The 144,179-nt window shown below is 42.5% G+C and overlaps 2 protein-coding genes and 1 pseudogene across 3 annotated transcripts; 2 read left to right on the top strand and 1 right to left on the bottom strand.

The window, feature by feature from the left end:
* The first annotated feature begins 46,575 nt into the window (after window positions 1-46,575).
* On the top strand, window positions 46,576-106,595 carry Ppp2r2a (protein phosphatase 2 regulatory subunit Balpha). The gene is made up of 10 exons (XM_027390271.2): window positions 46,576-46,885; window positions 48,604-48,678; window positions 77,232-77,329; window positions 89,750-89,915; window positions 96,782-96,894; window positions 97,659-97,836; window positions 98,658-98,822; window positions 99,583-99,752; window positions 101,546-101,637; window positions 104,633-106,595. Exons 1-10 carry the CDS (start codon window positions 46,879-46,881, stop codon window positions 104,910-104,912), a joined length of 1,344 nt encoding a protein of 447 aa, XP_027246072.1. The 5' UTR covers window positions 46,576-46,878; the 3' UTR covers window positions 104,913-106,595.
* On the bottom strand, window positions 68,982-69,235 carry LOC118239632 (annotated as a pseudogene).
* A 7,913-nt stretch (window positions 106,596-114,508) lies between the features above and the next one.
* Window positions 114,509-138,655, top strand: Bnip3l (BCL2 interacting protein 3 like). Of its 2 annotated transcripts, none has more exons than XM_027390273.2 (6): window positions 114,509-114,701; window positions 123,233-123,416; window positions 130,130-130,202; window positions 134,306-134,409; window positions 134,527-134,676; window positions 136,048-138,655. In XM_027390273.2, exons 1-6 carry the CDS (start codon window positions 114,605-114,607, stop codon window positions 136,094-136,096), a joined length of 657 nt encoding a protein of 218 aa, XP_027246074.1. In that variant the 5' UTR covers window positions 114,509-114,604; the 3' UTR covers window positions 136,097-138,655. The 2 variants fall into 2 exon arrangements, with proteins under 2 accessions (XP_027246074.1, XP_035308304.1); XM_035452413.1 differs by lacking the exon at window positions 114,509-114,701 and adding an exon at window positions 115,033-115,056.
* The last annotated feature ends 5,524 nt before the right edge of the window (window positions 138,656-144,179 follow it).

Below are 144,179 nucleotides of genomic sequence, written 5' to 3'. Positions count from 1 at the left end.
AAGTTAGAGGTTAGCTTGCGTTTCATGAGACAGTTTCAAAAAAATAATGAAAAGAGAAAATAGGAGAGAAAGGACAAAGATAAAGATTTTTAAAAAATACACAGGTAAACTGGACAGTTGTGGCACAGGCAGGCCTTTAATCCCAGAATCTGGGAGACAGAAGCAGGAGGATCCCCTTGAGTTCAAAGGCCAGACTGTTTACACAGTACATTCCCTTCCAGCCATGGCCTATCTCTTTTCAAAAGTAAGAAAGTCTGTTTCTTCTGAGGAATGCATTTCTGCTGAGATGCATTTCCCTTCTGCAGGGCCAGCTGCCATTTTCTTGCCTCTGTCTAAGCCTCTCTAGAGGGTGCCTTAGGGATCACCAGCTCTCCTGCACTACTTAGTCAGTTTAGCTACAGGGCTGGGATTGGTTTGCTTGGCTTTAGTTATGTGTAAGTGCACCACGTTCACGTCCCTTGGACTGCTGCAGGTAGCTGTCAAGTACTAGACTTTGGTGCTGGGAATCCAATTCAGGTGCTCTCCTCTGAAAGGGCTCCTAACCACTGAGCCATCGCCCCAGTCCTGGGCCCTATCTGATAATATCTCCCTTTGATGAACGTGTAGGCTGTATGGTAAGCTCTGTTTCTCACAGCTTGGAGTGAAACAAAGGAGCAGAGAGAGAACCTTCTGAAGGTCACAGGATGAGCCAGCTGGAAGGAAACACTAGAACTGTGCCCGCTCTTTTCCAAGAAAGGCCTCGTGAGTAAACCAGGGGGAAGGGACAGCACCTTTCCACCCGTACCCTCTGCTGCCTACCCCACAGACAGCAGAACAGGGGAGGGGACAGCACTTACCCACTCCTTCAGCTGCTTACTCCAGTCACACATTATTTCATCCAGCCAAAATAGTCTGGAAGCAAGTTCAGATTCACAAAAGTCTATAGGGTCTCCCAGGCAGCTAGCTTCCTTTCAAACATGTCATCAATTGTAACCATCAAGACAGTAAATGACCCAAAAATCACATTCCAAATTGCCATGAAGCTTGGTTGAAACAGGGCCCAGGTATTTAAAAATACGTATATTTTATTATGTGTGTAAGAGTGAAGGAGACCCACACACATATCAGGGGCTTCCTCCAGGACCCTGGATTAGGCTCAAACTATATCCAAACACCTGTTTTCACAGGAATCCTTCATTAAGTGAGGAAGAAAAGTTAAAATGACTGCTTTCTGACTCAGGCAGAAAAGAGCAGCAAATTACCTTGAAGGTGTCATTTTTAAGAGGTGGGGAAATGGGAGGTCTGTGTTAGAATGAGCTAAGATGCTGTGGTAAAGGAGACAGGGCATGAGGGGAAGGAGACAAGGGAAAGGGGAAGGAGTATTCGTCCTGGGGGGACAAAGGACTACTTCTGGATAGAGGGGAGACAGACATGGCATATGGACAAATGGCAGTTTATAAGGGGAAAGGAGGATTCTATTGGTTTTGTTTGTTTGTTTGTTTGTTTGTTTTTTCTGCTGAGTAGTACTCCATTGTGTAAATGTACCACATTGTCTCTATCCATTCTTCAGTTGAGGAGCATCTAGGTTGCTTCCAGTTTCTGACTATTACAAATAATGCTGCTATGAACATCATTGAACAGATGTCCTTGCTGTATAAATGTGCTTCTTTTGGGTATATGCCTAGGAGTGGAATTGCTGGATCTTGTGGTAGACTCATTCTCATTTTCCTGAGGAGTCACCATACTGATTTCCAAAGTGGCTGTACAAGTTGGCACTCCCACCAGCAGTGGAGGAGTGTTCCTCTTTCTCCACATCCTCTCCAGCACAAACTGTCATTGTTGTTTTTGATTTTAGCCATTTTGACAGGAGTAAGATGGTATCTTAGAGTTGTTTTGGTTTGCATTTCCCTAATAGCTAAAGATGGTGAACACTTTCTTATGTGTCTTTTAGCCATTTTAGATTCCTCTATTGAGAATTGTCTAGTTCTGTACCCCACTTTTTAATTGGATTATTTGGTGTTTTGTAATTTTGGATATCAGCCCTCTGTCAGATGTGGGGTTGGTGAATATCTTTTCCCATTCTGTGGGGTGCTGTTTGTCTTGCTGACTGTGCTGACTTTGCCTTACAGAAGCTTCTCAGTTTCAGGAGGTCCCATTTATTTATTGTGGATCTCAGTGTCTGTGCTACTGGTGTAATGTTCAGGAAGTGGTCTCCTGTACCAATTCATTCAAGGGTATTTCCCACTTTCTCTTCTAATAGGTTCAGTGTGTCTGGATTTATGTTGAGGCCTTTGATCCATTTGGACTTAAGTTTTGTGCATGGATCTACAAAAAGACAAACAGGGTATGTACTCACTCATATATGTATTTTAGACATAGAGCAAAGGATTACCAGCCCACAATCCACACCACCAGAGAAGCTAGGAAATAAGGAGGACTCTAAGAGAGACATACATGGTCCCCCAGACAAGGGGATAGGGACAAGACCTCCTGAGCAAATTGAGAGCATGAGGGGAGGGGAGAGGGAGCTAGGAGAATGAGAAGGGGAGAGGGGGGGGTAAGGAGGACATGAGGGAGCAGGAAGTTTGAGTTGGGGGAAGAATAGAGGAGAGCAAGATAAGAGATACCATAATACAGGGAGCCATTACAGGTTTAAAGAGAAATCAGGCACTAGGGAAATGTCTGTAGATCTAAAAACGATGACACCAACTAACAATCTAAGCAACAGAGGAGAGGCTACCTTAAATGCCCTCCCCTGATAATGAGATTAATGACTGACTTATATGGCATCCTATAGCCTTCACCCAGCAGCTGGTGGAAGTGGAGGAAGATACCCACAGCTAAACACTGAACTGAACTGAACTGGAATCTAGTTGCAGAGGAGAAGTGATGAGCAAAGGGGTCAAGACCAGGCTGGTGAAACCCAGAGAAACAGCTGACCTGAATGAACATCGGGGAACTGTTGGTTCCCAGACGGATAGCTGGGAAACCAGCATGGGGCTGATCCAGACCCCATGAACATGGGTGTCAGTGAGGAGACCTCAGAAATCTATGGGGCCTCCTGTAGTAGTTCAGTACTTATCCATAGCATAGGAATAGACTTTGGGAGCCCATTTCACATAGAGGGATATTCCCTGAGCCTAGACACTCGGGGGTGGGCCTAGGCCCTATCCCAAAGAATATGACAGACTCTGAAGATCCCCTATGGAAGGCCTCACCCTCCCTGGGGAGCAGAAAGGGTATGGGATCGGTAGGGTGTTAGTTGGGGGGGCAGGGAGGAGGGGAGGCGGAGGGAACTGGGATTGACATGTAAAATAATCTTGTTTCTAATTTAAATTAAAAAATGGAGAGAAAGAAAACATAAATAAATGAATAAATAAATGAATAAATAATAAATAAATAAGTAAATAAATAAATAAATAAAAGGTTGGGCATGTCTGAAAACATTACCAGTGACAGCTAATAAATCGTGTGGAGTTCTTTCTTTGACCTCTCTACACAGAAACAAACACGTCTTAGTTTTTCTTCTATGGCTGTGATAAAGCTCTCCAATAAAAGCAACTTAAGAAAGTTCAGTCTCTTCTTACAGTTTGAGAAGGATATAAGCAACCATGATGCGGGAGCCATGACAACAAATAGATGGTGGAGGTATGGCGGCAGAATTGTGTGCTTCCTGCATCTGCACACAGGAAGTGAGGCCAGGATCTAAGTGACAGGCTTCATCCAGCAAGATTTCATCTCCTACACATTCCACAATCCTCTCTCAGCACCACCAGCTGGGGACCAAGTGTTTAAACGTGTAAACCTATGGAGACATTTCACATTCAAACCACAGAGAAACAATCTCAATGTTCATTGGAAATGAGCTCGCCCAGCTCAAAGATCACCTGAAGTCTTATTTAGATTGGTTATCCTCCAAGCAGAGCAATGTCAGTATCTGAGAACTTAGGAGAATGAGATCCCAGCGTCTCTTTGGAACTCTAATCTCACACCAGGCTTTCCTATAGAAATGTAGGGATGAAACTCTAAATTTGTGTCTTAAGAAGCCTTCTTGGTGATTCTGGTCCCAATGTATTAAAAGACTATAAAATCATCCTGTAAGTTGAAAGTAGTAGTCCATCTCAAAGTACGGTACAGCCAATTTTCCCTCTATGAAAACAAACAACTTTTTGTCTCTTTGGATGGACACTGGATGATGCATTTTACTGGAACTCATGATGCCCAAACCATGCAAAGTGGAGAAGCTTGGCAATAAACTAGAATGTTATAATTTCCTCTCATTGTTTCATGGACTATATGTTGTGAATGGAATGAAATCTACCAAGAACAGTCAAAAATGATTTTGTTTTTGTTTCATTTTAAACCCCCAAGATTTAGGATGTACCTATATGTATTTGTGTGTAAAGGCTTTTCTCAGTTTCTAAAAACCAATTTTTCATATTGACTAGCCCTAGATTAAAAGAAACAAAAACAAAAACAAAAACAAAAAAACGAAAGACCCACCTTTACTGGAGGTTGAAACAAAATTCTTGGCTGAGAGTCATGATGCGTGCCTTTAATTCCAGCACTCAGGAGACAGAGAAAGATGGGTCTCTGTGTGTTTGAGGCCAGGCTGGTCCACATCAATAAAAAAGTCTTCAAAAATAAATAAATAAATAAATAAATAAAACTCTTGATAGGTAGAACAAAGATAGCCATGCACAGACTTGGTTTTATCCCCTAACATTCTGTCCTTGAAGAAGCTATCCACTCTCTCCAAAGCTTAGTTTCCTCAACTGTCAATTGAGATACCAATAATTTTAAGAAGCCTAAACCAGAGCTGGATGGTAGTGGCACACACATTTAATCCCAGCACTCAGGAGGCAGAGGCAGGCAGATCTCTGTGAGTTGAGACCAGTCTGGTCTACAGAGCAAGTTCCAGGATAGCCAAGGCTGTTACACAGAGAAACCCTGTATCAATAAAACAACAACAGAGGGAGGAGGAGGAGTAAGAGGAGGAGGAGGAGGAGGAGGAGGAGGAGGAGGAGGAGGAGGAAGAGGTAGGAGAAGGGGAAGACTAAACCAAACATGGTGGTACATATCTTTAATCCCAGGACTCAGGATGCGGAAGCAGAGGTAAAGGGGTCTCAGTGAGTTCTAGGCAAGCCGGGCTACATGGTAAGACCCTGACTCAAAAGAAAAATTCTTGATCACCTAGATTTGCCATGAGGATCAGATGAGACATGCATTTTTGGCACTGTGGCTAGCACTGAACATAAATGAGGGTCACAGGAATAGACAGTCACCATGTGCACCTGAAAAGAGCCTGTCTGTTGGTGGTTTCTGCACATAGATTGTACCCCTCTGTGTCTAAGGTTACACACAGGGAGGTCTACGGAAACGATGCTTTGTAACTGTTTTTAATCGCAGCCTGGAAGTACCTTCGGGCCAGCTGAAGGGGTGCACCTCTGGAACATTGCCACTAAGACAGGCTTTTCAAGCCCACATACCTGTGGTCAGTGTTGGCTCAGGGCTCTCCCCTTGAATTCCCACACTGGTGTTTACTCTACTGCAGCCTTTAGTAGCAGATGTGTTTAGAGAGCCATAAACTCAGGGATGACAGATGGGGAACATGTTTGGTTTCCTCACTCTGGTTAGCGGAACCTTCCCTGATAGGATCTGCCAGCATGCTGTTTGGTGTGCCCGTCTCAGATATTTGAGTGGGAAGTTCTGCATGGGAAGGACCTCAACTATTTAAAGTCTGAACAGCTGACAATGCCCCCTCTTCACCTCCCTGAGTCCATTTATTGTGGGGTCTTTTGTTGGCTTTTTGCTGTTGTTTCTAGGATTTTTGCTTTGTTTTTGAGACACGCCTCACTGTGTAGCTCTAACAAACCTGAACTCACTTTGCTGGTCACCGTGTAGACCAACCTAGCTTCGAACCCACAGAAATCCTCCTGCTTTTGCCTCTGGAGTGCTGGGATTAAAGGAATGAACTACCACAATAATTGTTTTGCTGGCTTTTTAAAACAAGGTCTTGCTTTGGTTAACTCCAGTTGGTCTGGTACTCACATACAACCAGACTGACCTACCTCATACTTAACAGCAGTTCTGTCAGCCTCCTGGATACTAGGATCACAAACAACTGGTCACCCCAAGCACAGCTCTGTTTGGGGTTTTGGCTGAGTTTGTTTCTGCACCTGTGACATGGGCAGCAGCGAAGACACTTGTGAGCCAGGCTTTGTAAACAAAGTCTAAGCAACCATCTGGGGGAGAGGGGTTAATGCATCAGAGAAACTGAAATCACATACAGAGCCCTAAGACTGACTTGCTTTGGTTCAGGCAGACTTTGAACTCACTATGTAGCAAGGATGGCCTGGCCCTCCTGTCTCCGCCTCTGAAGTGCTGGGATGACAGGCATGCATCATTGCACACAATTCTACAGTGTGGGGATGAACCAGGCTCTCATGCATGTCAGGCTGTGCTGAGCTATGTCTCCAGTACTGCAAACTGCAGCAGTGTTCTGTGTGAACACTGCCTTCAACATTGGTCCAGTGCTCTGATTGTACCCCACACTGTGCTTAGTGGTTAATAATCTTCATGACTCACTATGAGCAAAGATAGGCTTGATCTTACAGATGAACTGAGGGTCTAAGAATTTAACTTACTTATTCAAGGCACACAGCCTGTTATGAACAAACTCGAGATTCAGATTTAGGGATCCTGAGCTAGTGGACACTGCCCCTCATACTCCTAAAATATATAGTTGAGCAAATCTGACCCCTCACTGTCTACCCTCCTGTCGATCCCACTGTCCCACAAGCTTCAAAGCTTCGTGAGATCATCTGTCCTCCATCAAAACACCCTGTCTAGAATCTAGGAATGTATCTCAATTGACAAAGTGCTTGCCTGGCATGCAAAAAGCCCTGGATTCCATCCCTGGCTCTCCATAATTACAGGTGTAGTAGTCCATACCTATAATTCCAGCACTCGAGGTAGACACAGGAGGAGAGGACTTCAAGGTCATCCTTGGCTACATGTCGAGTTCTCCAGCATGAACTACATAAGGAAGGAATGAAAACCAAAAGAAAAGAAGAACCCCTAGCTACCCCCTGCTGCCTTTCATAACTGCTCAGAACATGAGTGTCCTCAGAAAACTTGTTGATGAGGCCAGCCGGGTGGTTCAGCAGATGAAGCTGCTTGCTTCCAAGCCTGACAACTTGGGACCCACATGGTTTTCTCTCTCAAGTTGTCACCTGACCTACACACACACACACACACACACACACACACACACACACACACACTAAGTAGATAATAAATGTAATAAAAAGGAAGAATTAGCTGACATCCCAGACAGATGTCACATCCCCCACTTGCTTTCTATAACAAATTCCTTCCTGCAAACTATAGGAATGACTCTTTTTTTTTTTTTAAGATTTTATTTATAGCCGGGCGTTGGTGGTGCATGGCTTTAATCGCAGCACTCAGGAGGCAGAGGCAGGCGGATCTCTGTGAGTTTGAGACCAGCCTGGTCTACAAGAGCTAGTTCCAGGACAGCCTCCAAAGCCACAGAGAAACCCTGTCTCAAAAAACCAAAAAAAGAAAAAAAAAAAAAAGATTTTATCTGTTTATTATGTATACAACATTCTGCTGCACCAGAAGAGGGCACCAGATCTCGTTACAGATGGTTGTGAGCCACCATGTTGTTGCAGGGAATTGAGCTCAGGACCTCTGGAAGAGCAGTCAGTGCTCTTAACCTCTGAGCCATCTCTCCAGCTCAGGAATGACTCTTAAAGTGTAGTCTTTGGGGCCAGAGAGATGGCTAAGTAGTAAAGAGCACTTGTTGATCTTGTAGAGGACTCAGGTTCAATTCCCGGCACACACACATGGTGGATTACAACTGTCTATCACTCTAGATCCAAAGGATCCAGAGCCCTCTTCTAACTTCTAAGGGTACCACACATGCATATAGTGCATTTATATACATGGCAGCCCACCCTCATACATGAAATGATAAGTCTATTAAAAAAAAAAAACAAAGTGTAGTCTTTATATTTTCTACTTTGGTAACTAACTGAAGGGTGGCATTCTGCCCTGTCCTGTGGGTTCCTGGAGCCCAGTCCTGCAATAGAGTCAGCCCCCAATGCTTGTCTGTTTCAAGAATGAACTGATTCATACATAATGAGAAAAAAAAAAAAAACTACAAGAGGTATCAACCAACCAGACTGGCTTCTCCATCCTTGTACAAACATTGATAGAACCAGCCAAGCCAAGTGGAATTTAGCAATTCAACAAAGAAATATGGAGCTCTTGGGTAGATTCACAGAGTGCTGGCCTTCTGTATGGGAGTCTCTTAGGGACAAAAGCCTTGAGCAGAGATGCCTTGCCTCAAAATGATATAATAATAATAAGAATTTTATCACAGAATTGCCCTGGGAAAGTCAAGCATTTAAGGAATATGAAGGCCCATGAGAAACTAAAAACTGATATGCAAATGCCAAAGGCTATTTCTCTTATTGTTATTATATGCAAGGCCTGTGAGAAGGATTTAAGGACAAATAACCAGTCCATCAACACAAGACAACAGCAACCAAATGAACCGGTGGTTGGGCCTTGAGATGGCTTAGTGGCTGCTTTTCCACAGGTCCTAGGTTCAATTCCCAGCACCCACATGGCAACTCACAGTCGCATGCCCTCTTCCGGACTGCAGGCACACATGCAGACAAAATGCCTGTATAAATTTAAAAAACAAAAGAGAGAGAGAGCCTATGGTCACAGTGTTGGGGGACTAGGAGATGAAGGGAGGATGATCAGAAGTTTAAAATGATTCTCAACTTCATAGAAAGCTGAAAGTCAGCATGAGATACGTGAGACTAGACTGTCCAAAAACAAAGTATTTGAGTTCTTATAAATTCCTCTGTAAACTGTATTATAATGTAGTCCTTCTTTCCTTGGTTGGTCTGTCTAGAAAGGCCTTTTGCACCACTCTAACCATGTCAGAGTGAACACCTGGCATTCCACCTCAAGGAGCATTTTTTTTTTTTTTAAGTCAAGCTCTCATATACCCTGGGCTGATCTTGACTTCCCTAGATAGTCAAAGATGACCTTTAATCCCTGTCATCCTGCCTCCACCCCCACAAGTGCTGGGAATACAAGTGTATGCCACCACACCCAGGAAGGTGCTGACATTCTTGCCAATAGATGTCTCTAATGGTCAGGTCACATTTATCCCCTGGTGTAGCTGCATTTCCTGGATGCACCTGCCATGAAGTCTCTATGGACTATCACTTGGAGCACAGTAATCCCTTCTGTCTGGTGTCCCCAGAATGTACGTGGTACCTTTCTGCAAACACTGTACTGTGCTTTTCTAGACCTGTGCTGTGAGTCCGAACCAGCTCCAATGAGGGTTCTTGGGGTACAAAAATTGATAGGAGAAGCTTCACCTTGAACTTCTGTTGTAGTGAGCCAGTTTCCTCTGTTCACTTGCAGGTTCTGGCTGACTTTTATTCTATGCAGGTATTTCCACCCACAGATCCCCTTCCACACTCTATTAATGCTCTGACACTAGATTGCAGGGAGCCCACCTCCACATTCTTTATTGCCTCTATCTCCTAATTAGTTAGCTATTCATAAAATCAATGTGATTGGTTCTCTGTCTTGGAAGACCTTTGATACCCCCACCACCACCAAGCTAAGTGTTCAGGTTTGTTACTATTACTGTTGTTTCCTTTGTAAGTGTGGGGGGGGCGAGGGGGGGCAGGCAGTTTGGTAGATAAAATCTCATTATGTAATCTAAGCTGGTCTCAACATGTCTCTGCCTCCCAAGGGTTAGAATTACAAATATGGGTCACTGCCTGTCTTAGCTACTTTTCAGTTGCTGTGATAAGACAACATGACCAAGGCAACTCAGAAAAAAGAGTTTGAGTTTAATAGTTTCAGAGGGTGAGGTCATGGCCATCACAGTGGTGGGAGTGTGTATTGATCATGGCAGAAGGCAGGCTATCTCAGAGCTCATATTTTGAGATACAATCACAAGACTGAGAAAGAGTTAACTTCCGATTGGTGTGGGTTACCATCCAGGCAAATGCAAACCTGGTCTGCCCCTTGGGGACCTGGCAGGAATGGCAGGCAGTATATCCTGGCTCTGGACGAAGCTGCAAATAGCCCTTTAAGAGGCAAGCTCCACCCTTTTCCACTCTCTGTTGTTTATCTGAGGAGGCAGCCCCCTCTGTCTCTGTCTCTCTCTTTCATTCTCTTTCTCTCTTCCCTTCTCCCAATAAACTTTCCACATAAGTTCTGTATGATGGTGTATTTGTCTCTCACCAGCCATGGGACTCGGCCAAGGATTCCCATGTATTCATAACAGCCTGGGCTTTTGAAACCTCAAAGGCCACCCCAGTGATACACCTCTTCCAACAAGGCCTAATCCTACACAAGGATTTCCACCAACAGGGGATCAAGTATTCAAACATAAAAGCCTATAGGACCCATTCTCATTCAAACCATCATACTACCTATAGCTCTAATTAATTATTTAATTTGTTTTACATTGTCTTTTCTGTGAGCGTGCTTGTGTGCACTTTCCTACTCACTGAGCTACATCCCTGCCCTGATTTTTATCTTTGTTTTTGTTTGTTTGTTTGTTTGTTTGTTTGTTTTTGAGACAGGGTTTCTCTGTGCTGCCTTGGCTATCCTAGAACTCACTCTGAAGACCAGGCTGGGATTTTTATCTTTTGAATCTTGAGATTTTTTTTTCCCTTCACCTCTTACTGTGTCGGTTGGTCCTCTTGAAACTTCACCTTTGGAGCAAAAAGGTTTTCACCTGTGTGTTCAGGTGAATTTGAGACAAGGAACAGGAAACTGCTGCCTAGCTGAGAGGGAAAGTAAGTCCCCTGGAATCCTGGAATCCACATCCACAAGGGATTCATTGCATCAGGAGCAAACCAGATAAAATCTTGCCTCTAAAATAGATATACGTGGTGTATTTACAAATACCTATCTAGAACTGTTACCCTTTCCTGAGCTGCCATTATAGATGCTAAGATAAGCAAGTGACTATGTGAGAGGTCAAGCCTGGGAATAGTAAATATGAGTATAAAAGGATCCCTCAGAATAAAGAGCAAGCTACCCAGCTTCCTGTGCTGGCCTCTATTCCCAACACTCGGGAAGCTGAGATGTAAGGCCCAAGGATCAAGATTCCCAGGCCAGAGTGGGCTATACAGCAAAACCTTGTCTCAAAAGTAAAGAAATAGGAGGGGAGGGAGAGGGAGAGGGGACTTACATGTAAAACAAGCCTGTTCCCTAACTTGAATTAATAATAAAAAAAGAGGGAAAAGAAAAAAAAAGTAAAGAAATAGAGGGCAGGGATGAAGCTGGCCTGGTAGAGTGCTTGATTACCAGCTGTAAAGCCTTGGGTTCCATCTCCTATACCCAAGAACCCTGATGTGGTGGTACCTACCCATAATCCCAGTACTATGGAGCTAGAAGGAGGAGTATGAAGAGTTTAAGACCATCCTCAGCTAAGTATTGAACTTGAAACCAGCCTGGGGCTATATGAGACCCTACCTCGAAGAATCAAAGAGGAGGAGGAAAAAGATGAAACATTTGGGAAATGGCACTGTATAACTTTGATCTCAGCACACAGGAGGCCAAGGCAGGTGAATCTCTGAGTTCAAGGCCAGCATGGTCTGTAGAGTGAGTTCCAGGACAGCCAGAGCTGTAATACAAAGAAACTCTGTCTTGAAAAACAAATTAAATAAATAAATAAATAAATAAATGTCAAATTTCTGTGCTAGAGGTACAATCCAGAACTCTGAACATGCTAAGCATTTCATCACTTATTCGTCCCTCTGGCCTTTAGAAATTGGGAGTTTCATTTTTGTTCTAGTTTTTTTTTTTTTTAGACATGAGGTTCCACTAAGTAGGCCTGGCTGGCCTAGAACTCTCCTGGTAAACTAGGCTGCCCTTGAACCCATGGGCAATCTTCCTGCCTCTGCCTCTCAAGTGCTGGGAATTATAGGGTATACCGCCATACTCAGGTATAATTTATAATTATAAAAAATTTATAATTTTTAACCAGGAACATTACTATTATATAAATACTATAGACAAAAATAACCTTTAAAAATAGCATATGAGCTTACACAAATAACCATTTCAGACATCCTAAAGTAAGATTAGAAGTCAAATACATAAGCAGGCTTGTCCTAATCAAAACAGACCAACTGGTACAATGCTTCATAAGCTATTCAATGGCTTTTTTTTTGTAAGTTTTATTTTTACATTTACTTATTTAGTGTGTGTGTGCAAAGACTTTTGTGTAAGTGTGCACATGTATGGAGGCCAGAGGACAACTTGCAGAGTCCATTTACACCTTGTATTATGTGGCTTTCAGATCAAACTCAGGTTGTCAAGCTTGGTAGTATGCACTTCTACCCACTGAGCTATCTTGCCAACACACACAATTTTTTTTTTTTTTTAATTTGAGACAAACTCTTACATGAAGATCTGGATGACCTGGAAATCCCTATGCAGACCAGCCTAGCCTTGAACTCACAGAGATTCTGCCTACTTCTGCCTCCCAAGATCTGAGATTAAAATCGTACAACACCACATTATATGAGTCCAAAAAAAAAAAAAGAGGCAAATAAAAATATACATATTCAGAGGACTGGAGAGATAACTCAGCAGCTAAGAGCACTGACTGCTCTTCCAAAGGACCAAGGTTTCATTACCAGAACCCAGATGGCAGCTCACAGCTATCTGTAACTCCAGTTACAGGTGATTGGAGACAATCATATAGACATGCATGTAGGCAAAACACCAATGTACACAAAATAAAGATAAATAAAATTTTAAAATATTTTACATATATTCAGAAACATATAATAAATATATAATTATCTCCCCTTTACCAGTTTTTGTTTCCAGTGCAATATGTAAGTACCAAGTATCTTAAAATCTGTCCCACTTTTTTTGTTGTTGTTGTTTTGTTTTGTTTTTCGAGACAGGGTTTCTGGGTGTAGCGTTAGAGCCTGTCCTGGAACTCTCTCTGTAGACCAGGCTGGCTTGGAACTCATATAAATCTGCCTGCCTCTGCCTCCCAAATGCTGGGATCAAAGGCGTGTGCCACCTCCTCATCAACAAGAAAGAAAATCTACTTAAATCAGGACTCCTGGTGTCTGAATTTTACTCCTGGCTCCTTGGATCTTAGAGTTCCTAAGAAGCACATACTTTTCTGGGGATGAAAACACAGTACTATTTGGATGTTTTAATTTTCCCACCAAACTCACCCCTCCCTGGAATACCCTCCTCCCATCACATTTGACCACAACAGTCTGTCTTTTGGAAGGCAGCAGAAAGCAAGGAGCTTTGGGGACCCCAGGCCCTCCACAGGACAATCCCACTTATCAGAGATGGAAAACTGCCTGTCACAGATTCCCTTTGGGGTTTAAGATTTGCCTTTTGGGGCTGGAGAGATGGCTCAGAAGTTAAGAGCACCGACTGCTCTTCCAGAGATCCTGAGTTCAATTCCCAGCAACCACATGGTGGCTCACAACCATCCGTTATGAGATCTGGTGCCCTCTTCTGATGTGCAGATATACATGGAAGCAGAATGTTGTATACATAATAAATAAATAAAATCTTTAAAAAAAAAAGATTTGCCTTTTAGGCACAAAGGGACCAAAATTCTGTATGGACTCATGCATGCCACAGCACAGAGGACAGCTTGCTGAAGTCACTCTCTTTACCATCTCAGTCTTGGGGCTTGACCTCTGGCTGTGTGGTCATCAGGCTCCACAGCAAGTGCCTCTGCCTGCTGAACCACCTCACCAGCCCCAGGTTTCATTTTGGTTTGGTTTTTTTCCCAATGCATTTTTCTGTCCTCCTCACCAAGATATTCCTAATGTCACAGTTACCTGACTCTGTGACAGGCAGTCATCTGTAGACTAATTCGAGGTGATGAGTAATCTCTATGACTCTGTTGTTTCCCTCCCCAGCCCTTGGCTCTTAAATGCTACCTTGAGAAAACAAAGCCTTATTTCTCTGGGAAAGAAGAATTCTCTTGGAATTTATCCCTACCCAGAACATGCTGACATAGAAGTACAAGAGTTAAATTTAGAAAGTTCCTTCTCGAAGCGAAGAATACTCGAGCTGAGAGGAAAAACAAAGCTCACGCTGGCCTTCTCAGTCTCACAGCAAAGGAAACAGAAGCCCGGCCAGGTCAACTGGGCTGTGCAAGGCCACATGGGAAAACATGCTGCTTTCTTCACCACTGGCTAGTGAGCGCCTACGATGTGTCCAGCACGTCCTGCATCAGGGTGTCAGCAAGAAAGGGTCCCAGCCAGAATATGAGCCAGGCTTGAATTCAAGCTCTGGATTGCCCCTCCCCCCATGCAAGTGTGTAAGGGCTCCCTGCCCTCCCCATTTCTCTTTCTCTCTCTTTCTCCAGGACCTCTGGCCTAGTCTCCTCAGAGAATTAACATTCAGACTGAGAAAAATGAGAGAATTCTCTGGAAAGAGCCTCATTTATTCTTGGTTCCTTCTGGAGGGAGTGGAAGGACATTTGGGGGAAAGCCAAGGACGTGACTATGTCCTTACTCACAGAGATGATGCCACTGCCCCTGGGCCTGTGGAACGTGGGCCTTTAGCTGTGCAGACAATCCTCCCAAGATCTTGTACCAACCTGAGAATCAAGAGGATGCCAGGGGCCTGGACACTGTGGTCACAGAACAATGCCATGAAAGCCCAGAAAGATTTGGCCAGTCCACTCAAAGACCCTGCTAAGACTATGTCGTGCTGCAGGAGTGAGCTGAAGGGAAGCAGCATGAGCACTGCACTCCTGCAGACAGGCTTGGTGCAAAGCGCCTTTACCTGCTGAGCAACCTCTCTAGCCTCTATGTGGGCTTTTGAAATATGGTCTCTTGTAGCCCAGGCTGGCCTCAAACTCACTTGTCTAGCTAAAAAATGACCTTGAACTCCTGATCCTCCTGCTTCTGCCTCCTGACCGCTGGGATTCCCAGCATGCACCACCATTCCCAGCTTCTGTATTTATTTTAGCTTCATGACTTCACAGGAACAGCGTGAAGTAAAATGACATGAGTCACAAAAGCCTTTCTGAAGGAGAAATACCAGAATACCAGCATTGACAGAGGAAACGAAAACCTCAAAAACATGTAGCTATGCCAGCTGGGAGTGACTGCACATGCCTGTAACCCCAGGACTCAGGATGTTCAGGCAGGAGGGTCAGAAGTTCATGCCCAGCTTCTACTAAATAGTGAGTCTAAGGCCAGCCTGAGCTATGAAAACCCCTGTCTTAAAAACAGGGGAAAGACAAATATTAAAGGAGGTGGGAAGGGAGTAATATTTTTCCAAAATTTCCAGGTAATATATATGTGAAATGAGGCTCTGTGAGTCCCACAAAGGGGCCTCAAATTTCATACACTATGTAGAACTTTACCTACAAAGGCTGAAATGAGAAGTTCCAAAGATCTGATGGAATCAGCTTGTCTCCGAGAGGAACAGTAAAGCAGAATGACAAGGACAGCACCTTGCTGTGAAAACAGGACATCACAGTGATGCATCTGGGGGTCAAAGGTTAATCTGAGAGAACCGGTTCTTTCCTCCCACTGTATGGTTCCTTGGGGTTGAACTCAGGTGGTGAGGCATGGCAGCAAAGCATCTTTACCTACTGAGCCATCTCACCAGCCCCTTGGTTATCATATTGCCACCACTGAGGGTTTCAGAGCATTTACTTTCATGTCCAAATCTTGGCTCCCCTGTAAGTCAAATCCTCCTGATTCATTTGCCCTTTGATATCCCTCCATTCCGTCTTGCACTGGCAAGACAAGAACCTCAAAGAAGAATTGACTGTCTCAAACCCAAGGGTGGTCATCCACACCTGCAATCTCAGCACTTAGTAGGTGAGGCCGGAGAATGGAAAGGGAGACCAGCCTGGGCTACATAGCGATAGCAAGTTCAACGGCAGCCTGCGCAGCCTGGGTTACATACCAACATCCAAATAAATACAAAATAAAAATAAGACAAGATGTTCAGAAAGATGGCTCAGTGAGTCAAGACACCTGTTGCCAAACCTGGCAAACTGAGTCTAACACCTAGGACCCATGTGGTCCTCTGACCTCCACAGCCCTCCCATAGTATAGACACAAAGAAATAAATAAAATGTAACAAAAGATTAAAATACCAACCTGGTCTACAAGAGCTAGTTCCAGGACAGCCTCCAAAGCCACAGAGAAACCCTGTCTGTAGGGGACGGGGGATGATTGAAATAACAGCAACAAAAACAAGGCTTGTGGCCCTTGCCTATTGTGTATGAATCCCTGAGTTGGATCCCTAGCATTGAAAAAAGAAAGGAAATTTAGAAGGCAACTAGAGCCTTAAACTAATTGGTTGAAATCTTGTTTAATGTACAGTTTGACTTCTTCTTCTTCTTCTTCTTCTTCTTCTTCTTCTTCTTCTTCTTCTTCTTCTTCTTCTTCTTCTTCTTTTTGAGACACCATTCCTCTGTGTAGCCCTGGCTGGCCTTGAACTCACAGAGATCCACCTACCTTTGCCTCTGAAGTGCTGAGATTAAAAGTGTATGTCACCACTGCCCAGCTTCAAAATAATTTTATGCCCATATTATTTATCTTTACCATGACAAAGTAATCATGAGATTTTTATAACTATTTAAATAAAAGACAAGTTTTTAAAATACTGTTGTGAAGAATCCCAGACATAGCAAAATATTATAATGGGCCCTCATTTTTCACCAAAACTCAATATTATTTTAGCTAGTTTAAGGTAGAATTAATATACATTGAAATACACAAATTGATTTTTTTGTTTTGTTTTGTTTTATTTTTTGTTTGTTTTTTGAGACAGGGTTTCTCTGTCCTGGAAATCATTCTGTACACCAGGCTGGCCTCAAACTCACAGAGATCCCCCTGCTTCTTCCTCCTAGATGCTGCTGGGATTGCATGCACCTCCACTGCCCACCGAGACAGGGTTTCTCTCTGTAGCCTTGGCTGTGCTGGAACTAGCGCTATAGACAAGGCTGGGCGGAACTCACAGAGTGCATTTTGTTTGTTCTTTGTTTGTTTTGTTTTTGTTGTTGTTTTAGTTTGGTTTTGGTTTTTTCCATGGTTTCTCTTGTAGCCTTGGAGCCTGTCTTAGAACTCAGCTGTAGACTAGGCTGACCTGGAACTCACAGAGAGCTGCCTGCTTCTGCCTCCGGGGTGTTTTTCATTGTTGTTTTGTATTGTTTTTAATCTTCCTAAATTTCCATCTTTGTAGCAGACATCTGGCTCCATGTCCTCCAGACTACAACGCTACTGACTGATACCTTTTTCCTTCCCCGATCTGAATAATGCTTCCCTGGATTCAGGACTGGCCAGAGAGAGCAGATGTGAGATCAATGCCTGATTGCTGTGTTGCAGCTAGCCCACAAAGAATATCCTTGCATGCCACCATCCCAGGCAGCCCTGCAACCTCTGCCCACATGTTCACTACTAGCTGGGTCATACACCATCCTAAATGCCTCTAATATTACTTCATGGAGTCCTACTAGGTGCCAGGCAGCAGTCCACACTTGGCCTCTCCTTGGAGAGATCTGAATTATAAAGACTCCCACCTCCCTTCCTAAGCTGGAAAAGAAAATGTAAGCTTGCCTCCCATCTCGTGGCAGGAGATGAATCAGCACAAAAGGAAATTGCCCTTGCACAAGCTCTTCTGATCCCCTGGGCTGGGTGTGTGCGGTATCGAGTGAGCGATGGGTGTTGGTGTCTTTTCTGGAACCACTCTGAGAGGTGAACAATGCCACGCACGCTGACTGGCCTGTGAGGTTAGAACTGTTGACACACACCTTGCCAATTAGAGTTGTCAGGACTTGTGGGGAAAGCTCGGCTGCTTCCAGATAAGGAACAGGGCAAATACGGAAACTGCCCAAGCCTAGGCGGTGTCAAATGCACAAGGTCAGAGGTGTGTCTTAAGTGTGACACTCAAAATGCACTTGAGTGATAGATACACCAGCTCCCGGAAAAGCTGGAATACAGATCTCACCTGAAGTGGCTTTCAAGGAAGACCTTTGATCATCACAGAAGCCCTGGCAGTACCAGAATGTACATGAGGGCTCAGAGACCCAATCGTAGTAGGTCCCTGCCAACCAGGCCATGTCCACTGACATCATCTCAGCTCTAGCCTGGGCGCTGCTCTTAAATAGCAGGATCCTAATCTCTGCAGACCCTCTGTCTTCTCATCCACAGCAAGGAAGCACTGAACACAATGGGCTCTTCCCCTTGTAAGTCCAGCAGATGAACCACAGACCCCACTTTCCCCTTTCTTTCCATTGCTGTCCTGAGACTACAAGGGAGAAAGCTGCTGGATACATCAGTACTCCAAAATAACCGCCCCCTGGGAATTATGGTGTGTGTGTGTGTGTGTCCGTGTGTGTGTCCATGTGTGTGTGTATGTGTGTGTGTGTGTATGACTGTGTATCGCTGTTGGATAAGGCCATGACTGTCTTTGGTGCGTAGAGAGAGGACCACATTCAGCCAGCTCTTGATGTGTCTCTGTTTTGCAGGAAAAAAAAAAAATCCATGCAAGCAAGAGAGAGGGGTGAGATTTCGGATGAGAAAGCAGAGGGGGAGGGGTGAGGGATCCAAACTCTCAGCACTGAATTAAAAAGGATGAGGGTGCAGTTAAAAGGGAGGCTGAGAAGGAGCCAAGAAATAAAAATATGCTGGGGATTTTAAACTGGGTGTAGCCACAGCTGGGTAAATCCTACTCTTCCACTCAGACTGGCTTTTCACATTGGCCTGCCCTTCCCCTCCCCCCACCCAGACCCATTCTAAATTCTTTCACGGCTCCCATCCCTTCCACCCCCTCTTCCTCTGAAGAGAAATTATATAGGAGCTAGGGAGGAAGTGACACATGTTCCCGTTTGAATGGCGCAAGTCTCTGCAGCAGCCGCTGTCCTTCCTCAGCAATCTTGTTGCAGGAGCTCGGATCCTTGTTCTGCCCGAGTTCTGGTGTCCGGCATGCCTTGGCAAGTTCCGTGTTAGGCTTAGGGCGCGCAGCATGGTTCAAGTTCCCCTCAAGTGCACCTTCCAGTCAGTCATCACATTCAGGGCATATATCCTAGAACTAGAGTTTAGCCAGCGATCCTGGCTTCTTTATATGTGTGTGCACTTTTATTTTTTTTAATTAAAGTGTATCTGGGGGTGGGGAGGCTAGCCTCGAAGTTCTAACAATTCCTCTGCCTTAGCCTCTAGAGTGCTGGGGTTACAGATGTGAGCCATCATCTCTTTACCAGAAGCTGCTGCTGCTGCCGTTTCCTGGTCTTTTGAAACAGGCTTTCCCTATGTAGTTCTGGCTGCCCTGGAACTCCCTATGTAGACCTAGACTGGCCTGGCCTGGAACTCACTGAGATCCTCCTGCCTCAGCCTCCTGGGTGCTGGGGTTAAAGGGTTGCTCATCATACCTGGACCTAGAACCTTCTTGAAGGTAGATCCAATGCCTCCTTTATATGTATCTCTCCAGAATGTAGCTTAATGGTGTCTATTGATAACTTGGACCAGTCACTGAAAGCAAATGTTACTCTCTTTTGGCCAATGAAGTACTTAGTCCCTAAAGGCAAAATAGTGGGGGCCAAGGAGACAGCTCAGTGGGTAAAATGCTAACTGTGCAAGCATGAGCACCTGAGTTTGGGGCCCAGCACCCATGTGAAAGCTGGGTTTGATCCAAGAATAGCAGCTTGCTCTTTTAATCCTAGTATTCAGGATTAAATTCTGTCTCAAAACAAAACAACCCTCCAAAAACAACCCCCCAAAAAACCACCAGGTCCCCACTAACGCTACTAAGTATATACAGTTGGGTTTGTTGTTTCTAATATTTTAATTCTTTAAAATTACATTTGTGGCTCTCTCTCCCTTTGCCCCCTCTCCGCCCCTCTCCCTCTCCTCGATTCTTTCTCTCTCCCCCTTCTCCCTTTTCTTCTTCCCCTTCAATAAACTCCACATGGGTTTGTTAAAAAACATTACATTTGTGTGTGTGTGTGTGTGTGTGTGTGTGTGTGTGTGTGTGTGTGTGTGTAACACAAACTGTGTGTATGTTGTGTCACACATTTGGAGGTCAGAGGACATCATGCAGGAATTGGTTCTTTCCTTCCACTGTGTGGTTTCTGGATGGAACTCTGAATGTCAGACTTGGAAGTAATGGTCTTTACAAGCTGAGCTGTTTCCGTAGCCCTATTGTTTCTTATTCTGTTTTGTTTCTACTTTTTGGTTTTGAGACAGGATATGCAGCTCTGTCTGGAGACTGATATATTCAGTGATCCTCCCAAGTCATTGAACCTGGAGCTCACTGGTTAGTTTGGTTGGCCAATGAGCCCTGGGCATTCTTGTGTCTCAGCTGCACAGTACAGCTTGGAACTCACTGTGTTGACCAGGCTGGCCCGAAACTCACAGAGATCTACCTACCTCTGCCACCAGAATGCTGGGATTAAAGATTAAAGGCTTGCATCACTACCACCTGACTCTTCCTTTCATTTCTTTCAGGGAGGGGGTATTTTTGTTTGTTTGTTTGTTTGTTTGTTTGAGACAATGTGTCCTGTGGTCTAAGCTAGCCTCAAATGTGTTATAGATCCAAAGCTGGCCTTGAACTTTCCCTTTTCATGTCTCTACCTCCCAAGTGTGAAGATTACAGGTGTAAGCACTACACTTGTTTTTTAATATAAAATTCTCACTATGTGTAGCCCAGACAATTATCTGCCTCAGCCTCCCACTCTTCTTCTCCTCGTCCTTCTTTTCAAGACAGGGATTCTCCTGTAGTACTGGCTGTCTTGGTACTCATTCTGTAGAGCAGGCTGGCCTCGAACTCAGAGATTCCAAGTGCTGGGATTAAAAGCATGGCCACCACATTTTGTTTTCAGCCTCCCATTCTTTAAAATTGGTTTTCATATTTATTTTTTTTTCTAATTTTGTGTTTGAAGATGGGTATGCCACTGCCATGGTATCCTGGGAAGGCCAGAGTACAAGTTGCGGGAGTCAGTTATCTCTTTCTACCCTGTAGGCTCCGGGGATCAAACTCAGGTCTTCAGTGTGCCTTTTCCTGCTGAATCATCTCACTACCACCCCCTTTTTTAAAATTTTTGGCTCACCCATAATAATCACACATATTGACGAGACACGAGATGAATTTTGAAACAGCCACACCTTGCATGGTGATCATATCAGGATGGCTGGCATATCTGCTAACTTTAACATTTATTAGTTCTTCCTGGCAAGAACTTTAGCTATTTTTAAATATGTAATACACTATTATCATTATTGACAAAACTGTCCTTTTTTACAGGTAGGCAAGAAACCTTATCTTGATGTAAAATTCAGAGAGAGTGGTTTCAGAAGATGTTCCCCACCATTCTCAAGCACTCTGATGTGCATGCACCTGCACCCACCTGTGACAACATGAACACACACAATGTGCACACCTACAAATGCAAGCAAAACAAAAATACATACGAATGTATATAGATAGGTGGCAGTCGGCTCCCTGGGCACCTCCGGAGGAGTTCCAGGCTCTTGTGCTGAGAAACAAAGACTCGAGAACCTGGCAGAAGGGGAACAGTGATAAGAAAAGACACACTGCCAAGGCAGGAAGGAGCCAGAGCAGAAAGTTAAGCAGCTCCAACAGTCGAGCTATACACAGATTGGGCCTATGTCATGTGGCTGGATCTCTAGCGGTCCTTTGCCTAGTGCCAGCCTTTTGACTTATTTTCGTAGTTCTGGCTTTTCTAGGCATACTTTATTATGTTTAGTTCTACATTCAATTTCATATATATAATGACTCATCGGCATCTTAACTTTCCACCCAGGGTGATCCTTTTAGAATCACAATAAGCACAGGTCTCTGCCAGACCCTGGAGTGCCTCTGTGTCTCTGTATGGCGCCAGAGCTTTTTGATCTTTCTCTTGGCCACTTGTTTCATCCACATGCTAACTTTTTTTTTTGGGGGGGGGGTTCGAGACAGGGTTTCTTTGTGGCTTTGGAGGCTGTCCTGGAACTAGCTCTTGTAGACCAGGCTGGTCTCAAACTCACAGAGATCCACCTGCCTCTGCCACCCGAGTGCTGGGATTAAAGGCGTGAGCCACCACCGCCCGGCTCACATGCTAACCTTTTAATTTCACAAAAGATTTATTTATTTTCCTTCATGTGTATGAGTGTTTTACTTACACATAGGTATGTGCACCATGTGCATGCCTTGTGATCACAGAGTCCAGAGGTCAGTGTCAGATCCTTTGGAACTGGAGCTACAGGTGATTGTGAGATAAAGATGTGAGTACTGGGAATTGAACCCGGGTCCTCTGCAAGAGCAAGTACTCTTAACTTCTGGGCCATCTCTCCAGCCTCCTCAATTTTAATTCCCTGCATATATATGTATGTGTGTGTATTCATGCTGTCACAGGTGGGTGCCAGTGCACATCTGAGTGTTTGAGGATGGTGCAGAATATCTCCCTCAATTGATCTCTCCATCTTATTTTTATTAAGGTAGGGTGTCATGCTGACCGTAACTCAACGTTTTGGCTTGTCTGACTCTATGTTTTGACTTGTCTGGTGAGCCAGCTTGCTCTGGGGATTCCCTGTCTCTGCCTGTTGTGACTAGGATTACAGAAGGGTCACCACACATACACACACACACACACACACACACACACACACACACACACACACACTGACTTTTACATGAGCTCTGGAGATCTAAACTCTGGTCCTAACACTTGCATGGTAAGCACTTGCCTTGCTGAGCCATTTCCCTAGTCATGGAATGCTTAGGCTTTTTTTCAAGACTTTCCAGACCCCAGACTCCCCGATATTCTCCTGCCTCACCTCTTTAGGTTCAAAATAAGAGGCTCATTATTTTCCTTTTTTTTTTTTCTCTCTCTCTCTCTCTCTCTCTCCTGACATTCTGAGTCAAGCAACTTCTTAGGAGGCAGACAACACAGATAAAAAAATGTTTTTCCTCTGGGCAGTAGAGGCACACGGCTTTAATCCCAGCACTCAGGAGGCAGAGGCAGGCGATCTCTGTGCGTTCAAGGCCAGCCAGGTCTACAGAGCAAGTTCCAGAAAAGGCTCCAAAACTGCACAGAGAAACCCTGTCTCTAAAAACCACATTAATTAATTAATTAAGCCAACAAGGAAATGGAGAGTTTTTTGGTGGTGGTAGCTTTTTGTTTGTTTGGTGGGTTGCTTTTGGTTTTTTGAGATAGGGTTTCTCTGTGTCACAGCACTAGCTGTCCTGGAACTCCCTCTGTAGATCAGGCTGGCCTCAAACTCACAGAGATCCACTGGCCTCTGCCTCCCAAGTGCTGGGATTAAAGGTGTGTACCGCCTTCCACTTGGCTGTGGATACTCTCTACTTTGGTGATGAGAGTTAACACCTGTTTATGTATACCAGTTGAGTTTAAAAACAAAAAAAAAGCATTAACTGGTTGGCATTGTTCAACATTACTGCGCTACTATAATGATCTCAAACTTGTTACATAACCAAGGCTGGCCTTTTACTAATGATCTTCCTGCTTCCACCTCCCAGGGCCTAGGATTGTAGGCATGTGCCCCATATATGGTGACTCGACACCAAGTTTAACACACTTCTTAGAGCAATGTTTCTGTCAGACCCTGGTGCCACCCCATTAATTCTCTTTGATCTTGAAACAAGCCAATTAGATGACAAGCAGTCACTTTTCCTCCACAAACATTTTTCTCTCTCTCCAAGGACACTATTTTAAACTTCACATATTGCATAATCTAGAAGTCTAGAGTGGAGGACAGGAGCAGATCTATTCTATTCTGAATTGGATCAGTCTGGCTCACTCCCTACTCAATCATTAATCACAGCCTCCAGTAAGAAGTCCCTCTCAAAAAAAAAAAAAAAAAATAGGGGGGGGACAAAAAACAAAAAAACTGGGAAGTGCTCATTGGAGAACTTGTAGATTTTCTACCATTTTTATTTAACAAGGAAGCCAAGAAGGAGAATCAAAAACAAGTACACAAATGTGAAGCCTGTGAGCATAAATGTCACCAAACACACGGGACGCCAGATAGATGTGGCTAAGTTGGTGTGATCACTGGGACTTTATACCGGTGTATTCAGCTATCCTTTGTTCTCTCTCTCCCTCTCTGATTTTTGTTATTACCTTTATTTATTTGCATGTGTATGAAAGTCAGACAATAGTGGCAACTTTAAACAATCAGTTCTCTGCTTCCATGATGTGGATCCCAAGGATTGAACTCAGGTCCTCAGGCCTGGCAGCAAGTGCCTCAAACCACCCTTTAAACCACCTTGCCCTCATGTAGCCTGGTCTGGCCTTGAACTTGCTGCAGAGCTAAGGATGCCCTTGACTTTCTGATCCCTTTGCCTCCAACTCCCAGTACTGGGATTACAGACATGAGCCACCACAGTTTAGGCTGTGCTAGGGATCGAACTCAAGACCTCGTGTGTGCTAAGCAAATATTCTACCAACTGAGCTATGCCCAGACTGTTTGTTGGCCTTTTCCTCCTTTCAATTATTGATGAAAAATTATGTAGTTTTGACATTGTCATGGAACACCAACAAGTCTGTGGTGTTCCACAGCACAGCAATTTAAATAAACTGATAGCGTTGGCATGTGTCTGATGCTTTCAGAAACATGTCTAGACCCTCTGAGACAGTGAGGTGCTATATGTGTGTCTTTCCATCCCCTGTGCTTTATTCATGCCACCATGTGGCTTCTGGTGCCTATGCAGCCAGACAAAATCAATAATGTAACTGAAAGGTCTCCCAGGATATTGTGCCTGGTAGCTGTGAAGGGTGCATCCTTCTACAATACTCCAACAGGATCCCCAAGAGAGGACTCTAGTGAGTCACTGACAAAACAATTGGTGCCCTTCAGCTGGAGAAGGTTCTGGATTTAACAACCAAGTGCTGAAATGCAAAGCTACAGCAGACCTGTCTAACTGTTTTTAGGAACTTGAGTAACATAATGGCAGTAAACGTTATTGTGAATTTGGCAATAAACATTATTGTGAATTTAGTCACAGAATCTATTTCACTGAAAGGGCCAGATATTTAAGCCAAAGTACAAAGTCCTTAGAGATTCAGAGCTTCGAAACAAGCTGGGCCTGCTAGCACAAGCTCACAGTCCTAACACTCCCAAGGCCGAAGCAGCAAGCACACCACCAGTTGGAGGTCCTGCCTGGTCTACATAGAGAGTTCCAGTCTAGGCAGTGATACACATATAAAGACCCTGTTTCAAAAACCCCAAAACAAAGACCAACTAAAGGAGGAAGACTCAAGCATAGATGGAGTTTACTGATGCACTAATGAGGGCGAGATAAACATACTGTCCCGCAGCTCTTTCGGACTTCTACAGAGAGACTCAGCAGAGTCACTAAGGTGGGGACAAAACTTCTAGGTAAGCCAGAGGAGCCTGCCTGTCATCTTCAGGGTTTGAGGTGACAAAACGGATAGGAATGATTTGATAGTAAGTGAGTCTTTCTCTGCTCTTGGTGAACTTAACCAGGGAGCTGAGATGCTGGGTAATTAATGGCCACCACGAGAGATGATGTTTGGTTACTCATCCAGTCCAAGAGTGGTAGCATACCATGTGTTCATAACTCGTTCACAATCCACCATGGGTCTTGCCTTTACTTCCTCCAAGGAGCAAACTCCCGGCTTAGTACTGCCTTTCTTCAAAAACGTGTCTAGGGGATAAGAAGATGGCTCAGTGGGTAAAGGCACTTGCTGCCAAGCCTCACAATCTGCCTCAGTTCAACCCCCAGGACACACACGGTGGAAGAAGAAAAGGCTGTGTTGTCCTTTGGCTTTCACATACTCACAGTGACATGTGTGCAGCTACCCTCACATACATTAAATAAATAAATAAATAAGTAAATAAATGTAATTTAAAATTTTTTCTAGGTATATGGGAGTGAGGGGGTCTAGGAGGAGGTTTTTTGGTGGGGAGTGGGAGTAGATATAACCAAAATACATTGTGTACACCGGTGGCATTCTTGGAAGATAAAGAAAAATAAAATATCATGCTGAAAGGTTTCCTCCATGGGTGTTTTAAGAGAGAATGTGTGTTCTCCGCCTGCAATTTTTAGTGAGCTGAAACCTTCTGTGAGGGAAAGGACAAAAGCATGTGGCATTGCACCTGACTCCAGTTCCCTCCACCGAGTAACCGTCATTCTAACACATTCGGTTATTTTTGTTGTCCTTAATTTCCCTCCCGCTGATAAGTGGAATGAGGATGAAAGATTAGGCTCAATGCCATTGTCTTTGAAACATTCACTCTTCCTTTGGCCAGCCTGCCACCTCTTTTGGGGATGAACCCTGGCATAGGGATGTCTGGATCTTAACTCTGATGCTTATTAACCAAGGGAACTTGCTTGTAACATAGAGGTAGCGATACATCGTACCCTAGGATTGTTGAGAGGCATGAATGGGTTAATTCAGATATGGACGCCATGACGACTAACACAGCTGATGAGTTTCTATCACCTAATGACAGCGGGGCCTTGGCAACATCCAGGCACAACTCCTTACTCAGCCAGAGTTGTGCACTCTTATAATCCCAGCACTCAGGAGGCTGAGGCAGGAGGATCACTGAGAGTATGAGACCAGACTGGGCCACATAGTGAGTTCTATGCCAGTCTGCACCATAGAGTGAGACCCTGCCCCAAGAAAATGAACACAGTACATTCCTCTCTTGTTTGTAGTGATGCTGGTGCAAGAATATTTCCTGTGCCTAGTTGTAGAAAACTACAAATCAGAGCCAGCAACATAGCTCAGAGGTTAAAAACAAAACAAAACTTGCTGTACCTGAGTTCAATCCCTGGAGCCTCCACATGTGTTGTGACACATATGTGCCTGTATTCTCACCCACACACCAATAAATAAAATTAAACTCTATGAAGCATAGCACATACAGCTCTGCATAGCATGTAATAGCTAATAACTGTACAACTGGTCTACGCACTTGTTGTGTTTTTATCTCTGTTTTAGAGTGTACTCCTATTTGTTAAAAGAATAAAGATGGGCTGGAGAGATGGCTCAGAGTTAAGAGTACTTGTTGCTTTTGCAGAGGACCTGAGTTCAATTCTCAGCACCCACATGGTGCTCACAACCAGCTGTAACCACAGTTCCAGGGATCAAATAGGCACACACATGGTGCACATGCATACATGCAGGCAAAAAATTCATACACAAAAAGGAAAATAAATATTTTTTAAATGAATTATTTTTTAAAAAATTAAATGACAATAAAGCAATATGACATGTTCTATCAGCAGTGGCCTTATCCACCTTTCACTGTGTGTGTGTGTGTGTGTGTGTGTGTGTGTGTGTGTGTGTGTGTATGTGTGTGTTACTGGGGATGGAAACTAGGTCTTCACCTATGCTAATCTCTACCACTGAGCTATATAATCAGTCCTTTTTCATTTTTTTTTTACTTTAATATCCGGTCTCACTAAGTTGCCAAGATGCTCTATAGCCTTGGCAGGCTTTGATCCTCCATATCAGTTCCCCAAGTGGCTGAGATTGCGGGCCTGAGTCACCACACCTGGAGACTGAATCTCTTGATTGCACCCAATCAGTTGGTTGATCAGTATCATCGAGACTCACACAAGTGCACCTGCTCCTGACGTGAACACAGAAGCACCTAACACTGACCTTCTCAGAAAGTTTCCCATTATTAAGCCGCACTCAACTGTGCCTGTACAGGGGTCAACTCAGTGTCTGGCACGATTAGGGAGTACAAGGTGGGTATTCACTGCCGCTGGTGTTGCTGTCATCATCATTCCCTCTGAAAATACTGACTCATTTAGTTAGCCTCGGGATAGAAACTGGCGGTGCCGACAGGTGTGACACATCTATGAACAGAAAGGTCCCATGCTCCATAAAGCCCCAACAGCCCGTTGCAAAGGGTACCTGTTATGATTGCTTTTGCGCTTCTGTGACAGATCCCTGACAGGAACAATCTATAGGAGGAAAGACTTACTTTGGCTCACAGTTTCAAAGGGATTTCAGTCCATCACAGGCTTGGACATGACACAGTAATGCTCATGGCAGCAGCAAATGTTTATGTGAAGCTAGAAGAAGTGGTTACTTCCTCCAGCAAGGCCCAAACTCCTAAAGTTTCCAAAATCACCAAAACAGCAACACAGGTGGGTGAAGTGGCACATGCCTTTAATCCCTGCAGGGGAATCTCCATGAGTTTCAGGCCAGCCAGGGTTGCACAGTAAAAACTTTGTCTTAGAAACTAAACAAAAGGGTGGGCCTAGGCCCTATCCCAAAGGAAATGATAGACTCCAATGACCCCCTATGGAAGGCCTCACCCTCCCTGGGGAGCAGAAAGGATATGTGATAGGTAGGGTATTAGTTGGGGGGAGGTGGTAGGGGAGGAAGGGAGGGAGTGGGAACTGGGATTGTCATGTAAAACAATCTTGTTTCTAAATCAAATAAAAAAAGAAAAGAAACTAAACAAAAATCAAAGAGCACCACAAACTGGGGACCAAGCACTCAAACCATGAGCCTTCAGGGTACAATTCAGACTCAAAGGACAAGAGTACTTCTAGCTGTGAGAACGGATTTCCAGGGAACTTACAAGGTCAATTTGTTGTTGAAGAAATCATCTTGTATCACACCTTTTTTAAAAAATAATTTATTTATCTTTATTTTATGTGCATTAGTGTTTTGCCTGCTTGTATGTCTGTGTGAGGGTGTCAGGTTCCTTGGACCTGGAATTACAAACGGTTGTGAGCTGCCATGTGGGTGCTGGTAATTGAACCCAGGTCTTCTGGAAGAGCAGTCAGTACTCTCAACACCTGAACCATCTCTCCAGCCTGTATCAGACCCTTCTTAGCAATCAGTCAGTGATTCCTAAGATTTTTTGGGTTATGGACATGGGCCCCCTTCAAAACTCAGATGCATACCCGTTTTGCTTGGAACAGACCACAGACTGCATTTACAGACACACACATACACACACGTTGCATGTAATATATTTCACTGACCTCAATTTAAGATTCCCCTGCTTGTAGACATGAGAAAATTAAAAAAAGAAAGTTCTGGAACAGAGGCTTCTTTCCAAAATTCTTTGAGGCTTGTCTCCATGGTGACAATTTCAAATGCCAAGTTCCAGGGCCACGTCTTCGTTTGATGAACTTCGGGATCCAATTATTCTCATTATTATTTTTAACTTCTCCTCTTGCTGTATTTCCCTGTCTTGGCCCATATACTAGAATCACATGGAGGTTTTAAAAACTCTCAAAGCCCAAACCACATCCTGATCAACCATATCAGAATTTCTAGAGGGTGGGAGCAAGCCATCCTTAGCATTTGGAGCTCCCCAAATGAATTGAATGCCATCTGTGGTTATTATTTTCTCATTGCTGAGACCAAACACCTGAAAAAGAAAGCAACTTCAAGGAGGAGGGGTTTATTTGGCTCATGGTTTGAAAGGGTACAGTCAGTGAGGAAAAAATCATAGGAGTTCATATGTGATTATGAGGTGAGATTACTCATATCTTGGATGAACAGGAAACAGAGAACCCTGGCAGAACCCAGGCAGGGTTACTAGCCTTTGACCCCATCTCTATGGCCCTTAACTTGTCAGCCAGGTCTCTGTATTCATTACTTGTTTCATTGCTGGGGCAAAATACTTGACAAAAAGCAATTTAAGGAAGGAAGGAAGGGTCTGGAGCTGGAGACATGGCTCAGTGGTTAAGAGTGCTTAGTGCTTTTGTGAACCAGGTTTGGTTCCCAGCATCCGCATGGAGACTCACAGCTACCTGTAATGTTGGTTCTAGGAAAGCTGACGCTTCCTCCATCCTCCACAGGTTCCTACATGTATGTAGTGAACATACACTCAGACACAGACACACAGACACACAGACACACAGACACACACACACACACACACACACACACACACACACACACACACACACACACACACACACAAATGCTTTCTTAAAAGGAAGAAAGGTTTTTGTTTGGTTTTTGCCTCACTACTGTTCATCATAGCAAGGAAGTCATGAATGCAGGGACTTGATGTCCCCGGTCACACTGCCTCTGTCTCAAGAAGGTGAGAGGGACAGATATTGGTATTCAGAGCTCACCTTTTCTCTTTTATTCAGCTGGAGACCCCAGCCCACAGAAGGATAAAACCCACATTTAGAGTGGGTCTTCCTACCTCAATCTTAATAAATCTTCATAAACATCCCCAGACTTGTTTCCATGGTGATTCTAAATTTGATTAAAAGTTACCAATTAAGATTAACTATCACAGTTCCATATCCAAAAGTTTCCACAGTTGTTTTTGAGAAACAACCCCATTAACAAAGGACCAAGTGTTCAAACACTGAGCCTGTGGGGGACATTGTACAGTTAAATGATAACACTCTCCATCATAAGATAATAATGAAGTCAGGCTAGAGAGGTGGTTGGAAGAGCATATATACCCTTGCAGAGCACTTGAGTTCTATTCTTCTCTGAGTGCACAATTACCTATAACTCCAGCTCCAGGGGGAATGGATACCTCTTTTACTGGCTAGTTTTATATCAAATTGACACAGACTAGAATAATTGGAGGGGAGGGAATCTCAGTTGAGAAAATGCCTCTTTAAGATTGGGCTGCAGCAGCCTGGTGGTGGTGTCACTCGCCTTTAATCCCAGCACTCGGGAGGCAGAGGCAGGTGGAACTGTGAGTTGCAGACCAGCCTGGTCTACAAGAACTAGTCCTAGGACAGCCTCCAAAGCCACAGAGAAACCCTGTCTTGGAAACCTTCCCCGCCCCCCCAAAAAAGGATTGGGCTGTAGTCAAGCCTGTATCGTTTTCTTAGTTAGTGATTGATGTGGGAGGGCCCAGCCTGTTGTTGTAGACCTGAGCTGGTAGGCCTGGATTCTTTTTTTTTTTTTAATTGATTTATTTTTTTGCTGGGCATTGGTGGCTCATGCCTTTGATCCCAGCACTCAGGAGGCAGAGGCAGGTGGATTTCTGTAAGATTGAGGCTAGCCTGGTCTACAGAGTGAGTTCCAGGACAACCTCCAAAGCAATGCAGAGAAACCCTGTCCCAAACAAACAAACAAATAAATAAATAAATTTATTTTTTACATTCCAACCCCAGTTCCCCCTCCCCTCTTCTCATCTGCTCCATGGAGAGGGTAAGGCCTTCCCTAGGAAGTCATCATCTAATTGAGGCAAGACCAAGGCACCTCTCCACCCCCCACACCCCTGTGCCTAGGCAGAGCAAGGTATCTCTCCATATGGAGTGGGCTCCACTAAGTCAGTTTGTGCATTAGTGTTAGATTTTGGACCCTCTGCCAGTGGCCTTTTATATTGTCCCAGTCACACCATTTGTCAGCTATATTAAAGGAGTCTAGTTCGGTCTTATACAGGTTCCCCATTTGTGAGACCTGAGTCAGTGATCTCTCACTAGCTTGGGTCAGCTGATTCTGTGGGTTTCCCCATTTTGGTCTTGACTCCTTTGTTCATATTATTCTCCTCCCTCACTTCAATTGTACTCCAGGAGCTTGGCCCATTGGTTAGTTGTAGATTTCTGTATCTGCTTCCATCTGTTTCTGGAAGAGGGTTCTAGCTTCTCCAGGGTTGTGAATTGTAGGCTGGGTATCTTTTTGCTTTATGTCTGGTATCTACTTATGAGTGAGTACATACTATATTTGTCTTTCTGCTTTTAGGTTATCTCTAGTTCTGTCCATTTGCCTGCAAATTTTAGGATGTCATTGTTTCTTACTGTTGAGTAGTACTCTATTGTGTAAATGTACCACATTTTCTTTATCCATTCTTCAGTTGAGGGGTATCTAGGTTGTTTCCAAGATCTGACTGTTACAAATAATGTTGCTATGAACATAGTTGAACAAATGTCCTTGTGGTGTGAGTGTGCCTCCTTTGGGTATATGCCCAACAGTGGTATTGCAGGGTCTTGAGGTAGGTTGATCCCTAATTTTCTGAGAAATCACCATACTGATTTCCACAGCGACTGTACAAGTTTGCACTCCCACCAGCAATGGAGGAGTGTTCCCCTTTCTCCACATCTTCTCCAGCATAAACTTTCATTGGTGTTTTTGATGTTAGCCTTTCTGATCAGTGTAAGATGGAATCTCAGAGTGGTTTTGATTTGCATATCCCTGATGACTAAGGATGTTCAGCATTTCCTTAAGTGTCTTTTGGCCATTTGAGATTGTTCTATTGTTCAGAGAATTCTCTGTTTAGATCTGTATCCCATTTTTTTTTTTTTTTTTTTTTTTTTAAAGATTTTATTTATTTATTATGTATACAACATTCTGCTTCCATGTATATCTGCCCACCAGAAGAGGGCACCAGATCTCATAATGGATGGTTGTGGGCCACCATGTGGTTGCTGGGAATTGAACTCAGGACCTCTGGAAGAGCAGCCGGTGCTCTTAACCTCTGAGCCATCTCTCCAGCCCCCCTGTATCCCATTTTTAAATTGGATTATTTGATAGTTTGGTGTCCAGTTTCTTGAGTTCCTTGTGTGTCTTAGAGATCAGCCCTCTGTCAGATATGGGGTTGGTGAAGATCTTTTCCCATTCTGTGGGCTGCCATTTTGTCTTGTTGACCATTTCTTTGCTTTACAGAAGCTTCTCAGTTCCAGGAGGTCCCATTTATTAATTGTTGTTCTCAGTGTCTGTGCTACTGGTGTTTTATTTAGGAAGTGGTCTCCTGAGGCCTGGGTTCTTCAAGAAAGCAGGCTGAGCAAGCCATGGAAAGCAAGCCAGTGAGCAGCACCCCTCTATGGCCTCTGCATCAGCTCCTGCCTCCAGGTTTATATCCTGTTTGAGTTCCTGTCCTGTCTCCATTTAGTGATGAACTACAATGTGGAAGCATAAGCCAAATAAATTCTTTCCTCCCCAAGTTGCTTTTGGTCATGGTGTTTCATCATAGCAATAGAAATGTTAACCAAGAAACCTCTAGCCTCTGCAGGCACCTGCACACACACATACAACTAAATGTGTTTTGTTTTCCACACAGGGTCTCTATGTAGCTTTGGCTGTCCTGGAACTTACTCAATAGACCGAGCTTGCCTCAGACTCACAGAGATCCACTTACCTCTACCTCCTGAGTGCTGGGATTAAAGGTGTGTGCCAGCAAGTCCAGCTTTAAAAAAAAAAAATTTTTTTTTAAGATAATAATGAAGCCTTTTTATTATTGGGCAATCCAGCGCTTTCCAGTTCCCTGTATTCTCCTTCTAACACTTCCTTCCCGGTGTGGGTATTGTAAGAACAAAACACCTGGATGACCCTAACCCCGCCCCCTAACAAGCGGGTACTCACTCACCCGCCATGCCTTTCGACCTTTGCCCTACTGCGCATATGCAATCTTCCCTTTAAAAGGTCCTGCCCCACACCCCTCACTCTCTTTCTCTCGACTTCCCTAGGGTTGGCTGACTGTCCATTGCCCTACTGCGCATATGCAATCTTCCCTTTAAAAGGTCCTGCCCCACACCCCTCACTCTCTTTCTCTCGACTTCCCTAGGGTTGGCTGACTGTCCATCCCCTCTTTCCCCCCTCTCTGATAAATAAACTCCACGTGGGTTGATTATTCGTTGTTCCTTTCCTTATTAGCAGCTGCAGCTTAAACAAAAGAACAACAGGTATACCCTGGTCTCCTTTCAGTTAATAATTGGCTTTCATCTTCTGCTATTTACTACGTCATAAAGAGTGTATTGCTCAACTAGCCTTTCAGGAAACCTTTAACTCAGAGAGTATGACCAGGAGAGACAGAAGGAGAAGCAGGGCAGAAGCTATTTTCAGTTACTGAACCTTGTCCAACTGCATGGCTTTGCTTTCCCAGGAGAAGGCATGTCGGGGAGAAGGGCGGTCAAAACACAAAAGAGAGAAGAGGAGAGGAGGGGGATAAGTAGAGGAAGAGGCGGTAGTGGAAGGGGAAGGGGAGGAGAGGAGGAGAAGAAGGAAAAGAAGGAGGGAAAGAAGGGGCAGAGAACAGGGAAGGAAAGAGAGAAGGGGACGAGGAAGAGGAAGAAGGGGAAGGGGAGAAGGAGGGAAAGGAGAAGGAGAAGCAGGAACAGCAGTAGCTGCGTGCTGACTCAGTGAAACCTGCCTAAGTGAGAAAGCCCAGAAGAGATCGGGGAAAACATCTAAGGACAGACGCTCCCTCCCTCCATGACTAGAGGTAGAAAGTGAGAATAAATTTGAGAAGTTTTCAGCCTGGTGGTGGTGGCTCAAGCCTTTAATCCCAGTACTCTGGAAGCAGAGGCATGACAGATCTCTGTGAGTTCAAGGCTAGCCTGGTCTACAGAGTGAGGTCCAGTACAGCCAAGGCTACACTGAGAAACCCTGTCTCGAAAAACAAAACAAAACACAATTTAAGAAGCTTTCTCCTGTGGAGACAGTTTCCCAGCTAGAAGAGACCACTGACTTGTCATTCATTTTACAGGTGAGAAAGCCAGTTTGGTGAGGTCCCTCCTTGGGATCTTAGACCATGCATGGCTTGGTATCTTGAATGTCTTCTTCTGGCCATGTCATTTAAAGGCTTGTCTTGAACTCACTGTAGGCCAAGGCTGGCTGTAAACTCCTTTAGTTTTTCTGGGTCAACCACCTGGATGCTGGGATTACAGGCGTATGTCACTGTGCCTGGCTTCTCTAGGATCTAAAGGTGCTGTTCTTATGTTCCTATGTCCAGAAATTGACTTCTGGAATCTTCCAAGAACAGAATGTCTCTTTCCAGGCTCTGAGATAGGGGAAATCCCATTTGAGTCTCTCCACACTGAATTCCTACTGTAAACTCTTGAGACTTTCTTCTTTTATTTTGAAACAGGGCTTCATACAGTCCAGGCTAACTTTGGACTAACTATGTAGCCTAGGATGGCCTTAAACTTCTGATCATCCCGACCCCAACTCCCAAGTGCAAGGATTAGAATCATGTGTCATTATGTCCCCAGTTTATGTGGTCCTGGGAATCGAACCCAAGGCTTCATGCAAACACCACCAACTGAACAACACACTTAGCCCTTACTTCATTTCTTCTCACAATCCCCACAAATGAGAGCACATGCAAAGTTGGGGAAGAGGAGGCAGAGGCAAGAGGACTGTAAATTGAGGGACAGCTTGGCTTTCAGAGATAGAAATATGTAGAGAGACAGAGACATCTAGAGAACAAGATACAGTCAGGGTTATCCAAGCACTGCTAAATGCATATACAGAACTGGGCCTGATGGTGCACACCTTTAATCCCAGCACTCAGGAGGCAGAGGCAGGTGGATCTCTGTAAATTTAAGGGCAGCCTGGTCTACATGGAGAGTTCTAGGGCAGCCAGAGTTAGGTAGAGAGACCCCACGTCAAAAGAAACAATAAATAAATACAGTTATCAGAGTCCCACTGTCCACTCAGTAGCTGCTGTCTTGTTTTTAGACTTCCTGACAGGCCAGTTGGTTAATGCAATTATCTGCATTCCCAGAGGCTTACCAACATGGGCACTTCTTGGTTGGTTGGCTGTTACTATAAGGCTTTTGCTTATATCCTTTTATTTTTACATGAGTCAGGACCTTGGACACATTCCTCTCTCAAACATGTTGTCTTGATTTTTGTGAGTCTCCCAGGGCAAAACAGTTTCCCCTGTGTAACTTGCTGGAGGCCATGAAGTGACAAAGATGCACAGTGGGGGCTGGGCACCTGTGCTTGAAGGAAATCTTAGGTTTGGAAAGAGCTCTGCCAGGGACTTCAAGAGTGGGACTTCATAGCGTCCTCATGTGACCTTCCAAAGAAGTCACATAGTACTTAGTAGGGTCTTCGAACTTTGACATGGTGGAGGAGGATAGATGGTGGAGGCGGTGCTTCAAATCGTGTCTGCAGGTGGTGCCTTGTCTCATTTTCCTTGCCGAAAGCATTTGAAGTTTCACTTTTGCTACAGCTTTATTGTCTTACAAATTAGAAGTTGTTAAATTTAATTTTTTTATTGCAACGCTACCAACATAAGCTTCTGCAGCAGAGGTTTTTACTTTTTGACGGTCTATTAAACATGAGCTGGATTTGATTCATTAAGCTTGCCACTTTCTCTAAAGCAATTTAAAAATGTTTGTAGATACATTTATCACCTTTTCCCTTGTGTAACTGGAGAGTGTATTCTAAAGACGAGGCAGACAGTATAACCATACCAGGACACATTTGTTACTTTTTGTTGTTGTTGTTTCCAGACAGGGTTTGTCTGTGTAGCCTTGGAGCCTGTCCTGGTGCCTCACACATGAGCAGAGGGACAGGAACTGAATCTTTAAAGCGGTGTGGTACTCAGAGAGCCAGTGATCGAAGAAGGCAGCCAATTAGTATCCTACAAAACCCTCAAAACCTCACCTTTCATCTCATCGATAGTCAGCAAGCTTGGTAGGGAGTGAGAGTGGGGTAGGGACCAAGAGAGTCAGTCATTCTGGGGCTCTGGCTTGCCCCTCTGGTTAGGTGGTTCTCATCCACATTTCTGAGGCTCCGTGGTGTCTTATGTCTTTTTGGTTCTCATCCCTTGAGTTCTACTCTTATTCAATGGATATCTGGACTCAGGTACTTCTTAAAAATGCTGGGTCAAATTTGTTTCTGCTAGCTGGACTGTAGTGGCTTTAATCCCAGCGCTTTGGAGGCAGAGGCAGGGAGGTTTCTGTGAGTTTGAAGCCAGTGTGGTCTACAGAGCTAGTTCCAGGACAGCCAAGGTTGTTACACATAGAAACCCTGTCTTGGAAAAAAACAACAACAACAACAAAAAATGTTTCTGCTGGTGTCTGTATAAACTGACAACATGGCCACTTCATGGTATGGTTAAGGGGAAGGTATTGTAGACATGAGAGAAAGAACAGCCAGCAGCATCTGGAAGAGTCTGGAGTAGAGAGAGAAAGTAGTAGACTGAACACAGCCAGCAGACTAGACCTAATCATGAGAGAAGCAGGAGCAGAGCAGAGAGATGATCACAGAAAAAGAGTGCCATCAATCATATCCCAAATAACAGCGTTTTAAGGAGAAGGAGGGTGAGCTAGAGGGAGTTTTAGGGGAAGGGAGGAGGTGAGAAGAGCTAAGACTTTGAAGTATATTAGAGGTACTTCTGATACTGAGAGAGCCTAGAGGCCAGCACTTTGGTATGCTAATGGCCACCACAGATAGCCATTTGTCCTTCTGTTGTTTGGAATTTGTGAAAATGGAATTTCCTTTGGATCTGACTATCAACTTTGTAATACTCCAGGCCACACTGGCTGGGGAAGAGGTTAACTCAGACCAAACAAACCATTAATAACATGTACATAGTAAGCTAGTTTTAAGATATATGTGCAAAAAAATAAATAAGTAAATAATTGACCTGAAAAAAAGATACATATTCAGATTCTGCCAAATAATATGAAGCACAATTGTGTTTTTATAATGCAGAGTTCAAAGTGTCCCCATGTGTCCCTCCTGTCTCCCACAAAAAAAAAAGAAAGAAAGAAATTTAAAAAATGTGAGCCAATACTAGAGGCTATTTTCTATTTGGATAAATAAAAAGCAAACTGTTTATCACTCTAAACTTTAACTTGTAAAAGGATGAGAAGTCTCAAGGATATGGTAGGCCAGGGTGTAGTCATGAATGTTCGAGGCTCTTGTTTATTTTTTAATATTTTGAAGATTTTGTTTTTTATTTGTGTGTATTTATGTGTGCCTGCATGTGTGTATGAGTGTATGTATAGCACATATATATAGTCACACTCGGAAGCCAAAGGTTCTTGGATCCCTGGAACTGGATGGTCATGAGCTGCCTGACATTGGTGCTGGGAAACAAACCTGGGTCCTCTACAAAAGCAGCAAGTGCTCTTAATTGCTGAACCAGTTCAGTTCTTCAGCCCCTTGTTTTGTTTTGCTTTCTTGAATCCCATGTAGTCCAGGCTGATGTCAAACTTGCTAGGTAGCCAAGGATAACTTTGAACTCCCAATTCACCTGTCTTCACCACCCAAGTCCTGCCTGGGATTCTGGTATGCACCACTACACATGGATTATATGGTGCTGGGGGTAGAACCCAGGGCATTGTACAAGCTAGGCAAACATTCTTCCAGTTGAGGCACATCCCCAGCTGGGTTCATGAATTCTTAAGTCCTTGACCCCAGAGCTACCTTAAGACAGTTGGAAAGAAAGTCTGGAAAAAGCATATCAAAGGGGCCGGTATTTAGGCTAAACTCCTCAAGGCTATGAATGTCAAGAGCTAATTGTTATGGTGAAAGCTTTGCCCTAGCCCCTGGCATCCATATACCCAAAGAGTCTGGAATGTTATGGTGGAAGTTCCACCCAAGCCCCCTCCCCTATCTCTCTCCAACCCTGCCCCATCTCAGAAAGTCGGCCAAATGATGACCCCTCCCCCAGAGATGCCACTCCACAGGGTATTTAAATTGCCTCCCAGAAAACAGACTGCCACCCCCACCCCCCCTACCCCCACCACACCGGGGGACTGGAAGATCTTCGGGGAGTGTCGTATTCATGAAATGTGGACTTTTTCTAATTCTGTTTGATTTGGTCTGATTTGGATTGCTGCATCGTTGGAGAGGCTAATCCGGGTGTAGAAACTTTTCACTATTATCTTAGGACTCATAGAAATATTTTGCTTTCTCAGTGCCTGTCAATCAACCTAATGGGACTGAAGAATAAGGCAGAATCTCAGCCGTTGAGGCTTAGGAAGAACTGTTTGCATGTATAGAAGCTACAGAATGCCCCAAGCTAGATATGAATGAAAATAGGCCTAATACAGTGAATGTCCAAAAGGAGGTCAAACACACAAACAATAGTTAAGTAAGTCCTGTGATGCATTATCAAACACTGGAGCCTTCTGGGGGAGCTGGGGCAGCAAGGGCTGTCTAGTAGTCTGGATGGAAATAATAGGCAGTGGCCTTCAGTGTATTTAAATCGCTCCTGTTATAAACTCAGAGGTAATCTTTATTAGGGAGCACAGTTTTGTTTTCATGATAGTTGGTAAATCTTCCCTATCTACATGTACCCTATCACTACAAGTCTGTCATCACAGTAAGAAAAAGGCTCCTAACTGATGTATAGGTCCGTTTTAGTAAATATTCTAAAATAGGGCTTTTGAACTCATTATGTAGGAAGTGGATACCATAATTGACATGTCAACAGAAATATTAGGACTACAAGAATAGGCTGTCTCCCTTCTTTAAAGATCTGTTTTTTATTTTAATGTGTGTGTGTGTGTGTGTGTGTGTGTGTGTGTGTGTGTGTGTGTGTGTGTGCCCACCATGTGAGTGCAGTGCCCTTGGAAGGCAGAAGAGGTCTTTGGCTCCCCTGGAACAGGAGTTACATACAGGTGGTTATAAGTTACCTGATGTGAAGAGGTGGCAACAGAATTCAAGTCCTCTGTATGAGCTGCACACATCCTAAACCACAGAGCTGTCTCTCCAGCCTCTGAAATCCTCTTTTTAAAAAACAATTTGGGGCCAGGTGAGTTGACCTAGCAGTTAAGAGCAATTGTTGCTCTTGCAGAAGACCTTGGTTTGATTCCTAGCATCCATGTGGAGGCTCACAGCCATCCATAACTACAGTCCTGGGGAATCCAAAACCCCCTTCTGACCTTGGCTGGCACCAGGCATGCATTTGGTGCACATACATACATGCAAGCAAAACACTCATACACAAATAACAACAACAACAATAATAGAGGAAGAATAGTGACATGGCTTAGTAGGTAAAGGCACTTGATACTAAGCCTGATGCCCTGAGTTTGATCCCAATTGTAGGAGAGAACTAATTGATGAAAATAGTTCTCAGACCATCTCACTCAAGTACTCATACACTTGAGCAACTGAATATGGATGTACATACCACCTATATACCACAGATACACACATACACAAAGATACATACATACACACACACACACACACACACACACACACACACACACACACACACTTAGCTTCCTGTCTCCACCTGCCAAATGCTAAGATTACATGCACATGTCTGGGTAGAATGAACTTTTATTTATTTTTTAAATGCTTATTAAAATTTCTCTTGGTGTTTGTGTGTGTGTTATGTGGTGTGTGTGTGTGTGTGTGTGTGTGTGTGTGGTGTGTGTGTGTGTGTGTGTGTGTGTGTGTGTGTGTGTGGTGTATGTGCTCATGGTATGATACATGTGTGAAGTCAATGGTTAATTTCCACTATGTGTCTGAGGGATAAATGTCAGGTCATTGGGCTAGGTGGCAAGGACTTCTACTACAGGAACTATCTTGCTGTCCTAAAATGAACTTTAAAAATTAAGATCTTTCTTTCTTATCGATATATGTTAAATATACTATTTAGAGAAACCCAACCAGCTAAGGAGGAAATGACCACCCATCATGTCTGTGCCTAGAGACATTGTTGTGAACACCATGGTGAATTTCCTTCCTGTAAGGAATTAACAGATTTTGAGTTGGTTGTACATACTGGGGAGTCACATTGTATACAAATTCTATATCCTGTTTCTGAGTCTTAGCAACTTCCTTTTGGTTTGTTTTGTTTTAACAAGCATTTAACTACATAATAATCCACCTGGTAGATTCACTGTTGTTTTCGTTAAACACTTTTCTGTGTAGAATACCAGTGATTTTTAAAACGTGAATTCTATGTTTTGAATATCATAGTATGAACTACTGTTACAGTGCAGACTCCTCCTAGCTTTAGGAGATCACCTTCTAGGTCAAGTTTGTAGCAAAGATGTGAAAAGTTGATACTGTTTCCTATAAAGACATAGCAGCTGTTTCAGGCCTTGAATGTTTAAGTAGAGCTTGGCGAGTCTTCCAAGCTTTGTTACTTTGTGTGCCTGTGGGGGAAAGAGGAAGGGAGGGAGGGAAGGAGGGAGAGAGGAAAATAAAGAAAAAGGAGGGAGGGAGAGACAATGACCCACAGGTCAACATTGGGTATCTTTCTCAGTTGTCCTTTACTTTATTTTTTGAGGCAGGCTGTCTCACAGAACCTGGACTCATCAATATAACTAGACTGGCTGGCCAGTAAGCTTCAGTTTGTTTCTAATCTCCAGCGCTACAGTTATAGATGCTGTTGCCATGCCTGGGTTTTGTAAAGATAGATGTTGGAGATGTGGACTCAAGTTTTCATGCTTACTTTGCAAACACTTTATCCACTGAGCCATCTCCTTGGTAATTTCTTCACTCCCCATCCTTCCCCTTTTCTTTCTTCTCATATTTCCCTCCCTTCTTCTTTCCTGCTCCTTTCTTTCCTTTTCTCCCCCACACTCTCTATGAATTTATTATTTATTAGACAGGATCTCATGTAGTCCAGGCTGGCTTCTAACTCACTGTGTATTCAAAGATGACTCTGAACTTCTCCGATCCTCTTGCCTCCACCTACCAAGTATTAGGATTACAAGTATGCCCTGCTATGTTTGGCTTTAAAACAGATTAATGTCTTTATTTTCTATTGTTTTTATTTTTGAGATGGAAGTCTAAACATGTTGCTTAGGCTGGTCTGGAGCTCAAGATTGTCCTAGTAACTGTCTGGGATGTCTGCTCTTATCCTTACATTCATAGTCTTACTTAGACAAACTTTATATAACCACCTGGAGGACAGAGGCCACCAAAGGACACCACTTCTCCTTTCTTATTTTTTGATATTTTATTTATATGCATTGGTGTTTTGCCTGCATGTATGTCTGGTGATGGTGTCAGACCCCCTGGTACTGGAGTTACAAACAGTTGTGGGCTGCCACGTGGGTGCTGAGAATTGAACCTGGGTCTTCTGTTTTGCTTTTGTTGTCGTTGCTGCTGTTTTCGGAGATGGGGTTTCTTTGTATAGTCCTGGCTGTTCTGGAAATATCTCTGTAGACCAGACTGGCCTGGAACTCACAGAGATCTGCCTGCCTCTACCTCCTGAGTGCTGGGATTAAAGGAGTGTGTCACCACTGCCAGTCAAACCTGGGTTTTCAGGAAGAGCAAGCAGCCAGTGCCCTTAGTCACTGAGCCATCTCTCCAGCACCCCCACACACACCTATTTTAGTTTTTTTGTGTTTTTTTTTTTTTTTGTTTGTGTGTGTGTGTGTGTTTTTTAATGAGGAAGGGTATGTGTTAATATCAATTCAAATCTGTTTCATCAGGTAAAGGACTAACTTTTAAGTGATTCTCCTCTGGTCATGTGTGCTAGATAGTTTTATTCAAACTTGACACAAGCTAGAGTCATCTGAAAGGAGGGAGCCTCAGTTGAGAAAATGTTTCCAAAATAATTGAGTTTTAGGCAAGCCTATGGAGCATTTTCTTAATTAGTGATTGATAGGGCAGTGCCATCCCTGAGCTGGTGGTTCTGGGTTCCTAAGAAAGCAGACTGAGCAAGCCATATGGAGCAAGCTAGTAAGCAGCACCCTCCATACCTCTGTATTAGCTCCTTCCTCCAAGTTCCTGTTCTGCTTGAGCTTCTGTCCTGATTTCCTTCAGTGGTGCACTGTAATATGGTAAGTGTAAGCCAAATAAACCCTTTCCTCTCCAACTTGCTTTTCAGTCACCGTGTTTTATCACAACAATTAAAACCCTAACTAAAACAAAGTGGTACCAGCATAATGGGATATTGCTGTGACAGACCTGACCATGTTTTGGGGAGGATTATGGAAGGACTTTGGAACGTTGGGCTAAAAAAGCCATTGAGTGTTGAGAGCTCAGTGAGACGTTCTGTAGGAGCAGAATATTGAGAGCAGTGCAGACGATGGAGGTCTGGCTTGTGAAATTTCAAAGGGAAGCAAAGACTGGGCCATTTGTATGAAGAATTTGTGTTTCTGGTTTCTTTGGGGGCTGAATTCTCCTGGGTTGAAGAATCAGCTGTGATTAGCAAGATACAAGAACTACTAAAGTGAAACTAAAGTGAAGCCTCTGTTTGGTTGGGATACTTCGTGCTTATCAGCTGTAGCTGAGAAATTAGCCATGATTTAAGATGCGACCATAGTAGCCAGGTGTGGCGGCTTACGCCTTTAATCCCAGCACTTGGGAGTCAGAGGCAGGTGAATCTCTGTGAGTTAGAGGCCAGCCTGGTCTATAGAGTGATTTCCAGACAGCCAGGGCTGTTACACAGTAAAACCCTGTCTCTAAAAACCAAAACCAAGGTGGTGGGGGATGGGGGGGAGAGAGAGAGAGGGTGAGAGAGAGATGTGGGGGGAGGGGAGAGAGGAGAGGGAGAAAAGCATCACTGAGGTTAAAGCTTGAAAGTGTCTCCCAAGAGTCAGCACACAGGAGCTGTGTTCCCCGTTGTGCTGACAGCTGAACTTCGTAGTGAGTCACCCAGGTGGTGCTGTTTTTTTCTTTCTTTCTTTTTTCTTTTTTTTTTTGAAGGTGTCATGGAGAGTGTCTGAGGCTGGAGTCCCTGAATCCAGGGAGAGGCTATTGGACAGCCCAGTTGCAGCAGAAGGGCCCAGAGTTTTGGAGATGCCAGTACCATGGAATGACCAGTAAGCAGAGCGGCAGTGATGGAGTGGAGCCAGCAGGAGCCTAGAAGACAAGCTGTGTGTGCTGTAGAGGGCAGAGCCCTAGAAGTGACTCAAGCCCCTTGGAAGTGCCCAGAAGATCGTGAATGAATTCCAGTTAACAATAGAAACCCTAAGACATTATGCAATGTATTTTTAAAAGCCACCTAGCAGTAACCCAGGGTGAGACTTGTTTGGCTCTAATGTGCTCACAAAATAGAATTCTTTTTTTGGGGGGGGTAGTGGGAGGGGGTTCAAGACAGGGTTTCTCTGTGGCTTTGGAGGCTGTCCTGGAACTAGCTTTTGTAGACTAGACTGGTCTCGAACTCACAGAGATCCACCTACCTCTGCCTCCCGAGTGCTGGGATTAAAGGCTTGTGCCACTGCCGCCCAGCAATTCTATAATTCTTTTAATGTTTCTTGACTCAGACTTGAAGCAGAAAAGTCCTGAGTTTTCTAGAATTTCACCAGACAAACGGAAAGGGAGATTTCCTTTTCATTTACCCAAATGAGCTCAATTCTGCAAGGACCTGCCACCATGTGTGATCATGTGATCAAGAGTTACATTTAGGCTAACAGCTCTCATGATTAAAAGTGTGTAGCCAAGTGTGGTGATCTGCTTGTAACCCTAGAATCTGGGAGACAGAGGCAGACAGATCACTGAGTTCAAGGACAGCCTTATCTATATGGCTGTAGGCTAGGGCTCCAGATTGAGACCCTGTCTCAAAACAAAAGTCAAAACTAAAACAAACAAAATTTCCAAGTTCATGTATAGGTAAGGGAACATTATCCTATTGGGATAACCTATCTCTTAAATAGTATGTAATCAGATTTGAAGTAGCTAGAGCAAATGTATTTACAGACAATTTACTTATTTGCCAAACAGTTGTTTAATAGATGTAGGTGAGATCACCAAGATGATTTATAAAATGTCTCTTCCTTTCCAGAGTTAAGAAGAGTGAGAGTTGGCTCAACAGTTAAGAGTTCTTGCTTCTTCTGAAGAGGAACGGGTTTGATTCTCAGCATCCATATGGAAGTTCACAACTATCTGTAACTCCAGGTCCGGGGGGATCTGACACTGTCTTCTGACTTCTGAGGGCACCAGGCATGCACATGGTGCATATACATACACTCGGGCAAAACACTCATACACATAAAATAAAATTAATTTTTAAAAATTAAAAAAAGATGAGTGAAAAAATTTACAAACCTTAAGGAGGCAGCATTTAAATGGTTTTTCTCCCAAGTCAGAAAGACTTGTTTATTCATTCATTAATCTCATGAATTATGTTGCTGGTGATAGGGAGGTGAATAACACACTTCCTAGCCTCAAAGAATTCAGTGTAATAACAGACACAGACTGAGATCATTTTAATGTGGTTTAAAAAAATAGAAAAGTGCATTATACTTTATGAGACTATATAAACTGACAACATGACCACTTCATAGTATGGTTAAGGGGAGGGTTTTATTATAGGTGTGTGTGTATATATCAGAGAGAGAGAGAGAGAGATCAAAGTCAGAGGCATCTGGAAGAGTCCAGAGCTGAAAGAGAAAGAAGTAGACTGACATGGCCAGAGAGGGGAGAATAGCAGGGGATAGAGTATATAGTGAGAATAGCAGGGTTAGAAGGAGAATGAGAATCTGGGTGAGGAAAACCTGAGAGCTGGAGGGAGTTTAGAGTAGGAGAGGAGGTGAGACGGGCTGGGATGCTAGCATGGACTTTGAAATTGGGTAACAGGTACTAGTGATACCAGAATGTGCTTTGATGTGCTGATAGGCACCACAGGTAGCCATATGTCCTTTCTGCCAGAGATGAGGGAAATGACCTTTTCTTTTCTTTTCTTTTTTTTTTCTTTTTTCTTTTTTTTTTTTTTTTTTTTTTTTTTTTTTTTGGTAGAGGGGAAATACCTTCACAAGTTCCTGAGGAATGCTAGCTTTTATCTAACTGCTAGAAATCCTCCTATTGTCCAGGTTGAGCTCATTTCTGGATATTTGGACTGCCTTTTGGAGTTTGGAGACTTGGAGTTTCCTTTGGACCTGAGAGTATCTCTCCTACCCCCACCCGCACCCCCCAAGAGAAGGTTTCTCTGTGTAGCCTTGGCTGTCCTGGAACTAGCTCTGTAGATCAGGCTGGCCTCAGACAGGGATTCAGCTGCCTCTGCCTCTTGAGTACTGTGATTAAAGGACTGCATCACCACTACTACCTTGACACTATTAAACAAGGGCACCCAACCTAGCTAAAGGTGAGCCGGAAATGGAAGAAACTGTCAGAAAAGTCTGACTGGAAGAGGCTACATTTAAATAGATTTAGTTTCTTCTCCTTTTTTGTTTGATGTGTGTATGTGAGACAGGGTCTCATATAGGTAGCCCAGGCTAGCCTCAAACTCATTATATAGTTCAGGTATCCTTAAAATTTGGAGCCTCTTACATTCACCTCACAAAGTGCTGCTGAGATTGTAGGCATGTGTCACCACAGCCAGCAGAATATAGATTCTCAATCATTGATTTTACCACTTTTATCTGAACAGACCTGAGTCACTTTTTTTTTGTGCCATTCACAACACATTTAACTTTCTGTCGGGAGCCATTCTTAACTGTTTGCGGTAGCCAAGAACTCTCATCCATGGGAAGGTAACCTACTTCACCCAGATGGAACCAGCCCAGTTGTGTCTTTCTGGGCTCTGTGAACTCTCACCTTGGACAGGCAACGAGTATGCATCACTGTCCCTTTATTTTGGTGTCCCTGGGGCTCACCCAGTGTCGCTGGAGCATCTAAAGGGTCTTCTCCAGGGAGAGCCAGCTCACCCTGTGGGTGAGAAGTAGACAGATGAGACCATCCTGGAGTCCCGGCCCTGGTGCAAGGCTTTGGGACAGTGTGAGGTGCAGACAGGCCAAGCTGCCGGCCCACTTGGGCACTGTGGGCCAACTTGGCATAGTCCACAGCCAGAGCAACTAACCACTGCCCCAGTTCGGTGCAGAGCTCAGAGCAGGGTCACAGCGGGCGGGGCGGAGCGAGAGCCGGGCAGGAAGGAGGCGTGACCAACACAGCGCGACCCACCCCAAAGGCGCTCCGCCCCCTGGAGTGACGTCACCGGCCAGCCAGCGGGCGCCATTTTGAAAGTGGAGTCGCCTGCCCCTGCCGCCGGGCCGCCGTCGCTGTCGTAGCCGCCGCCGCCGCCGCCGCCGCCGCCGCGCCGCTGCCCACCGGGGAGAAGGATCACGAGAGGGGACGCCCCCGAGTGAAAGCTTCTATCCTGCCGGCCGCTCCGCCTGAGCCGCTTCCCTTCCGCCCCGATTCCCGTCCCCTCCCCCTTCAGGTGCCATCCGCCTCCATCCGCGCCCTCGATCCCCCCATCCCCAGGTGAGGGGGCTGAGCCCCGGTCGCGGAGACCCCGAGGAGCCCGGCAGGGTCATCATTTGCTGCACGACATGGCAGGTAAAGGAGAAACGGCCCTCGGCCGGCTGACAGGGTGCCGCTTCCTCTGCGCGCTCTCCGTCACCCCCTAGCGACCGTGGCGGAGGGGCCTTGGCCTGGGGCGCTGGCCGAGTGCGGGGCGGGCGGGCGGGCCTGGCACTGGGCTGGGATGGTGGGGCCTGCAGGCAGGGCCCTGGGCCTGGCACGGGCTCGGGCACGGGTGCGGTGGGGGTGGGGGCCTGCGTGGGTGGGGCGGGTGCCGGCGTGCAGATGGGTCCCCTCTGCACCCTGCTCCCTCCGCTCCTCCGCACATAGTCATTCCACTCTTCCTCGTCTGCTGCGAGCCTTCCTGCAGAAACATATCCTGCACGGATAAGGAAGAGCGCTTTGCAAGTTAAAATACAATGGAGGCATATGTCCCCCCCCCCCACACACACACGTTATGGCTAGGTCAGATTTTGAGGGTGTAAGCCTGAATTTCGTGGCGACTGTGCTCCCTCCCATGACTTAGTCGTTGTCACCACGAGTGCTAGGCCTTTAATAGAAGTTGTTAAGGGTTGGGGTGGGAGGTGGGGAGAAACAGGTAATTTAAACTTTGCATTTTGCACGCTATCGTTCGTGCAGATGTCCTTTTCCCAGAAGGGTTTCTCGGAGTTAAAATAGTTGTGGAGTTCAGTGATATAAATAGAGAGAGAAAGAGGAGAGAGAGATTTCATAAAAGCTTGCAGTGGGGGAAAAGCACGGAGAAACCCTGATTGAGAATAATTTAGCAAGGAACAGGTAAAGGAAAAGCGAGGGTTAATAGCCTTTGAGAGTCGGTTATCTTTGTACATTTTGATCTTGAAGCCCTTCTGCTAGTAGAGTAATTCTAGATTGAGATTCAGTTTCTTTCCCAGAAATCCAGGAGTGTCGTGCCACCCCCCCCCCCCAATTTCCTTTTCAGTCCCGGGCAGTGTCTGAGATTAAACCAGTTTTCCTTGTCTTTTCCATATTTGCATAGATAATAGGACTTCTAAAGAAGTTATGTTGGGCTGATTTACCATTTACTATACAAACAAACTGCCCTTTGACCTTGCCGAACAATGAAATGATAATTGGAACTGTTTTGTAGGAGATGACATATTAGCAAAGTTGCTCTTTCTGGGCCCTTTGGGTTCTCTGGTTAGGTGAAAGGAGGCAGAGTCAGCATCCTTTGACCATCCTTTGACCAGGCATTCATTGCCACCCCTTTTCCTGTGTCTGCAGCCAGTGATTTGCGCCTAATGAATGCAAAGAAATGGGTGTTGTGTTTGCTGTGTCCATGCTTCGGTGGTAGGGCTCACATGAATCACTCCTCCTCTCAGGAAGTAATGTTCCCGAAGTTTTCTCTTCGTTCTATATTTCATGGTAGTTTAGCCCTTTGCACATTTAAAGGAAAACTAACTTTGGGTATTTACTTTGGTTTCTGGTAGGTCTTACGTGAAAGGCTTTGTCTTCAAGGGGCAGGGAAAGTGGAAATGAGGTTTTGAATATCTTTACGATGATAATGATTGATAGACTGTATGCCTTTGAATATTTCATACCTGCAGTCTTGTTTTGAATGCTCTACCAGCTGTCAGAACTTATTTGGTTCCAAATTCGTGGGCTCAGTGGTGACTGTGTATGTGGGTAGTATCATGCTAGTCTCAGATACCATCTCCGTGTTTATGAGAGTAAACAGAACAGAACTCCGTTTTAATTGCTATGTTTTCTTCTTCTAGGAGCTGGAGGAGGGAATGATATTCAATGGTGTTTTTCTCAGGTGAAAGGAGCAGTAGATGATGATGTAGCAGAAGGTAAGAAAGTTTAACCATGACAACTGAGTGTTGACTTAAGTTCTGTGTACTGAAGGAACACGAACTAAACTGAGCCTTGAAGAATGTTTTGTGTTGTCCAAGAGGTGGGACAATAGTTTTAAAAATCATCTTTCTGAAAAAGTCTTTACATCTCTTTTTCTGTCTTGTTTTATTTTTTCATTGAGTTAATGAAGTAAATGGTGAGCAGTAAGTGCTCTGAGGTTCCTGTAATTGAGGTTTCCTTGTTACATACATTCTACATGCAAATAACTGGACTTGGATGTTTGTGTTTTGTCTTTAGATAATTAAGCAGGAATAGATGCCAAGAACACTTAGCTCAGAAATCTTTTATTCTATGAGGAGACTTAAGTTCTTTTGAACTTAACTACTTTGTGACTGTAGTATTGGTTAACATGTTTGCTGAAAAAATGCTGGCTCAAATTATTCACTTTATATTATCTTTCAGGGATTCATATGTGCAGTTAAGATATAATAATAAATCACTTTTCTAGGGGACTTTTTGAGATAGAACCTTGCTAATTTATTTTAGAACTTCTCTGAAGTTTTGGAATGTGAAGGCCTTGTACTCATTCTGAGACAATCTTTTTTGTTAGAGACAGATAATCTCCAAAAGGATGGTTACATTATTTCTTTGTTCAGAAATACTGCAGGTTTGTGGGATTGGGGTGTGTGTGTGTGTGTGTGTGTGTGTGTGTGTGTGTGTGTGTGTGTGTATGTGTGTGTATGAGAGAGAGAGAGACATGCGCATGCACGCACGCACGCACGCACGCACTGAGACAATCCCTGGGATTGGGGGGGTGTGTGTGTGTGTGTGTGTGTGTGTGTGTGTGTGTGTGTGTGTGTGTGTGTGGTGTGTGTGTGTGTGTGTGTGTGTATGTGTGTGTGAGAGAGAGAGAGACATGCGCATGCACGCACGCACGCACGCACGCACTGAGACAATCCCTGGCTGGCCTTGAACTCAAGAAGAGTTTCCCCAGCAGAATAGTGGGATTTTTCTTAATAGAAGTCAGACAAATTACAGCAGACTTCTGGTTTTCAGAAGGTTGTCTGAAAATGTATGACCCTTTCTCTAGAGTGCACCTTTCCCTGGTGAGGTTGGGGTGCCTCCTCCCAACCACAGAGTGCTGTTGTGATGATTTTTTTTCAGGTAGTGGTAGGGCAAAGATTGTTGACTAACTAGATGTTTGTGTGGTGACATTTGTCACTGATGTGTGCTCAGTGTGGTGAGTCCTATTGGAAGTCACTGGTGTAGTTGTCATATTTTATAGATTCCCCACCCTTGTTTTTCTGGTGGGTGCTCATCCCTTTTTCACGCAAGAAACCAGAAACTTGGAAGAATTAAAGAATTTGAGAGTGACTCAGCAATGGTCACAAAATCAGTGTGTGCTGGTTTTCTGTTGAACTCGTTTAAAGAAATAAATCCTACCTTCAAGGGAGGTGTCGTGTATTACTGATTTTGTAACTCCATTACCTGTTGAGTAGTAGGCACTCAGATATTGGATCTAAAGTTCTGTAAGGTTGTGTAATAGCACATTATGAAAGTGCTCTGTACTTGGAAAACATTCCTTGGTTGCATTCTATTTATTCCCCTTATCAAAGGTCTCCCGAATACTGAGAACTGGGGTGTGTGGTGTCTAGAACATAAGCTGCCTACCCTTAAACTCAGTTTGCTTGTTAATCATGGGACAGAAGACTTAATCAGAAGAAATAGATTTTCTAAGATGAACATCAATTACTTAATGAAACAAATGGTAGTTTGTGACTATACATATATACACAAAACATAAGATGGATCAGTTTTAATGCTTGTTTGTAAGTACTTAATAGCTCTTGAGTCATTAAATTCCTAGGTTACAAATGTAGTGTCAACACATTCTTAACATCTTCAAATGTGAAGACTTGGACTATGTGCTTCATGAAGAACAGGACTTGTTCTAGTACCATGTCTTCACAAGTACATAAATCACATTGTTTTCAAGTTACTCTGCTTTGATTTGCAGATTCTTCAAAACTGTAGTTTTGTATATCTTTGTCTATTATGTTTATCAAAGGGAAGTTTTGCTTTTCTAATGTAGAATATGATTATTATACATGGCCCATAGATATAGATTATAATCTTTAGATGGTTGCCTCTAGCTCCACCTTTAGATTGCCTGCTTTCTGTTAATGATACCTTCTCATTTCTTTGTTGTCAGTGGCTTATGATAAGTGAATGTCCGCTTGCAGCCAGCCAGCTACTAGGGCATGCTGATTTACTTGTGCAATACTTTCATCTTCTATACCTGCCTTCACATTTGTCCAATTTTGATTCATTCTGTCTGGATTGTAGTTGTTTGGGTCCCATCCTGTCATGTGTGTCCCATCCCCGTCCGTCTCCCGTTTCTCTCTAGTTCTGGTTGTCATAGACCAGGCTGGCCTTGAGCTCACAGAGATCCTCTTGCTTCCTAGTGCCAGGATTAAAGGTGTGGCTACCATGTCCAGCTATAGTAACTTCATAAATAAGTCTCATTTTCTTCTGTGTTTTACTTCTGAGTTAATTTTAAACACAATCCTGGTTTGTCATTTTTCTCTGAAATCTTAGAAACAAAATTTCAGCCAGCAGAGTGTAACATTTCTTCAGTATGGTTAAGCTTATGAGACCACTGAACTGATACCATACAAGCAAATCCTGTGCACTGTACTTGTGATTGTTTTTGCTATTCTGGGAATTGAACCCAGAGCATGCCAGGCAATTGCTGTACCATTCAGGTACATCCCCAGCTGCCAATCCCATACTGATATGTCTGACATCCTCCTACAATTGTTCCCTTATCAGAATTCTACTCATCTTCAGTCATACATAGAACCTTTTAATTACCTCCCGAGGAAATCATTTTTGAAATCTCTTTTTACAGCACTTTGTTAAATAGATACTATATTTAGTGCCTTGAACCTCTACTGTTACACTGTAAGCCTAGAGCCACAGTGATCTTCGTTTCCCAGCAAATGTCCTATGTAAACTGCTCTGCTTGGAACAATACCTGGCACAGTAAATCATTGAATATCTCGAGTCAAAGTCAAGTGTTAGCTAGGTTTTTGAAAGGGGAAGAAGAGAGGTGGAAGATAGGATAGTTGGGGTGAACTTCTGGCTGTTACATTTTATTTACTCGGCAGCCTTTCTGTTTCTGGTTTGCAGCTTAATACAGAGAAGGCAGGAGCCCCTGCTCCAACGTAAATGAGAATCTCTTGCTTTGGGTTAGAGCCCTTCTGAGTTCCTGTACTTAGACATAAAAATGACAGGGACTGGATAAAGTGAGTGCTGCTGTTTCTTACTTTCTGCTTTTGTTAGTTCCGAAAGATGTCAGAAGGAGGTAGCCCCATATTATTTCTACTGATAAATTTTAATAATAAGTTTTAACTGGATTGACTTCTTAAGACTCAGGAGGGGTTTTTTGTTTTGTTTTGTTTGGTTTTTTCAAGACAGGCTTTCTGTAGCTTTGGAGGCTTTTCTGGAACTAGCTCTTGTAGACCGAGTTGGTCTTGAACTCACAGAGATCGGCCTGCCCTGTCTCCCAAGTGCTGGGATTAAAGGCGTATGCCACCACCAGACGGGTTAAGGCTCAGGAGTTTTAAGTACAAAATAGAGCTTGGCACTCAGCCACAGGCTCTTGCTGAATTTGGCACATTTAGGTCTTAAAGTCAGGACACCCATGTTATGATACTGTTCTGTCTACACGGGTCTGCAGGCATACAGCTTGTGTGTTTTACCTTCCCAGTAACTCCTTGAGAAGAAGTTGAAGTACTAAAATCTGTCATTCTAGTTTTCTCATGTTATGGAGTTCTGTAGTCTTTAAGGTCTCTGTAACACTGTTGCATTTTAAGTCTTTGATTTTCTTTGATCTGTAACACCAGTGTGGTGTTGGGCATATCAGTTCACCCATGCCTCTTCCTCCATTATAAAAAAGACTTACTGTAAACCCTGACTTAGTGCTATTTTGATGTTTAAATGAGCTTATACCTATAAAACAGAGCACTGACCTTGCTGATAAGAATAGGCAGACTTGTTTTTGAGACATGGTCTCACATGTAGCTCTGGCTGACCTAGAACTTGCTTGCTGGCTTTGAACTTACAGAAATCCACCTCCAGCTACCTCTGTCATATCTGACCTGTTTTTTTTTTTTTTTTTTTTTTTTTTTTTTTTGAGACTGGAACTCTGTGGTGTAGTCTATGCAGGCTTGGAAATCAAGAGCTTCCTGCCTCAGTGCTGGTATTGCTGGTATTACAGGTGTACATGAGCATGCCTTTCTCGTTAGAGCCTTGTCAAGATTTATTGTTACTTTGGTGCTTAGAGCAAGTAAGGGATAATTAAAGGGTGAGGAAACTGGGGGATTGTCTTACTATTTCATGTGTGGGTGTTTTGTCTGCACATACGTCATTGTACTATGTGCCTTTAGCCTATGGAGGTCAGACAATCTAGATTTGCAGTTGCAGACAATTGTGAGCTGCCAAGTGAGTGCTGGTAATCAGACTGGGGTTCTCTGGAAGAGTAGCCAGTGTTCTTATCTCCTAAGCTTTCTCCATAGTTCATAAGAGTATGTATGGTCTTAAATAGTTACTAAAGCTTTGTTGGCCAAAGCGAAGGCATGGTAACCATTATGCGTGGAACCTCAAACTCCATACAACTGTGGATGGCCTTAAACTTCTGATCCTTGCTTCCACTTCCCAAATATTGGGATTACGGGCAAATGCCACCATGCTTGAACTTTTAAAAAATCTTTAGTTACTGTATTGAATTTATGACATCTTCATATGTGTGTAACATTGTACTTTGCTTTTATTTGCTCCTTCACTGTATACATTCTTTGATTGCACTAGCAAAGTCTAAACAAGTAGAAAACTGAATGGAAGATCAGAGACAAATGTGACGCTAGTACACAAAAAGAAGCTACAAATTGGCCTAAAAGTGGCCCCTCTAAGCAGATGGAAAGAGTTCTCATGAGGTCAGGGTGTCTCAAGCATCTTGACCTGGGTGGTAGGTGAATAGATAGATATTTGTCATTTTTTATTAACTTGGACATTTTTGTTTTGGCACCCCTACCACCACACACCTGTGACGGGGTTTCTCTGTTCTGCCCTGGAACTCACTTTGTAGACCAGGCTGGCCTTGAGCTCACTGAAGTCCATTTGCCTCTGCCTTCCAAGTGCTGGGATTAAAGGTGTGTGCCACCACTGCCCAGCAGCTGTCCCATTTTTATATACTTCCCCCCTTCATCTATTGCTTTTAAAGTGTGACTTCAACAAATAGAAAAAAGTGAAACAACAGGGTTTTCCCTTCCTTCCATTCACTCTTTAAGACAAGATCTCATATGCCAAGGCTGGCCTCAGACTCGTTACATTAGATTCCCAAACTCACTGCATATCAGAGACTCTCTTGGAACTTGTGAGCCTCTGGCTTAAGCCTCACAAGTGGAAGGATTTCAGGAGTGCACTATGACACCCTGCTTATTTAATAATTTTTAAAATACAATTTTCACTTCATTTAAGTATATTTTCTGATTTGCATATTTGACAGTCTTTAAGCTTTGTATCATAGGAAATTAGGATAGGATAGGATTTTGTCACATAAAACCCGATGAAACCTGAATCAAAATGCATTATCTTTTTGGTTCTTTGCTTCTTGTTAGGGTTTAAACTTTTGAACTGGTTCTTGGAAAATATTTCTTAAATGGTAGGGTCTAAATATATCCCAAATAAGGACATGAAAATATTTTGAGAAATAACCAATCTTTAGGGTATACCAAAACATGTTTTAAAAATCTATTCTATATTGTAAACCAAATTTAATGTAGTCTCTATTTCTCAGAGTAGTATATTTGTTTAGGTCTAGACATGAAGGTAAATTAGAAGAAAAAAAAAACAAAATAAAACAGTAGAAGCCTGATTGAAACATGGGCCATATTCTAAAGCCAAATGACCAATGGCAATGGTCTTATTTAGCATTCTTCCTTTGACATAGGATACCTTTCAACATTAGCTTTGCTACTGACTGATTTAGTCACATGGCAAGTGCTGTCGCTCAGTGTAAATTTGCCCAGCAAATAACCTCAGTGGCAGTCTGTAGTATCAGGCAGTTTCTTTGTTGTATTTTAAGGTAGTAAGTTTTTCTTTTATATATTTAGTGATTATGATTAAAAACCTGTGAGAAGTAGTGGCTATTAAAAGTGAATGAGCTGGCATTTGTGTTAAGTTTTGAAAATGAATTAGAAATTAAACATCATTTAATACTAATAGTAATTTTATAATCAATTTAAAATCAGTCAAGTCCTTGAAAATAGTGAAATAATTAGAATGGTGAGAGATGAAAGATTGCTTGTATATGAGTAAACAAGGTCTTTTATTTGTAAATGTGTGCGTGGCTGGTTCATCTTCAGGTTTAGTTGCAAGAAGAAAGATGACTATATTGTAAGTTAACTCTTTAATGAGAAAATTGAAATATTGAAGATACGTGTCTGGCTAATATCTTTAATTGTGATGTTTTCCTTGTTTTACCTGAGGTGAAGATAAAAATTATAGTCGAGTCATTAAGGAATCCCAAGTTGTTTCCTTAATAGAAGGAAAGAAATAAAAACCTGGACACAGATTAGAGTTTTCTGTCTATGCCAAGTGTGTAGAAGAGTTGACCTGGCTATTAAGTAATAACAACTGCTAGCATTATTGAGTGTTTATATGTGGTATACTTTGTTTCATTTTATTTTTAAAATTACATTTATGTATGTGTTGTGTGATGACTCACATGGTGGAGGTCAGAGAACTTGGAGTCTGTTCTATGTGGGTCCCTGGGGATTGAACACACGTTACCAGTCGGAAGAGTCTTAACCCTTTTCTGTATGTGGAGATGCTGTCTTATTCTGTTGCCTAGGCTGGGCCAAAACTCACAGCAGTCTGCCTCCTGCCTCAGCCCCCCAAAGTGCCTAAATGACTGGCTTGAGTCACTTATATTACTCCTGGGTCATTGCTTTGTGTGTATTTGTTTATTAATCTTCACAAAAACCCTGTGAAGTAAGCAGACCTTGTTGAGAAGGTTAATGTATTAACTGTAATCTTGTGCAAGTGGAGCCACTAAGATGCTTATCTTGCCTTCATTTCCCTAATGCAATTTTATTTCAAATGCTGATCCCCAACCTGAGCTCTGTGGCTTGCCCTGTAATCACAAAATTCTGGAGGCTGAGGCAAGAGGACCATGAGTTTGAGGCCAGTGTGGGATACAGAGCAAGATCCTGTTTCAAAAAAAGATAAGTTGATGAAGGCATTTTGTATTTTTTTGTTTGATTGCTTGATTTTTGTTTAGCCAAGAAGAGGTCGACTTTGAAGTCCATCCTTGGGCCTCTACCTCCCAAGGATTAGGATTATAGGCCACCATGACCACAACTGGTCTTTTTTCCTTATGTTTACTATATGGTTTATTTTAGGGGAAGCTGGTGCCAGTATGGAACCTAGAACTGAGGCCCTTGCTTGTACTAAGCAAGCATTCTACTGCTGACCACCCAGCCCATATTTTTGTTTTGTTATATTTTGTTTGCAGATTTACCAAATTTTCTGCTAATGCCATTTTAAAACTGAAATATGAACTATATAGATGGGTTAGAATGCTTTATGAAGCTTTTAATGTCTGCAGATTTGTATTGTGTGTGTTGATACATAGGCAGATTTCTAGTCAGAGTAAATTACCACTGTGAAAATAGTTGTCACTTAGTCCCATTGTTCTCAGCATATGGTCTGGCAACCTCTGAATTCATTGAAAATGTTTATGAATTCAAAGTGTTTTCATAATGATAGATACTACAGTGAATTTGCCTTTTATACAGTGTTGCCATTTATAGCAATAATGAGAAAGCCAAATATTGGTATCACAGGTGTGTGCCCCCACACCTTGTTTATGATGTGCTGGGGATTGAACCCAGGGCTTCATGCATGCTAGTCAGGCACACTGCCACCTGAGTTACATTACATCCTCAGCCCTGGAGTCTCTCCATGGCATTTTTGTTACCATGAAAAAATACTTTAAAATGCAAAGCTTTTTTTGGTCTCAAATACTAAAGGAAACTGCTGTCCATAACATTTGCCCAGGTTTGCCTAGTCTCCTGTGGTGGAATGTGTGTAGTATGTGTGTGTGTGTGTGCAGGAACCTGTGCCTGTGTGCATGGAGAGTCCAGGTTTATGGTTTGTTTTTTTCTTAGTCACTTTCCACCTTACTATTTTTATCATTTATTTATTTATTTCCTTATTTAGAGACAGGTCTCATAGTATAATCCTGGGTGGTTTGGAACTCATTCAGATTGGTCTGCAAAGCATGATACCTGCCTGCCTCTCATCACCTTCCAAGAGATGGGCTTAAAGGTGTTCAAAACACAGCCAGTTTCCCCCCCTTTTGGGACAGGTCTCTCACTGAATTTGGAGTTTACTGTTGCACTACACACTTAACATTGTCATGGGCCTAGACTTAAACTCACATGCCTAACAAGCATGAAAACACCAGCTTCATTCTCCAGCACTAAAGTTGCATATATCAGGCTGGCCTCCAATTCATGATCCTTTTGTTTTTATATGCCTTAATTCTGGCATTACAGGCATGGACTACCATGCCCAAATCATCATCTTCATTCATAAGTGTATCATTAAACTTGATTGTCATTCTAAATTAAGGCTTTAAGAATATTTATTGTTATACTTACTGCACAGCAAGTATATGCATTGTTTGTTGCCTTTGGAGGTCAGAAGAGGTTATCAGATGCCTGAAATTGGAGCTATGGACAGTTGTGAATGGGTGCTTGAAACCTCTCTAGGAAGAGTTAAGTCCTTTTAATGATGGAACCATTAATTCAGCCCCTGTTTGGTCAGTTTCTAAAACATTATTTAAAATGCTGAAATATATATACTTTTTGGGTGGCTGAATATAAAGCTACATTAAACTCATGCCACACAGTAATTTGTTAATACTAAGATTCTTTATTTTTATTTATTTATTTATTTTTGGCTGAGGGAGGCTAGAGAGATGGCACAGGAGTTAATAACATTTGCTCTTGCAGAGGACTAGGGTTCAGTTCTCAGTACCCACATGGTGGCACACAGCCATCTGTGATTCAAATTTCAGGGGATTTGATGCTCTTACTTGACTTCCTTGTGCAGTAGCATACATGTGGCATACATGTACAAAACATGCATAAACATCACAGAAAACAGATTTCTTGAAAAACAAGTTTTTTCTTTTGTGTTTTATTTTTGAGGCAGCATCTTGGAAAGTAGAGGCAGAGGCAGGACGATCTCATCTGGTTTGAGACCTGGCACCCCCAAAATGAACCCAAAGTAAAGCAATCCCCTTTCTTCCTTCTTGGATGTCATTTTGAGCACAGGTTGGTGGCCTCAGGATCCTCTTTGCCCATCTTGGAGAGTACTGGAAATGTGGGCATGTGTCCCTTTCCCTAAGAAGAAAAACAATTTCCTGATTTATTTATTTTTAATTTGTTCTTCCCTCATATTTATTATATCCTGATTGAACATTCCCTTCCTTCCACTCCTCTCAGCCCCCATCTAGCCTCCCAATCTACTTCTCTAGTTCCTTTCAGAACAGAGCAAGCATCCTAGAGATTATCAACTGGACATGGCATAACAAGTTACAGTAATACTAGGCATATACCTGTACATTAAGGCTGGGCAAGGCTACCCAGTAGGAGAAAAGGGGTTCCAAGAGCAGGCAAAAGAGAGGCACTCCCACTGTTAGAGCCCCATAAGAACACCTAGCTATACAAGTATAACATATATACAGAGCACCTAGCTCAGACCCATACAGGATCTGTACTTGTTGATTTAGTCTCTGTGAGCCCTGCTTAGTTGATGTCTGTGGGCCATGTTCTCCTATAAGAATGAAATAGGACTAGTGAAGTAGGTTGGTTAGTAAAGGCTCTTAAAGGGGGGGGGGCTCTTACCACCAACCCTGAAGACCTAAGTTCAATCCCTGGTAGAGGGAGAGAACAGACCTCCCCTCAAAACACACGCACACAGTTTCTCTGTGTAGCAATCCTGGCACTAAAGGTGTGCGCCAGCACTGCTGTCTGAGAACAGACTCTAGAAGGTGGTTCTCTGACCTCCACTCATCTGTGGTACACAAGTGCCCCAGATGTACACTAAATAAACAAGATCTCATAAGTATGAAATGTCTGCTAAGTGTTGAGGAAATAACTGACTTTAGCCTGCCTCCCTAGAGCATTCTATAATCCACTCAGCCAACTCTGAGGATAACTTGATACCTTCATTTTATAGTTTGAGGAAACCAGAAATGTACTCTCACTAGATTTACGAGTATCTGTTAACACTTAGGTCTAGGTCTTTGAAATATATTTTGTAAAATGTATGCTTTGTCCTATGTTTATTTATTTTTTTTCAGTTATGTTTGAAGTGGTAAGTGGTATTTGTATGTCTAGCTAGTACATTTAATTTAGACATTTAGGGTAAGACTTTTTATTTTAATTGGAAACAATTTTTTTTTTTTTGAGATAAGGTTTTATGTAGTTCAGGTTGACCCCACAGATAAACCCTGAATTTCTGATTTGCCTTCATCCTCCCAAGTGCTGAGAATTAGAGGCATGTGCCACAACATGCCTGGTTCATATGGTTCTAGGTTGAACTTCAAGCAAAGCCAGCACTCCACCAGCTGAGCTGCATCCAGACTGGGTTCTGATACTAAAGTACTGTGCTGGACAAGCATGCTTTGGGAATCTTCACACTTTCAGACATGAAGAATTAAGGGTGCTGGGTCAAAACATTGTTTTCATGACTTCTGATGTGTCATCACAAATTGCTTTAGGAAGATGGGGTGTTGGTTTTCTTCTGTCAGTGACTGAGGGTGTCCATCTTCTGACAATGTGTCATGATATTAACCATATAGAAACAGCTTTTGTGGAGTATTTTTGTGTTCTCTGTTCCTTTCTTTTGGCACTATCTGCATTTTCTCATTCATATATAAGGTGTACTTTTATTCCCCTTGAGTCATCCCTTCTAACTGAGAAAATTGTGTACCTCTGTTGTATGGGAATAGGTTTCTTTTCTTTCTTTTCTTGTTTTTGTTTTGGTGGTTTTTCTAGACAGGGTTTCCCTGTGTAACAGTCTTGGATGTCCTGGAACTTGCTTTGTAGACCAGGCTGGCCTCAGACTCAGAGATCTGCCTGTTTTCTGTCTCCCAAATGCTAGGATTAAAGGTGTGTGCTACCTCTGCTCCAACTGGAAATAGGTTTCTAAGTGAAGTGAATTTTTTTTTAAATCTCTTTTTTTTTTTGATAGTTAGAAAGGAAGACTTGAGTGGTAGGGAACAAACTCTTGCCTTGCTAGTCAAAAAATTAAATGCATTCAGAAAGTTCAGTTGTAGTTCCATCAGCAACGTTAACACACTGCCATCAAACAGAACAATCTTCTAGTGTTTTGGTGTTTGTTTTTTTAAGGTTTTGTTTTTTATTTTATAAGTACTTTGCTTGCATGTTTGTTTACACCATGTGCTAAAAGAGGGGGCATCAGGTTCCCTGGAAGTGGAGTTACAGAGATGGTTGTGAACCACTACGTGGGTGTTAGGACTTGAACCCTGATCTCCTGGAAGAGTCTGCTGAGTCTTTTCAGCCTCATGATAGAAGAATCTTAACCTTTTCTAGTCCTCAAATCAAGATCAGTTAGTTGTTTGGCTGTTTGGAACTCATGGGGCATTCAGGAAATGCTTGAATGAATTTTGCTTGCTTTGGGTGGATTAGGAGATTGGGAAAGCCAGACCAAGAATGTTGGTTTTCCCACAGTTGAGGTTAGGCAGTAGAGTGGCGCTTTGACTGAGTAATTTATATTGTTTAGTAACAAAAGTTGAAGTGTGGTCATCTTTTTTTTTTTCTCTCCTGTTTCTTGTTTTCTCAATCTCCACCAGTATTTTGTTCTTTCCTGTAATGTATACTCCATACCTTCTATAGGAGTAACAGAATCTGGTGAAGGGTGGCACCCACTTAGAACAGGCTAGGGTCAGTTTTGCCTAGCAGAAGTTGGAGTGTCTGAAGGCGTTGTATTGCCACTACTTGATTCAACTTTAAAAAGCCTTGCCTGTAACTTTGCTTGCTACTCAAGGTAATATTGTAAATGGCAGATAGTCTCTTTTCTTTTAAAAGTGTGCTGTACATATCTCAGGTCTTTCCTAGAACTTGCCTAGGCTGATGAATATATTAAGTGTCCTTAGGCAATTCTACAGGTGTTTGAGGAGAGTGGAAAACAAATTGTATTGCCAGTGAGCAATTTTTCTTTTTTCTTTTCTTTTTTAAATTTAGAGCATGTTGATTTTTCTAGAGTCTTTAGCTTTATGTGGGTGATTCAGCCTTGATTCCTCATCTGGGTCAAGGATTGTACAATTCTAACATTGCAGGATCTCCAATGCTGTTGCTTGCTGCCAGGGAGACTGCATTGTGATAGACAAGTCAGAGTTTTTTTTTCAGGGGGAAGGAGGTTCAAGTACGGAAATAACAATTCTTTACTTTGTTTCTGAGTGGGTTCATTGTGTGAAAATTGTTCCACAAATAAACATTGCCAGGGAGCTAGATGTGCTAGATGTCAAACACAGTGGACAAAATAGTAACATAAACAAACTTGGGATGGGAGCTTTGTACTGGCCTTAGAAGAGCAGAGAGCATCAGAGTGCACATCTATTTCTAGACTAAACTCGTTTAGTTGAGGCTGGATCTTGCTGTTTTTAGTCAAGTTTGCATATGCTAGATTGTCTTCCAGAGTTGTGAGAATGAATTTAAGAAACAAAGTCTTACTCTTTGATCTTAATTATTCTTTCACAGTTTCATGCAAACATATGAAGTATTTTTGTCATTTATTCCTCCCATTCTGTTAAACCCTTCCCAGGGAGTCTGGCCTTTTATTTTTCATGTCTTTGTTTGTTTTTTTGTGGCTCACTGAGTTCAGTTATGGTTGCTTTTATGACTAGACATTGTTTATTTTAGTTAAGACCGTTTACCAGCCAGGTGGTGGTAGTTGCACATGCCTTTATTACCAGCATTTGGGAGGCAGATGCAGAGGCAGACAGATCTCTGAGTTCAAGGCCAGCCTGGTATACAAAGAGTTCTGGGACAACTAGAGTTGGGGGGAAAAAAAAAGATTATCCCTGTAGCTCAGTGTAGCCTGGAACTCACTAATTAGCCCAGGTTATCCTGGATCTTTTGTCAGTCTTCCTTCCTCCTGGAAGGAAGTCCTGGAATTACAGATGTAAGCCATAATATCTGGCTTCCATTCCCATTCCTTTATTTACATCTTGATTTTCTGTTGCTTTGTTAGTTGGAACCTTTTCTATGTCTGGTCAGTTTCTCTCCGAGCATCCAATTTTGAATTCAGTTTTAGATGATTTTCTTGTACATAGCTGAAATTAACAGTTTTTCTGGTTTTGACCTATCCTTCCTTGATTGTCCTTCTCAGACTTCTAAAGTGTTTGCTTCTGCTGTTTTCGAATTTGTGAAGTATGTGTCATAACAGCTCTTATTCCACGATCACTCATGGTATTTTATGGAATAAAATAAGGTAGCAACTTTTAACATTTTAAACTCAGAGCAGTCTTCTTGCACTTACAGACTATGATAATAGTTCATGCACACTCAGACATCAGATTATTCTACCCACAAATACTACAACTACAAATCTCCACAGCAGATTCCTGATTGTTTGACAAGTAAAAAGATTTTTGTTTGAATTAGTAGTGTGAATGCTTTAAATTCTATCAGAAGCAGGAACCAAACACCAAAGGAATTAATAGTCCTGACTAAAAGTTGTAAGGATTCTCTTCCAAAATGTAGAACAGTAAAAGGGGAGGTGGGAGAGTTGGGATTGGATCAGTACAGAGTTACAACAACCATGTCAGAGGGTCCCCAGAAAGAACAGATAATGTGAGAGAAAGGAGAAAACAGAAGATTACCTTACAAGTTGAGAAGGTCCAACAGGTACCATCATGTCAATAAATGACACAAAATAGCTAAGGCATACCCCTTAGAAAGGGAGAAGCCAGCAACAGAGTAGTAAGCACCAAGATGCCCAGCTCCTCAAAGGCATTGCAGCAGCAGTAGGCAGACAAAGCAGTGTCTTCCAGCACCCAGGGAAAGGTTAACAAGCTAAGCCTGGCTGTGTACTGCACTAAACTGTAAGCTAGCCAGGCATGTCCAATCTGTAGCCCTCAGGGTGCATTAGCTGTGAATGGGGCCCCACCACAGACTGATATTTTTGTTGCGTGTGGTTGTCAAGTGAACTTTGTAGACAACAACAGTTATGGTCCCTTTCCCCAGGTCTCTAGATTTGTGTCAAGTTGACACAACCAGCACAGTGACATAGGAATTGATTATTCTCTGCCCGTCTTCCTGCTCTCCCAAGAAGTTGAAGTGCTGTTTACTACAGAATTTAAAATAGCAGTCCTTTGTGTCTTTCTCCCCTAGAAGTACCTAGGCAGCCCTGTGCTTCTCTTGTTAGAATGTAAACAGAATCTGGATCTCTGAAAGGTGAAGCCAGTGAAGTAGCCTGCATTTACTTTGGGGATTTTTTATGTGAGGTAACAATCTTATAGGAAAATGCATATGAGGTCTGTTTGGGTTTATTTGCTTGCTTTTGAGACAGGTTTTACTGTTTGGTTCTGCCTGTCCTGGAACTTACGATGTAGACCAGGCTGGCCTTGTGGATATCTGCCTGCCTCTGCCTCCCCAGTGCTGGGATTAAAGAGGTGCTCCTATGCCTGGCTGTCTTCTTCTTCTTTTTTTTTTTTTTTTAATGCACTTCAGAGCTGCCAGTGTTGAAGTTGTGTGTTTCCTTACATAAGCTCTTTCCCAAATATTTACATTCTTTTTGTGCTTTTGTCAATGGAGTTGTTTTAATTTCTTTTTCCAGTTGCTCATTGTCCGTCTGTAGGAACATGCCAGTTTTTTTGTGTAATTTCATGGAACAGCACTGTTGCTGCTTAAGTGGGGTGTTAAAATATTTGAAATTCCCTTTTTAAGAACCTGGGACTCTGGGTGGTGGTGGCACACTCCTTTAGTCCCAGCACTTGGGAGGCAGAGGCAGGAGGATCTCTGTGAGTTTGAGGCCAGCCTGGTCTACAGAGTGAGTTGCCACTAGATTGGTTCTGACTTTCTGTGGACCCCACGCCCTGAACGCCTTCCTTTTATTTGAAACAGGGTCTCACTGTGGCTCTGGCTGTCCTAGAACTCGATCTGTAGATCAGGCCAGCCTTGAACTCAGAGGGATCCACCTACCTCTGCCTCTGGAATGCCAGGATCAGGGGTGTATGCCACCATACCTTGCCTCACCTTCCCTTCTTAATCTCTATTCTCAGATGTTAGAATGTGTATCTAAGTTGTCTTTAGGATATTGAGGCCTGAGGTAGAGGGAAGCTTTTGATTTATTAAACCCTAGCTAACTAATGGGGGATGTCCTTCTGTATGCTGTGAATATATGTTTCTCTTACTGGTTTAATTAAATGCTGATTGGCCAGAAGCCAGGCAGGAAGTATAGGCAGGGCTACCAGACTAGGAGGATGCTGGGAAGAGGAAGACAGAGAGTCTTGCAAGGGAAACACCATGTAGCCACCGAAGGAGTAACATGCCAGAGCCTTACAGGTAAGCCACAGCCTTGTGGCAGTACATAGTTTAATAGAAATTGGTTAATAATTAATCAAGAGCTAGCCAATAAGAAGCCTGAGCCGTCGGCCAAACAGTTGGTAATTAATATAAGCCTTAGTGTGTTTAATGGGACTAAACGGCTGTGGTACCAGGCAGAACAGAAACTCCATCTTCAACTATTTTGTTTTGTGAACTAGAATACTGTTGGTTACATATTTGTCTCCGATTAAGTATTTACACATTATATAGCACTAGGTATGCCTATCATTGAGCATATCATTGAAGGTACTTATGTTCAGCCATGGATGATTTATGCACTCTGCTGAGCAGTTATGTCTCTAGTTCCTTTTATATTGTGGACCTGTGAATTACAAAACTCAGTAAGAATGATGGCTCAGAGGTTAAGAACAGTGGACCAGCATCAGTTCCCATTGTAACTCCAGTCCCAGGGATCTGATGCCCTCTTCTGGCCTCAGAGGGAAATGTGAGCCAGAGGTGTACAGACATACAAACAGGCAAAACACTCATACCCATCATTATTCTTTTTTTGAGGCAGGCTTTCACTGTGTAGCCCTGGCTCGTTTTTTTTTTTTTTTAATTAAAAAAACAACAATAACAGGATAGGTTCCAAAGCTACACAGAGAAACCCTGTCTCAAAAAACCAAAAACAAACAAACAAACAAAAAACAATAAAACTCAGCACTCAAGAGGCCCAGACAGTAGGATTGCTGCAAAGTTCAAGGCTATTGTTGGTTATATGAGATAATGAGTACCAGGCCAGCCAATGCTACATTATAAAACACTGTCTCAGAAATAAACAAAGTTTAAATTGCTTTGTGGCATTTTTGTAGTTTTGTAGGCTACTTAGTTTCTCTTATGCAGCCTAGGCTACCTGTGATTTGAAATTCTCCTGCCTTAGACTGTTGAGTAGTAGGGTTATACCCTTGTGCTACCACACCTGGCCTAAACTAATGTTTTAAATTGAGTTTGACACTGAAGTTTTTTCAGAGTTAAACAGTATTTGTTAAAATTAACCATAGAAGAGAATTTCCTGGGGATTATTGATGTAGGTGAAAATGTTATTGTTTTGTTCAGCAGTAAAATTAGACTAGCCAGGTAGGAAAACCAATATATATTTCCTATCACTTTTTTTTAAAAAACAATCAAAACAGAGGCTTTGAAAGAATGTGCAAACAACCTTATTTAAGCAAATAGCTGTGTTGACTTATGGTGGCTAATGGTGATCTAAACTCATGTGTTAAAACAAATAGGCAAACACAGTGAAATGTCCAATGAGCATAATGGGGAGAGTTCAGTATCCTTGGAAACCCTGGAAGAGTGTCCTAACTAAGCTGTGAGAAGCACTTGGCAGGAAACATATAAACAAGCAGATATAAACCAGTGCCACAGAGATAACATTGCTGACTGCCTTAGTGTTTGTTTATGGAATTGAGAGCCCCCTGGAGAGTTAAAAAAAAAAAAAAAAAAGAAGGGACCTGTGCTAAGTGGCTTGAGTAGAAATGACTATTGGCCTATAAGGCAGGTGGTTAGGTTAATTAGGTATTTCATATTTTGAACCAGGGATTAAAAACCAAATAGATTGAGATCTGAGGCTAAAAGTAAAGGGTAGAGTGCCTGCCTCATATAGATCCTGCAAGGCCCTGTGGTAGGTCTTCAGTACTGCATACAACAGCAATGCATACCTAAGTGTCTCTGTCTCTGTCTCTGTCTCTCTGTACTGCATACAACAGCAATGCATGCATAAGCCTCTCTGTCTCTGTCTCTATCTCTCTGTCTCTCTCTCTCTCTGTCTCTCTCTCTCTCACACACACACACACACACACACACACACACACACACACACACACACACACACACACACACACACACACACGGGGTGCTTCAGAAAGACAGCTAAGGCTGGCAAGAATCTTAACCTTGAAGCTCAGTTGAAACTGTTCTAGACTTCTCTTTTGGCTTGTAGCATTACCACCTGGGCAGGCAGTTCTTACTGTTTTTCTATGATGACCAAGGAACTATAGTGGGCAGCCCCCATGATTGCTCCTATGGATACTGCCTTCTGGTATTCCGGTCTTGTGTAAGCCCCTCTCTTTAAATATGAAAGACCTAGCAACTGGCTGCTACAAGCATGGCAGAAGTGATGACATACACGTAGAGATGAGGCTACCAAAGAGGTTTGGGCTGCTCTCTTTCATTTTCTGTGAGGGAAACCAGCTACCATTATTGTGAACTTTTCTGGAATCCATCTGGTAAAAAACTGGTATCTTGGGCCAGCATCCAGGAAAACTGCCTGACAGCAGCCATGCGAGTGAGTCTGTGGCTGACACCTACATAATTTTACCTCTGGACCATCCTCTCACCTGACAACCAAAAAATAAAGTCACAGAAAATAACAGTTTTTATTTTGAATATAGTACCAAACCTAAAGTTAATTTACAGCCCTCATTGTGCATATCTTTTTAAGTTCTTTTAAATGCAGTCCATCACTATTGCTTTTCAAAAACACTGTCTTCCAGGCTTCTGGGAAAACAGCCCACCTCACCTGCAGGCCCAGTCCTATCATCTTTCTTACGTGGTTCCTGCTTAGCTGCCCAGGATAGGAGATCCTCAAGGCTCTCAGCCCATAACACTGGTTTTCTTTGCCTAACCACAAGGAAGTCACCTTGAAATGTTACATGACTAGCCTTCTGAAAATTTGCTGCCAAATCAGTCTAGCTGCCTACATGACATTCTGCTTGAATATTCAGTCAAAGATATACAATGGACCACAGCTCTTTTCTCCTGCTGGGTATGTTGTTACAACGTTGGCACTGTCCTTTGGTCCGTCCATCCACCCACCCTGTTTCTGGCAGTGCTGCCTTCAGAATGCATTCTTCTCTGGCTGCCAGCTAGCTCTGACCCTTCTCATCATTTGCTTAGTGAGAACACATTCACAGTTACCACCTCTTGAAATCATAACTTCCCTTTAGAAGTGTAATGGAAATGAGGACTTGAATTTTAAATGTGGCTGCAGATCAGGTCAAAAAATGACTGCCTGATGTTTTATCTACCAAAATTGAGAAGAAAAGAGATTTTTAAAAAGATACAAGCAGGGGCTGGAGAGATGGCTCAGTTTTTAAGAGCAGTAGCACTCTTTCAGAGGACCTGGGTTCAATTCCGAGCACCCACAGGGCAACTCAACTATCTATCATTCCTGTTCCAGGGGATCTGACACCCTCACACAGACATGCAGACAAAACACCAGTGCATATAAAATAAAAATAAATAAATCATTAAGAAAAAACACTAAAAGATTCTAAAAAGCAGAAAGAATTCCCTGAATGAAATCGTTTTTTTCCCTTTTGTTTGGCTCTGAAGTGTCTTAAGCTAGCCTAGAACATCCTTCCTAGGAGATTAAACTCCTGGTCCCCTGCCTCTACCTCTGAGTGTTGGGAATAACATGCCACCATGTTATTCTTACATTGCTTTTCTGTAAAAGTACGTGTGGTGTTCCTTCTAGTTAAGGGTTTTTTGAGGTAATCAGTAGTATAGTCTTCTGAATTAGTTATCCAGTGAATTTTTTTTTCCTTTAAAGTTTTCTCTGCCCCTTTAGATGCTGTTAAATGGAGCTTGTGAGATACATACCTGCCTATTAGTGATGAGGTCCATTGATCCTGAAGGAGGACCTGGACATTTTCTTGATCTTTATGTATGCGTTTGAAGATTTGTTCATCTCTGCCCTCCTGGCCTTTTGGCTTTAGTTTTTTCATCTGTTAGCCTGTGTATTTATTAATGTAAACAAGTTTACATGTTTGTGGTAAGTATTAGATGCTAGTACACTGCATGTGGCTTACAACAGCACCAGTACTGCTCTGACTCCAGGATTGCTCACTAGGGTTTCTGAAGCATCTCTTGTTTGGCCTCCAGTTTTCCTATCTGCTCACCTTCTTCCTCCTTCCCAGTCTTCTGTGCTGCAGCTTGAGTAGTCCAGGGCACATAGCTGACTGGATTGTTTGTAGTTAAAATTCAATGTGCTATCTTTGGGCATTAGAATAAAGTCTGTAAAATTTTTATAACGTATCTAGAAATCTCTTTAGTCTTTTCATCTAAATGTCTTGTCTGCTTGTAACCTATGAGAAAACATTTGCATTACGAGTGACCATCAAGACAAATGAGCAGTGCATATGCTCTGATTCTTACAGTGTGGATATGACAATCCATAGTTTGTAAAGCGTCTATATTGACATCAATAGAAATCAATTCTGATTTGAAAAAGGACCTTGAAAATAATTTCATACCTCCCCCCCCAGCCCTTGCTGTTCTGGAACTCACTCTATAGATAGGCTGGCCGCCAGCTCAGAGATGCACCTGTCTCTTCCTCTGGAGTGTTGGGGATTAAAGGCATGTGGCACTGCTGCCCATTGAGAAGAATATTTCATGTGTATATGTGTGTGCACTACATGCTTTCAGGTGCCTGTGGAGAACAGGAGTGTTGGATCCCTTGGAACTGGAGTTATGCACAGTCCTCATAGCCATCTTTCCAGCCTTAAAATAATTTTTTTTGAGAAGAAAAAACTTATTATTGTGCAAGGGTCAAATGGATGGGAAAGTAAAGATGTAGCCAGCAGTCACTGCCCTGATAAGCATCCTATGCCTATTCTGATGGCCGTGAATGTACCAAAAGTGTCGCCACTCTCTGCATCATGGTTTTCCTGATACTGCTCATCAGCTCCCAGCCCTGCATTCTGATCCTGAGACAGGAGAAGGTGCCAAACAGCTCCCCAGCCGCCATGCCCATGGTGCAACTCATGACAAAGCCCATCCTCATGAGGTCGAAGCAGCTGGGCTGGAACTGCCTGTAGGGACCCATGGCCACCGGCATCTTGTTTGCTGCTGAGTTTGCTCGGCTCTATGTCTCACACCGAAAGCTAGGAAGAGGAGGGCTGCTTGTTACCTCTCAGATGAGAACTCATTTTACATTTCAAATTTTAAACCTTTGTAGATATGAAATGTCTGTGTGTTTTAGAGTCATGAAATGTTATTTGGATTTTCAAGCATTTAAACATGTAAAACCTACCAGGTGTGGTGGCACATGGCTTTAATCCTGGCAGAGGCAGTTGGATTTTTTGTGTTCAGTGCCAGTCTGGTCTGTTTAGTAAGTTCCAGGACAGCCAGGACTGTACACCAAGACCCTATCTCAAAAGTGAAAGTGGAAACATCTAGGCTGGTGGCTAAGATAGCCAGATTTGGAGTATGGTTTGTTTGCTTAGAACCAGAAGAACTGTTGGTACTACCATCATTGATATTACTGGTGATTTGGGACTGGATCTCACTCAGCAGCCCTTGCTTGGGCTTTAGGGGCTCAGGCTTTAGTGAGTTAATGTAGACCATTTGGAAAACAGAGGCCATGCTTTATTGACCATAACACCCTAGAAACAGTTAATATTTTGTTTTATTTTACTATTTTATAAAAGGGCTCACTGTAACCTAGGTAGAGCAAGCTGGCCTGAAACTCATGTCTACCTGCCTGCCTTTGTCTTCTGAGTGCTGGGGTTAAAGAGGCTAAGCTATCTCCTCTAGGTCATACAGATAATGGCAAAGTAGAAATTAGACAGTCTGATTTTTGGGGCATTTACTATGCCTGTTCCATATGAGTGTGGCCCTGAGAAGGCCTCATAGATGAAGATATCCCAGTTCTTGAGTGGTTTTCTCAGTATGACCTAGGAAGACACAAGCAGCTTAGTCTTCGGAAAAAAAGCATGCCCATCTCATTCTGTCCATGCCCTGACATGAAGACAGTGGGAACACAGTGGAGGAGGCACTTGTCTCCAGATGCTTACTACAGGTCTTCCCTCAGCCTCTTGAGTACAAGAGGAATGTTCTAGTCAGTGCCAAGCAGGGAAAAGAAAGAGGAAAAAAAGAAATGTTTGGGGCCTGTTTCACGGGGGTCTGTGAGTAAGCTGCCGAGTCTTTTTATTTTTGAAGGGAAGAGTTTTTCCAAAAGACAGGATTATGTTTAATTTGCTCTGCAAGGCGTAAGAGACATTGCTCCAACAAACCAGGTCTATGGGTTTAGTGGCCTACCTTGGGAAAAATATCGAGGACTTTGAGCTCCCTCTAGAGGACAACAGTCAAAAAAGAGCCTCCTAAAATTCTTGAAGGAAAGAACCCAAAGTTAGCCTTCCCTTTAAGCTGAAGTACTATTTTATGAATACATTGTCCTCCCCTTCTAGTGTTAGGGAGTAGACAGGACAAAAAAAAATCTCACAAATGTTAACTTCACTCCATTCTGAGTGAGGGAGAAAGGAGTGTTTCTGAAAACGTGTGGGTTAATTATATCTAAATAGTTGTGTGGGGCCGGTGAAAATGAATCGTGCCTTGTAATTGGAATATACACGTGTAACAAGCAGATCAAGAATCAGGTTTGTGCTTTAAATGGACCTAGTAAAATGAACAGAGAAACAGATAATCTGTTTGCCTAATGTACTCACCTTACCTCTCCAACATCTGGAAAGAACAAGTACTGGAAGATTAACAAGATGATGAGCAAGGTATAGGCTTATATCTAATTAAACACTTGCCTGCCTAAGCTTTAGAGCTTACCTGACCACTGAGCAGTTTGTTCCAGCACGGAAGTGTTAGCAGTGGTCAGATGTTCTGAGGTGTATAGCTTTATAGCCTTTATTGTAGTACACCCTTTTATTCTTTGTCTATTCCTCTCTGCAGCTATAAAATGGGATGTTAATTTTGTACTGATGGATTGAATAAAAGTTTTTCTTTGTGTGTGTATGCCATGTATACATACATGCTTGTGTATGTATGTGCACATGTGCATGTTTAGGAAGGCCAGTGATTGAGGTCAAATGTCATGTTCTGTTGCTCTCCCACCTTAGTTTTTGAAGTAGAGTTTCCCACTGAACTTGAGCTTGCTAATTTGGCTAGACTGGCTAGCCAGTGAGCCTCCCCCGGACCTTCCTGACTCTACCTCTCAGTGCTGGGATTACAGCTGTCTGCCATCATGTTTTCTATGTGGTGTTGATGTCAAGCGCAGGACTTCATACAGTATGTACTATTATCAGTAAATCATGCTAATAGGATTGGGTTTATTGCTGTGACAAACACCATAACCAATGTAACTTACAGGAGAAAAAGTTTACTTTGGTTCACATTTCCAAAGGGAGAATTGTAATGGTGTAGAAGTCATGGTGTCAAATGGCTGGAGCAGGAAACTGAGAGATCATATCCTCAACTTCAAATACTACCTGGAGTAGAGAGGATGAAGTGATGTGCCAACAATTGGGGACCATAAGTTCAAATTCTTGAGCCTGTTAGGGGCATTGTCCACTCTGTCCACAAAGAGGATGTACCATAGTCACACTATGACATGAATGGTACATTAACATCTGTGATCTTCTGCCAGAAACCCACATTTGTAGCTTCACTGTGAAAAAATAAAATGGATTTCAATTTCAGATTGAGGGGTATCCTGCTGCCCAGGGCTCCCAGAACTGTCAAGTTCATGAAAGACAAGGTAGTCTGAGAAACTCATAGGTCAAGGGAGCTAGGGAGACATGGCACTGTAATAGGGTAACCTGGATGAGGTCTTGGAACTGAAAAGGCACATGCAACAAGTAAGTGCAATGTCAGGTTAGGGGTATAGAATTCCTGGGATAAGATTCCAGAGTTTGGATTTTGCTACTTTCCTGTGACAAACTTATTTTCACTTGGTGAACTTTACTTTTTGGTTGTAAAGTGCTTTAAGCTTTGAGAAAATTAGTCATAGTCACCATCACCACTGGTACACCAAACAGTTGAGTCACTGCAAAATCTCCAGGCCCTGTAGTGTGTATCCCGTCCTGACCCTAGCAACCAGCTAGTGGTCTGTTATTTCAACCTCTGGTTGTGCCATTTGCACCTAGCTTTGTTCACTAGCCCAGTGCATCTTGAGATGTATCCATGCTATTACTTACTTATCAGTAGTAGTCTAACCCAGCTGAGGTTACTGAGTTTTGTTCAGTTTTTTCGGTTTTCATGTACCCAGTGAGATGGTCAGCATAGGAATTTTAAGTGTAGGCATTCGTGTTAGTTTTCTCATAGCTGACAAAAGCAATTTAGGGATGATAAAGGGCTTTGTTTGGGCTTATGGTTTGAGGAGGTATAGTCTCATGCTGGGGAAGGCAATGGTTGCTGTTAATCCTGTGTCCACACTCAGGAATCAAAGTCAACATTGCCCCTCCCATGGTTTTATTCAGCTTGGGACCATAGCCCCTGGGATGGTTGCCACCCATGGGTTTTTACCTCCTCAGCTAAACTAATCTGAAAACACAGACATTGAGAGGTATGTTTCCTAAGTGTTTCCAAATTTGGTCAGGTTGACACTGAATGTTCACCATCACAATGCTGCACCTTCTGTGGGTTTGCAGTGTTGCACACCTCTGCAGCATATGAGGGCCAATGGTTTTGTCAGCAGAGTACTGCCTTTTGATTTCGTTCTCATTTTGGTCATTTGAGTAGTATGTAGAGGTATTCTGGTGTTTCCATGGAAATAATACGATAATGGCTTTCAATATTTATTACTTATCTCCCTGTCTAAGGTAATTTGTTTCCAATTTCCTGATTGTCTTTATTTGTCCAAACAGTGTCAAACCTGCTTTATAACTTTCAGAAAACTGGTATTATAGGCAACTTTAGGATACAGACCTGCCTTTTGTTACTGAGTGTCTGCAATCACACAGCATCCCTTGCTGAGATACTAAGATAATAGTAGTTCTCAGAAGTAGGATTAAAAATTATCTTCACTTGAAGTTTATGAGTGCACTAGCAGCTGGGAACATGGCTGGGCACTAGCAGTGCGTAGCAGCTGGGAACATGGCTGGGCATGAACTTGACCTTTATTTTGTATTTTGAAATTCAGCTTTCGGGACCCAACAGCCCAGGTAGTTAGACAAACCTGCAACTTATCCAAGTTGAGTCTTCTTCCTTTTATTTGTACTTAGGAAAAAAATGTTTTTTTAAAGTTTTGAAGACAGGGTTTCTTTCCCTGTGTAGCCCTGGCTGTCCTAGAGTTCACTCTGTAGACCAGGCTGGACTCGAAGACCCAGCTGCCTCTGCCTCCTGGGTGCTGGAATTAAGGCATGTGCCAGCACTGCTGGGCTATTTGTATTTTTTACTTGTTTATGGGGATGAAATAGGCTCCTGTGTGTTAAGAATGTGCTCTACTGCTGAGCCACACTCAGTCCTGTATAAGTTTAAAACGAGGATGCATCTACATACTTTATGGTCTTTATGTGATAGGATTAATTTTGTCTTTTATATTTCTCCTTTGGCTTTATTTATCTATTATTTTTAACAGGGTAGCTGTGTAACTCTTGCAAGCCTAGAACTCTCTATGATAGACCAAGCTAACCTAAAACCGGACAGTCCTCTTGCCTTTACCTTCTGATGGCTGGGATTATAAACTTGTTCTACCGTGCATAGCTTGTGTGTGTACACATGTATGTGAAGTATGTGGTGTGTGCATGTGTAAGCCAGAGGTCAATGTTGATAGTCTTGTCACTCTACCTTATTGAGATTGGATTTCTCACTGAACCTAGAGGACATTTAGACAGGCACTTGACCCACTGAGCTACCTGTCTAACTCTTTTGGGTGGGTGTGTGCGCGTGCGCACACGCACGCATGCATGCTCCCACTTGGCTGTTTCTGTTTTCTTTATGAACACATTCTTGTGCTCTGCTTTCTTTCAGAAGTGGACTTAAGAATGTGTAGTCGCCCAGTACCCTCGCTACCTTGACTGTAGCAGGTGCTGCATTAAGTACTTACTACTTAGTTATACTAAGGTATGAAGTTGGTTTGTTTGCTTCTAGGTGCTTTGTCAGATACAGGCACTTTAGTGGGGATGAGTGAGCAACAAACTGAATGCTTACACAGCAGTCCTATATCATCATTCCATGATTTATACAATCCTGCGTTGCTACTGTAACCATATGGCTACTAAATTTGAATCCTGGCCTTGACACTTCATATTTGTATGTACCACCCCTCCCTAACATACCTGATCTCAGCTAGGTGTTGGTGGTGCACACCTTTAATCCCAGCACTCGAGAGACAGAGGCAGGTGGATCTCTGTGAGTTCGAGACCAGCCTGGTCTACAGAACTAGTTCCAGGATAGCCTCCAAAGCCACAGAGAAACCCTGTCTTGAAAAACAAAAACAAAACAAAACAAAAACAAAAAACCCTGATCTCCAGAGTTTCCCTTTGTTCTTCTATACATGGAAAATGAAAAAACCATGCAGTAGTGCTGTGAATAGGAAATGAACATATTTAATGCTCACTTGGCACATGGCAGTTCCACATATGTGTCCATTAATTTGTTTTGGTGCCATTTTGTATAAACAAGCTGTACTTATTTTAATGTAAGGGTTGTCAGCCATTCTCTGAAAATAGCTAGCTGGTAAATAGCTGTAGGTTTTAGTATTTAGTACTGGGCTTCAGTCATTATATATGCTTATAAGACATTGGAGGGCCATAGTTTCCAACCTGTGACTTTTATATCTCTTATTTATTGGGTATTTAAAGTATGTTCAGCTTTCTTCCATTTCATCTGTACTGGTTGATTTCTTTCAAGTTACTTATTTACAAAGCCATCCACATTTAAAATTATAAAACCAGTGAGTGACTGCATTGCCTCACAACTCATAGCTGAAATAATTAAAAAAAAATAAGGCGGGAATTTGGTTCATTAATGTGTAGCAATTGTCACTGTTTCTTGGTTTTTCGAGACAGAGTTTCTCTGTGTAGCTTTGGGGCCTATCCTGGCACTCGCTTTGTAGACCAGGCTGGCCTCAAACTCTCAGAGATCCGCCTGCCTCTGCCTCTTCCTTTGAGTTTTAAAGAGTCTTAAGTTTTGAATTCTTGGCTCTTTGATCATCTTATCTGTTTATTGTGCCACACAAGACCTTCAGAGAAATAGATGACAAAGAAAGAACCGTCAAGGTCAAAATAGGCCACTAATGCTGCTGCTGTCAGTCCTGCCAACTGCATTCCACCCCCAAAAGAAGTGATGATTTCATTTGCAAAGGGTAAACATGGATGATGAGTTTAAAAAGGAGTTTCTGTGTTTATAGGATCTATTCTAAACTCAGTTTGCGTTGATGTACAAACTGATGATGCCTTTTAAAGACTTCCTTTTGTTGCATAATTTGAAAATCTCTATGTCTAAAATGTGCTGTGTGTTAAGTTGATGAATGTTTGGGGGCTCCCTTTTAACTAACCATATTTGAATGTTCTAAGATTAGTAAGGTAGTCTATTGTAAAACATTTTTATTGTCCTTAGAAAGATTCCTTTTAAAAGAATATTTTGATCTTCACCATTTATTTATGAGAACATAACTCAATGTTCTGTACTGGGGTGTACATTACATTTAGTATAGTGATTCTCACAGTGGTATTGTTGTTTTCATTTTTTATATTAAAAATCTTAAAGGTGGTGGGGCGGTGGTAGCGCATGCCTTTAATCCCAGCACTCGGGAGGCAGAAACAGGCGGATCTCTTGTGAGTTTGAGGCCAGCCTGGGCTACAGATGAGTTCCAGGACAGCCAGGGCTGTTACACAGAGAAACCCTTTCTCGAAAAACCAAAAAGAAAAAAAAAAATCTTAAAGGTATTTCCATGTTGGTAGCTTTTATGACATAATCCTGTCTTTATTGTAATGATGTGTATTCTAATAACTATTTTCTTTGTATTCAAGAGTATACTACTGATATTTGAGAATACGATTTGGATTTATGGCTATTAGATAGAATTCCATCTCAAATTGTTTTTAAGTTAAAAATGCTCCCTTCCCCATACTGTCTTAGATTTTTGTTGCTTTTGTTTGTTTCTTTTTGAGACAGGGTCTCATGTAGTCAAGACTGGTCTTGAAGTCCTGATCCTGTTGCCTCTGTCTCGCCAGTATTGGGATTACTGTCATGACTATCAGTGGCCTCTTTCTACCTTGATTTTGAAGACTCAGGGTTTGTATAAACAAGCCTAGCAACAGAGATAGTCACTTGCCTAGTGTACTTGATTCTTGAGAGTTTGATCCATAGTAATCCCTCCAACATAACATAAGCAAAAATGTCATCATGCTTATCAAAAGTGTATAAATAAAGCCATGTGTGGTGGCACATATCTGTAACTCCAGAGCTCAAGAAGCTCAGGGAGTAGGATAGGAAGTTTGAGGACAGTGTGAGCCAGTCAGTTTTGAAACACCAAATCAACAAACAGTATTTAAATTAGACAATTTCACAAAATAATCATTGTTCAATGACATTATAAAATACTTCAGGAAGTGCAGGAAGGAAAATAAGTTATCAGGTTACAAGCAACCCTTTTTGTAAAAAACCCTCCAACTGGGCTTTCAAGATGGCTTGGTGGGTAAAGCACTTGTAGTGTAGTGCAGTCCTGGAGACCTAAATCCAGACCCTAGAACCTGTAATGAAGATTGAAGGGGAGAACCAGTTCCACAAAATTGTCCTTTGACCCCACATGCATACCTTGGCATATTTGTTCCTCTACAAGTCACACATACACATGGTGATAATAAATCTGACCAACAAAACAAAATCCCACAAATATGTGGTTGATTTCTTTGCATTCACAAATTAAGAGAAGTATTTACAAATCTGGCATTATTGTGTTCATGATTGGTGGAATGGTTTTTGTGTTGGTTGATTTTAGGAATCCCTCCTCCTCCCAATGAAAGTGTTCACAAGAGGACCTTGGAACTCTTTGTTTCTGATGCCAGGCCAATGCATAGATCTGGAGTATTGTTAGGAACACCCTCAGCGAGTTGGGGAATAAAAACTGATGTCTTTTTGTTTTTGTTTCAATTATACAGCAGATATAATTTCTACAGTAGAGTTTAATCATTCTGGAGAATTACTAGCAACAGGAGATAAAGGTGGGAGAGTTGTCATCTTTCAACAAGAGCAGGAGGTAAGTGGCGAAAGTTCAGTGTCTCTTTTTCAGTTTGATCTTGAGACTGGAATTTGTGCTGTAGATATCCCTCAGGGTGGTGAAGCTTTAAAACTCTGAGTAAATACTCTGTATGCAGATAGCTCATGGCTTCTCTTAGCTTTTTTTGTGTGTGTATGTATGCCTTTGTTGCTTTTATTTGAAAACCTTTGGTTAGAGACGAGGGTGTGAGGTAGCTAATTAATCCAAAATTTAACCAGGTTTGAAGCCTTTACCCTCAGTGATAAGTTGACCTTCTCTCAAGGATTAGCTACTCTGTGTAATTGAGGGTAAGGTTGACTAGAAAAATATCAGCCCAATTATTTTACTATCAGTTTATACAAAAACTTATTAGGCCTTAAATGTCTGCTGCGTTGCACTTGCACGTTTATGAATGTAATTAACACATCAACAAAGTGCTAGCTTTTAAAATAAATTGGATGCTGTTTCCTTTCCTCTTTTTGTAAATCCAATTTTTTAATGCGAGTGTATGGTTAAGGATATATATTTTGTTTTTCTTACAACTTAATGCACACTTGTAAATCCGAATGGCAGGATTTCTCATAACAATTTTATATGGACATAGTTTTTCATACTGGATATTTCCAAACTTGCTCCAGTCATTTTAGGTCAAGGTGTAACTTGTAAGACAATTGGCTTTGAAACATCTGTCCCTGTCTGTCTATAACATACTCAAAAGAATTTAATGTTGATAAATTACAGGATTTTACAAATAAATGTCTAAATCAAAACCCATGGTAAGGTTTTAAAGGATTGTGAAATTCCTTAACTAAGCAAAGAATCTAGTAATAATACTACTACTTTGCACTTCTATAGCGCCTTTGACCTGAGGATCTCAAAGTGCTTTAGAAACACTAATGAATTAATCCTCACAACACCCCCGTGAGGTAGGTAATTTAATTTTAAAAGAAATGATTAATAGTGTCTGAATAGAAGATGCACAAACACTAAATGTCTCCTTATATTTATTTTTAAATTTAATCTTTTTTTTCCTGGGTTGGAATAAAATAAGAAAAATAAGACTCAAGAGCCTTTGCCTGACAAGAGTGATCTTGGTGGGAAGGGAGGCTGAATCAGTTTTCTGTTTCTGGTTGTTTTGAGGCAGGGTGTAGCTTAGACTGGCCTTAAACTTATCCAGGGATGGCTTTGAACTTCTAATGACCTGGCCTCCACTTCCAGGGTTCAGGTTTTATGGGCCTATACCACCATGCTCAGTTCCTTTTTTGCTGGGGATTGAACCCAGGAGTTAATGCATGCTAGGTAAGCTGTGTGCCAACTGAGCCATATCCCCAGCCCATTGTTTCAAACAGCTAGAAACCTGACCATAATTATCTTTAAATGCTTAGAGGTGGAATGGGACTTGCCATAAAAATGTCAAGTTAGAACAGCCAGTGTCCAGTACTTCTGGCATATCTTTTCTGATTTTTTTTTTCTTCCCCTTGCCTTTTGTGTTAGATGCCCCAAAATGTGAATGTTATTTTCATTAGTTAAGATATTAGAATAGGCATTTCCCACCCCTGAGAAACTTAAGGGGGTTGGGTGTAGTAGTGTGTCATACAGCCTAGGCCAACAATGAATTTGGCAGAGAATTTGGCCTTGGGTTGAACTTGGGTCTACTTTCCAGGTCCTGGGATTAGGGGTGTGTGCTACTACAGCTAGTTTAAAGAGAAACTTGAAGCAATTCCCATTACTGCAAAGGGTAATAATACATATAGGCTTTTCATTCTGGGGTTCAGGTTCCTTACTGAGGTCACCAGTCACTGCTATTTTAAAGTGGAAGTTGTCAGCTAAAATCTAACTTGGAGATATTTTGCATGAGAATGAAGTCATTTCCACCTTCTGTAAGTGTTAAATTGTTATTAAAGTCAAATTAGATGCAGAAGGGATGGGATTTAGGACAAAATGGGGCAAATGATTGCTTTTATGGAGTTTGTTAGTTTTCAAAGTATTCTAAAATCTTTCTAAAAGCTCCAGCAATAGTGATTGCTAGTGAAAACCTGACATACTTGAGGGAAATTGTCTAAGTAATGTATGTTAGAAAGTAGCCTAGTAATCCATGTTGGAGAGAGAGTAGTTTCAGTCTGGTGGGAGAGCTTAGTGGGTAAAGGTCGTTTAGCCAAGCCAGATGACTGATAGCTTCATCCTCAGGACTCACAGACACCCACACGTTCCTCTGGCTTCTTTATGTGGCAGCCACCCTCCCACCAGAAAGAAATGAATAATATTATTATAAAATAGTTTCTTTTTCTGAAATATCTCTGGAGAGTCTAAAGTACTATTTGAAATAAGTATTGTCTATGAAGAAATAAGCAGAATGTCTAACTTTTAGTAATGACCCCATGATAAGGAAAGAGTTCATTTGTTTATGTGCATTGTTTCAGAATTACTATTAGTATAAGATACATTTTTAAGTTATAGGTTAAGTAACATGATGATTTTCCCTCTGAAACTTTTATCTTGTTGGTATTGAGGTACTTCCTGCTAATTAATTTTGCATACTTTACGCTGTGTCCTTTTTTTCTGGTTTTTCAAGACAGGGTTTCTCTGTGGCTGATCTGCCTGCCTCTACCTCCCGAGTGCTGGGATTAAAGGCATGCTCCACCACTGCCCAGCTTAAGCTGTGTCTTAAGGGATAACTTTGGGTCTGTGTGAGTGATTATGAGTGTGTGTGCAAGATCTGAGGGATTCACATGTGTGTTGGTGAGAATAAGATCATCTCTTCCTAAGTTTTAGGTTAAACTCCCAAACAAGTTTTATAACAAGACTATATCGCTTATTTTGATTTTTCGAGACCGGGTTTCTCTGTGTGGCTTTGTAGACCAGGCTGGCCTCACAGAGATCCACCTGCCTCTGCTTCCCGAGTTCTGGGATTAAAGGCATGTGCCACCACTGCTCAGCTCTTAAGTGTTTATTTTAGTAGGAAATTGAGGCACAAAAGTAAATAGAAATTTCCCTGGTGTGATCACAGCCATGGTGCTTATCTTCCTAATTTGTTTTTACAATTTAAAATAGAAGATTGGACAGATGCCTTTTTTGAATTGGAATCAATGGGTTTTGTTGTTTCCATGGAAGTTCAGATGAAGTGGTGAATAGTTGGAGTAACTGGTTCCTGTTTTTTTTTTTGTTGTTGTTGTTTGTTTGTTTGTTTTGGAGACAGGGTCTTGTCTTAACTGTCACTCTGTCTGACCTAGCTGTAGACCAGGCTGGCCTTAAAGTCACAGAGATCCTCCTGCCTCTTTTTAGTGTTGATTAAACTCAACACTAATTGAGTTGATTAGTTCAGTGTTGATTAAAAGTGTGCACCACTGCACCTTGCTGGGTTTTTGTTTGTTGTTTGTTGTTTTTTTTTTTTTTCTGAGAAAGGGTTTTTCTGTGGCTTTGGAGGCTATCCTGGAACTAGCTCTTGTACACCAGGCTGGTCTCGAACTCACAGAGATCTACCTGCCTCTGCCTCCGAGTGCTGGGATTAAAGGCATGTGCCACCAATGCCCAGCGCTGGTTTCTTTTTAACCAATATTTTTTGTTTATTCCTTGAGAATTTCATTCTTCCGTCACTCTTTCCTCAAGCTCCCTCTAGCCCTTCCTGTCTCTGTCTCTCTCCCCCCCAACCCCACTTTTATAAGCCCATAGGCCATTAAGTGTGTCCATATGTACACAAGGGTGTGGGGCATCCCACTGGACTCTGGGCAACCTACATCCTGAAAGAAAAAAATGACTCCTCCTTCCCCCAATGTTCACTGACTGCCAGTAGATCTTCAGCTAGGGTAGAACCGAAGTTCCCTCTCCCATCTATGCTGGAATGATGACTGGCTTGTTTAAATTGTGAGAAGGTAACTACTTTTGCTTTGAATTTACTGGAACTGATCTTGTCCTGAAAAGATTTCATGGCATTCATCCCCAAGTTCTGGCTCTTATTCTTTCTGTCCTTTTGGGGATATTTATTGAGGTGAAGGTAGGGGTGGAGAGTTAATATATTTAGGGCTGACACTTACAGTTGCTTTGATCAGTTACTAGTTGTAATTGTTTTTTTGTTGTTTGTTTGTTTTCTTACTCCTTTTCTCTTTTGGGAGCCTGCCACCCAGCTCCCAAATAAATCACACACGGACTCTTATTCTTAAGAATGCCTGACCTTGGGCTGGAGAGATGGCTCAGGGGTTAAGAGCACTGACTGTTCTTCCAGAGGTCCTGAGTTCAATTCCCAGCAACCACATGGTGGCTCACAACCATCTGTAATGGGATCTGGTGCCCTCTTCTGGCCTGCACTGTATACATGAAAATAAAAAATTTTAAAAAAAAAAAAAAAAAAAAGAATGCCTGGTCTTAGCATGGCTTGTTTCTTGCCAGCTTTTCCTAACTTAAATTGTCCCATCTATCTTTTGCCTCTAGGCTTTTATCTTACTCTATTTCTGTGTGCCTTTCTTTACTTCTTACTCCATGGCTGACTGTGTAGCTGGGTAACTGGTCCCTTGAATCCTCCTTCTCTAACTCCTTCCTCTTTTTCAGATTTCCCCTCCTATTTATTCCGTGCCTGCCAGCCCCACCTATCCTTTTCTGCCAAGTTATTGGCCATTCAGCTCCTTATAGACAAATCAGGTGTGTTAGACAGGCAAAGTAACACAGCTTTGCATCATTAAACAAATATTCCATGGCATAAACAAATGTATCACATCTGAAAATAATATTCCACAGCCGGGTGGTGGTGGCTCATGCCTTTAATCCCAGCACTCGGGAGGCAGAGGCAGTCGGATCTCTGTGAGTTCCAGGCCAGCGTGGTTACAGAACAAGTGCCAGGAGAGGCTCCAAAGCTACACAGAGAAACCCTGTCTCAAAAAACAATAACAATCATCATCATCATTCATCATCATCATCATCATCATCCACAACAACTAGTTTCTGTATTATTATCTTCTGCCCACTGCAAAAAGATGCTTCTCCCACCAAAGTTGAGAATGTAACAGATCTATGGGCATAAAAACATTTAGAAGGCAATTTGTCAGCATGAACACTTAGCAAAATAGCATAGTAGAACCCCACCCCCTGACCTCTCATTCCCACCTTCAAACTATGACCTCCCCGGCCATGCGGGCCTGGCCAAGTTTATAGCACCAGATACAAATTACCTCCTGGCACAAATCTTTAATTCAACTACAAAGTAGTTGGTTATCTCTATAACAGTTGGTTATCACAATCTTGCTTGTTAAGGTTGGTGTTGTAGCATGCAAGGCCCAGTGCTTGTTAAGAACCCAGATATCTTTTGGTTTTGGTTTTGGTTTTTTCTTTGTTTTTTGTTTTTGTTTTTTTCGAGACAGGGTTTCTCTGTGGCTTTGGAGGCTGCCCTGGAACTAGCTCTTGTAGACCAGGCTGGTCTCAAACTCACAGAGATCCACCTGCCTCTGCCTCCCGAGTGCTGGGATTAAAGGCGTGCGCCAGCAACGCCCGGCGCTAGAACCCAGATATCTTTTATTCGCCAGCAGCCAATGGTGTGGATAACTGAGAGCAGTGACAATAGCCTGTGTTGCTTTGGGTGCTTCTGGGACCTCCCTGACCAATGACTTGTAGGGAGATAACTCAGTCATTGAACTAAGATTTTCATTTCATAACCTGCATCTTCTAGGAGCAGAGTTGTTCGTTCATGCATGGTACTGTCCTTCAAACTCACTCTTGATTGAAATTATATTTTTTAATTAGCTTACAAAGTAGTTCTGGAAGGCTTTCTCATGTATCCTGGTGTTAGCAATTGAGGGGGATTGCTTCCCTGATTTCCTTCTCAGTATGTTTGTCATTGATATGTAGGAAGGCTACTGATTTGTATATGTTAATTTAGTATCCTGAAACTTTACACAATATTTATCAGATCTGAGAGTGGGGGGGGGGCAGTTTTTTGGGTCTCTTAGATATAGAATATCATCTGCAAATAGAGATACTTTGACTTCTTCCTGTCCTTTTATTTCTTTTATTTGATTCCCCTGTGTTTTGTTTGTTTCTCTGTGTATGTCCTGGAACGTTTTGTCAGCCAGGCTGGCCTTGAACTTACAGAGATCCGCCTTCCTCTGCCTTCTGAGGGCTGGTATTAAGGGCCTATGCCACCACAGCCCAACTCTACTTTTCTTTGAAGTTTTATCCATTTATTTATTTGAGTGCTCGCTCTGCAGGTACACCTGCACAACAGAAGAAGGCATTAGATAGATCCCATTAATAGATGATTTGAGCCACCATGTGGCTGCTGGGAATTGAACTCAGGACCTGGAAGAACAGCCAGTGCTCTTAACCACTGAGTCACCTCACTAGCCCCTCTCTTGTCTTAATTTTATGTTACCAGTGGTTTGCCTGAACCTGTGGAGCTCAGAAGAGGATATTGGATCTCCTGGATCTGGAGTTAAAGAGCTGGGGAATTATGTGGGTCCTTTAGAACAGCCAGTGCTTTCAACCACTGAGCCCCTGCCCTGGTTCTCCCTTCTGCCCTAGCTAAGAATTCCATCACTGTATTGAGTAGGAATGTCTTATTCCTGGTTTTATTGTAAAAGCTCTGAGGTTTTTCCCATTTAATGTTGGTTATAAGTGTGTATTATATAGCTTGTATTATGTTGATATATTCTTTCTGTTCCGGTTATCTTCAGAACTTTAGCATGAAGGGATGTTGAGATATATTTTGATGGCTACGTGATTCTTGTGCTTTAGTCTATTTGTCCAATTCATGAACATCACTGATTTACACATGTTGAACCATCCACCTCTACTTCTGGGGTTCAAGTGGCAAGATGTAGCCCCCCCCCCAACCAAAAAAAAAGTTGTTTCTGAGTTCATCCAGGGTAGTTGGTCTGGGATACAGTTTTGGTTGGGAGCCTTTTTTTTTTTTAATCACCTTAACAAAAACAGGTATCATTATGAAGCCTGGCCATCTCTACCTACTGAAAGGTATGTGCCAACATTCCTGACAAAAATTACAGTTTGTTTATATATGTTTCAAGGTGTGTGTGTGTGTGTGTGTGTGTGTGTGTGTGTGTATACATGCCATGTGCTTGTGGAAGTTAAAGGAGAACTTGAAGGAATTCTTTCCTAGTTCTTAGTCACTGCTTCACCCTCACTGCTCCTTGTAGGTGTTTTTAAATCGTTTATCTCATCTTGATTTGGTATTTCATTTCAAATGAAATTTCTGAATTTCATTGTAATCCACTGTAATGGATTCCTTTTCATTTCTAATTTTATTAATTTGGGTCTTCTCTCTCACTTTGGGCTAGTTTGACATCTTGTTTTTCTTGTCAAAGAACTAGCTCTTTGGTTGATTGTTTTGTTTCCCTTTTGCTAATTTATCCTCTGATCATCACCATCTCTTTCCACCTGCTGACTTGTTCTTTTTCCAGTGCCTTATTGAACAATTTCTCTAACTTGTTAATGCAGGTGCCTGAGTTCTTAAACTTCTCTTCTAAGACTGCCTTCATTATGTCACACAAGTTTGGTTGTGCTAATGTTTTCATTTTTATTTGACCCTAGAAATATTTTCCTTTCCTTCTTGATTTTAGTATGTTGCTTAATCTTCACGAGGTTGTTGTATGCTCAAGAGTTTCTCTTGCTGTTAACTTTGTATCTTACTCCATTGTAATCAAATAGAATGCAATGAATTGTTTTTGTTTTCCTGTGTGTTAAGGCTTGCTTCCTGTCTGAAACAGATATGTGATCAGTTCTCCTGAGAAGTTCATGGGCTCCTAAGAAAGTGTATTCTAGGTGTTTGGATGGAATGAATGTTCTATAGGTATCTATTAAGTTCATTTGTTTGACCTATGATGTCAATTAATGTTTCTCTGTTTTCTTAGCAGGGTGACCTATCAGTTGGGGGAAAGTGGGTTATTGAAGTCACCACAGTACTGTTGTGCTGGGGTTGATCTGTGACTTTACATCTAGTAGTTTTATGAAGTTGGGTGTGCAGTTGTGTTTGGGACATACGATTTTAGAATTACACTGCCCAGTAAGTGTGAAGTGGCCTTTAATCTTTTCTCAATTGCTGTAGTTTGAAGCCTATTTTTATCAGCTGTTAGTGGCACCTGCTTGCTTCTTATTGTCTAAGTGATTGGAATACCCTTTCCCATTCTTTCACCTCAAAGTGTGTTTCTGTGGTGAGTTACATTTCTTGGAGTTCACAACTGTTTTGTGATCCAGTTGTAATCTGTGGTTGTAATCTGTGTAATTTGTGATCTCAATTGGAGAATTGAGATCATTAACTATTACTCTAATGTTAACTTATTCTTCCTGTGAGCTTGTAGATGGGTTTGCTTTCTCTCCCTTTAGATATCTTCTGTAATGTTGCCCTCGTGGTCACACATTGCATTAGCCCTCTCTCTCTCTCTCTCTCTCTCTCTCTCTCACTCTCTCTCTCTCTATTGATTATGCATTCAGTGTTCTGCATGCATGCTTGCCTGTACACCAGAAGAGAGCACCATGTGGTTGCTGAGAATTGAATTCAGGACCTCTAGAAATGTTATTAACTTCTGAGCCATCTCTCCAGCCTGGGTTTAGTTTACTTTAATTGTGGAAAATTTTTGTTTTTCTTCTGTTATAACAGATGATTTGCTGGGTGTAGTAGTCTGGGTTGGCATTTGTTAAATTGAGAACTGAGACCTTATGGCTTTGCAAGTTCCAGTTGCTGTTGTGCTGTTAACTCTCATAGGCCTACCTCCATAAATGACTTGCTGTTTTGTTTTTGCTGCTTTGAAATTACTTTCTTTGTTCTGTGTATTTGGTGTTTGAATTATGGTTTGATGAGGGATGATGTTCTTTTCTAGTTGTCTGTCTTGAGTCCTGAATTTCTCCGGTATCATCTCTTTCTGAGATATTTTCTAACTGAAAGTATTTCCTGTGTCTTTAGAACAAGTTTCTTCTCTAAGTATGGCTTAAATCTGCTCTTTTTAGAGTGTTTTGTGTGTCTTCGAATTCTCACTGGTACCTTATTATTTTATCCTTTTCATAGTTGGAGTGTTCTGATTCTTCCACCTTGTCTTCAAGCTCAGACACTCTGTCTTCCTTGATCCATCCTATTGCTGAGACTCCGTGGAGCTTTTATTTTATTTGAGATTAGTTTTTCTTCAGTGTTTCTTTTTGAATTCTTGCCAAATAATCATTCATTGCCTTCCTGTTTTCATTCAACTGTTTGTGTCTTCAAACACTGTTTTGAACTCTTTGTCTGGGATTTCATCTGACTTATTTTCCCTAGATGCTATTACAATGAAGTTATGTTTTGGAGTTCTGCAAATGGGACTTGAATGTGATAGAATTGAGTGTTCAGTCTAGGAGTTCAGGGTGCCTGGTTTAAGAGCTGTACTATTCCCAAATAGGACTAACTGGGAGTTGAGCCACGGCTGTGTGATGATAGTAATAGTGGCCTCTTTTACTTTAATAGCCCTTGCAGGATGAGTAACCAGGGACCACTGAAGTATGTGTGTAAGATGTAAAAATGGGAGTTAGACATTTTAGTGGCATAGTTGTTCATGCAAATAACCAATAAACCCATTTTAAGAGCTGGGGATGGATGGATGGATGGATGGATGGATGGATGGATGGATGGATGGATGGATGGATGGACTGGCAAGACATTAATCCCATCTAAGAGTTGTGGTGCACCACAACAATCCAGCACAGGGGAGGCTGATAGGGACAATCCACAGGTTTGAGGTAATCTGATTTACATAGCAAAACTATAGTGAATGAAGGAGTGAGTGAGTGAATTTCCCTTTGATTATAGCAGCCACATTTTTGGTGTTCAGTGTGTGGCCAGTGCTCAACATGTGGCAGATAGAAAACAGTTGTCTTAGAACTGTCTCTGTAAAGTGTTTTGTCTCTGTAAAGTGTTTCATGGCTTGAGATAGGGACTGGGTTGCCAGTGCACCTCATGTTGCACAGCAAGACCACCATGGTCAGAATCCCAGCCTGACTCTTGGCATGTGTGCCTTGTTTGCATCTCTTTTGTCCCTGTGTAGCTTTGCCTTCCTTACTGCACTCTGGGTCTTGTTAGGACAGGGTCTTCTGTGTTTAGGGTTCTCTTGTGTTGTCATTCTTGTAGTTTTGGTTTTGTGCTGTTTTTAAGTTGTGTACTTTGCTGACTCCTCTTTTCGGCCCCAAGCATCACCTTTATTTAGTCTTCTGGCTGCTACTGCTCAGGCAATAATCTTGACTGAAGGTCTGCTATATTCCAGATACTAATACAGATGTTGAAAAACATTTGTAAATTTGTTATGGGAAATTTCATACAAATAGAACACATGATGAAAAAAATAGGTTCTTGTGATCAAAGGCAAACTAAGAAAAAGGGGACATGAAAAAAAAAAAAAAAAAACATGGAAGAAAACCCAAGCATAAAATCACAATTCTTTGTGGTATAGGAGAGCTGGGTTTTGTTTTTGTTTTGTTTTGTTTTTGATTGTTGTTGCTGCTGTTTTAGTGAAACCCAGAAAGCTTTCTTCTGGCTTTGGTCTGTGATGAAGACATGAGACTTTATTATTTTTTTGTATTGGTCACTATCCCGTGTCCATTAGAGAACACTGCTGCCATGGTCAATTAATCTAAGCACAGGTTTTTGTGTTGGCGGAAAGGTCAGGACTGGTTGCAAGTTCAGTTCTGTAGTCTGAGATATTTTTCTGTTAGTAGGCCATCTCACCTGTTACCTTGTCCTGGGAAAGAGGTTTTCTTCGCTGTTCTTCTGTAGTGTAGTTGCATGTGGTTTCTTTTAGCTTTTAGATAAAATTTTCTCTGTGGTAAATTTTTTCCTCTTTGATATTTTTTTTGGGGGGGCGGGTAGCTTGTAATAGATCATGTGTGGACTTTGTGTGATTTCTTGGGAAGTCTGTAGGATGTTGTTTTGGTTCTGTTTCTGAGAATTTTGATTTCATAGTTTTTGCATTTTTATTAAATACCAGTATATAGTTTCTCCTTATTCTGCACATTGTGTACTTGAAGTGTATACTTCTGACACACAGGATTCTGTTAACTATTCCCTTTAAGTCTTTGGTAGTCATCGCACTATATACCATTGTTCCTTGTTTAAATATGATATAAAAAAAAAGCTAAACCAGTATTCACTATAGTAACTATAGTTTTGTATTTCATGTAAGGCTGGTTGGATAAATTTAGGTGGAAGTTTGACAGCATTACGTCTAATGTGGTGTCTGTGAGTATACAGAGTACATGGAATTTGGCATGAGTGTGGCGGTGGAACAAACACTAAAATTGACACTCACATCAACATACCCCCTGAGATGGGTATGTTCTTGGTACTCTCTGCATTCTTAACATTGACCAAGTCATTCACCAATAATTGATGTGTGCAAGAATAACTGACTAAACAGTACTGGTTACCTGTTAGAAGAAAAGGAACAAAAAGGCATGTACATCCAAGATAGTAACAGTTTTCTTTTGATATGGATAGGGAACAGTTTACAGCTGCAGCATTTCAGTTGATTAACTTGGTTTTCATTGAAACAATTATCTATCTGTAAAATTATATTTTTGTTTAAACTGTTTTCCCAACAGTTTCCAATAGTTTTTTTAAAATAAGATTTGTAAAAAATACTTTCCATGAAAGTGTTTCTAATTGTCTGATTATAATTGTCACTTTTGCTGGGCTGCTGGTGTTAACTGAAGCATTTCCCAAGTAATGTTCATATTAATCCCTTCAATTGAACCAGTATATATCAGCAGACTGACACTAAGTGAACTAAGCATCAGGATAGTAAGTGAAGTAAGCATCAGGATAGTAAGTGAAGTAAGCATCAGGATATAAGGTTCTTGTGATCAGAACTCAGGAGAGTAAGCTGTGTAGCCAAGGTTCAGGCATGCATTGCCAGGGTTCTGATACATACTTGATGGGTAGCAGAGTTCTCCTTAACAGTGTTTTTGGGATGGGCAGTAGGGGTCACACATGTTGGTGTTGGATTTAGGAGAATGCCTTTCTTAAGGGTTTTCAGCAGTGAAATACAGAAAGAGGGCTTAAGAAAAGACAGGACCAGTCATCACATTAGATAACAGCAGGCAAAATGTGTTCCAGCCATCTGTTTCTGAGCAGTGTCTCCCTAATTTTTGCATTTTAGATGGTATCTTATTGTGGGTGTTCCGATTTCTTAGCAGTATAACCATGCTATTTAATGTGCAAGTTAATCAAATCAGTCTGTATTTGGTCCACTGTTTGCCTATTGAATGAACTTAATTGTAAAGCGTTTTCTTCTTAGTCTTTGTAAAGCTTTCGTACTCCTTGAAGGACTTTAAATACAGAAAATGGTGTAATAGCATATAAGATAGAGCTGCCTGGTAGGCTTATCAATGATTTCAGTCTGTTGGAGTTGATTATGATTAGATATATTTCTCAACATAGTCCAAATTTTTTTTTTTCTGTTGTAGAACAAAATCCAGTCTCATAGCAGAGGAGAATACAATGTTTACAGCACCTTCCAGAGCCATGAGCCAGAATTTGACTACTTGAAAAGCTTAGAAATAGAAGAGAAGATCAACAAAATTAGGTGGTTACCCCAGAAAAATGCTGCCCAGTTTTTATTGTCTACCAATGGTAAGTGTGTATCTTCTGTTTTCAGGCACCCACACGGGCACATGTCCTGCAGGGGATATAACCCCTTCCAAGAGGACTTCTTGAGAGCTTTGTGAAGAACCTGTAGCAGAACCCCTTCCCTATACAGAATGTAAAGTCTCCTACTTTCTCTTTTACTATTTACTTGCAAGTTTCAAATTCTAGGGTACCAATTTTTATGTAGGCTGTTTTTTTTTCTCTGCCTCCTTTCAGCCGTGTGGCCTTGAGCTGATCCAGAATACTGAGTTGAATATTCCTTATTAGCAGATGTGGTACCTTGGCATGCAGATCCAGTGTTTAGAAAATACTCATTTCCCTTCCTCTTTTCTAAGCTGGGCAGAGAAGGGTTTCTGTGCTGGATGATCTCCAGGAGAGCATTCTTCTTTGACTTCCACTTGCATATCACTTTCTTCTCATATGAACTGTACTTGTACAAGGAAAGTTGTTAATGACGATTAGAGCTGTGTGAGGTGGAGGCCAAAATTCGAAATCCTGTATGACAAGTTAGAGTTGAGTGCTGATACCCCCTCCCTATTGTCCAAATGTGACTTGGCTTATCACTGGGACCTTGAGATTAAAGAGATGAGGGTGGTACTTGGAGATCTGGGTGGCATGCTCTATAAAAATTTAGAGTAGAACTTTTGAGGCTGACATGTTAGCAGAAATCTCATGTTTTCTCATCTAACTATTAATAGAAGCAAACTTTAACACTTATACCTTTCTATTTGCAGAGTGTAGACTCATGACTTCTTTGGGTAACACAGTGGAAGATATTTATAACCCCCTCATCTACTCTATGCCCTGTATTCTACTGTATTGAATTTGAGGGAATGCAATCCACAAACTATTGCCATTCCTGATTCCATGTATTTGCCTCTTCAGGAACCTATCTCCTGCCCCCCCCCAATTAATTTTTTTTTCCCTCTCTGTTTACCTCCCTTTTCATATAAATGATACTTTGTATGTATGAGGTAAGGGAAGTAATGAGACAATCTTGCATTTTAGCCTGGGGTAGCCTTAGCTTCCCTAGGCTGGATTGCAAGCTTGGGCCACAAGGTATACCTCATGGCAGTTTGTATTCTTTTTCTAAAGGGAGAGTTCAAGTACAGGCCTTCAAGAATTCAAGTAGAGACAGTAGTGTAATGAAGCCCAATGAGTGTATGAGTCTCCCTTCCCCTCCTCTCCCCTATGCAGACCATTAGGTATCATTCACTTATATATGCCCAAATGCAGTTCCATAGGCTGCCCTGTCTTGCTCTTGTAGCAAAAGTGTCACCAAAATAAGCATTACCTTTATTTGGCTTTGAGATGGGAGTTAATAGGTGTAAGTCACTATGCCCAACTATAATGAGCCTTAGGCACTGAGCGCTTGGGGGCTGTTGAGGATGAGGCAACTGGGAGTTGCCATGACTAGGCCCAGGGTCTGTAAATGTATAGTGCTGGAGAAGTATTTGAGAGCTACATCCTGATCTGCAAGCTGGTCTGGTAGGTAGGTCTAAGAGAAACTGACTGAGCATGGGATTTTGAAACTCTTAACACCTCCCCCCCCACACACACACACCCTGCACCTCCTAATCCTTTCAAACACTGCCACTCCCTGGTGACTAAGCATTCAAATATCTGAGTCTATGGTGGCCATGATTATTCAGACCACTATAGGCCTGATAGAACAGATTGCAATTTTTTGTTTTGTTTTGTTTTTCGAGACAGGGTTTCTCTGTGGCTTTGGATGCTGTCCTGGAACTAGCTCTTGTAGATCTGGCTGGTGTCGAACTCACAGAGATCCACCTGCCTCTACCTCCTGAGTGCTGGGATTAAAGGCATGCACCACCACCGCCTGGTTAATTTGTTGTTGTTGTTGTTGTTGTTGTTGTTATTCCTGATTTCTAAATAAGACAGAACCAAATGGATACCTTACAGAGTTATATGTATATATTTAAAAACAGGGTCCAATATAACAGTATTATAAAGGTCAGAGTTTTATAAGCTGTTTTGTCTGAGTATGAATGGATATTGGAGGTATAGGAAGAGTAGGTCTTGAATTACAGCAACACTTTGAGGGAGAGAAAACATTTTGAAGATGTCAGCATCCATAGTATAGTTCTTGTTTACTGTGAGATACAGCATCATAGCCCTCCCCTAAAATGGGTCGTTATATCAATAAAAAGTTAGACATTACTTGGAATAACTGCATCTTGTCTATATTCTTTTGAGTGTTCTTTAAAAACAAACAAAATCCTTGGATCAGAAGATGACTCAGTGGTTAAGAGCACCCAGGTTTGATGGTGGCTCACACCAACTCTAACTCCAGTCCCTAATAACATCCCTAATAGGCATCTAATAACCTCTTCTGGATTCTGTGGACACCAGGTACACATAAAATTAAGTTCAAATTTAAAAACAAACTTTGCCTCTCCCTGAGTCCTGCTAATTCTCCTACACCAAGGATACCTGATCACCATGTTGAATATGAGCCACACGAGAACGTGTTCTCACAGCTTTTAGCAAGAAATTTTAAACCACAGAGAGCTACATTTCCACAAAAGAAACTTTGCCACATGGTTTTCTTTACTCTGACACTTTGCTTGTAGCAGGAGAATTGAAGAGACCTTTGGATTGGTGGAGTACTTAAATTATTTGTTGGCAGTTTAGGGAAATAGACATTTTAGGAAGAAGAGAGCTTAAAAGATGAATGGTTCTTTCCAGTGAGGTATAACATCACACTTGATGGTGTGGTTCTGTGGAGTTGGTCATTCTCACACCTGCTGTGGGGCAGAAATGCTTGGTAAAAGTGATTTTCATGTGGTAATTTATTTCCTGTCTGCCTGCTCCCCAAAACTAGCCATCCTAGTATTTCATTGCTGTGTATTTTATCACTGAAACAAAACTTTATTTTTAAAATTGTAAATCACAAGCTTTACAGCTTAAAAAAAAGCCTGAAAAGAATATCTAATTTTTTTCAGGGTGGTTTGTTTGCTTTAGAGGGCTTTTTGCTATTTTTTTTGTTTTTCCTTGTAAAGTAAAAAGCATTAACTAATTCATCCCATCTGAAAGTCTGTTAAGTATGTTGTGGTTTCCTGTCTGGACCAAATTTTATAGGGTTGATGAATTTCAATAGGCTAAAGACAGCTGAAGGGGTGGGGCGTCTGTCATCCTCATCTTGGGAAGGGGGTTTCTAAGCAGATCTTTATATCTTCTGAGGAAAAGAAAGTATGTATATGGCTTGTATCTGAGCATCTATTTCTTCATCATTTGTTTATAAACTAAATAGTGCATAGGAAACACATAGCTCGGCTATAAGAGAATTACAAACGTCTACACTAGAGCTTAGGAGTAGATGGTAAGTTACTGAAGCTAGCAGGGGTTTTTTTTGTTTCTTTTTTAAAATTTTTTACATTCCAATCCCAGTTCTTCCTCTCCTCCTGCTCTCCCCTCCTTCCTTCCATCCCACCTCTCACCTGCTCCCCAGAGAGGGTAAATCCTCCCCTATGGGGTCAACTAAGTCTGTCCCATCACCTCATTGAGGCAGGACCAAGGTGCTCCCCACAGACACACACACTCCCCAATGTCTAGGCTGAGCAAGGTATGTCTCCATAGAGAATGGGCTCCACAAAGTCAGTTTATACAATATATTATATTCGTCCCACCACCAGTGACTCCATATACTGCCCAAGCCACACCATTGTCAACTGTATTCAGGAGTTCTAGTTCAGTCCTATGGCTGCTCCCCAGTTGTTAGTGTAATGTCAGTGATCTCTTATTAGCTCTGGTCAGCTGATTCTGTGGGTTTCCCCATCATGGTCTTGACTCCTTTGTTCATATTATCGCTCCTCTCTCACTTCGATTGTATTCTGGGAGGTTTGCCCAATGGCTACTTATATATAGATCTGTGGAGATCTGTTTTCTAGTTCTGTCCATTTGTAGTACTCCATTGTATAAATGTACCACATTTTCTTTATTCATTCTTTGGTTGAGGGGCACCTAGGTTGCTTCCAAGCTCTGGCTGTTACAAATAATGCTGCTATGAACATGGTTGAGGAAGTGTCCTTGTGGTGTGAATGTACCACCTTTGAGTATATGCCCAACAGCAGTATCTCAGGATCTTGAGGTAGATTAATTCCTAGTTTTTTGAGAAATCGCCATACTGATTTCCACAGCAGATATACAAGTTTTCACTCCCACTAGCCATGGAGGAGTGTTCCCTTTACTCCATACCCTCTCCAGCATAAGCTGTCGTTGGTATTTTTGATCTTAGCCATTCTGATCAATGTAAGATGTTATCTCAGGGTTGTTTCGATTTGCATTTCCCTGATGACTAAGGATGTTGAGTATTTCTTTAACCATACCCCAATTTTTAATTGGATTATTTGGTAGTTTGGTGTCTAGTTTCTTGAGTTCTTTGTATATTTTGTCAGATGTGGGGTTAGTGAAGTTTTTTTCCCATTCTGTAGGAAACCGTTTTGTCTTGTTGACCATGTTCTTTGCTTTACAGAAGCTTCTCAGTTTCAGGAGGTTCCATTTATTCACTGTTGTTCTCAGTGTCTGAGCTATTGGTGTTATATATTTAGGAGGTGGTCTCCTGTGCCTATGCGTTCAAGGATACTTCTCACTTTCTCCTATGCAATTTAGTGTGGATGGATTTATATTGAGGTCTTTGATCCATTTGGACTTGAGTTTTATGCATGGCAATACATATGAATCTATTTGTATTCTTCTACATGTCAACTCCAGTTATGCCAGTGCTATTTGAAGATGCTTTCTTTTTTCCATTTTATATTTTTAGAAGCTATCAGTTTTTACGTTTACATTTCATCTTGTATCAAGTGCTATAAACAGGCAGTAGAAATGGCCACACTGCCACTGATGTTTCCCTGTAGCAGTTGCCTTGTACTACTTATAAAATGGCTTCTGAGTTATTTTAAAACTAGGGTATTCAGTTTTGCTTATGTAAGAACATTAATTAGAGCTGTTTTGCTTTTGAATAAAAATACCATTTTAGAATTATATCTAAATATCTTTTGGTTTTTTGAGACAGGGTTTCTCTAGCTTTGGAGGCTGTCCTGGAACCTAGCTCTTGTAGACCAGGCTGGTCTCAAACTCACAGAGATCTGCCTGTCTCTGCCTCCCGAGTGCTGGGATTAAAGGTGTGTGCCACCACCGCCCAGCTGTACCTAAGTATCTTATACATGAATCCATGTAAATAATTACAAGCAATACATGGGTAGATTTTATTTGCAAAGGCAAAGTGAGCAGGTGTGCAGCTGTGCAGTGGCAACATCGGCTACCAACCATAAGTTATGCTGACAGAGTTGTACCCTTGTGCAGTGAGCTTAGAGGTCACTTCATTGTGTTTTCCAAACATCCAAAGAGGGACAGACATTAAGGGACCACTACTCAACAGTTCTCTAGGTAAATGACAAATGATCAAAGTCTGAGAGGCAGCTTTAAAGACTGAAGAGGTGGCCGGGCATTGGTGGTGCACACCTTTAATCCCAGCACTTGGGAGACAGAGGCAGGTGGATCTCTGTGAGTTCGAGACCAGCCTGGTTACCAATCGATTTCCAGGATAGGCTCCAAAGCTACACAGAGAAACCCTTGACAAAACAATACAAAAACAAAAAGACTGAGGAAGCTTGATGACTAAATGCTGTGGTGTTTGGATCCTGGAACCAGAAAAGGGGCATTTAGTAGGAAACTTAACTCAAATCTCATGGACACCTTAGTTTCACTAGCATTACACATGGTTTTGACAAGAATGTTTTGTTCTTAGATTTGACATTGGAGAGACTGGGTAAAGTCTGTGTATATGAGAATACACCTAAATTTGAAATTTTCTGAGTCTAGACCCAATTCCTAGGTAAATATATATGTATATAAATACACACACACACACACACACACACACACACACACACACACACACACACACACACACATATATCCATCCATCCATCCATCCATCCATCCATCCATCCATCCATCCATCCTTGAATTAGAGGAATTTTTGTCTTGAAGGGGTTGAGTATTTGCATGCTGCACACCCCCACACATAGGGTTTTCCTGTGTGGCACCTCTGGCTGTCCTGGAACTCACTTTGTAGAGCAGACTGGCCTTGAACTCATATATGATATGCCTGCCCCTGTCTCCCAAGTACTGGGATTATAGCACCCATTGTTCAGTGAGGATTTGTTTTTAACCACTGCTTTTCAGACTCCTCTGTATTAGGGAATCACTGATCAAAGAAGAGAAAAGACAAATTCAAAGAAATCATTCTATGCTATCAAGGATTCTGGTTTTCCATAAGACGTATTAGGATGGGATCCAAGGATTTGGCTAGTTGAGCTCAGTAATAGGCAGTTTATACACATGCAACAGTTCTGTTTTTGAAAGTTAGACACCTGACTTTACCTTGATGAAAATGAAAAGGCACATGAATTCTTTTTGTTTTGCTTTATGGGGGATGGGGCACTCTTTTAATCCCAGCATCTGAGAGGTACATAAGAGTTCTAGAAATGCCTGGTTTACAGAGTGAAACCCTATCTACAAACAAAAACAAAACAAAACAAAAAGCCTGCCACGATGGCCCATGTCTTTAATCCCTAATCCCAGCACTTGGGAGACAGAGATAGGAAAACCTTTTTGAGTTTGAATCCACTTGGTGTATAAAGCAAATTCTAGGATGGTCAAGGCTACCCCCTGAAACCTTGTCACCAGGAAGGAGGGAGGGAGGAATTCCTTTATGTGAATTATTAATTTCCATACCTAAAATTTTTGCTTTAGAATAGCTTTTCTATCAGGATTATTTTTTTTTCTGCCATTTTTGAAGACTTTCTTCATTCTTTCCCCAGATAAAACAATAAAATTATGGAAAATCAGTGAAAGAGACAAAAGACCAGAAGGCTATAACTTGAAAGAGGAAGATGGAAGGTATAGAGATCCTACTACAGTCACTACATTACGGGTAAGTACTTTTAAAAAGGTGTGGGGAGGTTCTCAATCCTAGCACAGCATGGTAGAGGAAGGTGGATCTCTGAGTTTTGAGGCCAGCCTAGTCTTCACAGTGTGCATTCCAAGATAGCCAGTGCTGACTTCAAAGAAAGAAAAATGCCTCTGATTGGATTTTTGTCAATATTTGTATAGCCTGGCTACCAAGCAGGTGCCATTATTGCCTCTGTTCCTAGAACCACTGGTGGACATTTCTTTATGGGACATTGCATCTTTCTCATTGAAATAGAAACAGCTACACAGAGGTCTCACTGCTTCCTGAGGAAGGGGGCGGGGGCACAGATGACATGGGACTCACACTGTCTTAACACTGGTTTTGGCTTTCAGAGTTGGAATCTTGGTTGTTACAAAGTAAGTGTCTTTGGAACTCAGAAAGTAGAAATGTTAGAAAAAAAAGTAGAATGTTAAAGTTAATGCTAAAGATGCTAAGAATAAGAAACTGGGTTTTACTTTTTTAGCCATGTTAATTCAAATCATACACTTGTACTAGGTTTATACTGGAACTATGATTTGAAAACTTGGAGAAGAAAGTAGTTGTCCAGATTGTTTATTTTTCTTTCTTCCAGTTTGGTGTTTAAAGAGAACCAACATCAGTGGCTTAAAAAAAACAAAAACAAAAAAACGAGACACCGACTCATTCTTCGTTATATCTCTTATGGTTGTTTTCTGAAAAGTAGAATAATGGTCTTGTGAATCTGGGTTTTCATATTTCATTGACAGGTGCCAGTGTTCAGGCCCATGGATCTAATGGTGGAGGCCAGTCCACGGAGAATATTTGCCAATGCCCATACCTACCACATCAACTCAATTTCTATCAATAGTGATTATGAAACCTACTTATCAGCAGATGATTTGCGGATTAATCTCTGGCATCTGGAAATTACAGACAGGAGTTTTAGTATCCACTTGATTAGTTTGGTGTTTGGTAAAGAAATCATACTGTGTCGGTATTAGATTTATCTTCTCTCTCCTTCATGTATTTTTTTCAATTTTTATTTTAATTAGAAGATTATTTTACATGTTAATCCCAGGTCCCTCTGCCTCCCCAACTAATACCTTACCTATCCCATGCCCTTTCTGCTCCCCAGGGAGGCTGAGGCCTTCTGTAGGGGGGGTCTTCAAAGTCTGTCATATCCTTTGGGATAGGGCCTAGGCCAGCCCCGTTGTATCGAGGCTTAGGGAGTTCCTTCACGTATTAGATCCTTGTTTTACTATGTCTTTCCATCTTTGTGGCATCTCCCCACCCCCATTTTTAAGTAATTAAAACTGAGAAAAAGTTAACTCAATGAGAAAATAAAAAATACGTATCATATGAGCTGATGATCCCAAAATAGAATTTTTGAAGTTCTAGGGAATTTCTTTTGTGCCTATAAAAATTGAAATTGAGTGGTTTGCTATGTTTGTAAAGTACTAATTTCAAAAATGTTCTAACTAATGTTGGAACATAAAATTGATTTAAAGATTTATTACTCTTGTGTGTGATAGTGCTATTTAACAGTACCAGCATTCAGCAGGCTGAGACCAGAGAACAGAAGTTCCAGGCCATCCTACACTGTATATATAGCAAGGTCTCTCAATAAAAAAAGAAAAAAAGTACAAATCACATTTTAACATTTCTGGGGTTTGCTCATAAAAAGGAATAGAGTGTTACTAAGAAATACTTGGTCTTAGTTATTTTCCCTTTTCTGTGTGGAGATTCCTTAATGAAATGCTATCTAGATATTGTGGATATCAAGCCTGCCAATATGGAAGAGCTCACAGAGGTGATTACAGCAGCAGAATTCCATCCCAACAGCTGTAACACATTCGTGTACAGCAGCAGTAAAGGAACTATTCGGTTATGTGACATGAGGGCATCTGCGCTCTGTGACAGACATTCTAAATGTAAGTCTGTTTCTGCCCTTTCTTTAAAGTGGGTCCACTCAGACTCAGCCTGACCTGTGTGCCTGTGGGTAACTTCCTGACTCCATCTGAAACTTTGCTTATTCCATAGAAAGCACATGAGGTGGGCATGTATGTGGATGGATGTGCGGTTGAGCTTTCCAGCCTTGTATTCAAGCAGAGCTTCCTTTCTTCTCTCTTTCCTTATCCCTCCTTCCTTAACCTTTTCAACTTACTAGGAAGCCACCCTCCCCCTACAAAAACATTGGCATTAAAATGGATGAGGCTGGAAGGATGGCTCAGTAGTTATGAGAATAGTAGCTCACAACTGTGTGATTCTTGGATTCCAGGGAATCCAATACCATCTGGCCTGCTTGGACACTGCACACATATGGTACAGTTATACACACACACACTGATACATGCCAGTTAACAAATCCTTTTATGGGGCAACTGGAAATTTGGATGGGCAGAGTGGAGGGTGGTTTCCAGAGTGACAATAGAGACAATGAGGCGGATTGTGCACTGAAGTAGAGTGTCCCACTTGAACTCTCCTATGGAAAAGCAGACCCCTACATTAACAGGGCTCTGCATTGTGTAGTAATCATTAAGTTTCTTGAGAGATTTTGTGAGGGAACCTGTCCCCAAAGCTGGCAAAATGTTTTAATTTTTCTGTATTAGTCTGTGATTTTTTTTCCCTCACTTGGTTATTAGAAAATGATCTATCCAAACCCAGATACTAAACTTTTCCTCTTGTTTTCAGTGTTTGAAGAACCTGAAGATCCCAGCAACAGGTCTTTTTTTTCTGAAATCATCTCCTCTATTTCTGATGTAAAATTCAGCCATAGTGGTCGCTATATGATGACTAGAGACTATTTGTCAGTCAAAATTTGGGACTTGAATATGGAAAACAGGCCTGTGGAGACATACCAGGTATTTGCAGTTTGTTTTGAAAGAGTGTATACCTGTGGACAGTATAGAGGTGCACAGGGTGTTCAGAGTGGCACATTTCTTTCAGAGAGCCACGGATGTGTTGCTGTTAACTGTGTAAAGTGTATGTTGTTTGTTCACGATTGTGGGTAAACTTAATTTTGTTAGTCACGTGGTTCACTGCTGGCTATTTGTGGTGGACTGCCTTGTATATGGGAGTGAGAAATGTGGACAGCAGCAGGGCTCGGGAAAGCATTCTCAGCAGAGGGCACACTCCGGATAAAAAGTGTACAGAAATAGCGGACCGGGGCTTAAGTTTGACCTGACAATCACATGACTCATATATCTTTTGGCTAATTGTTTCAAGTATAAAGGGCCTGAATTCTCTGTCAGTGGCTTTAGGAGTTACCTCTTTGGTGTAGAATGTAAGTTCAATATTCTCTCTCTGTCAAATAGCTACTGTCCTTGACCCGTATCTACAGCATCGGAGATAGATGAGAGTGAGGTACACAGTGCAGCACAGGCCAGGCCAGCAGAGCCTGTGGACCAGGGTGTAGAAAGAAGTGCTCTGAAGCAGACTTAGGAAATGCATGATGCTTACAAAATTAGGACAAACAAATGTTAAATGGAAACAAAATCAGCGTGAAATGTTCTGTTTTCAAAGTGTTGGCAGTATCCAGGAGAGCTAGCTGTCTTCCCCATGCATGACACTGAGACCCTCATGTCAGAGAATAACTTTCAGGATTCAGTTCTCTCTAATGTTGCATATCTTGGGAATCAAACTCAGGCTTGATAGCAAGCATACTTATCCACCAAGCCATATCTCAGCCCACCATAGACTTTTTAAATGATGTGGGTAGATAAGAGTGAGGAGATGGGGACAGACAGCTGAGAGAAATCAGTTTGTCACTAAGCCTAATCCTTTCTGTGCTGTATATTTAATTTAAAATAACAGAGCACAGTTAAATTTGTGCTCAGAAAATGGTACTCAGAGGCAAGGAAGCAGCATTCTTATAAGCAGTAATGGACTGAGTGCCAAAAAGTGAAAATTAAATTCTGCTACAACATTCTTTTGTTAGTCTCTTATTTGCCATTTTCAAATACCTTCTGGCTTAGATGTCTCAGTTACTGTTATATTTATGTGAACGAGACACCATGACCAAGGCAACTTAAGAAAGAAATTATTTTAAACTGCTGGTGGTGGCGGCGGCAGCGGCACACACCTTTAATCCTGGTACTTGGGAGGCAGGGGCAGGTGGATCTCTTGTGAGTTCCTGGACAGCCAGGGCTACACAGAAACCCTGTCCCTGGCGGGAGAAGAGATGGCATTTAATGGGGACTTGCTTACAGTTTCATTATGGTGGAGAATATGGGTGGCAGGCAGGCAGGCAGGCATGGTGTAGAACAGTAGCTTACATCTGATTCACTGACTGGAGGCAGAGGGAGGCTGACTTCAAAGCCCTACCCCAGTGACACAAAAGGCCTCCTCCAAAAGGCCACACCACTTAATCCTTCCTAAATAGGCCACCAAATGTGGATCAAACATTCAGATAAATGAATCTATGGAGGGTGTACATTCTTATTTGAATATTACAGATGTCTTAGTTAGGCTTATTGGAGTACGTTGCAGTGCCCAGAAAGGTGTTTTCCTCAGTTGTGCTACTGAAAAATGTAAGGACCAGGAGAAGTAAGGTTAGAGGGGGGGGGGGGTGTGATTCTGCTATCCACTGTTTAAATGAATTTTTAATGTTCCTGATTTGAGAGGAGACTGAAATGGAGTATGTGTTTCTCCCTAGGTACATGAATACCTCAGAAGTAAACTTTGCTCACTCTATGAAAATGACTGCATATTTGACAAATTTGAATGTTGTTGGAATGGGTCTGACAGGTAAGGAAGAAACTTGCTGTTTTATCCCCTCTGGTTTGTCATACTAGGTAAAAATAAAGACCTAATTTTTTGTTTCTTTGACAGAAGTTATTCTTTTTTCTTCCAGGTACTTGTGAAATAAACCTAGTAATCATGAATAGAGTTATAATGATTAAAAAAAAAGTGTTGATTTTCTACATAAAGCATAAGAGATCTATAATAAGAAGTTATAGGTATTTAAGTTACATTATAAAATCTTTCCCCTTTTTTTGTGAGCCACATAAATGACATTGCTAGCCATGTACAGTGTGTATCTGTAGTTCCGCCCCCCTGGGCAGCTGAGGCAGGAAGAGTGCTTGAGGAGTCTGAGTCAGTAATGCAGACTGTTTCATGAAAGAAACATTAAAAACAAAATCATAACTCAGATATGCCAACAGTTAATTAAAGTGGTGAATTTCATTGGAGAACTGTTTGGGCAGCTCAGGTACTTGATGCAGTGTTGTACTTCAGTGTCTGTAACCACGACACTCACTCCACAGAAGCAATTTGTATGTTATTGCAAGTTCTTAGTGCTTACTGTATTCCGATTCAAACACAGCATAATTTTGCAGTTACTTTAGGCCTTATCTAAAGCAATTACAGGTGCTTTATTTGGCGGTAGTTGAATTTAAAAAGCTTGATATGATTCACATTTTTTGGTGTTAGATGTTAGAGCCCTCAAACTTGAGGTGTTTGTCTTTTCTCTGGTTTTTAAATTATAATTGCCTGAGTTTTATATGAGGCTTAATAATAGGCTGATCACACTACTCGAATGCCTCCTGCAGGGTAAGTACCTGTGATGTCATTGCTAAATGTGAGTTCAGGAAGGACAGATGTGAAGAGAATGTACTGGTGTATGTAGGTGTGGCGTCTTACAGTCAGTTTCCCCATGTCTGGTATCTGTATGGTTAGTTCTCAGTGCCCTTCCGTTGTCAAGGAAGGTGATAACTCTCAACATCAAGGATACTTTCTGAGGGCAGGCAGGGTGATGGATACAGCAAAAAGGCTTCCAAGCCTAACAACCTCAGTTGGATTACTGGAACCTGCAGAGAAGGAAGAACCGACCCATAAAGGTTGTCTTGACTTCTCTCTCTCTCTCTCCCTCTCTCTCTCCCTCTCTCTCTCCCTCTCTCTCTCTCTCTCTCTCTCTCTCTCTCTCTCTCTCTCTCTCTCTCTCTCAAGCTCTTTGGAATATAATTACTTTTAAATTATGCATTGAAAAATTTATTCTTATGTTTATCTTAATTTTATGTGTATGAATGTTTGCCTACATGTATGTGAAGTATGTTTTTGTACTTGGTGCCTGTGGAGGCCAAAAGAGGGCAGTGAACCCTGGAACTGGAGTAACAGATGGTCATGAGCCACCCTGGATTGCTGGGAACAGAAACCCGGCCTCTGTAAAAGCAGAAAGTGTTCTTAACCACTGACAACTCCTCCCACCCCACCCCCCCCAGCCGGCCCCCACACCACTTCCTAATGGACAGGGGCCCCATCTGCCACAGCTACAGCTCAAAGCCAGCTTTGGTTAGTGCTGTCCAGAGCTCGGTGACCCACCAGGTGGTTTCAGTCCCTTCATGGCAGAGAGAAACCTGCTCTTGTCTTAAAGTGACATGGTGTCATAACTTGTTCTATGTATTTTAAGAATTCTCCAGTTCTTTCTTGTCTTTCATAACCTGGACATTTTGTGCTACAAAGTAACAGTTAAAAATTTACAAACATGGATGGGTACCACCAGCTTAATTTATGTGAATTGTTTTTAAAGAAACAGTTTCATTATCAGGGACATACACCACCCTGAATTCAATTGATATTGTCCGTTCTTTGAGGGACTGGCATTCTGAATAAATCAGAATCCTTTGTGACACACCATGTATTAGCTGACCAGTCCCTAGTTTGCCTTATGCACAGTAATTACAGAGACCGTTTGACTCGAGTAGAAAGGTGGGTAAACTAGGAAAGAAATCAGACAACAAAGGTGGTTTTGAATTTAGTGAAAGATTTGAGTAAGTGTTTGGTTAAGGTGTTTTTTTGGAAGATAGGTCTCCTGGCACACAACCTGTAACTACAGCATTTAGAAGAACAAGAGGGCCAGGAGTCCAAGGTCATTTTGTACTACACAGGGAGTTTTGAAGCCGTGATGGCTTTCATGAGAATACAGAACAATTGTTTTGTGCCACGGGTACAATAATTTTATCATTAATGAAGATATGTTATTTATTTTTTTTTTTTTTTTTAAGATTTGTTTATTGATAGTTGTCTGCATGCCAGAAGAGGGCACCAGATCTCATTACAGATGGTTGTGAGTTACCTTGTGGTTGCTGGGAATTGAACTCAGCTCCTGGAAGAGCAGCCAGTGCTCTTAACCTCTGAGCCATCTCTCCAGCCCCATAATGTTATTTTCTTGAGCAGGTCTATTGTAAGCATTCATATTATCTGAAGTAGGCATGGTAAATATATGCCTATAATCCCTGCACCAGGAATGTGGAGGCAGGAGGGTTATGGTTCTGAGGCCAAGCTGGGCTGCATAATGAGACCTCATCTCAAAAAAAAGAAAAAAATTATCTGGGCAAGTAAAATAGCTCATAATTTGCTTTATGAAACAGCAACAACCTTTTTTTTTCCCCCTCCCCATTTTGGAGGAGGTTAGAATGAACTCCATAGGTTGCTAGTTCTAGAATCCCCTTAGTATGGTTGGTTGCATGGTCTACTGTTGGCAAAGATTACTCAATGAGGTAATTCATACCAAGAAGAGAAATGTACTTGGGTGCTATCAGCTTTGTACAATTTCTTAAATTTGCTTTTTTAGAAAGAAGATTCTAGTGCTTTTGGTTTGGTTGTCAATATCCTTTATGTCTTAGTTCAGATAAGCTTAAAGAAGTTGCTTCCTGCACAGTGAGTGCTAGGCAAGGTTGGTCACTGACCTGTTACAGTAAACAGTCTCTTGTTAACAGTTTGATTGGGTGTTCTACCTTTACAGTGTTGTCATGACTGGATCCTACAATAATTTCTTCAGAATGTTCGACAGGAACACAAAGCGGGATATAACTCTAGAAGCATCACGAGAAAACAATAAGCCTCGCACAGTTTTGAAGCCACGCAAAGTCTGTGCGAGCGGCAAGCGAAAGAAAGATGAAATAAGTGTTGACAGCCTAGACTTCAACAAGAAAATCCTTCATACAGCCTGGCACCCCAAGGAAAACATCATTGCTGTAGCAACTACAAACAATCTGTACATATTTCAAGACAAAGTGAATTAGGCTGGCATTCCTAGCAGAGGAGCCACTTCCTGCTTAGTGAGATAGTTGAATCTAGCATTCATACCTATAAGAGAGCGGTCCATTGTGGCGCCCCTTTCCAGTGTTTGACAGTGTGCCATTCGACAACACATTTGATAGCCACATGGAGAAAGCTGTGTGGGTGCATCCCAGGCTGTTCTCCATGTCTGCTAGCCGTTTAGGGAAGGGAAGGGCACTTTTAATTTAATGACTTCTTGCACCATCTTGCCTGGTGGACTGGACTGGACTGTGTCAGCATTGATGTACTCCACTTTTTATGCCTTCCATTGTGATGACGTCAAACACAGTGAACGCCTTCAGTCATGCTATGGGATTTGTGTATCCTCATTACTGTATCATTTGTGGGGTACACCCCTCCTCTCTTTTTTAAATTAAATACAGCTCATTCTTACTGTGGCTTGTAGCATTCCTCCTCTCTGGCCTCCTGGACTCTTCCCCTCCATCTCTTACCCTTGCCCTTTCCACCTGGTCTCGGTGGTGGCATATTAAAAGGAAGAACGAAAGCACACAAAACGAGTCAGTTTTGGGTCAGTGGTAATGGGGGTATATGTTGCGAACAAATGTTTTAATAACAGTTGGCTGTAATCACTCCTTGCCATGTCTGGCACTGAAAATAAGGAAAAAAAAAAAACTACTACTGAATAAAAGTGACAAAGAATGGAGAATCTGGTTTTCTTTTTCTTTTTCATCTACCTCTTTAAACCAATATTTTGTGTCATATCCATGGGTGCAATGAAGTGAAATGGGTTTCTATTGTCTCCTTGGTATTTTTATGAACTATTTTTAACAAGTGTTCTTTTCCATGGAGCCTCTGAGAGAGGTGTGGTTCTATGCACTCATGTGTTGAACATATATTATTGTTAAGGGTTCACGGTCTAGAGATGCTCGAGGGTTCTGTTTTTTTTTTTGTGTGTCTATGCTTAACTGTTAATGAAGTCACTGTAAATGAGAACCACAGTTGTAGAGCTTCACTCTGAAGTCTTCTTCCAGTGCTTAATTTCTTTTTTGCCTTAGGAAATACCAAGTAGACAAGCTGACTGTTCTTGCTGTTCCAGCAGAGTGGAATTCCATCTGGAAGTAACTTGGTAGATGAAACTCCATGCTGCACTAAAGAGCTGTTTTGTACTGATTGCTATGGAATCAGAATGAATTGTACTTTGCCATACATACGTCTTTTCTTTCAGTTTTCCAAAGGTATATTCGGGACAAGCTTTTAAAGGTACAATGCTGCACGGACTGAAACAATTGCAAAAGCACCAGATGTATGTTGACTGACCCACATTGTCCCAGTGCTGAGGCCCTAGCCAAAGATGGAAAGTGCCCCAGTTAGCATGGGACAGGCCTTGGTCAGTCCTGCAGGAAGCTTTATGGAGAGAGAATGGACTTTATTTTTCAAAGATGAATGAGCAGGCATTTATATGAGAATGGTAGTATATTTTGGTTGAACAGTAATATAACAATGTTGAATTTAGAGGATTCTGCGTGCTTATATATTTCCACTGTCTATTGTTCTTCAGTAATGAAAAATGATTAAACAACTCCACCACAGTTCCCTCTTCACTTACACATATATTGTGTCTTGTACGTTAACATTTTTAGCACACAGGAGAAATTTTATGTAATAAAGTTACTGTATCTTTTGAACTTAAATTTGAATTTGTATTTAAACAATGATGATATGTCTGACGATTCTTAATGGCACTTTTACTAATTTATTTGGGATCTTGGGTGCATTCCTAGTCTGTTATTTATTCTTTTGGCTTCCAAGTAGATAGTTGTCCATCCAGAAGGATCAACTATATTCATTCTTGATTGGATAACTTTCCAGATCTTTTGGGATGGTGGTTTCCCTATAGCCTTGAAATTACAGTTCTTAGAAATTTTTTTTTATTCAAATGGTAATTTTATGATTCTCATTCATAACTTTTAAGGTTTAGTTTTATATAGTCAAAGGAAACCTATCTGCCAAACTTAAGATGTCTCTATCAGGATTGCTGTCACGAAGCTATTGTAACATCTTAAGTGGTTTTTAAAATTTCTTTGGTGTAGCAAACTATAAGCCCAGCCACTCATTTTATATCATCAACTTTTATTAATAAAAATTACAGAATAAACTTAGTCTTGTCAACTTGATTGTATTTTCCTAATCTCTTAAAACCAGTACCCATATTTTATCCTCTTTCAATGTTTTTGCTGTGCTAGGATGTGAGAGCTCTTTCTGTTAACCGTCAGTCTTCACTTGGTGGCTGGGCATAACCTATAATACACTTACAAACAACTAACTTCCAGGTATTGAGTGGTGTAACCTTCCTCTCAGAATTCAAAACAAAACAAAACAACGGATCCATGAACTTCTTTCCTGTTTTTGTTTTTTTTTTAAGTCTTCCTTACACTTGAGATTTAATCATGGCTAGAGTGTTGTTTTTAATTATATGTATGAATGGTTTGTGAGTGTGGGTATGTATTGTCACAGCATACATGTGGAGGTCAGAGGGCAGCTTGCAGAAATTGGCTCTCCTTCCACTATGGATTCCTGGGATCAAACTGCAGGTCATCAGGCTTGCCCAGACCATCCCAACAAACAAATGCAAACAATGTAATACTGATGATGTTAATGTGTTTATTTTTAGAAAATTGTGTGCATGTAGAGTTAAGTAGTACTCTCAAAAGTATTTTTAGTGAAACTTAAAACCATTTGGTTATTTATAAATTTCTATGTTTTCTACACGACGATTTATGTACTATCTCTCTAGCCCCATAAAGAAAATTGCCTGCTGGGCTAGTCTCAAGATGGCTCAGTGGGTAAAGGTTTTCAAACCAAACGTGATGATTTGAGTTCAATCGCAGCTAGGAACCTACATAAGAGAAGTGACTCAGTTGTCCTATGACCTCCACACCTGCGTGTCCACTCGTTCACACACATTAAATGTCAAAGTGTATAAATTCAGGGGGTGATCTGGCATGATGGTGCACACCTTAAGCCTTAAGTTTCACTACAGGGGAAATAGAGGCAGGATAATTTTTTCAAGGCCAACCTAGTCTACATAGCAGATTCCAGAAATACATATGGAGACCCTACCTTTTTTTTTTTATGTGTATCCTAAATAATGGAGTATCTTACAAGTTTTCTTAACTGAGAACCCATTTCAGGTGTCTTAATCTGTCAAGATGGAGAGTTGAAGCCATATAATAAAGTTTCTTATATAGCACTGTTAGTCAACTTTTGGTAACTGCCCTACTTCATTTTATATCTGTGCATGTGAATAGAAACATTGCATTGAGCTGTTAGGTGAGGTGTCTTAGTAGGTCTGTAGAGCCTGGCCATGTTCTCAACTGCTTAAGATGGGTAATTTGAGTTTCAGTGTTTCTTAACAGTGTTATTATTAGGCTGTGTACCAACCAGCCCTATGTTTGAATTAGACACTTGACAGATTTGTTAACGTAGTATGTTGCAGAAGTTAACATGTTCCTCCATAACATCTTGCTTCTCACATAGAAAACCACAGAACATTGAATTCTGCAAAGACTTCTCCAAGCAGGAAGTTAGTTAAACTGACATAAAAACTTTTAAGAAACAGGACCAGCAACAGGTTATTTGGGTAATTTCCCACTAGGGTACAGTAGTAAAATCTTGACCAGTCTTTGTGGTATGATTTTGAAACTATACAGACAAGAGAGTTAGGTTTCTGATCTAGGAGAGACCCATTAAAACATCAAATGAAGGGTTCCCCCCACCCCTTCTCCTGAGGCAAGGTTTCTCTATATAAACAGTCCTGGCTGACCTTGAACTCACAGAGGTCAGCTTGCCTCTGCCTCCAGGTGATGGGCCACCAATGCCCTAGGCATGAAGGGTAGTTCAGAAGGTTGCTTATATCCAGGTCAATCCCCTATTCAATACTACCTTGCAGTGATAGATATCCTGAGAGACATCCTAAAGCCATCTGCTGTTTGGAATGTACCAGCCTCACTGGGAAAGAACCTACTATTTGTCCCTTGCAAAGGCAGATCCTTAGCACCCTGTTTCAAGGCCAGAACGTTCATGCACTTTTGTGCTGAGTTCACAGCAGTGTGTAAATTTGATTCTTTGAATAGTTAAAGTACTTCAGCAGAGAGGCCATCCACTCACATGTTCTTAGGCCTGTTTTTCTATAGGAACTGGGATCATCCAATATAATCGTAATGTCCTGTTCACATAACCCCTTGAACAGATCCTCATGATCTTGCTTCTTGTCTTCCAAGTGCTGGGATTACAGGTGTGTGTTATCATGCCTGACTTTGAAGTATTTTCTGTAAACAATTTCCCTGTCTGCATAGCCTCACTTGGGTGTAGGCTCCATGGTCAGTGTTAATTGACTTTTGTTTTTATTTTGCAAGTAGAAAATACTGGAATAATAAGCATGCCAGTCTCTGTTTAAACTACTAGTGTGCACGGTGCTAGAGACAGAATTAGTACCTTACAGGAAACAGCCATTTAAGATCTGGGACATGCTGGCAAAAACACTTTCCAAACTACCAAAAGCTTGGATCATGATTATATTATTCATGTTTTTACATCCATTAACTGCACGAACACAAATGTGTTTTCATTTTTACTAATTTAAGAAAAGCAGTGACCTAGGTTGGGTGTAGTGGTGCACACCTAAAATCACAGCAGCCTTGGGAGGAGGAAGGATTGATCAGGAGTTCAAAATCCTACTCAGCTATATAGGTTCTAGGCCAGCCTGGACTACATGAGGCACTATCAAAGAGGTGGGGGCCAGGGCTGAGCTGTTGTTCTTCCAGGGGACCTGGTTCAGCTTCTGGCACTGCATGGCAGATCATAACCATCTGTGAATCGAATGCCTTCTTGCCCTGGAGGGAGCGAGGCATGCACACGGTGCACATACATACATACATACATGCAAAACACTCAGCCAAACAAAATCTTATTAAAAAAAAACAAAAAACATTTAGCACTGTGTGTTTCTGGTGTTTGTAATCTAGATGAAAGACCTTTATATGATGTGTTTCATGAAGTCCATTCTCTCAGTGTGAGGCTTGTTTCTTTTCATTCCTAACAGGGTCTTTTGAAAAGTGGGCCTTTATGCTAATTTTATTACATGCCCCTCTGAGTCATGTGGTGTTTTAAAACAAATCTGAGTCCTCTGCAGAGTATCCACTGTGCTTAACTCCTGAGCTATCCCTCCAGACCTTGAAAGCAATTCTTAAATCTCATGGTTTACACATTTATTTTTCTTATGGACTGTGTGTTTTGATGTCTTCAAAAATGCTTGCCTAACTAATAGTGTCAAAGACTAATTTTTAATACCTTTCAGGTTTTAATGACTCATTTGAGGTTTTGTTTTTGTTTTGTTTTTTTGAGATGTTATATAAAACAAAAGTTTGAGAAAAGTGGTGGAGGATCATTTTTCTTGACAATGTTCTTGAAATTCAATTGATTATCCATTTGCCTGTGGGTCTATGTCTAAACTATTCCATTAATACACAGATCTTTGCTTTCCCAAAACTATATTTTCTTGGTTACTGTAGTAAATAAGTCTGGAAATAAAGTAGTGTATGTGAATAATTATTAAAAATCTTTTGCTATTTTAGCCTCCCCCCCCTTTTTTTCTTTGAAGAGTTGGAGGTTATTCATAGATGTTTTTTTCATGGAGGCTAGAGAGATGGTTCAGGAGTCAAGCACACTGGTTGCTCTTGTAGAGAACCCATGTTCAGTGCTCAGCACCCATGTGGGATGGCTTGCAGCTGCCTGTAATTCCAGATCCAAGGTATCTGATGCCTTCTGGCTTCCATGGGTACTGCTCTCACAGGCACAAACCCATACTCAGACATACATACATACATACATACATACATACATACATACATACATACATATGTTTTTCGAGACAGGGCTTCTCTGTGTAGCTTTGGGGCCTATCCTAGCACTCACTCTGGAGACCAGACTGCCCTCGAACTCACAGAGATCCGCCTACCTCTGCCTCCCGAGTGCTGGGCCTGTGCCACCAACACCCGAGTGCTGGGCCTGTGCCACCAACACCCGGCTATTCAAACTTTGTTTGTTTATTTATTTTGTCTTCTGCCTGCATGCCAGCAGAGGGCACCAGATCTTATTCAAGGTGATTGTGAGCCACCATGTGGTTGCTGGGAATTGAACTCATGACCTCTGGAAGAACAGTCAGTGCTCTTAACCGCTGAGCCATCTCTCCAGCCCTATATTCATACTTTTTAAAATCAGTTTTCAGTAGATTTAGGCATAGGCACCAAAGAGTGGTACTCAGGGCTGGAGAGATGGCTCAGCGGTTAAGAGCACTGACTGTACATTCAGAGGACGCTGTTCAATCCCCAGCACCCACATGGAAGCTCACAACTGTCTCTACCTCCAGTTCCAGGGCACCTGAAACCCATGGCAAAACACCAATCCACATATATATTAAAAATAGTCACTCAGAAAAGTATATATTCAAGTATATACACAAAGTATATATGTGTAGGTGTCTTTATATACCTTTATATACAGTTTTTGAAAATTATATTGGCATTATTTTGGGTTCTTTTCCACAATGTACAATGTTCAGCAACAAAACTAGGGTTGTATGTATGCCTTCATGCAAACTTGTTTTTTGGTTTTTCGAGACAGGGTTCTCTGTGTAGCTTTGGAGCCTATCCTGGCACTCGCTCTAGAGACCAGGCTGGCCTCGAACTCACAGAGATCTGCCTGCCTTTGCCTCCCGAGTGCTTGGATTAAAGGCGTTTGCCACCAACGCCAGCTTAACTTTTTTTGTTTTGAGATAGGGTCTCTCTATGTAGCTCTAACTTTCCTGGAACTCACTATATTGACCAGGGTGGCCTCAAACTCACAGAGATCTATCTTACCTACCTCTGCCTCCTGAATTCTGGGATTAAAGGCATGTGCCATCACATGTGGTGATATTTTGCTTTATCTAGATTGAATTGTTGTACACTTGTTTACTTGGTAATGGAATTATCTCAGCAAAGAACTGAGTGGTTAGGATAAACAAATGCCATATTCAGTCTTGTGTATCTAAGAAGAGAAAGCTCGATCTGTTATCCACTGCCCCCCACCTTACTTCTTTCTACAAGTAGCCAAGTCCTCACAGAGAACACTTATCAAAATATAGGACAAGCTTCAAAAGAATGGAAATGATCTGTGTCTATGTCCTCAGATCAAACTATAGAATTTTTTTACATCTGAAAATCAAGGTTGGGGAAGTGGCCCATTAGCAAAACCCAAAACATTTTAAATAATTTAAACTTTTTTGAAGAAGCCTTTTAATGACTTCCGAGGTACCTGCACTGGTGTACACAGCCACACATGTAAATAATTTAATAATTTAAAAAATATTTTTTTTTTGCTCATTTTTGCTGTTTTGAGACAGGGTTTCTCTGTGTAGTCCTGTTGTCCTGGAACTGGCTCTGTAGTCCAAGATAGCTTCTGGTAGGATTATAGGCATGCACCACCATGCCTGGCTAAAAACAAATCTTCAAAGAGAAGTACCTAAAAATAAAAATGGGGCTGGAGATATAGCTAGATCGGTAGAGTTCTTTGAAAAATTAACAAATACTGGGAAATATGAGGGGAAGTTGTGTGCATTCATTAAGAGATGGTGTATTAGCTCTACAGTGGTAACACACTTTCAATCCCAACACTTGGGAGACAGAGGTCGGCAGATCTTTGAATTTGATGCCAGCCTGGTCAAGTTCCAGGGCAGCCCAGGCTATACAGAGAAGCCTGTCTTGAAAAACAAAAACAAAAAACAAAAACCCAAAGACAAACAACAACAACAACAAAAAAGAGGCTACATATCAGCCAGGCATGGTGGCTCACACCTGTAGTTCGGCTGAGGGAGAGTCTCAAGGCTGGAGATCAGACTGAACTTCACAGTGAGTTCTAGACTAGAGTGGGTTACAAAGTGACAAGGTGAGCCCCTCCCTCAAAGAGGTCAGTAAACGAAATATCCGTAGATATTTATCATTGGGTCAGTTGGCTATAAAGTTGGGAAGAATCAAAGACAGTTTACAAAATGAAAAGTTAATTTCAGGGGAATTAAAGGAGCATCTAATGTAAAACAAAACCTAAGAGAATTAGAGTTTTACAATAAATTCATAATCCTTAAAAAATTATTAATAGGACAGGAGAGATGGTTGAGCAGTATATAGCATGTGCTGGTCTTGTAGAGGACCGGAGTTTGATTTTCAGCACCCAGGTTGGGTGGCTCACAACTTCTAGAAAGTTCAGCACTAGCGCGATCTGTTACCTCTGGCCTCTAAAGGCAAACATGTGTAATTAAAAATAAATCTTAGACCTGGGCGTTGGTGGCACACGCATTTAATCCCAGCACTCGGGAGGCAGTGGCAGGTGGATCTCTGTGAGTTCGAGACCAGCCTGGTCTACAAAAGCTAGTTCCAGGACAGCCTCCAAAGCCACAGAGAAACCCTGTCTCAAAAAACCAAAAAAAAAAAAAAATCTTAGATTATTGTGTACGTGTGTATGGTTTATAGGGGAGGGCACAGGCCACGGTTCATATGTGGAGGTCAGAGGACAACTTTGTGGAGTTAGCTTTTCATCTAACCTGAGTTCTGAGAAACCAACTCTGTCATTAGGTTTGCACAGCAAGCTGAGCTAGCTCACTGGCTGGTCCTAGAAGTGTGGATATTCCCAGATCATAGTTTGTTTGGTTTTGTTTCACAATTACATGAAAATTTTCAACTTTGCAAACAGAAACAAAGTTAAAAGACAAGTACCGTATTGAGAAAACTTCCTATACAAAAAACCAGGTCAGGGAAATTTGGCAAAGATAGGATGTAGGAGTATTTAGGAACAGTCAGGAGCATACAAGAGTTAGATCATTTCCAGAGATTGGTAAGCGTCAGGGTTTGGGTAGATCTGGTTTTTGTTGTTGTTGCTTTTTACTTTGTGTTTGAAGGCAAAAGGGCTTGCGCTGTAGCCTAGGCTGCAGGGAACTCGCTATCCTCCTGCCTCAGCTTGCGCGAGGGCTGGCTTGACAGGTGTGCGCCACGCCCAGCCATTATAGATTCTTCACTAGGATTGCATGTTACCTTTGCAATTAAAATTTCAGAAATTCCAGGCGGGTGATTAGCTCCAAGGTACCTCACACGGTGTCCTGTGGGAGGCACGGACGGATGTTTCACCAAGGGAAGGAACTGGGGTTTTCTGCTTCTTTAAAGCCAAGGTTGAGTTCTTACGTGTCCGCTGCAGGCGTGGGAGGGACTCCATTCACGCCCGGCGCTTCCGGGCTGCACTCTCCTCCCTGGACCAGACACAAGGCCAACTGCCTAGCTCAACCCTTGTGGCTAGTGCGACTGACTCTCAGGAATTCGTTCCCAGCGCCCGCCCGCCGCCCGCCGCGTCAGCACTACTCAGGCACCCGCACGTCCCGAACAGCCCTCTAATGCCCCGCCCCAGGCCGTCCCGGACACGCCCCCTCCCCGCTCAGACCCCGCCCCCTGCCACCAGTGTTGTCATCACGTGGTCTGGGAGGGTCCTGATGTCACGCGGGGAGGGACTGCGCAGACGCAGAAAAGGGGGCGGGGGGACTCGACTTGTTGTGTTGCTGCCCGAGAGCCGGATACTGTCGTGCTGCGGCCGCGCCGCTCCCAGTCTCCCGACCATGTCTCACTTAGTTGAGCCGCCGCCACCCCTGCACAACAACAACAACAACTGCGAGGAAGGGGAGCAGCCCCTGCCGCCGCCCGCCGGCCTCAACAGTGAGCGCGGGGCCGCCGGGCTCGGCGGAGGGATGGGGGAGGAGGAGCCGTTCGGCCGCCGCCGCCGCCGCCGCGCGGGGGGGCGGGAGCAGACGGCAGCCCATTGGTCGGGACCGAGGCTGCGCGTGTGACTGACAGCGGCGCGTTCCCGTCAGGAGCAGGCGCTCGGCGCTGGCTCGCGGCCTGCGCTCCCGGCGCCGAGGCTTAGGGTCGCGGCGGGCGTCGGAAGCGGGCGGCGCGCGCAGCTGGGGGCGGCTGGGGCTGACGGGCGGAGCGGGGCCGGGAACGTGCGGCGGGGACGCCGGGAGATGGACGCGGCCCGCCGGGCGTGGCGGGTGGACGTGCGGCAGCGCAGGTGTGCGGGGCTCGCCCTATACCACATGCCAGTCCAGGGGTCAGCGGAGTTTTGTGCAGGGTGCTTGTACCGCCCCTGTCATTTACCTTTTTTTTTTTTTTCCTGAGAATTTCCCAAGTTCCTTAAGTGAGTTTTTTTTAATCGTTGTTGTTAACCTGGAATTATTTTATTTTAGTACCTTTTCTTTTTTGAGACAGTCTCATGTAGCCAAGGCTGGCCTCGAACTCGCTGTGTAGCTGATGATGAACTGACCCTCCTGCCTTCAACCTCCCAAGTTCTGGGATGACAGTCATAGGCCACCGTGCTCAGGGCTTTTCAAGTGCTGTTTCTTGTGTGACATGGATTGAGTGGCCAGCCGGTCCCCTCAGATCACACCCATCATCAATCTGGGCAGTGGACTTTGGGAAATACAGTGAACAACACAACAGACCTAGGACACAAGCACTGGCACTTGAAAGTTGATGGTCAGGATGGAGTTGCAATCAAATGGAGTGCACTTCTAACAGACGTCTTGTCCTCAGAGTGTCCCCTGTTGTTGTGAGATCAACCGACCTTCTTGCCCAACCTTTCTGTACTTCGTGTCTTATGAAAGAGGCAGTGGGGGTAGTTGGCATATGGCAAGGCAAAGTTCTTTAAAAGCCATTTGGATGTTTAAAGGTCAGGCGGTGTCTTTCATAAGAGGGGGTGCTTCAGGCGTGGCCAGATAGTTTGACGAAGAGCTGTTGCTGAGCCTACAGGATGAGAAGACCATTTGGGTATTTTACCTCATTGTGGTGGCGCATACCTGTCATTCCAGCAGTGTGGAGTAGAGGCCAGCCTGGGCCCCAGAGTAAGACTGTTTCAAAACAAAACCAAAAAATCAGTAAATAAAAAGAATTCAGGTATTTGAAGATGCTCTGCCCCTGCCCCATCTTTTGATAAGACACATCTCTAAATGCTGGTTTTTAAAAAGATTTAGTCAGTGTGTCCTTAAATGTTACTCCTATCACGTAATATTAAATTTAAAATTTTCTATCTGTCCTTAGCATACATTTTTAGAAATGATGAGACAAAAGAGATACCTGTTGTGTTCTTCCTAGAAGTGGTGCTTGTGATTTGAGTTCCCACGGTGCTTTCAGGAGTCTTGTCTTGGGGTGTGCGTGCTTATTTACATGTGTGCCTTCTGCCTGGTCCCTTCTGAGTCAGTTGTGCTCGGTGTCTTCTTAATACTTAAGTGTTTGGTCAGTGTGGGTATGTGGTTTCACAGAATACAAAGGGATTTTTACTTTCCTTAAGGCTTTATTAACAACAGAACCAAAAAGGGTTGAGCTCTATGTGATTGTTTATCCCAAAGTCTGACAGAGCTTTGATGTGTTTGTCATAGGCCAGTCAGCTTCTGCTTCATTTTTAGTGGCTCTTACAGGAGCAAACGAACCCCCAGCCTACATGTGATACCAGATGTTAGTTTGGAAAGTCAGCTAGATAGAAAGCCTTGGACTTGGGCTAGGCTGCCCTTTTAAAAGTCAACGAAAAGCTGTTAGATGATGCCAGGTTTAACTACTGGCCTTGCCTCTTTGTTTGCTTTGTAAAGCTCATCATACAGCCCCGAGTTGAACAAAACAAGCAGTATTGATTCCTCCAAGTGATTTTTTTTTTTAAGGTGCTGAGCAAAACAGTTTATTCAGGAATTTAATACTATCTGAATTCCTGATAAGTCCAAGTACTTTGCTGGCTGCAGTTCCACAGCTGTGGAAAACAGAAGCTGAAATGAATGCAGATTATCTCTGGCTTGAGATTTTTATCTTTAGTTCAAGAATCATGGCAGAGGAGGTTTTGTATGGGTGTGCCTGCATGCATTTATACTCACCGTGTTCTTGCTGGTGCCTACCAGGGCGGGGAAAGGGCATCAATTCCTCTGGAACTGAAGTTAGATGTGGTTGAGATCCTCTGGAAGAGCAGACACTGCTCTTAACTGTTGAGCCATCTCTCCAGCTCCACAGCAGAGTTTTAATAGCAATTTTTTGAAATTTCTTTTTTTCTTTTCTTTTTCTTTTTTTTTTTTTTTTTGGAGATAGGGTTTCTCTTTGTAGCTTTGGAGCCTATCCTGGCACTCGATCTAGAGACCAGGTTGGCCTTGAACTCACAGAGATCTGCTTGCCTCTGCCTCCCATTAAAGGCGTGTGCCACCCACGCCCAGCTTTTTTTTTTTTAAATTTCTTAAAGATTATTTTAAATTATATACCTATGTATCTCTCACTTGAGTGCAGATACCCATAGAGTCCAGAAGAGGGCATTAAGTCCTTGAGAGCTGGAATACAAGCAGATGTGGGGACCAGGAATCCAACCCTGGTCCTCTGTGAAGAGCAAGCAGTGTGTGCTCTCTTAACAGCTGAGCCATCTTTCCAGCCCAAATTATTGATGTATTTGAAACAGTGAAACCTTTCTCTGATTCTGTTGTTTACCACTATAGAGGAACTGTTCAGTTTTATTACAAATTGGAGGACAAATACCCAAACTTCTCCCAAAATTAAAATGATGTTTCCAGTTGTTACTTTTATAATTAAGAAAACTTTTAAGTTTCTGAAGAGATGAGTAAGACACATAGGAAACTGCACAATTGGCATAAGGAAGATCAGAGTATCGAAGCTCTTGTGTAATTGGAGTTACTGCCTTTCCTTTTGACAACTCTTTACAGGCAGTGCTTGCTGTCCCCTGGTAAGTGGTTCAGACTATGGCACATGAGATGCCACTGCCTCGACGGTCACCAGTGTGTTGTGCCCACTGTGCAGAGGAGTGCAAGGGACTGTTGCAGGGTTATCTGGGGTCCCAGCATCCAGTACCTGAAACAAGCAGACAGAAAGGCTATGAGGATGGGAAGTTGTGAACAGTTGGGAGAAAGAAAGAAATGTTTCCTCTGATATGTAAGAGGATTTAATTGTTGGTGGAAGCTTAGGGTCTGCAAGCTGCAAGAGTAATGTGATCAGTTACTGGCAAGAACTTGTATTCCCACTCCTGCCATTTCAGAAGACTTCAGCTAAAAAATAAGTCACCATGGCGTTGTACCAACTAACACAAAGGGACAACTTCCAGCATGTAAACAGTCCTTTGACAATAATAGCTTTAGCTGGCTCTTTCAAGTTTGCTTGTTAGGAAGAGAACTGACTTGGAGGTGGTTTCCTCCATGTATTTCTTGGATTACATGAAATCTTTGCCTTGTTTCCTTTCCACCTAAGAGGGAACTTTGTGAGCATTGGCAGTTAGCACATTAAGAGGACCAGAGACTGTACATGAGCAACTTAGGTGGAGAGAGAAGGCATGTGTCTTGTCTGTTAAGACAAAATCCTAGCGCTGGAAAGCTGAGGCAAGATCACACTCTAAGGTAACCTAGATGGCATAATGAGTGAGGTCCAGGGTAGCCTAGGCTTGTGAAAGACGGTAACAGAAGAAACAAGTCCCCCTCCCCACCTGTTTTCTTTTTGTGTGTCTTACTCAGAAAATGAAGTTAATATTTTAAAAGTTTCCATTTCTGTTATCAACACCAGATTATTTAGCTTTGCTTTAAGACATGGTCTCATTGTGCAGCCCAGGATGGCCTTGAGTTTGTAGCAACCCTCCTGCCTCAGACTCCCACAGCCAAGATTACAGGTGTGAGCTACCACACCTGTCTAACAGGTTTCCTTGTAAAGAAGGTGTACCTGGTTTTCCCTGTGGCACTGTATGCTTCCATAGAGAATATTTCTGGGGTCAGGGAGATAGCTCCATCATTAAAGTGCTTGCAAGCATGAGGATTTGAGTTCTCCAGAACCTCTGTTAAGCCAGGCACAACGGTCCACACTGGGTATCCTGGCACTGGGGAGGCAGAGATGGGTAGATCCCTGGGGCTCGCTGGCTAGTGGCCATCATCTAATTATCAACTTTTCTTCAAGGCCAATGAGAGATGCTGTCTCAGAAAACAAGAAGGATGGTCCTTGAGGAACTACCTAAGGGTGACCTCTGACCTCCATACACACATGCAGTCACACAGATACACAGGTACACAAACTTAGGTTATCTCTGAAAGACAGTTGCTGAGTTAAGGATAACTTTTAAAGGTTTTTGTTACACGTAGCCAGATAACCCTTCAGAATGTTTACTGAAGCCCTCGGTGTAATAAAATATTGGGAATATAGTCTTCTGGGTAATTGCTATCCAATTGTCATTGGATAATGGTTAAAGTGTGCTGTGTCTTTATAAAAAGTGAGATTTCGAGGTAGCTGGAGTCTTAAGAGGTCTTAAGAGGTCTTAAGAGGTCTCAGGTTTGATTCCTAGCACCCACATGGTGGCTCATAACTTTTAACTCCTGTTCCAGGTGATCTGACACCCTCTTCTGGCCTTCATAGACACCGGTCATCCATATGGTATACAGACATCATGCCAGCCAAACACCCATACACATGAAATTGTAAAAATGAGAGTCAGGGTCTTCAAAGGAATGCACGTACTAACACTGAAAAGGCATATCTCAGCCTTCCTCATGCTGCCACTCTTTAACACAGTTTCTTATGTTATGGTGACCCCCGCCATAAAATTACTTCCTTGATACATCATAACTGTAATTTTGCTACTGTTATGAATCATAATGTAAATACCTGATATGCAGGGTATCTGATATGTGGCCCTAATGGGGTCATGACCCTCAGGTTGAGACCATGACTTAAAGAACCATACATGTAATACAATTCCTTTGTTTATTTAAAAAATAAAAATAAATATTTTTCAGCCAGGCAGTAGTGGCACACTTATTTAATCCCAGTACTGGGGAGGCAGAGGCAGGCAGATCTCTGTGAGTTCGAGACCAGCCTGGTCTACAAAGCAAGTTCTAGGACATCCAGTACCATTACACAGAGGAACACTGTCTCGAAAAACATTTTTTTTTTCCTTTTGAGGTCAGCCTGGTCTACGGAATGAGTTCTAGGACAGCCAGAGGTACACAGAGAAACCCTGTCTCAAAAAACTATAAATAAATAGGTAAATGAAATAATTTTCTTTATTTTTTATTTTATGTAGGTTGGTAGTCTGCCTGCATGTATGTCTGTGTAAGGGTGTTAGATCCCCTGAAACCGGTGTTGCAGCCAGCTATAAGCTGTCATGTGGGTGCTGGGAATTGAACCTCTCGAAGAACAGCCAGTGCTCTTAACTGCTGAGCCATCTCTCCAGCCCCCAAAAAAGATATTTCATAAGAAAAGCAATAAACTTGTAGAAATTCCATGTGAAACCACTTAAAGTGGTTTCCTCTGGAAGTAAGAATGGGAGCCAGGTGTAGTGGTGTGCATTTCTATGATCCCAGCACACAGAATGTCAGATGCTGACATATATCTAGGCTACATGAGACTGTCCCCAGGAAATCAAAATCAAAGTTCTGGTTATATACAGAGGTAGAGCACTTGTTTAATAGGCCTGTTGCACCTGTGCTCAGTCCCCAGTAGCACAGAAACAACAAAAGTAGGTACTAAGATTAAAAAAATTATGTGTGAGTGTTTTGCTTGCTTGTTCCTGGTGCCCAGGGATCCCAGAAAGGAGGTAGGGGGATCTTCTGGAACTGGAGTTATAGATAGCTGTGAGCCTCATGTGGGTGCTAGGAATTGAACCCAGGTCCTCTGCAAGAGCAACCAGTGCTTTTAACTGCTGAGGATTCTCTCCAGTCCTGATTTTTAGTTTTGTGTACTAACATTTCTGTGTTCAAGGAACATAATTTTACAATCAAATGATTTTGAAGACATACAGAATATACTTATAATAGTGACTGGTCTGTATGTGGCAATTCTCTGTAATTTCTGTGTGCTTTATTTATGCCATACTAATAATTCTGAAATAAACAGCTGTTATCCCTGTTTACAGAGGAAACTGAGACACAGGTTAGGGCACCTGTCTGGGTATAAACTGTAAGCGTTAGCATGGAGAGTGGCTTCAGTCTGCGCTATTAACTGTGGTTCTGGTATATGCCAGACATTCTGCCTTATGGTGGGAATGGGGGCAGTGTGCTCCAGGCTGTTGAAGGCACAGCAATGGTCACTTTTAAGCTTTTCTAGGTGTGTCTTCTCAAATTCCTAATGTTAGGACTGTATATATTTAATGGAGAAAATAGAGTTGGCATGGTGGCTTGGAAGTCCTTCAGTAAAGTGAAGAGCAGAAACCCAGGTTCTGTGGGTACCATTCTTTGATTAGATTCTCTGAGCACATGTTGATTGTCTTAGGGATCTGTCTGGAGGCCTGGGTCCTTAGTGCTCCTGCCAGAACAGCTCTGGGCTTCCTTTGCTTTTGTTTATTTTGCATACTGGGCTGTCTACAAGAACCAATGCCAATAGTTTTAAAAGACGTTTGAAAACCCTAGAAGCAGTGGGAATGGTGGAAAGATTGTTTATTCTCTCTGTCCCTCCCTCTAGAATATTTTACAGAGCTCTAAATTTAGATGTGCTCTGGCATATTCCTATCTATTCCACGGGCACTCTGAATATTTAATTAAACTAGATCTCTCTTAGTGATACTGGTTTTATCTGCTCCTCCTGTGTTCTCATCCATGCCCATCTTCACGTAGGTGTAGAATGAGGCTAGGTTTTGTTGTGTGCCTGTGTTGTTTGGAATTAATTGGTGATTTCAGGAGTGCTGGGGGTGGGCTGCCTTTGATGGAGAGGACAGGCTAACTCTTTAGCAATAGACACAAACTCCTTAGTGTGTAAGTGAGCATCTGCTGTTTGTTGGCCAAATGTGTTGCTGGTTGGTTTTGGCAGCTCTGGGAAGTAGGCCCCCCCATGTCCCCAGCTCTGTTGACTGGTGAGATGGAGGACAGAAGGGGTTAAGTGCTGGAGTCCCATTCCTAGGCAGATGAGCTTCTCCCTCAGGTGAGTGCACCCTCCTGTTGCACCTGGCATCATTGCCTCGTTTGGAGAGCATTTTAGGGTTTAGGGTGTTCTTTGGTGATTGGGACTGGATCTGCTAAGGATTTAGAGATGTGGCCCTGCTGACTGCTTGGTTACATTTTGGAGGTTGTAGTGTTTTGATTTGGGGGAGGGGGAATTTTGTTTTTCCATTTTCTTTTGAGAAAGGGCTTTAATTCTGTAGCCCAAGCCAGGCTCAGACTCATTCTTGATCCTGCCTCAGACTTCTGAGCGCAGGTGTGAGCACTCTGCTTGCTGTTGATACCATTTCCTAAATTGAAGGACTGTGCAGCAGGGAATGTATAGCATGTCTTTTTTGTGAAGTTGATTAATTGTCTGCTGTTACTGATTCCTGTTAAGGTTTAAGCACTTTAATCATTCTGCCTATTGGGCCAATAAGAATTTTCAAGAACATGCAGATTACAAAGGCCCATCCCCTTTTCCTATGGTCCCACCCCCTTCAACTATTTATCCCAAACGTCTCTGCCTGTAGCCCATCTATAGTAGCTTCTCCCTCCTCCACACACTCAGGACTTAATGAAAACACTAGAAAGTGGAGGGCTTGGGAGAGAAGCGGGAAGGAACAACCTGGTAAGTTACGTTCAGTGTGGAAGAGAAAGACTTGAGTGTGGCAGGACCAAAGGGAGATGGACCGGGTTCGATGCTCCCCACCCTACCCCAGTTTCTAATTTCATTTGGTTTATTAAGGACCAGGTGCATTTAGTACATGCTCTGGGTTTGGGAACAGATTGAGAGATTTGTAATTACACTCAGGTTTCTACTCCAGGATCTTTTCAGTGTGTGTTAGCTAGGAGACAGCTGTGATCCTGTGAAGATGAACTGGATGATGTTGCTAAGTCATGCGTTGATTTAATTTGGTAAAGATCCTGTGGCACCCATGGCAAGTACATTTGTGTGTAACTGAAATGTTAGAGGTAATAGCCTGTGTAGTAAAGGAAGAGACATAATTTTGAAGAACAGCCTGAGTTTTCACAAAAGCATTGTTTGGATATATATTTAGTTTTAACCAGAAAGAAAAGTGGCTGGCAAGCACGTCTTTAGTTTTAGATTTCTGCCTTCCAAGTGGATTTAATGTGTGAGTTCCTCTGGGACAGAACAACACGGATTCTGACTCTTTGTGTGTTTACTTTCTTTGGAATACTTTGGCTTTAGTTAGAGTCGAGTCAGAATTCTTATCTGAACTCAGCATATGGACATCTGTATGCATAGGAGGGATTTCAGCCCCACTGTGGTTATGACTTGTTATCTGACCCGTCCAACAGGTTCCTGGGTGGAGCTACCCATGAACAGCAGCAATGGCAATGATAATGGCAACGGGAAGAATGGGGGGCTGGAGCATGTGCCTTCCTCATCCTCAATCCACAATGGAGACATGGAGAAGATCCTTCTGGATGCACAGCATGAGTCAGGACAGAGCAGCTCAAGAGGCAGTTCTCACTGTGACAGGTATGTGAAGGCCCTATGTGGTTATGAAGGTAATTCTCATGAGGAGAAGGCTCATTTGCTTAAATAGTCATTAAGAGAATGGGCCTCCACATTTATTGTAGCACACCTTTAAACTAGACAGCTAGGCTAGGAGTGGTGGTGCACACCTTTAATCTCAGAACTTGGGAGGCAGAGGCAGCCTGTGAGTTCGAGACCAGCATGGTCTACATCTGAGTTCCAAGCCAGTCAGTGCTTTATGGGGAGATTGTGTCTCAGATGTGTATAAATTTCAAATTGAGTAGCAGTCTGGTAAGCTGGTAAAGCTGATGAACGCATTTGCTGCTGAGCTTGGTTGACCTGCATTTTATCCTGGGTCCCACTTGGTGGAAGGAGAGAACTGACTTCCTCAAGTTGTCCTCTGGCCTCCATATGTACAGCTGGCTACCCACACAGATTAAAGGCAGTTTTAAAACTAAAGTAATGTAAACTTACTGAGTTAATCTAAGTTTCCTGTATTCCTTTGTTTTGGGGACCATGTTGAGTCACAGTAACTCTGTCTCCCTTTCTAGGCAGCCAGAGGCAGGGACCATGTGGCCTTTTGCACCCTTCACAGTAACAGGCTGTCACACATGAGGCACTCAGTAAATGCTCTGCTGGCAGGACCTGCATGTTGATGGAGGTCCCAGCCATGTCTGTGTGCTGAAGCCCATGCATTCCTTCAGAGGAAATGTTACATCTCACTGCATGGCTCTTTGCCTCTGGAAAGCTGATTCCAGTCTTTACAACTTGTTATGATAAGGAGTAAAATATACAGGAAGATGTAGGAAGGAAAGGAAAACACATGGTTAATTTTCATATAAGCTTATTTTTCTTTTCCTTCCAGAGAGACTAGATATTAAATAACATTAATAGTTGTAGCTGGATATAGGCAAGACATAAGAGGCTGAGCAGGAGGATGGCCACAAGTTGAAGGTCTGCCAGGGCTACATAACAATATTTAGTGACAACCCATCTCCAAAAGTGGTGAGAAGTTCCCTGCAGGGTGTTAGCCTCATACAGTACTCAATGGTGCGATGATCTGGTTCATTTACAGCTAACCGATGATTCACCATGTTGGAGATAAGTGTGCACAGGAAAAAGTTGATGGACATTTAAAAATGGAAGCAGCAGCAGGAGGAAATTTGTCTATAGCACATGGGCACATGGTATCAATGATCAGGCTCACATATGCACATGGTTAATATTTGAGAAAAACAGAAAGAAGTTAAACCAAACTTGACCTTCCTGCATGCTTTATGATGCAGTTCTGTCTCCAAGGCAGCTGGAGGACAGGTTTGTTGGCTGTTTGGCACAGTGAGCACCCTGCCACCTTGGTGTTATCTCTGCCTTGTTGCTGTGTCTCCTGTCACAAGCAGAAATGAACACATGGTTCTTTCTGAACAGTTGCCATCAATTCTGGAGAATTGAAAGCCAGGCAGCACTTGTCTGGCTTTCAGTGTTTTTGTTTGTTTGTTTGTTTTTAAGACAAGGTCTCTATGTAGCCCTGGCTGTCCTAGAACTCTATGTAGACCAGGCTGCCCTTGAACTCACAGAGATCTGCTTGTCTCTATTTACTGAGTGCTGGGATTAAAGGTGTGTACCACCATGCCAGGCCAGAATAAAGTTTTATATCCAGGAACTTGTTGAAGGAGTTCCAGAGCTTTCTATTTGGGCTTCTGATGTTTTCTGTCCTCTGTAGGTTATTTTTGTACATGTGCATATGTGAGCCTGATCACTGGTACCATGTGCCCATGCCTGTTGTTCACAGAGTGCAAAGAAGTCACTTGCTTGTTGGGAATCCTGTTTAGCTTATGATGGCAGTGATGTGTGTGATGGACTATGAATTCCTCTTCCTGGGGTCAGCTTAGTTGAGGTTCCTGGATGTGAAGAGGAATGATAAAGGGGCTCCCTGGCCAGAGGCAGTGGGTTCCAGGTCCAATTAGAGACACTACCTCACAAAATAAGATGGAGAATAATAGAGGAAAGTAATGAGAATCACTTTCAGCTTCCACAAGGACATGTACTTGCACCTACACACACGTACGTGTACACAGACATGCATAGCACTGCACTGCAACAGAAAAGGTGCCTCCAAGATGTGTGATTTGACTGGTATTTGAAGTTTTCAGGAAGTGTGTCTTGTCGATGGAGGGGTTCCTAGGATTGTTGGCTATTAACCTCAGCTGATCATGTTTTTTCTTCTCTTCCCTTTCCTTTCTGTCTTCTCTTTCCCCCTACTTTCTCATCTTGGTGCTGAGGACTAAACCCAGTGCTTCTAGCTTGCTGGGTAAGAGCTGCTCTGCTGAGCTGCATGCCTAGCCCTCTGTGGCTGACTGGTTTTGGAACTGCCCTGCTGAGTTGCACGGGCTGGGTTTAAACTTGGCTCTGTAGCCTGGTCAAGCCTTGAACTTGAAAATTCCCTGTCCCAGAGTCTAGAATAGCTGGATTTCAGGCCTATACCACCAGGGCTATCGTGTTCTACAGATGTTTTGTTTAAAAGTTATCCCATGCCAAGTGTGGTGGTACAAATCTTTAATCCTAGCACTCCAGAGAACAGTAGGTGAACCAATCTTTGAGTACTAGGACAGACACCACAGTGGTGGTTGGAAGATGTGTCAGCATGCCTTGCCTTTTGTTCTATCCTGCCATCCTAGGCAGTTTCTAAAAGCTCAGTGTGGACCTATCTCTAGAGCTCCTCATTTGGCTGTCAGTGCAGGACAAGCATATCACAGTGGTTTAACAGACTCCCTAGTTGAGCCTGTGAGGAGGTAGGCTCCAAGCTTGATGGCATTCTGAATCATCAGGTGTGAACAGCTTACTGGTGAAGAACAAGATTGCTATCAGCAGCACAGCGTGCAGGGGGAAAACAGCCCTTCTGTGGGCTTATCAACCTGTCAACGTTGACTGTTGGCCCTGGTCATAGGTATATGGGGCAACCCTTGATGCCATAACCAGCACAAAGACAGGAATTCCTTCTTCTGTGTGCTTTCTGTGCTGCAGCTTCTGAAGCCTGACATGCTTGTTCAAGATAAAAGTCTCCTAAAATAATGCTTGTTGGATGTGAACCTTTTTCTAGTCCCATTTAAGACTCCTTTTGAAAAAAAAAAAAAAAAAAAACTACTTGATTATATGCATGTGCTTTTTTGTGCACATGTGCCACAGTGTGTTGTGAGTAGGTCAGAGGGAAACTTCTTGAATTTGGTTCTCTCTATATACCTTTACATAGGTCTAGGAGTCAAGCTCAGGCTGTTAGGTAAGCATTTTTACCCATGGAGCCATCTTAGTGACCCAGATGTAATTCTTTCATGATGAAACGTAACTGTTTCCTATAATAAAATTTTGATGTTTTGTTTTGGGTTTTTTGTTTGTTTGAGATTGTTGGAGTCTTTGTAACATTGGCTATCCTAGAACATTGATGTAGACCATGCTGGCCTCAAACACACAGAGGTCCACCTACCTGTCTCCCAGATGCTGGGATTAAAGGTGTGTGTCACCATGCCCATCTCCATCACCAAAAATATTATGAATAATTGCAATTATTTTACAACTTTTCAGACCTCTTTAATTTCTGACTCAACAAGACATCTGTATTCTCATGTACTTTTGCATTCAGTCTGTCTTAAGGTTTCTATGTTGTGATTAGCACCATAACAGAGAACAAATGGGTTTGTTTCATCTTACAGCTTACAGTCAACTGTCTAGAGAAGTTAGGGGAAGAACTCAAGGCATGGACCAAAGCAGAGGTCAGAAGTTGCTGCTTACTGGCTCGCTCCTCCAGGCTTATTCAGCCTGCTTTCTTATAGCACCCAGGACCCAGCAGCCCAGGGGTGGCACTGCTCATAGTGAGCTGGGCCCTCCCACATTGATCATTAATCAAGGAAATTCACTAGTCTGGTGAGGGCATTTTCTCAATTGAGATTCACTCTTTGAAAATGGCTCTAGTTGTGTCAAGCTGACATGAAACAAGCCAACACATGTATTATGTAGCCTTTAAAAGCTGTAGTGTCAAGAAGAGAAGAGGAGGAGGGTTGCAGAGGACATGAGGGGGCAGAAAGGTTGAGTCGGGAAGAATAGAAGATAACAAGAATGGAGATACCATAATGGAGGGAAACACTTTAGGTTTACAGAGAAATCAGGCACTAGGGAAATGTGTGGAGATCTACAAAGATGACACCAGCTAACAATCTAAGCAACAGAGGAGAGGCTACTTTAAATGCTCTCCCCTGATAATGAGATTGATGACTGACTTATATGCCACCTGATAGCCCTCATCCAACAGCTGATGGAAGTAGAAGCAGACACCCACAATTAATCACTGAGCTGAACTGGAATCCAGTTGCAGAGAAGAATGCGTGATGGGCAAAGGGGTCCAGGCAAAGCTGGTGAAAAACCACAGAAACAGCTGACCCGAACATCGGGGAGCTCTTGGTCCCCAGATTGATAGCTGGGATACCAGCATGGGACTGATTCAGACCCCAGGAACATGGGTTTCAGTGAAGAAACCTCGGAAATCTACCGGACCTCCTGTAGTAGTTCAGTACTTATCCCTAGCATAGGTGTGGACCTTGGGAGCCCAATCCACATAGAGGGATACTCTCTGAGCCAAGACACATGGGGGTGGGCCTAGGCCCTATCCCAAAATATATGATAGACTCTTATGGTCCCCTGTGGAAGGCCTCACCCTCCCTGGGGAGCAGAAAGGATGTGTGATAAGTGGGGTGTTAGTTGGAGGGGGTAGGGGAGGAGGGGAGGGGAGTGGGAACTGGGATTGACATGTGAAACAATCTTGTTTCTAATTCAAATAAAAAAAAAAAAGGAAAAAAAAATGCTGTAGTGTCAGGTGGTCCAGGTGGCCCATGCCTTTAATCCCAGCACTAGGGAGGCAGAGGCAGGCGGATCTCTGTGAGTTCAAGACCAGCCTGGTCTGTCAAATGAGTTCTAGGGAAGCCAGGGTTGTTATACCTAGAAACCTTATCATGAAAACTCCAAAATTAAAAAAAAAAAAATCCAATCTAAAAAACTGTAGTGTCACATGATGGTGACAGTGAGAAGGACAGATCTTGACAGGACCATAAAAGCAGTTCATAGTTCACAGAATTCTGTAAATTAGTGGTTCTCAACCTTCCTAATGCTGTGTTTAACACAGTTCCTCATGTTGTGACCCCCAACCATAAAATTATTTTTGTTGCTACTTCATAACTATAGTTTTGCTATTGTTATAAATTGTAATATAAATATTTGATATGCAGGATATTTGCTAATACAACCCCTGTGAAAGTGGTGGCGACCCACAGTTTGAGAAACGCTGCTCTAAGGAGACTGAGAAATGTTGAGGCGTTGTGTATGCACAACAGTGTTGAGAGAAAGTGTGAGGTAATTCTATCAGAGAACACACATAGACCCTCTTAAAGCCAAATAGAAAATTTGTAATGACAGCCAGAGGCTGCACAGAGAGCTAGCCTAGACCATGTAGCCCAGAGCCTCACCCTTTATCTTTTATGCACGAAACCCACATCCTGGTTGGCACACTTCAGTTTGCAAGAACAGTTAGTAAGAAGTGAAACCAAAGGAACCCAAAAGCAAGGTTAGTACATCTAGGGACTTTCTTGGATACCGGAGTTAGGGATTAGGTTTTCGATGCATTAGGTCTTTGCTCCTTTTTGGCACGAGTTGGGGTCTGTGTGCTGTATTTGAAGGTCACAATGGTGCCTCCAGCATGACATCAGTTGTGCTAAGGTCTGGAGGCTTGTTACAAAAGGACTCAGGTTGTTTGGATTTTGAAGATCATTTCACCATCATTGGACAGCAGTACAAGGAAGTGTAGTGCTTCTACATCTTCAGGCTGTATATTGTAGCTTGTCATTATGAAGGCATTCACTGACAAAGTCTGGGGTCTCTGTGAGATTACATTTGCCATGGATTACATTTGCCACTTATTCTCAACATACATGATTTGCTTATTTAATGTTAGATAGACTTGCCCCTGTTTCTTTTGTTTGTTTGTTTGTTTTGTTTTGATTTTCGAGACAGGGTTTCTCTGTGGCTTTTGGAGGCTGTCCTGGAACTAGCTCTTATAGACCAGGCTGGTCCCGAACTCACAGAGATCTGTCTGCCTCTGCCTCCCGAGTGCTGGGATTAAAGGCGTGCGCCACCAACGCCTGCTGACTTGCCCCTGTTTCAAAGCTATCTTGCTGTAACTTTCATTTTCTGTTTTTTAATAAAGTCTTAATTAAGATATGACAAAACAAGAATTAAAACTTCTGAATGAGCCGGGTGTTGGTGGTACACACCATTAATCCCAGCACTCGGGAGGCAAAGGCAGGCGGATCTCTTTGAGTTTGAGGCCAGCCTGGTCTACAGAGCGAGTTCCAGGACAGCCTCCAAAGCCACAGAGAAACCCTGTCTCAAAAAACCAAAAAATAAATAAATTAAAAAATAAAAACAAAACAAAAAAAACCTTCTGAATGAGGCTAGCTAGATGGCCCAGTTGATAAAGGTGATTGCTGTCAAGCCTAATGACCTGCGTTCTATCTCAGGAGTCCACATGGTGGAAGGGGAGAATAGACTACCAGTGTTGGCCACTGACCTTCACATGTGCACCAGGAAATTTTTGCAGTTATACACAGAAACATACATGTCCAGAAAAAAATAAATGTAAAAAACAAAAACTAAAGACTAAGTTTCCTCTCTCCTAGCCCTTCACCACAAGAAGATGGACAGATCATGTTTGATGTTGAGATGCACACCAGCAGGGACCATAGCTCTCAGGTGGGTGTGTGTTTTACTTTGATTTGGAAAACATCTAATAGTTGTTGGCTGAAATATGGAGCTGGGCTCCAAGCCTGTTTGTATTCTGAAGCCTCTGGAGTTAGTAGCTTACCATTGGAGTGTTTCTCCAACAAGATTTGTACCTATAGCCCAGCGTGCAGGGGGAAAACTGCACGTTTGTGAGCTCATAGACCTGTCACATTGACTGTTGGGCCTAGTCTCAGTTGTTTAAGACTAGTCCTTGATACCACAGCAAGCATAAAAACAATAAACTGAAGAAAGAATTCCTGTTTCTTGTCATTTTCTATTGTGCCCAGCTCTTTGAAAGTTACTGGTAGATAGATATCCAAGTGAGGCCTGCAGACATCTTATTTGTGGTGTTCTCTCACTGCATAAGCACAGGCCCCTGTGCTGGAGCTGTGTGCCTGGTTCCATGGTTCTAATCTTCTGCCAGAAGACTGCACAGCTTCTCCACACCTCACTGCTCTGCTGCATTTTGCTATTTTCTGAAGCTGAAAAATTCATGCACTCAACACTGGCCTACTTAAGCTCACTTTAGCTGCTCACATGCTGAAACTTGCACCACCAGTTTACTCTGTGATGCACTTCGTTGTGTAAAGAGGCTTGGTAATTGGCTGAAATGTTTGAATCTCTGGATTGTGTGTGTGTGGGTTTGGCCATATGCAGGATGCTGTAACTGGTGTGGAAAAAGCACACGAAGTTCATGGCAAAAAGGGTATCCCCTGGACAGAAGAGAGGAGAACGTTGATACTCTGCTATAGATGTCCTTCAGTCTGATTGCTTTTGTTTAGACGTTTTCCAAAAAGTGTCTTCAAGAGAACTGCTCAGTTGGGAAGCTCCATCAAATAAGTGGCAGTCCTGTGTCCTTGCCCCATGAGTTGCCATGTCAAGGTGTGCAAAGCCCAAAGAAAGACACCAGCTGAAGCTGAGTCTTTCCTAAGCTCATTTGCTTTCGGAGCTCTGTCCTCTCCCTAACCCCATGGGCACTTCTAGCTCAGTGAAACACTGAATGTGTGCAGCCCTGACTCAGAAAAATGGGTATGTGATCAGGCTCATGTGGTCACTGAATTTAACTTCAATCTTATGGCTGAATGCAGCCATCATAAAATTAGAAAGAAATCAGAGAGGGAAGGAGGGAGGGAAGGAAGGAAGAAAGAAAGAAAGAAAGAAAGAAAGAAAGAAAGAAAGAAAGAAAGAAAGAGGGGAGCGAGCTTGTGACATTCTGACAGGTGTCAGTGAGATTGACCTTAAGCAGGGGATAAGCCATGCTGATGGGCTGGCCAGCTGGGACAAGCAGGCATGGGTTTTGGCAAGGTAGTATAATGTCTATAAAGACAATGTTGGCTCTGTGAAGTAAGAATTTTAAAAGAAGGGAGATATCTTAGTAGATGCTTTATATTGCATGTAAAGTGTTTATATATTTTTTAAAGATTTTATTTATTATGTATCCAATATTCTGCTTCCATGTATATCTGCACATCAGAAGAGGGCACCAGATCTCATAAGGGATGGTTGTGAGCCACCATGAGGTTGCTGGGAATTGAACTCAGGACCTCTGGAAGGACAGTCGGTGCTCTTAACCTCTGAGCCATCTCTCCAGCCCCAAGTGTTTATATTTTTAAGATTGAAGAAGTAATTGTAAAATTAGTTACTAGGGATTAGGAAAGTGATAGTTCATAAGTGGGTAAATTTTTTGTTAGAAAGTTAAGAACAGTTGACTAAGACTGTCCCTTTTCTTTATGTGTGCCTGCAAGGGATAAATGAGATGACATGTTCTTGCTTTACCCAGAGAAGTGAGAAAAGACACCAGTGCTTACCAATATGTTCTCAGCGCTAAGTTTCTCAGTCCAGTGGTGGGGGTAATGTTATTCTACTGGGGAAATGGGGAGAGAGACACTTTGTCCTCATGTGGTTATCACCTAAGATGACAAAGCAAGTCAGTGTTAGAGCCAGGACTGAAAGCAAATCTAAGCCTGTGATCCAAATCTTCCACTGAAACTAACCTCTGAAGGGAGTCAGTCCCAGGAGACTGGGCATACAAATGACCTCCCAGGTCTACAGAACTCCAATGTGGGCATTCCCAAGCAGGCACGGCCCATGAGGCTCCATTGTGTAGCAAGATGTACACTCAGTCTCGCACAGACATTGTGTTTTTAGGATGGGTCCAGCACCAGGTTGCCATCTTTGGAAATAGCCTACTTTTGAGTCATGAGACTGACTTATCTGTACATGGATTCAGACATGCAGTTTAATATCCCTGTTTAGAGACCTGAGGAGAACTGGATGTGGGTCAGAGAATGGAGAATTAAATGTATATGAGATAAAGACCAACCCCCCCCCCCCAGGACTGTTTGAGGTGGTCGTGGAAAGAGCAGAGTCCTACGTGGTTGGATGAGGCGCCCTTTTGCCATACTTTTTACTTACAGGAAGATGATGCAAAACTTCTAAGTGGGACAAACATGACTTTAAGATCTATATTGTAGTTCTTGAATTCAGGGCTGAGAATCGTGAGGTCTGAAGGCCAGCCTAGGCTATATAGTAAGTTTATCTTGAAAAATTCAGAGCATAAATCTCACTTTGTTTTCTATGAAAATGAGAGTACGAACTTGTTTAAAAAAACCTACACTAAAGCATCAAGGAGTTAGAATCCTGGGAGGCCCAAGGAGGAACTAAGCAGAAAAAAACTGCTATAAGCCTGGAGTGTAGTTACTGAGGCAAACTCCTTGTTAGCATGTTGGAGGCACTAGGCTTAAGTCTCTAGCATTGCTGAAACCAAAAGAACAAGAGGGCCAGTGAGATGGCCTGACCACCTCAGTTCCATTGGAGCACCAGCACACACGTAGTAGAAGAGAAGCAGCTTCTGCTCTGTGCTCCAGCACATGCACCACCCCTCATAAATAAATATCAATACAAAAGTAAAATCAAAGGAATGACTATAGCAGGCCAAAGACTCTGAAATGGTGTGCACACAGGCTGCTCAGTTTTTGCCGTGTGCCTGATTTGTTTCTGCCTGAGATTACTTCAGGGTTTCTCCAAAGAACCAGCTCATGATTCTGAGTAATCTCAGTGCCTGCTGGAAAAAGCTCCATCCTAAATGCTTCATTGTGCTGTTCGTGGAATTTGCCAACTTCAGCAGAATTAGATAAGGGCCAGCCATGCTGACAAAGGGACTCAAACATCCTCTGAGCTTAGGCCTGGATTTGGTAGTAAAGGGTGTTATGTGTAGAGTCCAGGCTCACCTCCCTCTCCAACTCAGCTGAGTTGCTAGGAGCTGGAACTGTGGGAAAGCACCTGTGAGTGGGCCAGGTGGTTTCATTAGTCAAAATCAGAGTGTTCAGTAGTTTTGAGACTTGACTTTGGAGTCATAGCCTCACACTCTTTAAAACTGAATAAATTCAACGAATGTGTCATTTTTAGGGATTTCTCATCCCCTTTATATCTGTTAAAAGAGAGTTTGCCAAGCATGGTAGCTCCCAGCACTTGGGAGATCAAAGGCCAGCCTGGGCTACATAGTGAATTTTAGGTCAGCCTGGCTATAAGAAAAAGCTTGTGGAAATGTAAAAAAACAACAACAACAAAAAAAAACAAAAACAAACCAACCAACAATAACAATAAAACCTCTGGCCTTAAAGCTCAGATTATCACTAGCAATAAAAAGAATATTTTTCATTTATTTACTACAATAGATGGTAACTTCTGGCTCACTTCAAAATAGATTACCCCCACCCCCCCAAAAAAGCTTGAGTAACCCAGTTTCAGAATCTTGAGAAATGTTCAGTAATTCCTCTTTAAAAAATAATCTTCTTTCAGGAAATAAGAAACATGGTCCTTTTGAGTGACATCACATTCCTAAAGAGGGCTTTTCCCAGGTTACAGTCTGTCCTTCAGTGCAGCCTCCATCAGGCTCACTTGTTCTTTCTGGGATGCTCTTAGTTCAGTTTTGAGCCCTTTCTGAAAACAGGTTGTTTCCTATGTAAAAATTACTAATGGATGACTTTTTAGCTTGATTTCCTATTTAAAAAATTGGTCTTCCTTTTCTGTTCTCTTGTTCCTCCCCCTCTCGCTGTTTGAATTCTTTTTAGTCAGAAGAAGAAGTTGTAGAAGGAGAGAAAGAAGTTGAGGCTTTGAAGAAAAGTGCAGACTGGGTATCAGACTGGTCCAGTAGACCCGAAAACATCCCACCCAAGTAAGTCCTGAATGCGTCTTGATGGTGTGTTTTATGTGCTCGTCTGCGGGGCTGGTGTTGTCCCAGGAGATCTGCAGTACCTGTGTTCTGAAACCAGCCTCTGAACTTCTTCCCCAGAGAGTTCCATTTCAGACACCCTAAACGTGCTGTGTCTCTAAGCATGAGGAAGAGTGGAGCCATGAAGAAAGGGGGCATTTTCTCTGCAGAGTTCCTAAAGGTCTTCATCCCATCTCTCTTCCTTTCTCACGTGTTGGCTTTGGGGCTGGGGTAAGTACCCTGATGACGTGCACTACTTCAATGGTAATGGGCAGCAAGGTGTCCTTCCCTGGGTAATACTTCCCAAGGGAGTCTTCTGTTTACCTTTCTTTTTTGAGTTATTTAAAATTCAGCTAATTGTGAGTAATTTATGTTATTAAATATAAATATAGGAGTAAATGCAAAACGGTTTCCCCCCCAGAAAGTAGAACACACCATTGTGGAGGATGATTCTTGAATACACTGGTAGGCTGCTGTAGGTACTGCTTTTTCTTTTTACTTTGTGGTATTTATTCAAGAGCCAGCCTCATATTTACCTTAATTAATTAACTTGTGGCATGTCTTTTAAATTAATGGCCTTTCTCCCTTGATTTGAATATTTAAGAAAACACACTTCTGAAAGATTTCAGTTTGTAAGCATTAGCTTAATTAATTTTTCAAGACTGCCTTGCTGCACTCTGAGCATGCCCAGTGAGTCGTTTTCTGTATCTGATGCATGGAAGTGGATCATCCCTGATCTTGCTGTGAGTGGTTAGGCATAGCAGAGGGGCATGCCTCCTCTGGAGCATGGGCATGTGTGCATCTTTCACTGTCTCCGTGGTGGAGGATCTGCTGGTAAAGACAGGACCAGTATTTACAGACCGTGGAGTGAGAGGCACCTGTGGAGGAAGCAGGGTGGGAGCACATGGAGCTTGGGAGACTCTTAATATCTGCCAACTGTTCAGTTCATTTACCTTAAAAAGCTTGGTTTGGGGGCCTTGCAGTATTTCTTGCTTTCATGTATCTTTAAGCTATTTTTTGTTGCTTTAATTAAGTTTAACTCTTGCTATAGATGAATGTTTTTAAGGGGATTAAAATTGCTATTATTGCCTTGAGGAATGTGTTTCTTGTTTTCCTTGTTACTCTTTGCTTTTGCTGTGGAAGGGGTCGTTTTATTACCTGATGTTGAAAAGTCATGTCAAGTCCCATCTTAAAAGCACTGGCTCTATGACCATCTCTCTGTATCTGAAATAGCAATAGAATATTTTATCCAAACAAACACTTGGGGGCTGGGGAAGACTGTTTTCGGATTTGATGGAGTCTCTTTCCTAGCTTGACCTAGTCTTAACATCAGTGCCCTTGTGATTTCCAGTCCTGACTTAATTAAGTAAACAGAATCATATAAAACCATCTGGCCTGAGCTAGTCAGTGGGTTGTAGCTCAGTGAGAGCATGCTTGTTTAGCAGATACAAGGAAGAAGATGAGGGTGTCTCAGGGTGTGTGGGAATTGTGAACTGAGGCTTACAAAATGTTTACCAACTTGTCAATAGAGATCACCCTTATGGAGCAGACTGGTGTAATTGTGGAAATAGATGAAACATGGTGTGCTCTGCTTCCTTTCAGCATCTATATTGGAAAACGACTGAGCACACCTTCTGCCAGCACCTACTGAGGGAAATGAAAAGCCCCTGGAAATGCGCGTGGCCTGTGAAGTGGTGTGTTGTAGTTTGCATTTGAGACCTATTGTAAGCATGATTCCCAACCACAGCCCTATTTTTACATACCCAATTCCAGTAACTCTCAGATGCAGTGTTGTACTCAGACTCTGCTGAGACAATTTACTAACCTTGTCCCCTTTGGCCTGTGAGACACTTTAGAGATTCCTAACAGAGTTTCCTGTCGTTTAGAAATTTGCAAGGGCTTTTTTTCAGCAATGCCACCAGCAGATTATAATCTTGTCACCAATGCCATGGTCTCCTCATAGTACCACAGAGTCACACCTGCATCATTTATGCTAGAAGCTGTATTCTAGCCATGCGACTACATCTCTTTCTAAATAAGGTCAGGTTTGCAAACAAAACTATAAAAGCTTTGTTTAGTTTTTTGTTTTGTTTTCCAGGACAAAAACAAGCTTACCTAAGCTTGAATTTATAGTTACTAAAAACAAAAGAAAACAAAACCAAAAAATAAATAAATAAAAAGCAAGACACAAGGAAAAAAATATCCTGGGCAATAAAAATTACTTTAAACCAGCTTTGGAGCCGCTCTTTTCCTAAGCCTCCTGTTCCGCCTTCAATTTGTAGGAGGCAGCCTGTATGAGTGACAGATAGGAAATAGAAGACTAGAACATACTGGTAGATTTTAACATTAGTATGTTGCAATGCTATCTTTTCTATGATAGAGAATCTTTATTTCTAAGGAATGCCTCAGGCCTAGACATACATGAAATTGCTTTTGAGATTTTTTTGTGCATTTGGTGTTTTCATGTGTTACCTGCATGGGAATTTCTCATGACTTCCTTTACTTGTTTTTCTAGTTTCCTTCCTTCCTTCCTTTTTTTTTTTTTTTTTTTTTTCTAAGAAGAGACTTGGAACGAGTCTGATTCATGGTGTTAATAGAGGCTTCTTGTTTTAGGAAGCTTTACTTACACCTGAAGCCTTTACACTCTAAAGAATAACTTCAGAGTTATTCCAAGCACCTGTGCAACTGCGACAAGCAGACCTGGGTTGTGGGAGCAGTTGACAAAGCTCTGGAAGATACCATTCATTCTCTAGTCCCTTACTTGGCTGAGTGTGTCCCCAGTGTGTCCCTAGGATCTCCCAGGCCCTAGTGACTTTCTCACATAGTTGTTTTTTCAGTGCTGTCAGAAAATTCTTTGAATGACAGACTTTCTTTTGTCTGTTTCTAAAATGTGAAGCTTTAGGACCAAATTGTTAGACAGCATCAGGATTGCAGATTATCTCAAGTAGACTTTGTTGGATTTCAGAACATAGCATGACTCTGAAGGATTCTATGTTTTATATATAATTAATTGCTGTTTATGATACAGACTGTGCTGTAGTTGCAGAACCATTGTGAATTTCAAAGCTAGCAACCTGCACGGTGCACCAGGTTGACTTGAATAAATATGGCAACCAGGTTTGCTAGCATGTAGAAACTAACTCCTCTCTCACATAAAGGGTTATAAAATTGGTGTGTTATATGGAAATGGAAAGTAACATGGATAGAAAGACATTTATTTCTATCATTTTTCAAGAACATAGCTGTTTATCTTTAAGAAAGATAATATATCCAAAGTAGTTTTTGTGAGCTATTTTCTTTCTGGCATTTAATGTCTAAATGATTGTGGGCGTCTTTTGCCCTTTTCCTGTCTTGCTTTTAAACCTGGTGACGCTTGATTTGCCTTCTCACCTATTTATTTCAAGTGTTTATATTTGAATTTCTTTAGGAAGAAAGTAAATCTGATGGCCTATTTGTTTGTTTTTGAAAAGCCTGAATCAAATTGGCAAGGCTGCTGAGGCTAAACTACAGCACAGTTCACAATGCTGGTGTGTGATCAAGCAGAGCAATCGCTCATTAAGTGACCTCACAGGCAGACGTCACCTTCTTTATAAATTCAGTAGCAGTTTATCAGCAGTGCCATCAAACTGTGGGGACACTTCTATGATTTTGTTTCAACATTAAAACTAAATTTAGTTTTGCCTTTTTTTGAAATATCAGTAATATCATGGAACATGGTCACAATACAACTGTCTATCAGTGAGCTTGTGCGGTGTTGATTTGCAGCCCTGACATAAAGGATGTTTATGCTCCTACAGAGATTCTTGTTGAGTGCAAACAGATTGTCCTATTGCAAACCAGAATTCAACCAAGAGTTGAAATTTAAGATAATGTTTAAAAAGCTTTATTCCTGTTTACAATTTGGAATGAAAAGCAGGCTTCATTTTAAGCTTGATGAAAACTGGCTCAGATGTTTGTAAGTCAAGAGGAAAGCAGCACCGAGAACAGCGTAACAGAGTCACTCGATGACAGCAAAGAGTGAAATGGAGACTCGGCCCAAGACGAATCTCACAGTGAACCAGTTGTTGGAACTTCTGGCATTAACTGAGCCAGAGTGATAAGCATCCTCGTCTGTCTTGTCAGCACTTGCGTCATTCCTTACAGTTTACAGAACACGTGTAACTTGTAGCTATAAACATTTTTGTGCCATTAAAGCTCTCACAAAACCTGCCTCTCGTTGTATCATTTTGACATCACTCTTGTTGCCTGAAATGCTTTTCTATTTCTACACGAAACTCTTCCCATGGAGAACTCACTAGGACCAGAATACCTGATTGTTCAAGGAGTAGTGTTGTCCAAGTCTTCCTGCTGGGATTTTGTTTGTTTGTTTGTTTTTGTTTTTTGAGACAGGGTTTCTCTGTGGCTTTGGAGGCTGTCTTGGAACTAGCTCTTGTAGACCAGGCTGGCCTGCTGGGAATTTTGTATTCAAGTGGTAGCAAGCCATATGGTACTGGGTGATCACTACCCACTGATATGTAATATGATTGGGGCTGGCCCCACTTTAAACATGGATTGTGGAACCAGAGATGTAACTCACTGGGAAAGTGTTTGCCTGTCCTGTAAAGTCCTGGATTCAACCCACAGTACTCCCTCACCCCCATATAATCATGAGACTGTGATTAAAATTATAACCTGAAATGTGGCGGAGTTTCACACAATTCAGTATACGATGTAGGGTAGAGAACAAGACTTTGTGTTGGTCAGTGTCCCTGTAAGTTACCTTCACAGCCTTCCAACAGAAACCTGCCTGCTGGGGACTCCCCTCCTGAGCATTGCAGCAGCTGTTAGTAACAGTGATGGAACTAAGGCCAGACAGGGTTAATTAACTCACCATCGCTAGTGGCAGGATGGTAAAGGTGGTTCTCACTTCGTGCAGACAGGAAGGGACTGGGGCCTGTGCATCGGAGGCAGTCTCCAGTGATCCACCTCATCAGCTCAAGCTTCTCCACTTCGAGCAGTGCTACCATCTAGGCACCAAGCACTCACCCCATGAGCCTGGGGGCCATTTTGTATTCAGACTTTCAAACTCCCATCATATCAATGAGGGTGGAGATGCCAGCTGAAAGCAGAAGCAGTTTGCAGGCACCAGCTTCTCAAGAGCAAGTGGGAGTCCGTCTTCCTAAAGCAGTCCTGGAATGGCCATTCATGTTTAGGAGACTCACACTCAACAAAATGTGACTCTAGTTATGCACTTTCTACAAGACACACTAGCAGCCCAGGTGGTTTTGGAACCACATGACAGTGTCTGTGTCTGTTGGCCATTCATGGCAACTCTGGGTGCCAATGTGCTCAGAAACTCCTGTTGTAAGCCCTACCCCTGGAGACCTCTAGTCTCCAGGGTCTCTCCCTAGATCACTCTGGTTACCAGGCCTGACCCCTTGAGGCAGGTGAGCAGCCAGGCCTGCTCTGAAGGGCTCCGATGGCCAGGACCCCCCCCCACTTCTCTAATGGCCATTCCTACCCACCCCCACTCCCCTACCCCCCCACCCCCGCTTGCCCCTAATGTGGGCCTGCCATACAGAAGAAAAATCTCACCAATCTCTAAACTTGCCCCAAGATGAGGCCACATATCCCTCCAAGTGCATGCCACCGTGGAAAGCAAACCCCTCCCCTGGAAACCCTATATAAACCGTGTTCTCTGCTCAGTTCTCTGCTGCTTTTTGCCTGAGCAGACCCAGCCAGCCTCTTGGGTTTTTCCCTCCCAATAAATAATCTCTCTCTCTCTCTCTCTCTCTCTCTCTCTCTCTCTCTCTCTCTCTCTGTCTCCTCCCTCCCTCCCTCCCTCCCTCCTCCCTCCCTCCCTCCCTCCCTCCCTCCGACTCATCTCTCAGTAGTCTCAAACTCACAGAGATCCGCCTGCCTCTGCATCCCAAATGCTGAGATTAAAAGTATCATCACCGCCTGACCCAATAAATTTCTTGTGTGAAGTTTGTTGTGTGCAGTGTGACTTTCTGGCATTCCTTGGCTCCCAACTGCCAGGATACCTTTCCCTTTAGAGCTGTTAACACTTAGATTGCTGCTGTGACTTGGGTAGGATCTCCTGGTGTTTGTACTCCCCTCAGGGTCTGCACTGGGCTGGTACTCTATCCCTCATCTCCAGTCCACTACAACAGACCTTCTGGCTCACCAGTCATTCGGCAACCCATCTACCGGTAGCAATTAGGTTCCCCTTTTCAGTGTAAACCTTTCTCTTGAGTCCAAGGAAGTGACCATTGAGTGTATAGCACTCCTCTGGTGTTCTTGGAGGCAAGGTATCCCCAGCCATGGTCTTTAGGGTATGGCTGGCCCTCTTCACCTGACCCCATCCCCCACCCTTGGAGCTGCATTCCTTAGGCACAACTGAGCTATTGCTCCCCTTCCTGTCCTCTTCTGCCTTCCCTTCAGAGTTGCTGTAATCCCTCAGCTCCTCTAGGCCCTTTTGGCTTTTGTGACTCCCATTTTCTGACTCTTTCCTGTGGATGAGACGCCCCCCCCCCCCCCAGCTTGGTTTTTGCCCTGGCCTTCTGACCTCTACAAAGCCCTGGTACCTCTACAGAGGTGCTCAGTCTCTCCTCTGGCTTAGCCAGGCTAAGCTCCCAACCCCTGTTGAGTGTGGTGACAACCCTTGAACAACTTGGTTCTCATTTGGTCCTCCTTGAGTCCTGGAGAGACATGTGACTGCAGGCTGCAATGACATTTTTCTTTACCCCTCTCATCATGGGAACAATATCTCCCATATCCTTTGATTCCTTCCTGGGATGCCTTTAGAAAACTTTCAACCTTTCCACTTGGCACCTGACCTGAAGGGCCCTAAATTTATTCACCTTTCCAATCAAATTTGTCCTGGGTACCCCTTAGACAGTCAATCCAAATGGCTGCCTGCCTAATGGCATACTAGATTCTAATATTTGGAACCTTTACAAATACTGCAAACATTTGGGGAGATGGAAAGATTTCCCATTCCCTACATTCTAGCTTTCTCTTATCCCTGCTCCAAGCCCTCTCTATTCTTCCTGTACCCCCACCTAACTCCTAGCTATGACGCCTAAACCACTCATCTGGATCCAGCTAGTGAGCCTCCTTGCTATTGGCTTCAGCCCACAGCTCTTTCTCCTCTAGCCTCTCCAGTCTCCCTTCTCCCACTCCAGTGACAGGCCACCCTAATCAAATCTCCCTGGCTCTCACTTTCAGCCACCAGCAGTCCTTAGCCCCCACTACTCATTCCCGCTCTGCCATGGGACCCTCTCCCCATATACCTCCCTCTACCTGGCCTAATTTGGCCCAAGTTCTCCCTTTATGGGAGGTTACTGGGGTGGAGGCCCAGTAACTTAGGGTACACATCCCTTTCTGATTAAGTGATCTCTCTCCAATCACTTTCAATAGTTTGAGTATATCTCCCAATCTGACAATCTCACCTTCCATGACATTTACACGATTCTCACCAGTAACCTTCCCTGAGGAGTGCAGGCGAGTCTGGAACCAGGCTAGGGCAGATGCAGATGAAATCCACCAAACTAATGCTGCCCACTCTGTTGGGGCTGAGGTGTTGTTACCTTTCAGGGCCCTGAATGGAACTATAATACTGCTGAGGGCCTTCTAGCTAGAGACCAATTTATAACTTGCCTTCTGGCCAGTCTCCACAAGGCTGCCTTTAAAGTGCTAATTTTTAAAAAATCCAAGAGGTCATCCAGGACAAACAAGAAAAATGGACTCAATTCCTAGATTGTCTTCTGAAGGCCCTCTTAAAATACATCAATCTGGATCCTGAGACCCCAGATAGAAAAGAACTTCTCACGACCTACTAGATAATTGGGCCAAAACTAAATGTCTAAAGAAAGGACTCCTGACTCCACAGGCAGAAGTCTTAGCTGTGGCCTTCAAGGTGCAACATAGGGGAGATGAAAAAGCCCCAAACAAAAATACCTGGTGCTAGCAAAGGCATTTTGACTGGCCATAGAAACTGCCCAGGCTCCCTGGCCTCCCAAAACCTGAGAACCTCTGGGGTCCGTTTCAAATGCGGTCAGAAGGGTTACTGGGTCCAGGCCTGTCCAAATCCTGTAAACCTGAGCCATGTCCAAGGTGTCATCAAAAAGGGCATTGGAGTGTTGACTGCCTCTGTGTCCCTTGTGGTATGAGGACATCAAGCCTAGATTGCCCTTCAGCCAACTTCCTAGGTCTCACAATGAATGATGGGGCCTGGGCTCCCTTGGCCCCACTGACCATCTCTGACAGGAAATGTCAGTTAAATACCACAGCATCAGGGCAACCTATCTCCTTCCTTTTAGACACTGGGGCTACCTACTTATCCTGACAGTGTTTTAGGGATGCATCTCTCCTTCCCCTGTTGTCAGGGTAGGGGGACAGCCTTACCAACTATAACAAACCTTATCACTTAGTTGTATCTTTAGGGATATGCAACTTAGCCACTCCTTCCTAGTAGTACCAACCTGTTCTGTCCCTTGCTGGGAAGGGACCTTTTAGCCAGAGTGGGAACCTCTATTTCTTTTGCTTTCCCATTCCACTCGACCCCAGGCTTGCTGACCCTTCTCTTCCTCCTCTTCCTCCAAATCACACAATCCAACATACCTTTTCCCTTGCTAGCCTCCTAGGTGCATCCCCAGGTATGGGACATCCAAAACCCTGCCTATAGACAAATGAAATCCTCATCATCCAACTACAAAATCCTACCACTCCCATCCAGTGCAAAAGCAGACGCCACCCACCCACCTGGTCCTGGTTGTTTGGAACATCCTGTCTGTCTGCTGTCTATCTGTCTGTTTTCTGGTGTGTCCATAAGTCTTGTAACAAACATGGAAGAAGACATGGAAATGGGTCAGGCCCAGCTGAATGTATGAGTGATGGTGGCCACTGCATGTTTTGTTTCTGACTGGTCTCCTTTGAGTGTGTGAGCTTTCTATATTCTGTATTTATTGGTTTTGTTTTGCCTTCTCTGCCAGCCACCACCACTAATGGCACTTGCCATGGCTACTTGGAGGGCCAGGACTTAGAATTTACTTCTGGGCTTTCTGGTCACTGGATTCAGTTTAGCAGGGATTCAACCGTCTTTTGAGTGTGGATGATATTAAAATTGTTCTGCTTTATTGGAAAGTTAGCTCTGCAGTTGGGTTATGACTCTCTCCTCTAGACCCAAGCATTGTTTAAAGGTTTACTCCAAAGTCTCTGTCCCGTGTTAGGTGGGCCACCTGACTGAAAGAGGGAAGAGATCAAAACAAAACAAAACAAAAGGATTTAAAGGAACTTGATTTGCAATGATTGCTTTCAGTAATAACTACTCATGCCTCTGGTACATGGTTGGATGGAGAATGTGAAAGCTTAAACAAATTCTGAGGGTCTAAGAAAGTATTGTAAAGGTCTGGGAATGTGAATGCTTCAGTTAGCAATGAGATACTAAGAAAGTGTCTGAACCTGTGAAAGCTAGTGTTTTAAGATATGCATGTTATAAAGGTTAAGAAAGTGATCTCCTATAAAGAAAAATGTTTCAGATTTCTTTCACCCTTCATGCTATTGTTAATATTAAGATTTCAAAGATTTAGGAAACCTATATTTAATTGTTCAACCAGACCACTTGCATTGTGGGAGCTGGAGTCTGCTCGCCAGCAGTTGCCAAAAGGAGGTACTTGTCCCTGTAACAGCTGCTTTAACTTCTAAAACACCTGTTCCCTATGTTTGCTTTCTCTATGATCAAACTAGAAATT

This window comes from Cricetulus griseus, assembly GCF_003668045.3.
Source record: "Cricetulus griseus strain 17A/GY chromosome 1 unlocalized genomic scaffold, alternate assembly CriGri-PICRH-1.0 chr1_1, whole genome shotgun sequence".
Classification (NCBI taxonomy): Eukaryota; Metazoa; Chordata; class Mammalia; order Rodentia; family Cricetidae; genus Cricetulus; species Cricetulus griseus.
Note: the sequence above shows the minus strand (reverse complement) of the source record. Positions and strands in the feature narration are given on the sequence as shown.

Coding starts and splice junctions, on each gene's coding strand:
- Bnip3l (XM_027390273.2), top strand. CDS start 114,605: ATGTCTCACTTAGTTGAGCCGCCGCCACCCCTGCACAACAACAACAAC. Junction 123,417..130,129: donor GGCAGTTCTCACTGTGACAG/GTATGTGAAGGC, acceptor CCTCTCTCCTAG/CCCTTCACCACAAGAAGATG. Junction 134,677..136,047: donor GTGTTGGCTTTGGGGCTGGG/GTAAGTACCCTG, acceptor GCTTCCTTTCAG/CATCTATATTGGAAAACGAC.
- Ppp2r2a (XM_027390271.2), top strand. Junction 77,330..89,749: donor TCTTTCAACAAGAGCAGGAG/GTAAGTGGCGAA, acceptor TTTCTGTTGTAG/AACAAAATCCAGTCTCATAG. Junction 89,916..96,781: donor GTTTTTATTGTCTACCAATG/GTAAGTGTGTAT, acceptor TTCTTTCCCCAG/ATAAAACAATAAAATTATGG.